The sequence below is a fragment of the Hypanus sabinus genome, chromosome 31, assembly GCF_030144855.1.
Source record: "Hypanus sabinus isolate sHypSab1 chromosome 31, sHypSab1.hap1, whole genome shotgun sequence".
In the NCBI taxonomy this organism is placed as follows: domain Eukaryota; kingdom Metazoa; phylum Chordata; class Chondrichthyes; order Myliobatiformes; family Dasyatidae; genus Hypanus; species Hypanus sabinus.
Window position 1 is genome coordinate 7,597,395 of NC_082736.1, and position 144,179 is coordinate 7,741,573.

The following is a 144,179-nucleotide window of genomic DNA, read 5'->3' on the forward strand; positions in this document are numbered from 1 at the left end:
TTTGTTATTTTGATTTTGTTCTGATAGTCCTCTGTCTATTTGAATATTTTGGTATAATATTTAATTTCAGTGTTTCTTGTCAATGTTGATGCAATGTGTCTGTGATGCCGCTACAAATACGTTGTTCCTTTCGCCTGTGCATAAATAAACTCGATTTAAACTTTACACTGAAATGTCCAAATCTCTCCTTCGTTCTTCTGCTGCACTGTGTCATGAACTAAACGGCTTAGTGTTTAATTTTACAATGTTTCATCTGATTTTATTTTCATTCTGCTTTAGAAATTTGCGTTTCCCTTTTCAATGTCAGCCCGCACCCCCGCCTGTCTCTGCCCTTCTGTACTTCCTCCCGCATTAAACGACAGCGGTAACCGCCACACATTGGCGCCGCTTCCCATCCCCCAGCGTTCCGATTGGTGATTCCTTTCTCCAAACAGCCAATGGGAATGCTCAGCATTCCCATCCTCATTAACATACCACTTTGGGCGCTGCCTATTTAATCCGCGCTCCGGACAGCTTCTGCTTATTATTGTGTTTGAAACCGACGAGGAAATGCCTGATACAGCGAAACCCGCTCCCAAGAAGGGCGCCAAGAAAGCTCTGTCCAAACCGGCGAGCAAGTCTGGCAAGAAGCGCAAGAGGTCGAGGAAGGAGAGTTACGCAATCTACATCTACAAAGTGATGAAGCAGGTTCACCCCGACACCGGCATCTCCTCCAGGGCCATGAGCATCATGAATTCATTCGTGAACGATATTTTCGAGCGCATCGCGGGCGAGGCTTCCCGCTTGGCCCATTACAACAAGCGGTCCACCATCAGCTCCCGGGAGATCCAGACCGCCGTGCGCCTGCTGCTGCCCGGGGAGCTGGCCAAGCACGCCGTGTCCGAAGGGACAAAGGCGGTGACCAAGTACACCAGCTCCAAGTGAAGCTGTCCAGTGAGATGATCGAAAACACAACGGCTCTTTTAAGAGCCACTCACAATTTCAATGGAAGAGTTGTACTAGCATTTGGGTAATAAATTACACATACTTTGTCTGGTGACTTCTACAAGAGTTAAATCGTGGTTGGAATAACATCCCACTGAACTGACAAGGAATTGTTACCCACCCCCCCCATCAGTCCGCCCACTCGGTATCCATGCCGTTGTTGTTTTATTTGTGGCTTCAGGAGTTTATTGGTTCCGGTTGGGTAACTCCTGAATCTCATTTCAACTCGAGCCTGAAAGACCCCATGGCTCTTTCATATAGAGAAGCGTCGACAGTGCTTCTGCTTAAAGATGCTGCCTGGCCTGCTGGGTTGCACCAGCATTTTGTGTGTTTGAATTTCCAGCATCTACAGATTTCCTCGTGATGGCTCTTTCATATAATAACTTTATAAAATTGCAGACTAGACGCTGGACAAAGTTTGAGAAGAACCGTTTTCCATAACCTGATAACGTTCATACAGTGACCGACCGCGGGCAGAAGCTGAGGGTCAGTTTTATTCGGTTCCGTTACGGGTTGAAAGGAATTAGAGAACTGAGTTCCCAGACACTCCAATATCAACTACACTTAAATCAAATGTGCCCGGTTTCAGTAACGGAGGGAAATGCGAAGACCCAATCTTAAAACAGAACGGCAATTATTTAACTTGGAATTAAATTTGAACAATAGATTTATTTTTTGGCGGGCTTTTTTCCAGATTTCAGTGCACCTTGGGGAGGAGACGGTTACTATCCGCGCTTCTACCTTTACGGACTGCTGATTGGTGATAAAGGCAGTTCTTCGATTGGGGCATTTCTCTTCACCAATGAGAATAAGCAGGATCACACCAATCAGAAACATCACTTTGCATTCTCAAAGAGCGTATAAAAAGGGCAAGTTGGGGGGTTGAACATTCTTTCATTCTCGCTGGAGTAGGACTGTGACTGTGGAAATATCTGGACGTGGAAAAGGCGGCGCTGGCAAAGTTGGCCGTCCGCAACGACGAGGAGCTGAACAAGCTGCTGGGAGGGGTGACTATCGCTCAGGGCGGTGTGTTACCCAACATCCAGGCCGTACTGTTGCCCAAGAAAACCGGCACTGCCAGTAAGTGAAGCGACGTGAGCTGAATCTATTTACCCAAAGGCTCTTTTCAGAGCCACTCACAATGTCTGTGGAAGGGCTGAGCGGCGGGTGCTTTCCGTCCGTTTGATAACCTGCATCTGTCAGTGCCTCGACATGTTTCTTCCGCGAAAGAAACCGGAATAAATCTGCACAGAAACCCGTTCGTTTCAGTCCCGGCTCGTTTTCCCCTCTCAGCAGACCGAATGTAGCTCTCTCCCCTTGCAGAGAGTCAGCGGGTTCACTAGGCGCAGAGTCGTGAAATGAACTTCCGGAGTCAGCCCCGAGAGGGAGAATTTAATCTCCGACCACTCAACGACTCCGCTCTTCATCACCGAGAACCGCGTTGTCTGGGTTCCACATTGCGGGTTGACCCCGGACCGTTCCGGTGTGCAGAAGGCTGGAACATCGCCTGTTCGTTGCTTCATGAGCGATTCCCATCGCCTCACAGAAAAATAACATTTGCGTTTTACATTTCAGAATCAAGTTTATTATCACCGGCATGTGACGTGAAATTTGTTGACTCAGCCGCAGCAGTTCAATGTCATACATAATCTAAAAGACAGAGTAATAAAATAACAAATAAAATAAAACATAATAAATAAACAAATCAGTTAAGTACATTGACTGTTATTCTGAAAAATGTGCAAAAACAGAAATACTGTATATTAAAAAGTGAGGTAATGTCCATAGTTTTAATGTCCATTTAGGAATCGGATGGCAGAGGGGAAGAAGCTGTTCCTGAATCGCTGAGTGTGCCTGCAGTCTTCTGTATCTCCTACCTGACGGTAACAGTGAGAAAAGGGCATGCCCTGGGTGTTGGAAGTGTTTAATAATGGACGCTGCCTTTATGAGCACCGCTCCCTAAAGATGTTCTGGGTACTATCAGCAGCTTCTTTCGGTGCTGTGCCGTAGCCCCTCCACACCAGACAGATGTCGCCTGTCAGAATGCTCTCCGCGGCACAACTATACAGGTCTCTGACTGTCTACAAAGGTACGTTTACCCTGTGGAACCGTTCGTATTTACTGAAAAAAATCTCGTCCACCCAGGCCTCTGAATATAAATGAACATTTTGCCAAAGAGTGGGTCAGTTTGATCAGATCTGCCGAGAGGCTCCCTATGTGAGGCGGTGCGTCGCTCTGAGTTTGGTTTGTGCCAGGGAGAAAAGGGTGGGGTGGGTGGATCGAGTTCTTCAGCACCGTAGTACCAGTCACTTCTCTACAAATTCCTGTCTGTCTGAGACTTCCCTAAATACCCCTGTGCTCTCTGCCTCTGCCACCACCCCTGACAGTGCGTTCCAAGTCCCCATCACTGTTCCCTTCACTTTCTTCCTCTGATATTAAATACATGTCTTTTACTAGAAGACATTTCCCTCCTGTGAAAAATATTACTGGCTGTTTACACCAACTATGTCCTGCAAAACTGTATAAATTTCTGTCAGATCTCTCCTGAGCTGACACCACTCCAGAGGAAAAAGCTCCAGCATGTCGAGCCTCTCCTCACCTCACTCCTCCTCCAGACATCCTGCTTAACAACTTCTGCACCTGCATCGAAACCTCCACATGCTTCCTAGAATGAGGTGACCGGAACTGAACACTGTGCTCTCACTGTGGCCGAACCAGCATTTTATAAACTGTAACATGATGTCCTGGTGATTGAACTCAATGCCTTGCCCGGTGAAGGCAAACATGCCGTACACCGGCTTTACCACCCTGTCAACCTGTGCTCCCAGTTTCAGGGAACCAATCTGCCCGGACCCAGCATCCTTCTGTATGTTAATGTTCCTGCCATTACCTGTGTACCCACGCTTTATGTTGCCCCTGGGTATCATTTTCACCACAATGAATGTACAGAATGCAGTGGGGTTATCTTTAATCCTGCTCATCAGAGATTTTTCATCACTGTTTCTCGCTCTCCAAATGTTCTTGAGTTCCCTTCTGTGTTTTAAATATCATCCTCAAACACCCTGTTTGATTCCAGCTTCCTAAGCCTTACATAAGCTTCTCACTCATCCTCGACTAAATTTACTTCCTCTCTCATCATCCAAGTTTCCTGAACGTTGCCATCCTGGACCCTCCCCCTTACAGGAACAAACTGGCCCTGAATCACTGTGCAGCTGTCTTTAAACAAACTCATGTCTGATGAGGATTTGCCTCAAAATCCATCCTTACAGTGTTAAGCATCAAACTTGGCATCAATCTCTCCATTCAGTGACAGGCGTTCTGGTTCACATCCCCCTGTCAATCTCATTTCAACCCTCCCAGGGAGCAACAATGAGCCTCATGATACAGACCCCCCCCCCCCCCGTGAAGGTGCAAACCACCCTCCCCCCCCCCCTTGTAAATGTCACCTCTGGACCTGAAGAGGTTCCAGTGTTCTGGAATCCTGAAACCCTGTCCCTGCACCAGCTCCTCAGCCACACATTCATCTGCTCTAACTTTCTGTTCCCACCCGTACTACCACAGAGCATTGGGAGTAACTCAAAAATTATAACCTTTTGGGTCCTGCTCTTGAACTTGTTCCCTAACACTCTATATTCACTGTGGGACCTCATCCCTTTTCTACCTGTCCACTGCTACCGACGTGAACCACCACCTCTGGCTGAGTGAACATTGTTCAGTAGCTGCTCTGAGACGTCCCTGACACTCAGTTATACGATTTACAAAAGTTTGAAACTGACTAAAACAGTCATTGAGAGGAAAAAGATGAAATACGAAGGTAAACTAGCCATTAGAATTAAAGAGGATACTAAAAGTTTCTTCAGATATACAAAGTGTAAAAGAGAGGCAAAAGTAGATGATGCTGGAGACGTAGTAATGGGGTACAGGGAAGTGGCAGAGAAGCTGAATTAGTATTGTGCATCAGTCTTCACTGTGGAAGACACTGGAAGTTGGCTGGAAATTCAGGAGAATCAGGGGCAGAAATGTGTAAATTGGCCTTTACTAGGGAAAAGCTGCTTGGGAAACTGAAAGATCTGAAGGCAGATAAATCAGCTGGACCAGATTTTCTACACCAGTGTTATGAAAGAGGTGACTGAAGAGATAGTGGCAGTTTTAGTAATAATCATTCTATAATCCCTGTATTCTGGCGTGGTTCTGGAGAACAGAAAAATTGCCAACATTATTCGACTCTTGAAGAAGGGAGATGGGCAGAAGAGAGGAAATCATAGGCCAGTCAGTCTGACCTCAGTGGTTGGGAAGATGATGGACTCGATGTATTTTCATGCGACTTGGTGACACATGACAAAATAGGACAAAGTCAGCATCGTTTCCTTTAGGCCCAAGGTGTACAAGATGTTGCGAGGCATCAATCGTGTGGATAGTCAGAGGCTTTTTCTCAGGGCTGAACTGGTTGCAACAAGAGGACACAGGTTAAGGTGCTGGGGAGCAGGAACAGAGATGTCAGGGGTAAGTTTGTTACTCAGAGTGGTGAGTGCGTGGAATGGGCTGCCCGCAACGGTGGTGGAGGCAGATACGATAGGGTCTTTTCAGAGACTTTTGGATAGGTAAGCCCAGTAATTCCTAAAGTAGGGACATGTTCAGCACAAATTTTTCGGCCGAAAGGTCTGTTTGGTGCTGTAGGTTTTCTATGCTTCTATTAACTTACTTTGGATTAAAATGTTAACTTTGACAATATTTTTCCGTGACCTTCTGTTTTCAGTGATCTTGTTACGTTTTTCTACCCCAAACTATAAAAGATTATCCACACAAAAATAAACAAAATAAAAAACGTTAAATATTTCTAAGACTGAAGAGTCAAATTAAAATGTGAATATTACTGTCTATAAGGCACTCAATTTCCGTGGGTGGCCGGGGGGGTTCACTGTCCTGGAAATGCCCCTCTGAACCCACTCAGTTACGATGCTCTCCCTGCCCCGCCTCCCGGGCAGTTGACTCCACGTCACGTGATACTGGTTTTCGTATGCCGATCTGTGACGAACGGTGGTCATTGCTGTCCCGCCTTCACCGACGTCGTTTCCATGGGAACGGTCCGGGATGGTGGACACGGGGTTGTGGGAAAGTGGAGTCGGTCTCTACTTTGGGTTTCGGCTCCACTGTGGGAATCGGCCTCTCCTCTTCCTGCCCACGGAACAGTGAGTGTCTGTCAGCGCCTCACCGCACCGGCTCTCTGCCTCAGGTACAATATTTAAACCATATTTGCACAGTTACATGGATAGGAAAGGTTGAGAGGGACACGGGCCTAATGCAGGCGGATGGGACGAGTTCAGGTCGACAACTTGGTCGGCCTGGATGAGTTTTACCGAAGGGACGGTTTCAGTTCTGTATAAATCACTGACTCTATTCTGGGCGGTTCAACCAGGACAGGATGTACACAGTGAATGACAGGTTCCTGGGAAGGTTTAATGAACAGAGACTTTTTGGGTTTCTGTCCCCACACCTCCTCTGGCAGCTATTCTCTGTGTGAAGTGTGTACCCTTCAGATCCCCTTTAAATCTGTCTTTAAACAGTTTTGTACAATTCTAATGAGAGGCAGTTCTTTGGCTGATAAGGCAGGTAGAACACACAACCCTGTCTCTCTGTGATGCCACATTCAGGGAACTGTGTAACAATATTAGAGACACATGCACAGGTACTTCAGTGAGCAAGGGACAGAGGGATATGAAACTAATGCAGGAAAGTGGGATTATTGTAGCTGTGTGTGATGGGGGAGCATAAATGTGATGGGCCAGAGGGTCTGTTTCTATCCTGGCCAACCCTGGCAACAGCAGTCCTCCACTGCAGTGGGGTTTGTTACCTTCATTCTCAGCTGTGAGCTTGTTCCACTGAACCCCTTATCCTCTGAGAAGATATTTGCACCCTTCCATTGTGACCAAGCTGTCCGCCATCTCTCCTAATACTAACCAGTGTTCTTCACCAAATTCCCATTTCAAAGCCCTGTTACTTGTGCATGGGGAATTGGTGCATTTTGGTAGCCTTTTTAGGGGGTTGATTCACTATTAACCCTAATCCAACAAAAATCCATTGTTCTGGGTTTTGAGTGTTTTAGGTAAGTCCATCCTGAAGTTCTGTGTTCCAGGTTCCCGCTGAACTTTCCCAGTCAGTGGTTTCTGCATGGCTATACTGACCATCGAGAATCTGTCTCCACTAACTCAGCACTTGGTCTGTCTCCTACCCTGCCCTGGTGATTCAAATGCTCAATCACATGGTCCTTAAATACCAGCCTGCACCACTCCCTCAGGCAGTGTGTTCCAGATTGTAACCTTTATTTTTCCAGCTGGTCTGCATCCCACATCTAGGTTTGTTAGCCGACTTTACTGTCCATCTTACCCCTAATCTTTTTGTCATCTACAAACTTTCTGATCCAGTTTACTACATTCTCATCCAGATCGTTTATACAGATGCAAAACAACAATGGACTCAGCATCGGGAAGTTAAACCAGGGCAGGATGAACACAGTAATGACAGGTTCCTGGGAAGTGTTCAGGAACAGAGACTTTGTGTGTCTTTGTCTTCACCACCTCCTCTGGCAGCTTATCTGGGATACCGGCTATTCTCTGTGCCAAATATTTACCCTTCAGATTCCCTTTAAACACACTCTCTTACCTTACAACTATTCCCTTTAGCTTCAGACAGCCACACCACTGGAAACAGCCTCTGCTTCTCTAACCTTTGTATGCCTCACTTAATTTTATTCACCTCCAGCAACTCACCCTTCAGATTCGCATTCAACGTCCACCCAGTCACATCAAAACAATCCTGTGCAGTTTTAGGACTGAGAAAACTGTTGACTCCCTGAAAGATCCTGTGGAGTGAACAGTTTCTGCCTACCCATCCCTAGAAGATGTCCCATTGATCCATGAAACTGGCACTCTGTCCCCTGCACCAGCTCCTGAGCCGCACATTCATCACTGGTATCTCTCTATATCTCCCCCCACTAACAAGTGTCACTGGGAGTAATACAGAGCTTACTACTTTTTAGTTTCTGTCTTATTTCTCTAAATTCACTGCACAGGACACAACCCTCCATATCCCTACGTTGCTATTATCAACATGCACCGTCCACCACGATGTCCAGCTGCTCAGCCTTCCCTTTGAAATATCCTGCAGCTGCTCCGAGACCATCGGACCATAAGACACAGCAGCAGAATTAGGCCATTTGGCCCATCATGTCTGCTGCCCCATTCTGCCAGGATAAGAAATCATGACAGATCTCTTAACCCTCTCAAACACTCTTATGCCCCCCCCCCCCCACAATCAAGAACATTCACATTAAATATACCCAGTGAATTGGCCACATCCGTCTGTGGGGATGAATTCAGTCAGAACCTGAAACAGGTTTATTATCACTGGCAGGTGTCATGAACTTTATTCATTTAGCAGCAGCAGTTCAATGCAGGACTTGATAATATAGAAACATTAAATAAATTACAGTATATATGTATATGGATATGTATATTAAGTAGACTAAAATAGTGCAAAAACAGAAATATTATAAATAATATATAGAATACATCTACAGTGGTTTTTGGGTGTTTTAAAGTGACAAACCAAATGTCTTCAAACTCCTGATGAAGTATATCTGCTGTCTTGTCTTCTTTATACTGTAGCTGCATCAATAGATCCTCAGAGATATTGACACCCAGAAACTTAAAATTGTTCACTCTGTTCTCTTCTGATCCCTCTGTGAGAATTTGTTGGTATTACCTCGTCTTACTCTTCCCTCAATCAGCTGTTCTGTCTTACTGACATTGAGCACAAGGTTGTTGCTGTGACACCACTCAACTAGCTGGTATATCCCACTCCTGTATGTCCAATCATCTCCATCTGAGATTCTACCGACAATGGTTGTATGCAGCATATTTATAGATTGCATTTGAGCTATATTTAGTCACATAGTCATGGGTTTAGAGGGAGTAGAGCAGTTGGCTAAGCACACATCCTTGAGGTGCACCAGGTCAGTGTTGATCTTCAGTGAAGAGGAGATAGTTGAAATTGAATTGACTTTATTTCTTGCATCTTTCACATACATGAGGTGTAAAAATCTACTTTATGTCTCCATCTACATATGCAATGTGCAATCTCAGTGATTTATAATAATTGATAATAAATAGAACAGCCAGTGTAACAGAGAGCTACCCTCGAATCAGCGTGAGTTAATCAGTGTGATGGCCTGGTGGAAGGAGCTGTCCAGACACCTGTTGGTCCTGTCTTTTGTGCTGTGGTACCGTTTCCTGGATGGTTGCTGCTGGAATAGATTGTGCTTGGGGTGACTGGGGTCCACAATGATCCCTCGCGACCTTTTCTCACCTCTGTCTTTGTCAATGTCCTGAATCATGGGAAGTTGACAACAACAGATGCGCTGGGCTGTGCTGCAGTTAAGGGAGGTACTGTTCCCATACCAGGCAGTGATGCAGCCAGTCGGGATGCTCCCAATTATGCCCCTGCAGAAAGGTCTTAGGATTTGTGAGGTGAAAAAGACGCTGTTGTGCCTTTTTCAGCACACAGCAGGTATGTACAGACCATGCGAGATCCTCGGGTATGTTGATGCCGAGGAAGTTAAAGCTGTTTACCGTCTCAACCCCAGATCCATCGATGTCAATAGGGGTTAGCCCATCTCCATATCTCCACACAATCTGTGTGGATTATCACTAATCCTCACAGACTGTGGTTTTCCGGTTGGGAAGTCGAGGATCCATTTGCAGAGGGACCAGGTTCCGTAGCTTATTGATCAGGACTGTGGGAATGATAGTGTTAAACGTTGAGCTCTAGTCAATGAGCAACATCCTGACATAGGCTACACGGATTCACTGCTCTTTACTAAGGAAATTGCTCCTTATCTTTGTTCTAACAGTATTGTCCTAGTATTGTGAGGCTGTGCCCTGTGTTCCTAGACACTATCGGAAGCTCCCTCCCCACTCCATTCTAGGCCTTTCAATATTTGATCTGTTTCAATGAGATTCCCTCGTTCTTCTAAAGTCCAGAGACAACCGGCCCAGAGCCATCAAACAATCCCCGTGCATTAACCCTTTTATTGCCAGGATCATTTTTGTGAACTTCCTCTGGACCCTCTCCGATGCGAGCATGTAGCTTTTTAGATAAGGGGCCCAAAACAGATCACAATTCTCCAAGTGTGATTGGACCAATGCTTACATCCTTGCTTTTGTATTGTAGTCCTCTCTAAATGAATGCCGACATTTGGTTTCCTTACCACTGACTCGACTGGCAAGTTTATCGTTAGGAAATCCTGCACGTCTGAGACGGACCTGACCCCAGTACCCAGGAGGCGACACACCATCGTGTCATCTCTGTGGCTGCCACAGAATCTCCTGCACATCCCCTGTACTGTGAGTCTGCTGTCATCACTGCTCTGCTTGACCTTTCCTCCCGCGGAGCATCGGTCTGGGGTCTCAGTACCACCGACCTGGCGGGCTGCTGTCTCTGGTTTGTCATCCCAGGGGTATCCAAAGGAGTGTACTTGTTGCTGAGGGTCACGGCCACAGGGAGACATTACTCTGTCTGTCTCTTCCCCTTTCTGTCGTGATGGTCACACAACAGTCTGCATCCTGACCTCAGGTGTGACCAACTCACTGAATCTCTGGTCTCAGCATCCTGGAAACTCTCGGTCTGTCCATCTCCATCTTCATTTCCTTCACACGGTCAGTCAGGAGCTGCACCTCGGTGCACTTCCCCCATGTGAAGTTATCGGGGACACTGAGTGACTCCCACATCCTGAGGTGGAGCATGTCACTGCCGTAACTGTAATTCCAGCCACTCTGATGGGGAGAGGAATTCCAAAGAAATCCTCTGACATTTGACTTCCCAGAGTACACCGACTTATCTCCCATTTCTCTGCCCACATTTCCAGCTGGTCTATGTCCTGCTGAATCCTTTGGCAACTTTCCTCACAATCCATAACTGCACCAATTTCTGTGTCTCTGCAGACCAACAAATCAGCCCTTCTTCATTTTCATCCAAATCATTTCACAAAGAGTAGAATTCCTTGTGGGCCCCACTGTTCACAGGTGTCCAGTCAGAATCACACCCCTCAACCATTACCTTCTGTGTTCTCTGATTGAGTACATTTTGAATATATTCTACCAAATTTCTTTTGAGTCATGTGCTTCCAAGCTGTGGATCTTGTTGTGGGACTCTTGTTGAAAGCTTTACCAAAGTCCTTGTATCCTATACCCACTACCCAGCTCTCATCAGTCGAGTCTGTCACTTAAAACATTCGGCCATGTTTGCAAGAGTTGACGTTGCCCATGCAAAGCGATATTGGCTACTCTGAAATTGTTTATGCTTTTTCAGATGCAAGCTGATCCTATCATTAAATATCTTTTCTAGTAATATCAGCAATTTATGATATCCCTACCACTAATGTAAGAGTCACCAGGATATAGTTTTTCGGCTTGTCCCCATTGCATTTCTTGAAAAGGTCCAGAATATTTGTCGTTTTCCGCTCTTCTGCATCCTGGCCTGTAATTAAAAGAGAATCACTTTTGAGTTGGTTATTTTTTTTGTTCTTATTTTATCCCTCAAGCATCAGGTTTTTTAATCATTGTTCAAAGTAAATTTATTATTAATGTACGTATACATTATACAACTTTGAGGTTTGTTTCAAACAGGCTGTCGTGAAACAAAGAAAGCCAAAAGAACCCACTAATAAAATAAGACCATCAAACACCCAATGTGCAGAAAGAAAGACAAATCCTGCAAACAATAAACACAAGCAAATTCTGTAGCATTTTGAACTGAAATGCTCAAAGAGAGTTTGTGCACAGATGCTTAGTTCAGTGCAGAGTGGAGTAGCGAGCTGAACCGGCTTGTCCCTGGCCTCCGGCAGAACAACCTGACCTTTTCAATCTTTTCTTTCCTTTTTCAATCTTTTTATTAATTTTTATTAAAAAAAACATAACATAGTATTATATTAAATAGGTCATGAATGCATTAGACTTAGAGTTAAATTAGTAACAAGATAACAATATCTTATTAAACTATCAGCAAAAAAGATCGTACAATAATCAATCAAATCTATATTGATTATACATGAAAAAGATTAGAAATAATCATCAAAAGAAAAAAAATAGAATACAAGAAAAAAATGTATATGAAATAAAAAATAATATAAAAAAATATAAATCTAAACTAACATGGGCAATAATAATAGTTTATATGTATATGATGGTGTCCATACCAGAACAAGAATAAAAAGAGTAAAGGTCTGGAAGAAGCCAAATTAATTCATATGAAAGTGTCGAATGAACGGTCCCCAAGTTTCTTCAAATTTAATTGATGAATCAAAAACAGTACTTCTAATTTTTTCTAAACTTAAACAAGAAATAGTTTGAGAGAACCACTGAGATATGGTAGGAGGATTTACTTCTTTCCAATTTTGTAATATAGATCTCCTGGCCATTAATGTTACAAAGGCAATCGTTCGTCTAATTGAAGGGGAGAGTCGACTATCATCTTCATTTGTTATACCAAAAATTGCAGTGTTAAAATGAGGTTGTAAATCAATATTCCAAATTGAGGAAATGGTAGACCTTTTCAATCTGGCCCCACGTCTAACTCGTTTTCCAAACATTGGGTTCAGTCGCTTTGATACAATCTGGGGCCTGGTCCCCGCCACCTCGATATGGTCTGTAACTGACTTTTCCATTTCAGCCCAGAGTTTAATCAACCGTACTTAGGGTTTTCCTCACTTTCTGTGACGTCGGTTCTGCCACATCAAATTGCCTCCAAGTCGAAAGGGAAGTTACAGGCTGTTCATTTACCAGAAAAAGAGATTCACTGATGTCACCCTAAACCAGAACCAGTGGAGATAATTTCACTTTAATTTCACTTAACTCATCACAGAACTGTTTCCCACAATCTATCAATAAGCACAAAATGCTGGTGGAACACAGCAGGCCAGGCAGCGTCTACAAGGAGAAGCACTGTTGACGTTTTGGGCTGAGACCCTTCGTCAGGACTAACTGAAAGGAAAATAGTAAGAGATACTCAACTCTCTACTGTCAAGATGAAGCCACACTCAGGTTGGAGGAACAACACCTTATATATCGGCTGGGTAGCCTCCAACCTGATGGCATGAACATTGACTTCTCCAACTTCCGTTAATGCCCCTCCTCCACTTCTTACCCCATCCCTGATATATTTAGTTGTTTATCCCCCTCCTTTTGTTTTCTCTCTTTCTGCCCATCACTCTGCCTGTTCTCCATCTCCCTCTGGTGCTCCCCTCCCCCTTTGTTTCTCCCTAGGCTTCCCGTCCAATGATCCTTTCCCTTCTCCAGCTCTGTACCCCTTTTGCCAATCTCCTTTACAGGCCTCAGCTTCAACCCACCCTCTCGGTCTTTCCCTATCATTTTGCATTTTCCCCTCCCCCTGCTACTTTCATATCTCTTGCTATCTTTCCATTCAGTTAGTCCTGACGAAGGGTCTCGGCCTGAAACTTCGATAGTGCTTCTCCTTATAGATGCTGCCTGGTCTGCTGTGTTCCACCAACATTTTGTGTGTGTTGCTTGAATTTCCAGCATCTGCAGATTTCCTTGTGCCCACAATCTACCAATTCACTTTCAAGGATTCTGCATCTCATGTTCTCTATTTATTTAATTATGACATTATTATTTTCTCTCTTGTATTTACACAAGTTATTGTCGTTTGCACATTGGTGATTTGGCCACCCTGTTGGGTGTGGTCTTTCTTGGATTTACTGAGATAGACCGTACGACATAGCAGCAGAATTAGGCTATTTGGCCCGTCGAGTCTACTCTCCCATTCAATCATGGCAGCCCCTTTTTGCCCTTTGCATCCCCACTCCCTGGTCTTCTCCTTGCAAACTTGGATGCTGTGTCCAATCATGAGCCTATCAAGCTCTGCCTTAAATACACCCAAGGACATGGCCTCCACAGCAGCCTGTGGCTATAAATTGCATTAATTCACCATCCTCTGGCTAAGGAATTTCTCTGCATTTCTGTTTTAAATGGACAGCCCTCTATCCTGAGATTGTGCCCCCAGGTCTTTCAACATTCGAAAAGAGATTCCCCCCCCCATCCTAAATTACAGTGAGTACAGACCCAGAGCTATCAAATATTCCTCGTATGATAATCGTTTCATTCACAGAATCACCCCTGTGAACCTGTTCTGAACCCATTCCAATGCCCACACATCTTTTCTTCGATGAGGAAGCCAAAGCTCATCACAATACTCAAGGTGAGGCCTCACCAATGCCTTATAAAGTCTCAGCATCACATCCCTGCTCTTGTATTCTAACCGCTTGATGTGAATGCTAACATTGCTTTGGCATTCCTCACCTCCGACTCTACCTGCAAGTTATCTTTGGGTTGGTCTGCACAAAGACTCCCAAGTCCCTTTGCATCTCAGATTTTTGGATTTTCTCCCTATTTGGAAAATAGTCTGTACATTTATTTCTACTACCAAAGTGCACGACCATGCATTTTCCAACATTGTATTTCCTTTGCCATTGTCTTGCCAATTCTCCTAATCTGTCAAAGTACTTCTACAGCCTACCTGTTTCCTGAACAGAACCTGCCCTTCTTGTTATCTGCAAACTTGCAACAAATCCATCTATTCCATCATTTAAATCATTGATATACAGCATAAACAGAAGTGGTCCCAACACCGACCCCTGTGGAGCACCACTACTCACTGACAGACAACCAGAAAGGATCCTTTTATTCCCACTTGCTGACATGCTGCTTTCCACCAATCAGCCAATGTTCTAACCACGCCAGTAACTTTCCTGTAATACCATGGGCTATTAACTTGGTAAGCAGCCTCATGTGTGGCACTTTGTCAAAGGACTTTTGAAAGTCCAAATATATGACATCCGTTGCATCCCCTTTATTTATCCTGCGTGTAATCTCTTCAAAAAATTCCAACAGGTTCATCATTCAAGATTTCCCCTGAAGGGAACCATGCTGACTTTGTCCTCTCTTGTCCTGTCTTTCCAATACTCCATATCCTCATCTTTAACAATTAACTCCAGCATCTTCCCAACCACTGAGGTCAGGCTAACTGGTCTATAATTTCCTTTCTGCCGCCTTCCTCCTTTCTTAAAGAGTGGAGTGACATTTGCAATTTTCCAGTCCCCTAGCACCATGTCAGTGTCCAATGCATTTTGAAAGATCATGAATAATTGCACCACAATCTCTACCGCTACCTCTGTCAGAACCCTGGGGTCTAGTTCATCTGGTCCAGGTGACTTATATACCCTCAAGTCTTTCAGCTTTTTGAACACCTTTCCCTTATAATAATAACTGCACTTCCTTCTCTCCCCTCACTCCCTTCAACATCTGGCACATGACTAGTAACTTCCACTGATGCCAAATACTCATTTAGTTCATCTGCCATCTCCGCCTCTGCCCCCCCCCCCCCACCCCATTATTGTTCCTCTGGCTTGATTTTCTAGCAATCCAGTATCCAGTCTCAGCTCTCCTTTATGTTTTGCATACTTTAAAAAGCTTCAACGAATCACTTTGATAATATTTGCTAGCTTGCTTGCAGATTTAATCTTTATCCTCTTTATCTCTGTAAGGTGTTAGACGCTTCCCAATCCTTGTATTCTGAATTTTTTTCTTTGTTGTATGCCCTTCCTTTTCGTTTTACATTAGCTTTGACTTCCTTGTCAGCCACGTTTGTACTATTTTGCATTTGAGTATTTATTTGTTTCTGCAATACATTTATCCTGCACCTCCCTCATTTTTCCCAGAAACTCACCTTTGCTGCTCAGCTGCCAATTCTACCAGCATCTCCTTCCAATTTACTTCAGCTGACTCCTTTGTCATAACACTGTTCCTAGCTTTACTCCACTAAAACACTGCCATGTCTCTCCCTGTCCAATTTTAAGTTCGACTCAATGATACTGTGATCACTGCCTCCTAAGTGTTATATATAACATGTAACATTTACAGCATGGAAACAGGCCATCTCAGCCCTTCTAGTCCGTGCCAAACGCTTACTCTCACCTAGTCCCACCGTCCTGCATACAGCCCTCAACCCTCTATTCCTTTCCTGTTCATATACCAATCCAATTTTTTTTAAATGACAATATCGAACCTGCCTCTACCACTTCTACTGGAATCGCATTCCACACAGCTACCACTCTCTGAGTAAAGAAGTTCCCCCTTGTGTTACCCCTAAACTTTTGCCTCTTAACTCTCAACTCATGTCCTTTTGTTTGAATCTCCCCTACTCTCAATGGAAAAAGCCTATCCACACCAACTCTATCTATCGCGTCATAATTATAAATGCCTCATTATAATGCTCATTATAAATGAGCGTTAAACTCCATCTGCCATCTTTCAGCCCACTCTTCTAACTGGCCTAAATCTCTCTGCAAGCTTTGAAATCCTACTTCATTATCCACAACGCCACCTATCTCAGTATCATCTGCATACTTACTAATCCAATTTACCACCCCATCATCCAGATTAGTGGTCGCTAACCCGTCGATCGCGATCGACTGGTCGATTTTTTGAGACTTTCCCAGTAGATCCCAAAAAACAAAGAAAAATAAATACACAAATACTGTTGAGAGTTTGTTTCCGGGTTGCTGGGTTTTAGTTCCATTCTTTCTGCTCAGTGCGCATGCACATAGCTCCCCCGCATGACACAGTGTACTTCAGTGGTCCCCAACCACCGGGCCGTGAGGAAACAATATGAGTCAGCTGCACCTTCCCTCAGTCCCTGTCACACTGACTTTTGAACTTGAACTCACGTGAGGTCATCAGTCGCCTAAATGCAGTGACACCCTCGCGCCAGTGTTCGCCTTGCGCGGCTGGTGGGAAGCGCCGATGCGGCTGGCCCAGAGCATAGCCAGCGAGAATCGCCGATGCTATTGGCCTGGAGCGCGGACAGATGGGAACCGCCTCTAAACCTGTTTAGCACACCGAATGTTCGTGGGGAACCCGGTGCTAAAATATTAGCAGACAACCTAATTTGGGCTCAAGGTTTCGTATGTATCAGAACAGCTACCTCGCTGCGATCTACTGAAACAAATTTTTGTCGGCCAATAGATCCTACAAGGGGGGCGAGCGCGGGCCTGTCGCTCTCCTCACTCGGTCGGTCGCTCTGTTCTAACTGTGACCGCCGCGTCCCCGGCACGAGGACCTCTGGCCCTGAACTTGTCCTCTCACCCCACCCGCGACCAGATGCACCTGGCCAGGGCGTCTGGCAGCGGGAGGGCAGAGGCTGGAGTTCGGGCCCGGAGGCTGTCTAATGAGGCAATGAAGCCCTCAAAACTGCTTCGGTACCCTGAGTCCAAGCACCCTGCACTTAAACCTGAACCGGCTGAGTTTTATTAGAGGAAAAAAACGTGAGCAGCGCGGGACAGCAGCTTAATGCCGAGAGACGCAAAAACTAAATTGATGGATGGACTGGACATAAGGAACTTGCTTCATTCCCGTCATCCCGACCCGTCCACCTCCCCCCGTCGGCCGGTCCGCAAGAATATTGTCAATATTAAACTGGTCTGCGGGGTAAGAAAGGGTGGGCACCCCTGGTGTTTATGGATTATTTCTACATCCGGGTTGTGGGGTATTACTTCCAGTCTTTCTGCCCCGGTGCACCTGCGTGTATCTAATCAATTTGGAGTTGATCTTGCCTTTCACTCAGGCCGAGTTAGGGGATCTTGGGCTTAAAAACGTTGATGACCACTACTTTAGGGGATTATCCTGCCTGTCAAATGTGTTGAAATTGCTTGAAGAAATAAGCAGGATCGACAAAGAGAATCACTGGATGGGTGTGCCTTGTGCAATTGGATTTTTAGAAGGCCTTTGACAAGGTGCCACACATGAGGCTGCTTAAATTAAGAGCCTATGACACAGGAAAGTTACGAGCATGGATTACAACTTGGCTGATTGGCAGGAAGCAAAGAGTGGCATAAAGGGAGCCTTTTCTGGTTGACACAATGACTAATGGCATTTTATGTTATAGTATATTTCAATGATTTGGATAACAGAAATGATGGCTTCGGGCCATTTTCAGTTCAAAATAGGTCGGGAGAAGACAGTGCCGAGGAAGCAGAGAGGCTACAGAAGGGCTTAGACAGATTGTGAGAATAGGCATAGATCCGGCAGGTGGATTACCATGTTGAGAAGTTTATGGTCATGGACATTGGTATAAAAATAAAAGGATAGACAATTGCTCTAAGGGGAAAGAAAAATGAAAATCTGATGTGCAAAGGAACTTTGTAGCAGAGTAGGTTCCTTGAGGTTCGTTTGTACTGTGAGCAATTCGGGCCCCTTATCTAAGAAAGGTACTCTGACATTGGAGAGGGTTCTGAGGAAGTTCACGAGAATGATTCCCGGATTGAAGGGTTATCATATGAAGACCATTTGATTATGCTGGGCCTGAACTGACTGGAATTTATAAGGATGAGAAGGGATTGCTTTGAAACCTGTTGAATGTTGAACGGCCATGGTAGAGTGGATCTGAAGAGGATGTTTTCTATAGAGGGGGAGTCTAGGGACAGAGGGCACAGCCTCTGACTAGAGGGACGTCCATTTAAATGGAGATGAGGAGGAATTTATTTATCCAGAGAGTGGTTAATCTGTGGAATTCCATGCCAAAGGCAGCTGTAGAGGCTGACATTGGGTATATTTAAGGTAGAGGTTGATACATTGTTGGTTTGTCAGGGCATGATGGGTTAAGGGGACATCAGGATATTGGGGCTGAGAGGGAAATGGATCAGCCATGATGAAATGGAAGTACTGTCTTAATGGGCCAGAGGGTCAAACTCTGCTCCTATATTTTATGGTCTTACATCAGATTGGTTCCATCCCAAACAACCTCCCAGTAAACCTGCTCCACACTGTCAGGGAGGTTCATTCCTGTTCCCTGGGATTGGCAGGGGATGGGGACCAGAGCCCCAGGTCACCCATTCCAGTGATAATTTTCTTTCCACAGTGTGTCGACCAGACCTGTAGACGGTACGCCAGCAGTGTGAAACCCCACATGTTATCAGGCTGGTGCCTAAAACGTCTTTTATCTATTAACTCTTTATTTTCTGCCATTAATACCCGCAATATCTCCAAAACTCACTGTGCCTTACCAATGTAGTTAAAATTCTCAGCAATCAGTCTGTTCATATTAAACGTCTCAGCATTAGTTTTCAAATCTCTCCAGCTTTATATCTCACAAAATGCTGGAGGACTCAGCAGGCCAGGCAGCATCTATGGAAAAAAAAGTACAGTGGAAGACCCGGTCCGAGACCCTTCAGCCCGATACATGCTTTCCCATACATGCTGTCTGGCCTGCTGAGTTCCTCCAGCATTTTGTGTGTGTAGTTCAGATTTCCAGCATCTGCAGATTCCCTCGGTTGTTGCATGTTGCACTCTGTCTGTGACTCGTTTCCTCGGCAACGGATGCGGGAGAGGGAGGGGGATCGCCCTGGTCCCGGGGGTGGCGTTGAGGCTTCCTTCCCCCCCACCCCCAGCGGGGTGGCAGGGACCGAACTGAAATGGGGTCGGTCTGTACTGACTGCCCTTTGGAAGAATGAGAGGGGATGGAATGGGCTTCTCCATTCCCTGCCTGTTCCTGCCTGACTAAACACCTCTTCAACATTACCAGTGTATCAGCTTGAACCTTTCCCTGGCAGCCAACAGTCTCTGAGAAAAATAGAAACTCACCTGCTCAATCTATTTGAACCAATCCCTCTCCCACTTTTAAATTGAAGCTCTGCACTTGAGTATTTGACATTTGCTGCCTGTGTAAAAGACTCTTGTCCGCCTTATCTATTTTAAAGGTCTCTGCTAGCCCTTTGAAACAAGAGAGATAAAGTGAGATTGAACAAACACAGTTTGTAAACAATCTGTGTTTCTACATCCTCACCTTATAACTGAAACTGTCGTTCCTGAGATGTGGCAACCAGCTCGGATCACAAGATTTTAAAATGTTTCTAATGTGTCTGCCACAATCACCGGCAGTTTGTTCAAAATACATACCACACTCTGCCCATTATGTCTGATCTGAAACACCTACCTTCTTGTTTTTACCAGCCATTTCCTGTGAAAAAAACAGTGTTTTTACCCTGTCTGTGCTCCCCATGATCTCCATACCTCTACTGGGATCACCTCTGAATCTGCTCTGCTCCAGGGAATAAAATACTAGTGTTACGAACTCCGTAACTGGGTATCTTACCAGCAAAGATAGGAGTATCCGTTGCAGTCTGATGATACTAGATTTAACAGTATTTATTAGTAAAAAAACACAAAAATAATATCAATGCAAATATACAGATAATATATGTCATCAATACTAAACCTAAAATTGTGGGTATAATAATAATCAATAAGAAATAAGCTCTATCGTTGTCTAGGGGATAATGAATTGTCCGATGGAAATATAAAGTTCAGTTCAGTTCATGCAGGCTGTGGTGGTTTATTGGTCACTATGTTGCAATTGTTGGAGAGAGAGAGAGAGAGAGAGAGAGAGAAACAGCTATTGACCTGCCGACCTTCCTTTTCGATCTTGATCCGTCGATGCGTTGTTGTTGTGGCCATTCACTTATGACCCCTCTGTCCTTTAGCGAGACCATTCTTCCGTCACGGACTCGTCACACAGGCAAGGGTGGACACACACACAAGCCCCCACTGGTCTCGTAGTGTCTCTCCTGCTGCGTCTGAGGGGTGTTTCCCCAGACCTTACTTTTATCCCCACTCACGGGGTCTCAGGTGTCAATCAGGTTGGGATGATACAACCCATCAACCAGAACACTCTGGTTGCCCCCTGAGGAGTTTCAATGAATAGAACAGTACTCAATACACAATCCTTCTCCAAGAGACAATAGCAGTAATCAGTGGTTCCGTTCCGCTTTTGTTAGGAGACATTCCACTTTTGTGAATCTCTGCGTTGTCACTCTCTCATTTCCTTGGTATCAGACCCAAAATAGTAGCGATTTTGTGATTCTCAAAAAGAGGGGGGGGGGGCGACTTTGCACCCTTCTGCTCATGAGAGTTGCTCCTCATTCGTAACACTAGTCCATACAACCTGTCTTTCTAACTCTGACTCCCCAGGTCTAAGCAACCATCTGATATTTATTTTTTTCTGTGCACTCTTTCTAGTTTAGGAACATCTTTGCTTTAATAGGGTGATCAAAACGATAGTCAGTATCCCCAGTCCATCCTCACCAAAGACCTGTATATCTACAACGTATCTTCTCAACTCTTATACTCTGTGCCATGAATGATGAAGGACAGCAGGTCATACAACACCAACTTCACCACTGTTATCTCCTTGAGGTGTCAGATCCGGTGAACTATGATTCACATGGATATTGTTTATATAAATTACGAACAACAAAGGTCCCGGTGTGCAGTGCAACACCACTTGACAGAGACCTCCAGTCTGAGGTATAACCATCAACCCACCAGCCTCTGCCTCCTGATACTAAGGCAATTATGAAACCAATCAATTATCTCCCTTGGATTCCATCTCTCAGAACTAACCTCCCAGACCAGAGTCAAAGGTCTGGCTAATGTCCAGATAGACAACACTCACAACCCTAACCTCATCTACGCACTTGTGAAATTCCTGAAAGAGTTGCAAGATATTTGTGAGACATGATTTCCCTTGCACAAAACTGTGCTGACTGTCCTGAATCAGACCAAATGTTGGTAGATCCTGTTCCTCAGAAATCACTCCAGTATATTCCCCAACACTGATATCCTGCCTGTAGTTTCCTGACTAGTTTCCACTACCCTTTTTAAACAATGGCACAGCATTAAACCAAAAGACCTAAAGTCATTGGAGCAGGATTGGGTCTTTTGGCTCATCCAGCCTGTTCCATCATTCCATCATGCCTGATTTATTATCCATCCCAACCCCATTCTCCGAACTTCTCCCCGTAAACTTTGATGCCATTAATAATAATTAAATCCCACTAACATCTGCTTTAAATAGACCTACCGACTGCCTTCATGGCCACCTGTGCCAAAAGAAACCCATCGATAAAGAAATTACTCATCTCTATTCTAGAGGGGCATCTTTGTATTGAGGGTGTGGTCTGGTTCTAGACTCTTCCATTATTGGAAACATCCTCTCATATCAACACTACCTAGGCCTTTCAACATTCAATGTGTTTCTATACGATGCTCCCTCATTCTTCTAGACTCCAGTGAGTACCTGCCCAGATCATCAAATGATGGTTGTATCCTAACTCTTTCAGACTTGGGATCATTCTCGTGAATTTCCTCTGCAGCCTCTGCAATGTCAGCACAGCCTTTCTTAGAAAATTGACCCAAACCTGCTCATGATACTTCAGCATTAGATGCTTGCTTTTATATTCTAGTTCTCTTGGAATGAATACATATATTGCATTTGCCTTCCTTACTACCATCTAAACGTGCACATTAACCTTTAGGGAATCCTGCACTAGTACCCCCAAAGTCCCTTTACATGTCTGATTTCTGTTCTCTCCCTGATTAGATGGAGTTTATGCCTTTATTCCTCCTCCCAGAGGATATGGCCACACACTTCCTTACACTCTATATTGTCTGGCACTTCTTTGTCCATTCTATAAATCTGTCCAAGTGCTACTGCAGACTCCTTGCTTCCATAACACTGCCTGCCGCTCATTCTGTTTTTGATTTATCCACAGACTTGGCCTCAAAACTGTCAATTCCACATTAAGCACTCTCCAATCACGTGTAACCTCAAATGGTGCCTGTGATGAAGCAACAATTTCTCCCGTGGCCTCCACAGTGTATTCTCTAACTTCTCACAAAATATAAGAATGTACCTGATATGGCCCTGGAGATTCAACAGCCTTAATGCATCTTAAGGTTTCCAATATAGATCCCTGCTAATTTGAATGTGGTGTAAAAAATCACAGCTGATTCCTGCCATTTTGGTAACTCCATCACTTTCCATAATTTTCTCAATGGTGAAATAAACGTCAGAAACATTCATGGAAAGCCTCTCCCATTTCCTTCACTTCCACACACAGATGGCCATCCTCATCTCCAAGCGGAACAATTCTGTCCAAATTCCCTTTTCCTCTGAATGTACCGAGAGAATCTCAGGGGATTTTACTCGCTTTTCCTTCCAATTCTTGATATATCATCCTTTTACACGCCTAATTTTTATGAGAGATCGTATGTCTAATAATATTCTGGAACAATTTCCTGAGCATTGATCCAAGCCTCATCAGTCAGTAATTTCCTGGTTTGACTCTATTGCCTGAGGAACAACATGCCCTGGAATATCAGCGTGTTGTGAGAGTCACATGTCAAATATGTTTGGACAAATCACATTCCACTCTCTTCAGTTCCTGTCCAACACAGTTGCCTTTCGCTATAATCCCGATTGACCACATAACCACTGTGTCCAGTCTTGTGCTTATTTACTTTTCCCTGAATGAAACTTTTCTCAATGGCCAGGCTCAATTCCCAACACAATGTCTCCTATGACCACCTTCCCTGGTTAGACTATCCACTTCTATGTTAAAAAACATCCCAGTATTCTTCCAACATATGCAGTGATATCTAAGCCCTTGAGTCTAAGGGAGTCCCAGTCAACATTGGGGAAACTAGTCGCCCTCTGCAACAAACCTGTTGCCTTTGCATCTTTCATTCCCTGCTACATTTCAGTTTCTTTACCTGCTGCTGGCATTTGGGAGGCCTGTAGCACAACTCCATCAGTGAATGCACCTCTCTTATCCTGAGCTCTATTCACACCATCTCACTGGATGAAGCCTCCAGTGTGTTCTCTCTTAGTCCCTCACCAACAATTCCATGTAAAGGCTGATCTGCCATCAGACTCCTCCTGTATGTCGATCCCACTCCCCTGATTTTACAAACAGTTATCCTCGTTCTCTTTAAATCTTTTTGGTCATCCAGCATCTCCATTCCTCTCAGGGTATTCTAGTATTTGTTGCAGAGTGCTTTGTTGGTGGTAGAGTGGGCAGTGAAGATTCTTTGAGAGTACAACGTGATTGAGATGACCTGGGGAAGTCAGCCAAAGAATGACAGATGAATGTTGATGTGGACAAGGGTGAGCTCCTGCATTTTGAGAAGTCCAACCAGGGAAGGAGCTGCACAAAAAATTCTTGTTCCTTGGAGAGTATTGCAGAGACAGCATCCATGGAATACAGGAACAACATTCACTGGAAGTGACAACACAGGTAGTCAGGATGGTGAAGATGATGTTTGGCCTATTTATCTTCATTGGTCAGGGAACCAATCTTCATTGTTACAGATTTGGGATGTCATCATCAAAGTGAGATTGCACTGTATTGTGCACAGTTCTAGTCACCCAGCTACAGGAAGGATGTCATGAAGCTGGAAAGTGTGGAGGGAGGTTTGATGAGGGTGTTACTGACACTGGAGGATTTGAATTATCAGCAGAAGTTTGGACAGACTGGGACACTCTTTCTCACCAGAGAGATTAAGGAACTGTCTGGTGACCATCCAAAGGTTTACAAAATCAGTAGGCAATCACTCTTTTTGTCAGGGTAGGGAAGCATACATTTACAAGACAATTGTTTAAGGTGAAGGGGAAACATTTAAAGGCTACTTGACAGGTGGGGGGGATGTTGCATGTTTGATTAAGGAGACCAACACAACAGTAATTAGTGAGGGATATGATGAGGTCTTGTAAGTAGAGGTTTTAAATAGAATGATGAATGGTGATTTTGATGGGATTACACTGCTGGCCTCCCAATAGGCTCAGGTATTGTGGAGCAGACATGTTGGTAAATCACACAGAGGTGTAATGGGAACAGGCTTACAGCAGCCGGGCATTTTGACTTCCCCTGCATTAACCAGATTACCTTTGTATGAAAAGCTTGAGTTTCCAGGAGTAATTTGGCAGATGCAGGATCAGTTCATCCCTCAGCAGAAACAATATTTGAAAGGGAGAATGAGGCAACCATCACCAACAACGGAAGACAAAGGCAGCATAAAGGAACATGAGAGAGCAGAGAATATCACAAAAGTTAGTGGGAAGCTAAAGGATTAGTGGACTTAAAAAGAACAGAAGGTAACTAAATAGCAATATGGAGAGAACAGATGAATTATTAATGTGACTGACCAATAGTATAAAGGGGAATAAGGATTTCGTTCAGATATTTAAAGAGTAAAAGAGGCGAGAATGGATCAGGTTTCCCATTCTCACCTTCAGAATCACATCCCTCCCTGAGCCTCTTTTACACTGTTTAGTTTATTCTGTATTTCTTATTTAACCCGGCAATCTTGAACATTTAGTGAAGAGGGCCACAGCGTGGCAAATGCATTTCAATACAGATAAATGTGAGACAGTGCACACTGCAAAGTGATACTAGTGCAGAACTTACACTGTGAATGGTCGGTCATTAGGGAGTGTAATGGGCCGGAGAGATTTAGGGGTAAATCTCTCACACACAGTTCATTGAAAGTGGTGTCACTGGCAGACAGGGTGGTGAAGAACGGGGTTTAACATGCTGATCTTCATTAGTCAGGGGACTGAGTATATCAGTTGGGACATTGTGTTACAGTTGTGTAAGTGACTGGAGGCCACACTTGTATTGTGTACAGCTCTTGTCACCGTTATAGGAAAGGTGGTTAAACTGGGGAGAGAGTAGAAAAAAATTCCAAGGATGTTTCCCGGACCTGAGGTTCTCAGTTACACAGAGAGGTTGGTCAGACAATGTCCGTTGTCCTTTATTCCTTGGAACCAGAATCATTTATCACCGTGTTATATGACAAGGAATCTGTCATTTTATTTTGACGGCAGTACAATGCGATGAAGGTGCAGATGTGAACATTGTGTCAGCATAACGCCAAGAGATTCTGGGAATCGCGAACAACGCGGACAAAATGCTGGAGGAACCCAGCAAGTCCGGCAGCATCTCCCACCAGAGTCCTGAGGAAGGGTCTCAGCCCGAAATGTCGGCTGTTTATTCCCACCATTGATGCTGCCTGACTTGCTGATTTCCGTCAGCAGTGAGTGTGTATTGTGTCAGAGAGAGTGAGTTAAAGGAGCGGGCGGCTTAGACCAGTGTCACTGTGTTTGTGAGTCCTAACACATCGTAGGATTTCTCAGCGCCTCCTGTAGAAAATGAAAAGATTTCTCTGTTATGGAAGCGCCCCACTCCCCAGATCATTCCCGAAGAGGGAATTAACCGCAAAGTTTTAATTCGATTAAATATTTCAGCCATAAAACAGAGAACAGGTCAATGATAGGGAGAGAGATCGCGGGCAATGCAGTAAAGAAACGGGTTAAAATAGAAAGCGCTGCCTTTAATCCCGATTAAACTTTCTTTCCAGCGAACATTCCGGCCTCAGGGACGGACAGGTACTAGTCCGAGTCTCCGCAGCGTCCGATTTGAATTGGAATCAGCGAGTTTTTGAGGAGAGAGAAACACAGAAAAATGAAGCCGCCGGGAGCTGACAGCAGGATGTCTCCGCCCCGTCCGCTCGCTGCCTTTAAATGGCTCTGTGCCGCCGCCTTTCGCTTCATTTCTCATTCAGTTCTGATTGTGAGAAGGATTTACCAGAGTCGCCGACATGACCGAGACAGCACCCGCCGAAACGGCTCCTCCAGCCGCACCCGCCGCCGCAAAGAAGACTCCCAAGAAGAAGGCGGCTGTCCGGAGTAAACCAACAGGTCCCTCGCTGGGCGAACAGATCGATAAGATCGTGGCGGGTTGTCACGATAGGAAGGGTATGTCCGGTGCGGCAATCATGAAGGCTCTGGCCGACAGCGGTGTCGATGTGGCGAAACGTCGCCACCAGGTCAAAATGAGCATCAAGAGGAAAGTGGAAAGCGGCTCCTTGGTTCAGGCCAAGGGCTCGGGTATTTCGGGATCCTTTAAATCCGGTAAAGGGAAAACTGCCGTGAAGGTGGTGAAGAAAGCGAACAAGCCAGCGGCAAAGAAATCTCCCAGCAAGAAGCTTGGCGCCAAGAAACCAGCGGCTAAAAAAGCGGGAGGTAAGAAACCAGCGGCTAAAAAAGCGGGAGGTAAGAAACCAGCGGCTAAGAAAGCGGCAACAAAGAAACCCGCAGCTAAAAAAGCGGGAGGTAAGAAACCCGCGGCTAAGAAAGCGGCGCCGAAGCCCAAGAGCCCCAAGAAAGCCGCAGCCCCGAACACGAAGGCGGCCAAGAAGCCGAAGTCGAAATCCGCGAAACCCAAGAAGACAGCAGTCAAAAAGTGAATTGAGAATCCACCATTTGTGTGTATCTGAACCCAACGGCTCTTCTCAGAGCCACCCACATCTCAGAAAAGAGCTGATTCGGAGTGTTGTGATTCCCGCGCCGGGTCCGATTGAGAACTTCTCAATGGAACCCGAGATTGCCGGTACCTCTGACATTTGGTGCGGTGTCTGAAATGAGACACGGATGCCCGAGCTGAGATTGAGAGATAAGGGATGTGGGCAGTTTCAGGCCCAATTCCTTCTCCGATCTGGGCGAGAGTGACCGACATTGACGCCAGCGGAGATTCAGCTGAGTTGATTGGGAACTGCTGAAACCTACGCGAGAGGGGAGGGGGCGTGTTGAGAGAGGGATCCGTCTCTGGGACGGACTGCAGCGGGAGGCTATATGATAAACTACCCTGTGGCATTGCCGACTGACCTTCATGCAGGCCCCAGCTACAAAACGACATTGTTAATTTACACAAAACACCAATATCAAAAATGTACAAGAGCGAAATCTAATCTTAAAAATCACTATTTCCTGGCGGTCACCGCCCCCTGAATTCCCCCACTGTACCCCTCGAGTCGGCATGCTTCACTCCAAGCACAGCGGACACGAACGTATCCCCATGTCCAAAGCAAACAAAACGGTAACAGCCGCACCAGCCGTACACGACAGGTTTGTGGGAGAAGTGAAGGGCCAGATGAGACCCTGACAGGAAGTTCATCTCCTGTCCCTCGCTAAACTACCCTGGTAGCACGGGACAATTAGTGCAAAATCGATCGGCAGGACAGGTCGCTACTACAATAATGATGAGCAAGCTACAGCCCTTTCCTTTGCCGTGGTAGTGGCTCTTAAAAGAGCCTTTTCTGGTGTTTGGTGTGTAGGCTGGGCTTAGGCGCGCTCCCCGCGGATGCGGCGGGCCAATTGGATGTCTTTGGGCATAATGGTGACTCGCTTGGCGTGGATGGCGCACAGGTTAGTGTCCTCAAAGAGCCCGACCAGGTAAGCCTCACTTGCCTCCTGCAGGGCCATGACGGCCGAGCTCTGGAAACGCAGATCGGTTTTGAAGTCCTGAGCGATCTCCCGGACCAGGCGCTGGAAGGGAAGTTTGCGGATGAGCAGCTCGGTGGATTTCTGGTAGCGCCGGATCTCCCTCAGAGCCACGGTGCCGGGCCGGTAGCGATGAGGCTTCTTCACTCCGCCGGTGGCAGGAGCGCTCTTCCGCGCCGCTTTGGTCGCCAACTGTTTGCGAGGAGCTTTTCCGCCAGTCGATTTGCGCGCTGTCTGCTTGGTGCGGGCCATTCTGCTTCAGGAGTGAGGACACAGGCTGAAATACAGGAACAAGATAGACGAAACGGGCTCCAGCACAGGCTTTTATACCGCTGGGAAGGGCCGTCCCACCGCTTATGATTGGCTGTGCACCAACTGTCTGTTAAAGGATCTCCTTGCTGCGATTGGTTTATTGATTTCATGCAGGCTGGCGGCGAATAACAATTTGCGACAAAATGGGAAATTGTTAACTGGCGGTCGGAATTCATCCAATCGGAATGCACTGTGATTGGCGCCCGATTAATTTCGAACCGCCCGCCAATTTCAGAGCATCAGCCTGATAACTTCTTATTTACAATTAATTCTATCACGGATCATGTACTTTCAGTTTCATTTAATATCTAATTCCCTCAGTTAAGATTTGAATGCATGATTACGGAATCGACTCTCAAAACGAGTGAACTGATTTCTGTCCGAGATGGACAGAATGATTAAGATCGATATAAATGCATCCAGCATTCACGGTAATCACCGCCTGGAAAGGCACAATCGCAGCTATATATATTTCAAGCGGAATGATTAATCTCTTTCAAAAGTAGCTCAGCCAAATATATCGATAAAATTAATTAAAAGGTTGTGGACACGGCTCTCTCTGTGAGGCGGTGGGTGGCTCTTAGAAGAGCCTTTGTTTTGTGTTCGGGAGGAAGTGGGAGTTTTTCAGCCGCCGAAGCCATAGAGAGTGCGGCCCTGGCGTTTCAGAGCGTACACCACATCCATGGCAGTGACCGTCTTGCGCTTGGCGTGTTCAGTGTAGGTGACCGCATCCCGGATCACATTCTCCAGGAAAACCTTCAGAACCCCGCGGGTCTCCTCGTAGATCAGACCCGAGATCCGCTTGACGCCGCCACGGCGAGCCAGACGCCGGATGGCCGGTTTGGTGATGCCCTGAATGTTATCACGGAGCACTTTACGGTGCCGCTTGGCTCCGCCTTTGCCCAGTCCTTTGCCTCCTTTCCCTCTGCCAGACATGATGCTGCTTCACTCAGGTCGCTGCTCAGTGACAAACCGACTGCTGATGTCTCCTTTTATACACAGCGCCCCGACCTGCCCGAGAAACGCGCAGAGAGACAGAGGCGGGGAGGGGAGGAGACACAGTCAGAGTGACGGACAGAGCCGAGAGCGGCCTCTCATCGTCCAGCTCCGCCTTCACTTTACCACACCCGCTAATTTCCAACAGAAAGCGCTCTTGCTCGATCTGTGTCCTCTGGTCCTAGACTCCCCCACTATAGGAAACATCCTCTCCACATCCACTCTATCTGTGTCCTCTGATCCTAGACTCCCCCACTATAGGACACATCCCCTCCACATCCACTCCAGAGAGACATACTTTATTGATCCCGGGGGAAATTGGGTTTCGTTACAGTCGCAACAACCAAAAATCGTGTAGAAATATAGCAATATAAACCCATAAATAACTCAACAATAATAAGTAAATTATGCCAAGTGGAAATAAGTCCAGGACCAGCCTATTGGCTCAGGTTGTCTGACATTCCGAGGGACGAGTTGTAAAGTTTGATGGCCACAGGCAGGAATGACTTCCTATGATACTCAATGTTGCATCTCAGTGGAATGAGTCTCTGGCTGAATGTACTCCTGTGTCTAACCAGTACGTTTTGGAGTGGATGGCAGTCATTGTCCAAGATGGTATGAAACACGTACAAACTGGAAGATCTCTGGAAATTTGCTGATTCTCCTGTTTTAAATTATAGGAGTGCTTTTCCATTCCGCAAATCCCCGAGGACCTCAGTCTGTCCCTCCCCGGCCCCAGGACCAATGCGAGCGTCCTCACACACAGCAGTTGGTGGGCGAGGGTGCAGTCGAGAGGGTTAATTCATCAGAACAATTGTTCCCCTGGGTCACGAGGGAAATGAAAGTCTGGTCACATAAAGGAACAGGATACATAGGCAGATATAAGGATACACAGACCTCGCTTTGGTGCCTTCTAAAGCCCAGGTAAAGTGGTGGCTGAGGAGCTGGTGTGAGGTGGGTGACGGCTTTAGGTACGAGGATCATTGAGGTCCCGAGGGAAAGGTGAGATGGGTCCAAGGAGGGGAGCCAATATGTTTACGGGAGCTTTCTTCATGCTACACAGAAGGGTTAAACGAGCAGGTATCAGGTCCTACACAGTGATTTTCAGGAAATAGGTTAAAAAGCAGGACTTCCAGGATTGTAATTATCGAATTGTGGCCCAAACCTTGTGCTGGTGTGGTGAGGAAACAATTGCTGCTGAGGAACTGATGCAGGAGGGAGGTCTTCAGATTGATGGATCAATGGGCTCCCTTCCAGGAAGGTGGGAGACCGGGACAAACAAGGCCATTTCCATCTGGACTGGAGGGGACCCAATATCCTCACCAGGAGGTTTGATGGTGTCACTTGGCGGAGTTGGAACTGGAGTAGCAAGTGGGGGAATGCATGTATGACAAGACAGTCTGAAAAGAACGAGAGCCAACGTCAGGCCAATAAACATGGTGGGATTGGTGGGCTGAAATAAGTTTATTTCAACATTAGGAGTATTATGTTGTCGGACGTTCAGCTCAACATCTCTAGGTTTCATTGTTTTACATGTGAGTGGGGAGGAGGGGGGTTATAAAATGCAGAGGTTACCCCACTGGGAATGTCACAGCAAACTGGAGGGCTCACTTACAGAGGCAATCTACAGTCACACGGACTGGATTATAGTATTGGCCCCCAATAACCACCGGGAGGTGGAGGAACACAGAGGTTTATGTTTAGGGAGAGGTGCAGAACAGAACTGTCATAGTGGGGACTTTATCTTCCCTCGAATTGACTGGATCTTGCTCAATGCTGAGATGCTCAAGATTTCTTCAGCGATTCCGAGGAGTGTTTGGAACATTATGTACAGAGCCCCACCAGAGGCAAGAACAGACGGGAATTAGTTTAGGGAAACGAGCCAGGCCAGCTGACGATCACCATTTATTTTGTTCGTTAGTTATGAGTAAGACAGAAGCCAAGGGGCATTGACTGGGAGCAGCCACTGTCAGACAAGTCGACATCTGACATGTGGGAGTTGTTTAAAGACCAGCAGCTCAGAGTTCAGGGTCAGCATGTTCCTGTAAGGAGTAAAGACAAGGACGGTAAGGTAAGGGAACTTTGGATGAATGGAGAGATCCTGAATTTAGTCAGAAGGATATGGAAGGTTTATGAAGCTAAAATCAGACTGGGTATCTTTGGAATATAAAGATAGCGGGGAAATGCGAAAGCTGGTGATAGGAAAGGCCAAATGGGGCCTCAAACCGTCCTCGTGCAGTGGGATCAAAGATAATCCCAAGGCCTCTTGATTTATATTAGTTAAACAGGGATAACCAGAGACTGGAAAGGTCCACTCAAGATTAAAGGAGGAATGATGTGGTTGAAGTCAGACCAAGTGGCTGAGGTACTAAATGAGTCCGTTGTGTCAATATTTACCGAGGAGAAGGAATTGAATGTCAATGAAAACAGAGCGAGACATGCTAATGTGCAGAGAAATGTTGAGATTGAGGAGGAGGCTGTGCTGGGACATCTGAAAAGCAATAAAATGGATAAGACTCCAAGAACTGAAGGCATATATCCTACAATAGTGAAAGAAGCAAGTGAGCAGATTGCTGGGGATTTGACAAGGATCTATGTCGGGGTCCCCAACTTGGTTTGCACCGCAGACCCATTTAATATTTATTGACAATATTCTTACGGACCGGCCGGCGGGAGGGAGGGGTAGGGGTTTGTTAATATATACCAGAATGCAGGTGAAACTATAAGTCACTTATAAGTGGCTAATTAATACACTCAATTTTGTTTCTAAAGGGGTTTATCTCAAGAATTTAGTATTAAACACACAGTGCATATTTTTCCTCCCATGAATACAGTGATAAGTCAATTATAGGGCACTTATAAGTCAATAGCACCATAACATATTAAGTAACATTTGGATATTAAACACACAGCACCTAATATCCCCGTATGAACATATAAAATCATTGCAACACACCAATATCGGTGAATCAGTAAGAGTCCTGGGCTTGTTTTCCTGCAATAAGGCGGTCTCATCGAGGGGTGATGGGAGACAGCAATACTCAAAGGGGGCTCCTTATGTCCTGACGAAGGGTCTCGGCCTGAAATGTCGACAGTGCTTCTCCTTACAGATGCTGCCTGGCTTGCTGTGTTCTACCAGCATTTTGTGTGTGTTGTTTGAATTTCCAGCATCTGCAGATTTCCTCATTTTTGCTCCTTATATCCAGTCTATTCCGCAATTTAGTTTTTGTTGCATTCGTTGCAGAAAACCCCGCTTCACAGAGATATGATGTTGGAAACGGAAGCAACGTTTTCAGCCCTTTCATGGCTATCTCAGGATATTCAGCCTTGAATTTGATCCAGAATGCCGGCAGAGATGTTATGTTAAACATATTTTTCAACCCACCATCATTTGCAAGCTCGAGGGGTTGATCTTCGCGCGCTGACATGGATAGCTGTCATTCTCCCCCGAAGTTTGCAGACTGTCATTCAGGAGCAACCACTTTGACTCGGGTAGTGAAACCAGACAGCCGTCCAGTCATAGCTGCAGCCCCATCTGTGCATATTCCAACACAGAATGACCAGTCCGGTTTGCCTAACATGTAGTCATTCAAAGACTTGAACAGTTCTGCCCCAGTTGTGTTAGTTGGCGGTGGCATTGCGCACAACGTATCCTCGTGCACATCGTCTTGAAATATATATCGCACATAAACCAGCAGTGTTACCTTGTTGTCGCATTGGTAGACTCGTCGACCTGGATAGCATACCATGGTGACTCATTAAGCCGTTCTAACATCTATGCTTCGATGTCCTCCGCTTTGTCATCGATTCTCCTTGAAACTGTGGTAGCTGGAAGAGAAACCTGTGCCATCTTGTTAGCAGCAGCTTCTCTCAACTGTTCACAGCACATGTCCTTGGCAGCAGGCAGAATCACTTCTTCCCCAACGGTGAAAGGCTTCTTAGCCTCAGCAATATGGCTAGCCACTAACTATGACGCTCTCAGATCAGCAGCATTTGTGGAGGTGGTGGCTCTCAGCACTTGCTTCTGTCCCGCTTGCTCACATTTTTTCCACTCAAAAAACTTAAAGGGTTTGTCTTTAAGTACAGGGAGCTGGGACTCGAGATGCCGAAGCAGTTTTGAGGGCTTCATTGCCTCATTAGACAGCATGTCTCCACATATCACACACAGGGGTTTGGAGCATACGAGTCACCGGTCGCAATAACGCCATATTTTATGTGCGACTCGTCGTATTTTCTGTTGAAGGAAGCTTTCTTTTTTTTTGTAGTCTTGGCCTCAGCCGTCTCTGCGTGGTCGTCATCATTGGGCCTTTTATGTCCCCCTCCACCTCTTCCAAACAAACTCTCAAGCGACATTTGTTTTTTACTCATACCGACTGATGACCTTGCGTGCGTTCAAGTTCAACAGTGGCGTGACAGGGAATGAGGAAAGGTGAAGCTGACTCATATCGTTTCATATCACCAAATCATATTGATTCTTCACAGCCCGGCAGCACGTGTTTTGCAGCCCGGTGGTTGGGGACCACTGATCTGAGACACTCCAGAGTTGTTTTGAGGTGACAGACAGGCAGGCACTCTGTGAGCCACATGGAGAGGACATTGATGGGCTCACAGAGTGCATCACTGGTTACATCAACTTCTGTGTGGACTGCAGTGTTCCGGCAAGAACTGTCCTTCGTTATTCAAATAACAAGTCATTAGTAACAAAGGACATTAAAGACATCCTGAACGCTAAAAAGAGGGCATTTAGAGATGGAAACAGGGAGGAGCTGAGGTCAATATAGAGGGACCTGAAAGCCAAGATCAGGGAGGCTAAAGACAGGTGTAGGAGGAAGCACGAGGAAATCTGCAGATGCTGGAAATTCAAACAACACACACAAAATGCTGGTGGAACACAGCAGGCCAGGCAGCATCTATAGGAAGAATCACAGTCGACATTTCGGACCGAGACCCTTCGTCAGGATGCTTGAGTGAAAACTCCAGCAGAACAACATGACAGAGGTCTGGAGTGGGATGAGGACCATCACTGGGTTCAGGCAAACTAGCAACAGAGGAACTGAAGGCAATGAGGACAGGGACGACAAACTTAACCTGTTCTTCAACAGATTTGACACTGTGGCCCCGGCCCATCCCCCACACGATTCATCTGTTGTCGGCCCCCAACCAACACATACTCCACTCTCCCCTCCTACTCCTCCTCACAGCCCCCCACCCTGCTCTCAGGACTACACCCCTCCCCCACCTGAAACCACCATGGTGGGCTTCACAGCTGAACAGGTGAGAAGACAGCTGAAACGTCTCCACCCAAGCAAGGCTGCAGGCCCGGATGGTGTCAGCCCCAGGGTGCTCAAAGGCTGTGCCCCCCAGCTATGTGGAGTACTTCACCATGTCTTCAAGCTGAGCCTGAGTCTCCAGAGGGTTCCCGCCAGCCCCGACTAGGAGTTGAGGATGCCATCGCCTACCTGCTGAACCATGTCTATGCCCACCTGGACAAGCCGGCAAGCACAGTGAGGGTCATGTTTTTTGGCTTCTCCAGTGCGTTCAACACCCTCCGCCCTGCTCTGCTCAGTGAGAAGCTGACAGTGATGCAGGTGGATGCTTCCCTGGTGTCATGGATTATTGATTGCCTGACTGGCAGACCACAGTACGTGTGCTTACAACACTGTGTCAGACAGAGTGGTCAGCAGCACTGGGGCTCCACAGGGGACTGTCCTGTCTCCCTTTCTCTTCACCATCTACACCTCGGACTTCAACTACTGCACAAAGTCTTGCCAACTTCAGAAGTTTTCTGATGACTCTGCCATAGTTGGATGCATCAGCAAGGGGGATGAGGCAGAGTACAGGACTACGGTGGGAAACTTTGTCAAATGGTGCAAGCAGAATCATCTGCAGCTTAATGAGAAAAATACTAAGGAGCTGGTGGTGGACCTGAGGAGGACCAAGGCACTGGTGACCCCTGTTTCCATCCAAGGGGTCAGTCTGGACATGGTGGAGGATTACAAATACCTGGGGATACGAATTGACAATAAACTGGACTGGTCAAAGAACACTGAGGCTGTCTACAAGAAGGGTCAGAGCCGTCACTATTTCCTGAGGAGAATGAGGTCCTTTAACATCTACCGGAGGATGCTGAGGATGTTCCACGAGTCTGTGGTGGCCAGTGCTATCCAGTTTGCTGTAGTGTGCTGGGGCAGCAGGCTGAGGGTAGCAGACACCAATAGAATCAACAAACTCCTTCGTAAGGCCAGTGATGTTGTGGGGGTGGAACTGGACTCTCTGAGGGTGGTGTCTGAAAAGAGGATGCTGTCCAAGTTGCATGCCATCTTGGACAATGTCTCCCATCCAATGCACAATGTACTGGTTAGGCACAGGAGTACATTCAGCCAGAGACTCATTCCACCGAGATGCAACACTGAGCCTCATAGGAAGTCATTCCTGCCTGTGGCCATCAAACTTTACAACTCCTCCCTCGGAGTGTCAGACAACGGGAGCCAATACGCTGGTCCTGGACTTATTTCCACTTGGCATAATTTACTTATTATTTAATTATTTATGGTTTTATATTGCTATATTTCTACACTATTCTTGGTTGGTGCAACTGTAACGAAACCCAGTTTCCCTCAGGATTAATAAAGTATGTCTGTCTGTCTGTGTCCTGAATTGCAACATTTGAGGTCCCTCAGTACTGGAGTGTAGCAAATGTTGCAGCTTTGATCAAGAAAGGAAATAACAAGAACCTAGGGATCTATAAGCAAGGCAGCCTCATTTCAGTGGTGGAGTACTGGGGAGGATACTGAGGTACAGGGTTTATGCACATTTGGAAAGGCACGGCTTGCTCAGGGACAATCAGCATGGCTTTGTGCAGGCAGATCACACTTGATAAAGCTGATTGAGATTTCTGAGGAGGTGATACAGACTCTAAGATATAGGATCAGAATTAGGCCATTAGGCCCATCAAATCTGCTCCGTCATTTCATCGTGGCTAATCCATTTTCCCTCAAAGCCCCAATCCCCTGCCTTCTCCCTGTAACCCTTCATGATCTGACCAATCAAGAATCTACCAACCTCTGCCTTAAATATACATAAAGTCTTGGCTCCACAGCTGCCCGAGGCAACAAATTCCACAGATTCACCACTCTGTGGCTAACGAAATTCCTCATCTCCACATTCTACAATGCTCTATTCTGAGGCTGCGTCCTCTGGTCTCAGACACTCCCATCCTCCGCACATCCACTTTATCAAGGCCTTTCACCATTCGAAAGGTTTCAATTAGGTCAGCGCTCATTGACCTAAATTCCAGTGAGTCCAGGCCCAGAGCAATCAAACGCTCTTCATATGCTGAGCTGTTTCATCCTGGAGGCAATTTTGAGAATCTCCTTTGAAACGCATCCAGTTTCAGCTCATCCTTCCTAAGATAAAGGGCCCACAAATGCTCGCAATACTCCAGTGAGACCTCACCAGTACTTTACAAAGTCTCAACACTATTATGATTGGTGCAGATATTGTGGACTGAAGGGCAGGTTGCCATCTGTTCCATATTGTGTACTGACGAATATGTTGGAGCTACCAGCTATTGCAGGGACATGGTTACAGTCTTGGACTGGGAATTTGACATTCCTACATGTTTAATGTTCCACACGGAATCGGCAAAATGGAAAGGAGCAGGGTGGATTTGTTCATAACGTGCTGGTGAAGGGGTGGATACAGTGCCATCAAAAGTATTCAGTCTCCTTTGGAGGTTTTCATGTTTATTGTTTTGCAACGTTGATTCACAGTGGATTTAATTTGGCTTTATTTTCCCACACTGATCAGCAGAATGGACTCTCTGGTCTCAAAGTGAAAAACAGATCTTTACAAAGTGATCTAATTAATTGCAAATATAAAACACAAAATAATTTAATTGCATTGGTATTCACCTCCTTCAAGTCAAGTTGACGCACATTTGTCAGTAATTACCGTTGGCTCTGTGTGGACAGGTCTCTATGCGCTTTGCACATCTGGACACTGAAAATTTTCCCCATTCTTCTTTACAAAACTGCTGAAGCTCTGTCAGATTGCATGCGGTTCATGAGTGAACAGATCTTTTCAAGTCCAGTTAAATTCTCAATTGGATTGAGGTCTGGACTCTGACTTGGCCACTCCAGGACATTAACTTTGGTTTTAAGTCATTCCTGTGCAGTTTTGGTTTTATACTTGCAGTCATTCTCCTGCGGGAAAATGAATCTTCTCCTAAGTCACAGTTCACTTGCAGACTGAATTAGGTTTTCCTCCAAGATTTCACTGTATTGGGCTGCATTCATTTTACCCTCTACTTTTCTGAGCCTTTCAGGGCCTGCTGCAGTGAAAACGCCCCACAGCATGATGCAGCCTCACCATGCTGGGATGGTGTGTTTTTGATGCTGTGCGGTGTTTGTCTTGCGCCAAGCTTAGTGTTTAATCTGATGGCCAAAAAGGTCAATTTTGTTTCATCAGACTATAGAACCTTCTTCCATTTGACTTCAGAGTCTTCTGGCAAATTCCAGGTGAGATTTCATGAGAGCTTTTTTCAACAATGGCTTTCTCTTTGCCACTCTCCCAAAGAGCTCTGACAGGTGAAGCATCTGGGCAACATTTCTTGTATACACAGTCTCTCCCATCTCAGCCACTGAAGATTGTGATTTCTCTAGAGTTAGCATAGGTCTCTTGGTGGCCTCCCTCACTCGTCCCCTTCTTGCACAGTCACTCAGTTTTTGAGGATGGCCTAATCCTGGCAGATTTACAGCTCTGCCATATTCTTTCCATTTCAGGATGAGTGACTTAACTGTACTTCAAGGGATATCCAGTGACTTGAAAATTTTCTTGTATCCATCTGCTGAATTGTGATTTTCAATTACCTTTTTGCAGAGCTGCTCAGAGTGTTAATTTGTTTTTATGGTGTAGTTTCTCCCAGAATACTGACTACCAACAGTCGTGTATTTGTACTACAATCAATTGAAACACCTTGACTCACACAGAGTCCTCCACTTAACAGATAATGTAATTCCTAAAACTGTACCAGTGATGATTTGGGGGTGAATATTTATACAGTCAATTATTTTGCGTTTTATATCTGTAATTAATTTCAAGCACTTTGTGGAGATCTGTTTTCACTTTGACACAAAAGTCTTTTTCTCTTGATCAGTCAAACAAATGCCAAATTCAATCCACCGTCATTCAAAGTTGTAAAACATTAAAACATGAAAACTTTAAAGCAGCATGAATACTTTTCATAGGTACCTTACATGTAGGGACAGTGATGGTGAAAGGGGAGGGAAAGAAGACACAGGGGGGAGTGGTCTCAGGATGCTCAGGTGTTCCTCCCGAAGGGATAAAACACAAAAGGGTAAATATCAAAGAGAGATGAGAATGGAAATGTGATTGTCATGAGAGATTTAATCGGAAGCAAATTGATGTACCACAACATCGAGTACCTCTACTCTGTGAGCTGCAACAACAACAATCTGCCAGTGGCAATGCATTCTAGTTCCATTTCCCATTCACATACTGACATATTGGTGCCTTACACGTGTTTTAACCAGTAGTGGGGCGGTAATGGGGACAAGCTGTCACTTCCTATAAATTACTGCTTCAAATTGTCTCTGTCAACCAAGTCCAGCTCCTGGCTTTTATCGCTTAGCTACGAAGCCTGACAGACTCTTTCTTAGTGATGGGGAGGGTCTAAATGGGTTTACTGGCATCATATAACTAACCGCTAAGGGCAGATGGGGCTTTCACTCTCTCTGGTTCTCCACCTCCTTCGTGTCATCCCATGGTCCAACGTTCTCTCCTACTGGATTCCTTTCTCTTCATCTCTTTGCCTTTCCTGTCTGTCACCCAGGTCTTCACATTATCATCCCTCTACAAAACAACCCCCTCCCCCACTCACTTGTCCTCCTCCCCCTCCCCGCACCTTATTCTGGCTACTGTCCCTTTCTTGCTAATCCTGATGAAGGTTCTCAGCCCGAAATGTCGACTCTTTGCTGAGTTCCTGCAGTATTTTGTGTGTGTTTGTGTCAGTCTGTGTGGTCATTGAGCTGATCAAACTGGTACAGTCAAAGAGGAAATTGTGGAGTGGTCAGAGACAGTTTCTTACAGCAGGACCTTACCCAGGAACAAGACATCTCATATGTAATCTGTATAACGAGGTGGGATTAAAGAGAGATCTTGTGGTGAAGTATCCCAGAATAAGTGATCACAATGTGGGAGAACTCCAGACCACAGATTGAGGGTGAACACCAGGGTCCAGTACCAGTGTCCTCAAACTAAATAAAGGCAATTACGGAGACCTGACAGTGGCGTTGTCTGGGGCAGATGGGGTAAATATGCTTAGGGACAGGTCAGTAATGAGCAGTGGCGATGTTTAAGGAGACTGTTCATAACAGTCAGCAGACGTTGATCCCGATTCTACAGAGGGATCGCAGAGAGCAAAGAACGTTCTGTGGTCAATGGAGTTCAAGGGAAACATTAAATCAAAGAGCATAAAAAGAGGCAAGGGTTGGCAGTAGAAAAGAGGATCAGGATTTTTTCAGGAACCAGTGATGAGACAAAAGCTAAAACTAACAAGGAAAAAGCAGATAGGTTAACTCAATAATTTTAATTAGTGTTCACAGTGGGGACACAGCAAACATCCCAGAGATATCGAACAGTGACATTTCAACATTGTGCCATAATGTGTAACAATCATCATCACAAGTGTGAAACTAATGGGACTAAAAGCAAACATTTCCAGGTCCCAACGACCGGCACTGAAGCCTGGAGAGAAAGTAGAGACACTGAAGTCTGTCAAAACTCACTGTTACGGAAAGGTCCCAGTGGAGTTGAAAACCATTGTTGAAGAAGGGTGGAAGATAAAAAGTAGGTGACTGTAGTCCAGTTAACTTCACTTCAGCTACTGGAGTCTATAATCTGTGAAGAAATAACAAGTCATTTAGAAAAGTCTAATGTGATTGATCTGAGTCAACAGGGTTTACAGTCAGATTCACACAGCACAGAAACGAGCCCATCAGCTCAAATGGTCCACACTGACCAAAGTTCCCAAATGAGCTTGTGGTCTGTAACCCCCTCATCACTACGTTAAGAACAAGGCTATCCTCCTCCTTATCCCATATCCTTCAAAACCTTTCCTTCCCATCTACCTGTCCAAGTACTTTTCTTAAATATACCTGACTCAACCATCCCCCCGGCAGCTCACTCCATACACTGACCAGCCTGTGTGTGGAAAAGTTGCCCTTCAGGTTCCTATTAAATCTCATCTCAAACCAATGCTCTTCAGTTCTTGATTCCCCTACCCTGACAAAAATATTGTTATCTTTGACTCAACCCAGGCCACTTATTATTTTATACACCTCTGCAATATCGCCACTCATTCTCCAACTTCCCAAGGAAAATTATCCAAAACACTTTCCACAAATCAGTCCTTCGAGATCCAGTAACATGCCCGTAAATCACCTCTGCACTCTTTCCAGCTCGATGGTGTCTGTCATACTGCATGATCACTAAAACTAAACACTATTTATGAAATGCGGCCAAACCAACGTGTTGTACAACCACACCATTTCATCCCAGCTTCTATATCCGGTGCCCTGACTGAAGGCCGGTGTTCCAAAAGCCTCGTCACCACCCTGTCCATCTGGAACCTGGTTTTTGTCCCTGTAACCTGGGTTATTGAATGTTAAGTCATGTTTGACAAACATACCAGAGATTTGAGACTTTACAGGAGAAGTTGGAGAAGTGGTGATTTTGGATTTTCAGGAGCCATTTGCCAATGTCTCACATGAAAGGCTGGTGCACAAGACCAGAGCTCAGTACTGGGAAGGAAGTGTGTTAATATTGACTGAAGACTGGTTATCATACTGAGACAGAATAACAGGTCTGTTTCAGGCTGGGATGACATAACTACTGGACTGTTGAGGTGTTGCCTGCACAACAAAATAGTGACGGGTGCAGTGAGGGGTTCATAAGACCATATATGACCAAAGTTCAGAGGTGAATGGTTCATTGACATTTATTGCTGGGGCATTAGTGCAGAGAAACAGAGCAGTGTTGCTACAGTGTCAGACAAATGCACATTGATGGATTTTGGGAAGTTAAAGCAGGTCAGCACATACCCAGTGAATGGCAGGGTCCTGAGGAGTGTTGATGAAAAGATAAACCTGAGGCACAGGTAAATAGTTCCCTGAAAGTGCCAACACAGGTAGACAAGGTGGTGAAGAAGGTGTATGAAATGCTTACCTTTATTGGCAAAGGCTCTGAGAGGAGTTGGGACATCACATTACAGTTGTACAAATCAATAATTACCCCACACCAGGAGTACCCTGTGCAGTTCTGGTCACCACGAGAGGAAGGATGTGATTAAGCTGGAAAGGTGCAGAAATGATTCACAGGAATGGAACCTGGACTGGGGGCTTGAGTTACAAGGAAAGATCAGACTGACTGGGACTGTTTTCCCTGGAGTGAAGGAGGCTGAGGGGAGACCTGACAGAAGTTTATAAAACTATGAGAAGTGCCAACAAGCTAGACAGTCAAAATCACTTCCTTAGGTTAGAAATATCAAATATGAGAAAGCACAGCTGTAAAATGCCAGGGTGAGAATTAAAAAGTCTATTTCAGGGCAGGTAATATTTCTGTTTCCATACAGCAAGTGGTGAGGGCCGAGTACGGGTTGCCTTAGGGAGTGGTGGAAGTAGATATGATAATGACATTTAACAGCGTTTTAGATAAGCCATGAATATTCAGAGAATTGAAGCACATGAATTATATGCAGGCAGAAGAGATTTAGTTCCATTTGACATCGTGTTCAGCACAGACATTATGGGAAGAAGGGCCTATTCCTGTGCGGTACTGTTCTGTGTTCTCGGTGAGCCTCAGTGACGGTGGAGTCTTTAGCCGGGGTCACAGACAGGTGTATCTGTGGCAAGGAGAGAGACTGCAGGATGGTGCATTACCTCCCTGGTACCAGGGCCAAGGATGTAACTGAACAAGTACAGGCCATTCTGAAAGGGCAGGGTGAGCAGACACAGGTCGTGTGCATATTGGTTCTAACAAAAGAGACAAAGTCCTGCAAAGAGACTGAGGGAGTTGGGGAAAAAATTAAGTAGAAACGCAGTGGTGAGGAGGGGGGTAATCCCAGTGTCACCTGCTAGTGCGGGAAGAAAGAAAAAGGTGGTACAGTTATGTGTGGCTCACAAGCTGGTGCAGGACGGAGGATTTTTGTTACATGGATCATTGGGCTCCCTTTCAGGAGAGGAGTTGGGAAGAGTGAAAGGTCAGTAGTGGAGTTGACAGATGTGGATCAGCACAGAAAAGTAAGTCCAAATAGATAAATTACAGTGTCTCAGTAGCACTACAAGTGCACAGATAAACAAATACCAGGTAGGCCTCAAATTTACATTTATTTTTTTAAAATGGATCTGAAAGAAACTTAACACAATTTTTGGTCTTTAATGGAGCAATCGGGAAAGGTTCATGAGTTTTTAATCAAGAAGTACTGATGATAGGCTTGTTATGCCTACTTTTGAGTGGGGAAGGATCAGGAAATATCCTAAATAAAGCCTTTAAAACTATCTATATATCTAGATCTCTGAACTAGCATTACTTATTTTTTGTGATGTGGCAATCACAATAATGTATGCAAGTCTTTGAAGTCCTTTGAAATGCTTAAGTATTTGAAAGAGAGAGAGCTAGAAATGATAATTAAATGGAGAAAAATTGAGAAGGTTTGTGAGGCATAAATTCCAGCCTGACTGGGCTGAATAGCAAGTTTCTGTGTGCTGTATTACATCTTGTATATAATTTCCAGATAAAATATCAGAATATCAAAGTTTCTTAAAATTACTTCCTCAAAGGGATTTTATGATATTTTGTTAATAATCAATGATGCTCAAAGTTGGTGTATTTTCAAAGTTCAGGATGAGTTTATTATCAATGCATATGTCACCATATACAACCCTAAGGACATTCACAGTAAACACTAAAAACAATAGAATCATTAAAAGACTGCACCCAACAGGACAGACAAACAACTGATGTGCAAAAGACAACAAGCTCTGTAAATACAAATAGAAAAGAAAAATAAATAAACAAACAATAAATATTGAGAGCATGGGATGGAGTCCTTGAAGGTGAGTCCATAGATTGTGGGAAGAACTCAGTGATGGGGCAAGTGAAGTTATCCCTTTTGGCTCAGGGGGCTGATGATAACTTTTCCTGAACGCGGTGGTGTGGTCCCTGAGGCTCTCTGATCAACTCCTTGATGGCAACAAAGACAGGAGAGCTTGTCCTGGGTGGTGGGGGTTCCTGATGAATGCTGCTTTCCTGCAATAGCATTTTCTGTAGATATGCTCAGTGGGAGGAAGGTCTTTACCTGCGATGGACAAAATTTACAAAATAGGTTTTAGTGTTTATAGGAATATTTTATTTAGAGATAAAGCATGGAACAGGCCTTCGAGCACCACCACTTAGCAGCCTCCAATTTAACCCTAGTCTATTTGTGTGGCAATTTGCAATGACCAATTAACCAACTAACCAATTTGTCTTTGGACAGTGGGAGGAAAGCTGGACAGCGGTGTTAGCTGTGAGGAGGATGCTAAGAGGATGCAGGGTGACTTGGATAGGTTAGTTGAGTGGGCAAATTCATGGCAGATGCAATTTAATGTGGATAAATGTGAGGTTATCCACTTTGGTTGCAAGAACAGGAAAACAGATTATTATCTGAATGGTGGCCGATTAGGAAAAGGAGAGATGCAACGAGACCTGGGTGTCATTGAAGGTGGGCATGCAGGTACAGCAGGCGGTGAAAAAGGCAAATGGTATGTTGGCATTCATAGCAAAAGGATTTGAGTACAGGAGCAGGGAGGTTCTACCACAGTTGTACAAGACCTTGGTGAGACTGCACCTAGAATATTGTGTGCAGTTCTAGTCCCCTAATCTGAGGAAAGACATTCTTGCCATAGAGGGAGTACAGAGAAGGTTCACCAGATTGATTCCTGGGATGGCAGGAATTTCATATGAAGAAAGACTGGATCTACTAGGCTTATACTCACTGGAATTTAGAAGATTGAGGGGGCATCTTATTGAAACGTATAAAATTCTAAAGGGATTGGACAGGCTAGATGCAGGAAGATTGTTTCTGATGTTGGGGAAGTCCAGAACGAGGGGTCAAAGTTTAAGGATAAAGAGGAAGCCTTTTAGGACCGAGATGAGGAGAAACTTCTTCACACAGAGAGTGGTGAATCTGTGGAATTCTCTGCCACAGGAAACAGTTGAGGCTAGTTCATTGGCTATATTTAAGAGGAAGTTAGATATGGCCCTTGTGGCTAAAGGGATTGGGGGTACAGGTACAGGGTTCTGAGATGGATGATCAGCCATGATCATACTGAATGGCGGTGCAGGCTCGAAGGGCCGAATGGCCTGCTCCTGCACATATTTTTTACGTTTCTATTAGAAATAAGAGAAAGAATAAAAAGTTACCGCAAACAGTCTAACATGAGGGGTGCCGTCACTTCCCCGGCTATAGGTTGAGTCGTTACAGAGCCGAGGGTCCGAATGACTTCAACCCGTGTTGATGCCATTTGCCCAGTACACCACAGCATAGTTAATGAGCACAGTGGCACCGAGGGGCTGAATTGTGTTTGTGTCAGTGCCGGGTGTGGAACAGTTAATGCAGACGTACTTAGAGCCTGGATTAGTACATGGCACAGTGATTCAGCCATTACAGAGAAGGGCAGGACTGGTAGCGAAACATTCCAGGATTCAGATTCAGACAGTCCAGAGGGAGGTGAATGAGGTTGGGGAGCTGTACTGCTGATCAGGCAGAATGTCACAAGTTCAAGTTCATCCAGTGAGACAATGCGGGTAGAACTCAGAAATAAGAAGAGTGCAATCACTGTGATGGGATTGTACTGTAGGGCTCCAAACAGCCAGTGAGAGAGAGGAACAGATATGTCGGCAGGTTATGGGCTGATGTAAAAACAACAGAGTAGCTTTGCTGAGTGAATAATCTCCCCAGTGACTGGGACTCCCTTACCACCTGAGACTTGGATGGGGCATTATTTGTTAAGTGTGTTCAGCAAGGTTTCCTGAAACAGTATGTAGATGGTCCACCAGGGAGGGAGATATTCTTGACTTTGCTTTGGGAAATATGGGACTCACCAGAGTGGTGGCGGGAACAACCAGTGTTCACAGAGGAATTAGACAGGTCCTTCAGGGGAAATAGCCTGCAGAGTTGTGGGGCCAGAGAGGGGAATTGGACTGTGGAAATGTTGTAGCAGGAGTTGGTATAAACTTGATGGGTCAGATAGTCCAGACCATCCCAGAATGATCCTGTGACCAATAACAGTCTGAAAAAATCATTCTGGTCTCCAGTCAATCTTCCAAACTCCAGGGTGGACAAGATCAATTGTGTAATGAGGACACACTTCTGTAAAAACACTGACACTGTATTCCAAGCACACTGAGCTGCCAGAGCACAGCACCGGCCAGTGAGGACACAGACAAGTACAACACCCGGCTCTCTAACACAAAGTTCAAAGCTGAAAGTAAATGTAATATCAAAATACATTTCTGTCATCATACGCAACCCCGGGATTTATTTTCTTGTGTGCGTACTGCTGGTTTGTTAGAGCTGTTGGGGAGGGTATAAACTGATTTGGCAGGGGCGTGAGAACTGGCATGAAAGTACTTAGGATAGTACGGTTGGTAAAGAAAGAAAAGATAGCATGCAGTCACACTGTCAGGAAGAGCGAGCTGATGGTAGGACATAACTGCAGCCAGCAGAGGGATGCAGAATCAATAAGGGTAGCAAATCCAATACTTGAAGTGTTGTACCTCAATGCACAGCATATAAAAAATAAGGTGGATAATCTTATTGCCCTACTACAGATTGTCATGTATAATGTGATCATCATTGAATCACAGCTGAAAAATATTTATAGTTGAGAGCTAAATGCCCAAGTTAGACATATCAGAGGGGCAGCAAGGTAGGCAATGAGGATAGCATGGGTCTGCTGGTAAAGAATGGTATCAAATCAGTAGGAAGATGAGCCATTGGATCGGAAGATGTTGAATCATTGTGAGTAGAGTTAAAAAAATCTGCAAGTGTAAAAGGACATTGATGCAGTTATAAACAGGCCGCCAACAGTTGTTTGGATGTGGACCACAGATTACAACAGGGAATAGAAAAGGCATGTCAAAAGGCAATGTTATTGGAGATTTCATGGGAGATTTCAACAACCAGGTCAATTGGGAGAATCAGGTTGGAAATAGATCTCAAGAGAGAGAGTTTGTTGAATGCCTAAGAGATGGCTTTTGAGAGCAGTTTGTCGTTGAGCCTACGAGGGAATCAGCTATACTGGATTGTGTGTTATTTAATGAACAGCAGGCAATTAGGGAACTTAAGGTAAAAGAACCCTTAGGAGGCAGTGATCACAGTATCATTGAGTTCAACTTGAGTCCAGGATAAGCGTATTCCAGAAACAAATAAATACTCAAATGGCAAAATTGTACAACTGTGGCTGAAAAGGAAGTCAAAGCTAATGTAAAACCAAAAGGGAGGGCATAAAACAAAGAAAAAAATAGAATACAGAGGATTGGGAAGCTTCTAACACCTTACAGAGAGCAACCTAAAGAGGATAAAGATTAAATATGCAAGCAAACTAGCAAATATTATCAAAGTGGATCGTTGAAGCTTTTTCAAGTATGTAAAACATAAAGGAGAGATGAGACTGGATACTGGATTGCTAGAAAATCAGGACAGAGGAAGAATAATGGGGTGGTGGGGGGGGGGGGGGGAAGGTGATGGCAGATGAACTAAATGAGTATTTGGCATCAGTGGAAGTTACTAGCCGTGTGCCAGATGTTGAAGGGAGTGAGGGGAGAGAAGGAAGTGCAGTTATTATTATAAGGGAAAGGTGCTCAAAAAGCTGAAAGCCCTGAGGGTATATCAGTCACCTGGACCAGATGAACTGGACCCTAGGATTCTGACAGAGGTAGCAGTAGAGATTGTGGTGCCATTAGTAATGATCTTTCAAGACGTATTGGACTCTGGCGTGGTGCTAGGGGACTGGAAAATTGCAAATGTCACTCCACTCTTTAAGAAAGGAGGAAGGCGGCAGAAAGGAAATTATAGACCAGTTAGTCTGACCTCAGTGGTTGGGAAGATGCTGGAGTTAATTGTTAAAGATGAGGTTATGGAGTATTGGAAACACAGGACAAGAAAGGACAAAGTCAGCATGGTTTCCTTCAGGGGAAATCTTGCCTGATGAACCTGTTGGAATTCTTTGAAGAGATACACGCAGGATAAATAAAGGGGATGCAACGGATGTCATATATTTGGACTTTCAAAAGGCCTTTGACAAGGTGCCACACATGAGGCTGCTTACCAAGTTAATAGCCCATGGTATTACAGGTAAGTTACTGGCGTGGTTAGAACATTGGCTGATTGGTAGAAGGCAGCAAGTCAGCAAGTGGGAATAAAAGGATCCTTTCCTGTTGGCTGCCCGTGAGTAGTGGTGTTCCGCAGGGGTCGGTGTTGGGACCACTTCTGTTTATGCTGTATATCTATGATTTAAATGATGGAATAGATGGATTTCTTGCAAGTTTGCAGATGACAAGAAGGGCAGGTACTGTTCAGGAAACAGGTAGGCTGTAGAAGTACTTTGACTGATTAGGAGAATTGGCAAGACAATGGCAAAGGAAATACAATGTTGGAAAATACATGGTCGTGCACTTTGGTAGTAAAAATACACGTACAGACTATTTTCCAAATAGGGAGAAAATCCAAACATCTGAGATGCAAAGGGACCTGGAGTCTTCGTGCAAACCAGCCAAAAAATAACTTGCAGGTACAGTCGGAGGTGAGGAATGCCAAAGCAATGTTAGCATTCACATCAAGCGGTTAGAATACAAGAGCAGGGATGTGATGCTGAGACTTTATAAGGCATTGGTGAGGCCTCACCTTGAGGATTGTGAAGCGTTATGGGCTCCTCATCCAAGAAAAGATGTACTGGCACTGGAAAGGGTTCAGAAGAAGTTCACAAGGGTGATTCTGGGAATGAAACGGTTATCATACGAGGAACATTTGATAGCTCTGGGTCTGGACTCGCTGGAATTTCGAAGGATGGGGGGGGGGGGAAATCTCATTTCAAATGCTGAAAGGCCTAGACTGAGTAGATGTGGAAAGGATGCTTCCTATGGTGGGGGACGAGAAGACACAATCTCAGGATAGAAGGCTGTCCATTTGAAACAGAAATGCAGAGAAATTCTTTAGTCAGAGGGTGGTGAATTAATGCAATGTATAACCACAGGCTGCTGTGGAGGCTATGTCCTTGGGTCTACTTAAGGCAGAGCTTGATAGGCTCATGATTGGACACGACATCAAGGTTTGCAAGGAGAAGACCAGGGAGTGGGGATGCAAAGGGAAAAAAGGGTCAGCCATGATTGAATGGGAGTAGACTCGACGGGCCAAATAGTCTAATTCTGCTGCTATGCTGTACGGCCTTACTCAGTAAATCCACGAACCACAACAGAAAGACGCACCCAACAGGGTGGCCAAATCACCAATGTGCAAACGACAATAAATTGTGTAAATACAAGAGAGAAAATAATAATATTGTGGTGACCCACTTCCCAGCTCTCTCGAACCGGCTCACAAAGTGGCGAGCACCAGCATTGAGGCTGGTCCCAAAGAGGGCACCAAGCCTGCTTCACCAACAAGGGGAAAAGCCCGCGCACGGGATGGGACTGAGCGCGGGAACAGGAAGGCTTTAAAGCGAGGCCGTGCAGCTTGAATAAACATCTTTTGCAACTGCAGCTCACTGACTATGTGTCGTTATTTCAGCGCTGCGTGTAGAACACCGCTACAATTGGTGACCCCGACGGCCCAAACGATATTTGGACCGGAGATGAACGACGCCACATCTGTTCCTGCATTTTCATTAAAACTGCCAAGCTTCAGGACGCTGCGACCTCCCCTGGAGCAGCTGCCCGAGGACATACGTCTGCTGCTGTCTGACGTGGATTTCAGTGACCCCCCCCCCCCCGGAAGGTGGCGGCCCGGGCAGACGTGCTGTGGAAAGCCAAGGAGAGTGGGACGTCCGTCGCACAGATCACCAGGCCAGGCTCCCAGCAGCAGACCAGACCGGGCCTGGCCGCAGAGCCCACTAACCCCAGGGGCAGGGGTGAGGAGACCAACGGGCAATGGTGCTTCTACCACCAGCGGTGGGACGCAGAAGCCCGTTGCTGTAGCCCGCCCTGCAAGTTCCCAGGGAATGCCACATAGAGACATGGTATCAGAATAGCCTCCTGCATGTCTGGGACAAGCAGTCGGGACGCTGCATTTTGGTTGACACCGGAGCCGACATCAGCGTCTTACCTCCGACGTGTTACGACACCCGCCACAGAGAATCGGGTCCCACCCTGAGGGCCGCGAACGGCAGCACAGTAAGGACCTACGGCAGCCATACGGTGCAGCTACAGTTCGGTTCCAGCCAGTTCACATGGGACTTCACATTGGCCGCCATAGCCCAACCGCCCCTGGGAGCAGATTTTTTGCGAGCTCACAGCCTACTGGTCAACCTGCCAAGGAAGAGACTGGTCCACGCTGAGACCTTTCAAACGTTCTCCCTGGGTGAAGCCCAGTTGCCGGCCCCACACCTAGACTCCATCACGCTGTCTGACAACAACTTCACCAGAGTCCTGGCAGGTTTCCCGTTGGTTCTGGTGCCGAAGTTCACGGCAGCCATGCCCAGACACGGCATACAGCACCACATCCCGATACAAGGACCACCCCGTCCTCGAAGGCTTCCCCCAGACAAGCTCCGACTGGCAAAGGAGGAGTTCAAGAGGATGGAGGAATTGGGGATAATATAGCGGTCCGACAGCCCATGGGCCTCCCCCCTCCACATGGTGCCCAAAGCAACAGGGGGCTGGAGACCATGCGGCAACTACCGCAGGCTGAACGAAGCTACAACACCGGACCGCTACCCTGTGCCGCACATTCAGGACTTTGCAGCAAACCTGCATGGCACACGGATCTTTTCCGAGGTAGACCTCGTCCGGGGACACCATCAGATCCCGATGCATCCGGACGACGTCCCCAAAACGGCACTCATCACCCCTTTCGGCCTTTTCGAATTCCTCCGCATGCCGTTCGGCCTAAAGAATGCCGCACAGACGTTTCAGCGGTTAATGGACGCGGTGGAACGCGACCTGGACTTCGCTTTCATCTATTTGGATGACATCCTCATAGCCAGCAGTAGTCATCAGGAGCATCTGTCCCACCTTCATCAACTCTACACCCGACCGAGTGATTACGGCCAAATGCCAGTTCGGGTCGACACCATCGTCTTCCTGGGCCACAGGATTACTAAAGACGGGGCAACCCCTCTGCCCGCCAAGATAGACGCGGTTCGTCATTTCCCCCGAACCAACATAATCAAAGGCCTTCAAGAATTCGTGGGTATGGTAAATTTCTACCACCGCTTCCTCCCTTCAGCAGCCTGAATCATGTGCCCCCTGTTCGCCCTGATGTCAGATAAGGGCAAGGACATAACCTGGGATGAGGAGTCCGCCGCCGCTTTCATTAAAACCAAAGAAGCCTTGGCAAACGCCGCGATGCTAGTGCACCCCAGAATGGACGTCCCTACCGCCCTCACAGTGGACGCATCTAACACGATGGAGTCGATGGAGTGCTGGAACAACTCATCGAGGGTCGCAGGAAACCCCTGGCGTTTTTCCGCAAACACCTATGACCACCCGAGCTCAACACAGTGCTTTCGACCAGGAACTGTTGGCGTGATAACCTGGCAATCTGGCATTTCAGGTACTTCTTAGAAGGTAGGCCCTTTACCGCGTTCACGGACCACAACACTCTTACGTTTGTGTTCACGAAAGCATCCGACCCATGGTCGTCCCACCAGCAGCAACATCTGTCCTACATCTCCGAATGCATGACGGGTGTCCAGCATGTCTCGGGAAAGGACAATGTCGTTGCAGACGCCCTAACATCCAAGCCCTGTCCTGCGGGTAGACTATGAAGCGCTGGAGGAGGCACAGCAGGCAGACGAGAAGATCCCTAGTTACAGAACCGCAGTCTCCGGTTTGCAGCTCCAAGACCTCCCTGCAGGCCCAGGTGAGAGGACCCTACTCTGTGACGTCGCCACTGGCCAACCCCGCCCCGTCATCCTGGCAGCCTGGCGGTGGCACATTTTCATCTCCATGCACAACTTAGCTCACCCCTCCATCTGGTCAACCGTCTGGATGGTAGCCAACAGGTTCGTTTGGCACGGACTCTGCAAGCCGGTCAGTGAATGGGCCAAAACGTGAATGCACTGCCAAACAGCCAAGGCTGAGCGGCACACCAAACCCCTGCCGCAGCAGTTCCCGGCGGTGTTTCAACCACATTCATGTGGATATCGTGGGCCCCTGCCAGTGTCGCGAGGAGCGTGGCACCTACTGACTATCGTGGACCGGTTCACAAGATGGCCAGAGGCAGTCCCGCTCACCGACACCACCTCCAAATCTTGCGCCCGAGCACTGATTGCAACCTGGGTATCTCACTTGGGTGTACCGGCCCACATTACCTCCGACAGAGGCTCCCAGTTCACCTCCAGCCTGTGCTCAGCTATGCCCAGCCTTTTGGGGACACAGCTGCAAAACACAACTGCCTACCACCCACAAGCGAACGGACTAGTGGAGCGTTTCCATCTGAAATCAGCTCTCATGGCCCGCCTCAAAGGGCCTAACTGGGTGGACGAGCTTCCCTGGTTCCTGCTCGGAATCCGCACGGCGCCCAAAGAAGATCTGCATACCTCGTCGGCTGAGTTGGTGCACGGCGGACCCCTGGTCGTCCCAGGAGAGTTCATACCAGCCGTAAGGGGGCAAGAGGAAGAACCCGCAGCAGTCCTGGGCAGACTACGCGAGGCTTGGTAACCTGGCCCACATACCCACTTCACAGCATGGGCAGAACCCGACCTGCGTTCCTAACGACCTGCAAAACTGTAACTGTGTTTTTGTACGACAGGGCGGACATTGGGCACCGCTACAGCAGCCCTATGAGGGGCCGTTTACGGTGTTCAGAAACAACGGGTCCACATTCGTGCTGGACGTTGTGGGGAGAGAGGAGGTTTTCACGGTGCACCAACTCCAACCGGCCCATGTGAACTTGGCCGGTCGAGATTCAGGCACCGCGGCGCAGAGGCAGACCATCCAAACAGAGTCCGACCCAGACTGAGGACATTGAGGGGTGTATCGCCGGTTCTGTGGGGGGGGGGGGGGGGTTATGTGGCGACCCACTTCCCAGCGCACTCGATCTGGCTCACAACGTGGCGAGCGCGGGCATTGAGGCCGGTCCCAAAAAGGGCACCAAGCCTGCTTCACCTGCAAGAGGAAGAGCCCGCACGCGGGACAAGACTATGAATACGCACCCCCTACAGTATTCCCGCCCGGGGAGGGTAGGAACAGGAAGGCTTTTAAGCGAGGCCGCCAAGTTTGAATAAACCTCTTTTGCAACTGCAGCTTACCGACTACGTGTCTTTATTTCAGCGCTGCGTGTCGCACACCGCTACAATATAGTCATAATTAAATAAATAGAGAACATGACATGCAGAATACTTGAAAGTGAAGTGATAGATTGTGGGAAACAGTTCAGTGGTGAGTTAAGTGAAGTTAAATAGAGTTATCTCCATTGGTTCTGGTTTAAAGTGACACCAGTGAATCTCTTTTTCTGGTAAACAAATAGCCTGTAACTTTCCTATCAACTTGGACGCAATTTCATGTGGCAGAACCAATGTGAGGAAGACCCAAAGTACGGTTGGTTTAAACTCCAGGCTGAAATGGCAAAGTCAGATACAGGCCAAATCGAGGTGGTGGGTATCAGGCCCCAGATCGTATCAAAGCGACTGAACCCAATGTTTGGACGACGATTTAGACGCAGGGCCAGAATGAAAAGATCAGGTTGTTCTGCCCGAGGCCAGGGACAAAAGAAATTTAATGATAGGATCAGCTTGCATAAACAAAAAGCATAAACAATTTCAGAGTAGCCAATATCACTTTGCATGGGCAACGTCAACTCTTGCAAACTTGGCCGAATGTTTTAAGTGACAGACTCGACTGATGAGAGCTGGGTAGTGGGTATAGGACACAAGGACTTTGGTAAACCTTTCAACAAGAGTCCCCATGGTGGGCTGATCCACAGCATGGAAGCACATCGCTCAAAAGAAATCTGATTGAGTATATTCAAAATGTACTCAATCAGAGAACACAGAAGGTAATGGTTGAGGGGTGTGATTCTGACTGGAGACCTGTGAAGAGTGGGCCCCACAAGAAATTCTGCTTTTTGTGAAATGATTCAGATGAAAACGAAGGAGGGCTGATTTGTTGGTCTGCAGAGACACAGAAATTGGTGCAGTTATGGATCGTGAGGAAAGTTGCCAAAGGATTCAGCAGAACGTAGACCGGCTGGAAATGTGGGCAGAGAAATGAGAGATAAGTCGGTGTACTCTGGGAAGTCAAATGTCAGAGGATTTCTTTGGAATTCCTCTCCCCATCAGAGTGGCTGGAATTACAGTTACGGCAGTGACATGCTCCACCTCAGGATGTGGGAGTCACTCAGTGTCCCCGATAACTTCACATGAGGGAAGTGCACCGAGGTGCAGCTCCTGACTGACCGTGTGAAGGAAATGAAGATGGAGATGGACAGACCGAGAGTTTCCAGGATGCTGAGACCAGAGGTTCAGTGAGTTGGTCACACTTGAGGGCAGGATGCAGACTGTTGTGTGACCATCACGACGGAAAGGGGAAGAGACAGACAGAGTAATGTCTGCCTGTGGCCGTGACCCTCAGCAACAAGTACACTCCTTTGGATACCCCTGGGATGATGAACCAGAGACAGCAGCCCGCCAGGTCGGTGGTACTGAGTCCCCAGACCGATGCTCCGCGGGAGGAATGGTCAAGCAGAGCAGTGATGACAGCAGACTCACAGTACAGGGGATGTGCAGGAGATTCTGTGGCAGCAACAGAGATGACACGATGGTCTGTTGTCTTCTGGCTACTGGGGTCAGGTTCGTCTCAGATGTGAAGGATTTCCTAAAGATAAACTTGCCAGTCGAGTCAGTGGTCAGTGGTTAGAACAAAGGTAAGGAGCAAATTCCTTGGAAAAAGCTAGTGAATCTGTGCTGCCTATGTCAGGATGTTGTTCAGTGACAAGAGATCAGCATTTAACACCGTCATTTCCACAGTCCTGATCAATAAGCAATGGAACCTGGTCCCTCTGCAAATGGATCCTCGACTTCCTAACTGGGAGACCACAATCAGTGCGGATTAGTGATAATCCACACAGATTGTTCATGCAGATGGGCTAACCCCTATGGACATCAATGGATCTGGGGTTGAGAAGGTAAACAGCTTTAAATTCCTCGACATCAACATACCCGAGGATCTCAGGTGGTCTATACGTACCTGCTGAGTGGTGGAAAAGGCACAACAGCACCTCGTTCACCGCAGACAACTGAGGAAGTTTGCTCTGGGCCCCCAAATCCTAAGAACTTTCTACAGGGACACAACTGGGAGCATCCCGACTGGCTGCATCACTGCCTAGTATGGGAACTGTACTTCCCTCAATCGCAGGACTCTGCAGAGTGTGTTGCGGACAGACCAGCGCATCTGTAGTTGTGAACTTCCCATCATTCAGGACAGTTTCAAAGACAGGTGTGAGAAAAGGGCCTGAGGGATCATTGTGGACCCAAGTCACCCCAAGCACAATCTATTCCAGCAGCAACCATCTTTCTATATTAGCATGTCCTGCATTGAACTGCTGCTGCTAAATTAACAAATTTCCTGACACCTACCGGTGGTAATAAACCTGATTCTGGTCCTGACTCTGAATTCATCCCCACAGACGGATGTGACCGATTCATTGGGTACATTGAATGTGGAGGTTCTCGATTGTGGGGGGGGGGGGGGGGGGTGGATAAGAGTGTTTGAGAGGGTTAAGAGATCGGTCATGATCTCTTACACCTGGCAGAAAGGGGCAGCAGACTGGATGGGCCAAATGGCCTAACTCTGCTGCTGTGTCTTATGGTCTGATGGTCTCGGAGCAGCTGCAGGACATTTCAAAGGGAAGGTTGAGCAGCTGGACGTCCTGGTGGACGGTGCATGTTGGTAGTAGCAATGTAGGGATACGAGGGTTGTGTCCTGTGCAGTGAGTTTAGAGAAATCAGACAGAAACTAAGACGTGACAGGGTGGAGGTTGAAAGGGAATCTGAAGGGTGAGTTGATGGAGGTGGATAAAATTACGTGAGGCAGACAAAAGTTAGAGAGTCAGAGACTGTTTTCCGTGGTGTGGCTGTCTAAAGCTATAGTTGTAAGGTGACAGCGGGGTAGTTTAAAGGGGATCTGAAGGGTAAATATTTGACACAGAATCCCGAATGAGCTGCCAGAGGAGGTGGTGGAGGAAAAAAAAAACAAAGTCTCTGTTGATGAACACTTCCCAGGAACCTGTCATTTCTCTGTTCATCCTGCCCTGGTTTAACGTCCCGGTTGTTTTCCATCTGTATAAACGATCTGGATGAGAATGTGGTAAACTGCATCAGCAAGTTTGCAGATGACAACAAGATTAGGGGTATGATGGACAGCAAAGGCGGCTAGCAAATCTTGAAGTGGGAAGTGAACTGGCTTGCAAAATGAAGTTGGTTACAATCTGGAACACACTGTCTGAGGGAGAGGTGCAGGCTGGTATTTAAGGAACATCTGGCTGAACATTTGAATCACTAGGTCAGGGTAGGAGACAGACCAAGTGCTGAGTTAATGGAGACAGATTCTCGATGGTCAGTATAGACATGCAGAAACCACTGACTGTGAAAGTTCAGTGGGAACCTGGAACACAGAACTTCAGGATGGACTTACCTAAAACACTCAGAATTAATGCATTAGGGTTAATAGTGAATCAAACACCTCAAAAGGCTATCAAAATGCACCAATTCCCTGTTCACCAGTAACAGGACTTTTAAATTGGAATTCGGTGAAGAACACTCGTTAATAGCAGGAGAGATGGAGGTCACAATGGAAGGGTGTAAATATCTTCTCAGAGGATAAGGGGTTCAGTGGAACAAGCTCACAGCTGAGAATGAAGGTAACAAACCCCACTGCAGTGGAGGACTGCTGTTACCAGGGTTTGCCAGGATAGAAACAGACCCTCTGGCCCATCACATTTATGCTCCCCATCATGCACAGCTATACTAATCCCACTTTCCTGCATTAGTTTCATATCCCTCCAGGCCTTCCTCACTGAACTGCCTGTACATGTGTCTCTAATATTGTTACACAGTTCCCTGCATGTGGCATCACAGAGAGACAGGGTTGTGTGTTCTACTTTCCTTATCAGCCAAAGAACTGCCTCTCATTAGAATTGTACAAAACTGTTTAAAGACAGATTTAAAGAGGATCTGAAGGGTACATACTTCACACAGAGAATAGCTGCTATCCTAAATCAGCTGCCGGAGGAGGTGTGGGGGCAGAAACCCGCAAAGTCTCTGTTCATTAAAGCTTCTCAGGAACCTGTCATTCACTGTGTACATCCTGCCCTGGTTGAACCGCCCAGAATAGAGTCAGTGATTTATACAGAACTGAAACCGTCCCTTCGGTAAAACTCATCCACGCCGACCAAGTTGTCGACCTGAACTCGTCCCATCCGCCTGCATTAGGCCCGTGACCCTCTCAACCTTTCCTATCCATGTAACTGTACAAATATGGTTTAAATATTGTACCTGAGGCAGAGAGCCGGTGCGGTGAGGCGCTGACAGACACTCACTGTTCCGAGGGCAGGAAGAGGAGAGGCCGATTCCCACAGTGGAGCCGAAACCCAAAGTAGAGACCGACTCCACTTTACCACAACTCCTTGCCCACCATTCCGGACCGTTCCCTAGGAAACGACGTCGGTGACGATGGGACCTCTGTGGCGTCTTCATCTCGTCATAATCGCCACACGGCATCATCGCAACACGGTGTCACGTGACGGGAGGCGGGGTCAGAGAGAACTGTCAATCAGTGGTGCCACTGAGAAACTGCGAGCATTGGAACTCAGTGGGTACAGAGGGGCATTTCCGGGAACAGTGACCCCATCCCTCACCCACGGGAATTGAGTGTGTTATAGACAGTAATATTCACATTTTAATTTGACTTTTCGGTCTTATAAATAGTTAATGTTTGTATTTTGTATAATCTTGTGTATATAATCTTTTATAATTTGGGGTGAAATAACGTTGTATGTGGATCACTGGACCTCTGCATGAAAACAGAACGTTATGGAAAAATAAGTCAAAGTCAACATTTTAATCCAAATTAAGTTAATAGAAACGTAGAAAACCTCCAGCACAATACAGACCCTTCAGCCCACAAAGTTGTGCTGAACATGTCCCTACCTTAGAATTTACTAGGCTTACCCAAAGCCCTCGAAGCTCCATGTACCTCCATGGACATAGCTTTTTCTAAGCTCCATGTACCTATCGGAAAGTCTTTTAAAAGACCCTATCTTATCCGCCTCCACCACCGTTGCCAGCAGCCCATTCCACGCACTCACCACTCTCTGAATGTAAAAACTTGCCACTGACATCTCCTCAGTACCTACTCCCCAGCACCTTAAACCTGTGTCCACTTGTGGCAGCCATTTCAGTCCTGGAAAAAGCCTCTGACTATCCACACAATCAATGCCTCTCATCATCTTATACACCTCTATCAGGTCACCTCTCATCCTCTGCCGCTCCAAGTATAAAAGGCCAAGTTCACTCAACCTATTCTCATAAGGCATGCTCCCCAATCCAAGCATCATCCTTGTAAATCTCACTTGAACCATTTCTATGGTTTCCAAATCCTTCCTGTAGTGAGGCGACCAGAATTGAGCACAATACTCCAAGTGGGATCTGTCCAGGATCTTATATAGCTGCAACAATACTTCTCAGCTCCAAAGCTCAATCCTACGATTAATGAATATCAAGGCACCGTATGCCTTCTTAACCACAACGTCAGACTGCTTAGCATCTTTAAGTGTCCTATGGATTCAGACCTCTGATCCTCCACACTGCCAAGAGTCTTATCATTAATGCTACATTCTACCATCATATTCAAACTACCAAAATGAACCACATCATACCTTCCTGCCACTTCTCAGCCCAGATTTGCATCCTATCAATGTCCCGCTGTTACCTCTGACAGCACTCCACACTATCCACAACACCCCCAACCTTTTATGTTATCAGCAGATTCCCTAACCCATCCCTCCACTTCCTCATCCAGGTCATTTATAAAAATCACAAAAAGTAGGGGTCCCAGTACAGATCTCTGGGGCACACCACTGTTCATCAGCCTCCATGTAGAATATACCAACTCTATAACCACTCTTTGCCTTCTGTGGGCAAACCAGTTCTGGATCCACAAAGCAACGTCCCCTTGGATTACATGCCTCCTTACTTTCTCAATGTGCCTTGCATTGTGTTCCTTATCGAATGCCTTGCTGAATTCCATATTCTCTACATCTACAGCTCTGCCTTCATCACTGTGTGCAGTCACATCCTCAAAAAATTCAACCAGGCTCGTAAGGCACGACCTGCCTTTCACAAAGCCATGCTGAATATTCCTAATCATATGATGCCTTCATAAATCCTGCCTCTCAGTATCTTCTCCATCAACTTACTGACCTCTGATGTAGACTCACTTCTTGAGACTTGCTCAGAGCACAGCAACGGTTCGATTTTGTTTTGCATCAGCCTTGTCTGAGAACCTGGACTTTGGAGTCAACTGACTTTGAAGACTCACGCTATTCGTTCAATAATTTGATGTTCTTTTCAGCCCGTTACCTGTTTGAGAGTTTTGGTTACTAGTCCTGTTTTTGCCCAGCGTTTATTGATTTACTTTCATTTTAACACTGTTCACATGGAAGATTTGTGAACTATCAACCCACTTCAGTGTCTCTCACATTGCACTTTGGCCATATCCAAACCAGGGTGACAAAACAAACCCCATTTCAACAATGTATCGGATTACTAAAATATCGCACCTTAGAATTAATGTCTTTGCTGATGTATGGAACCCACAGATGAACTCAATACTCTGAGAAACAGAGAAAATGCTGAATAGTTCTTGTCTGCTGAGTGACGTGCGTCTTCCTCACTGTCAGTTGCGGTTTTCACGTTCGTTTTCTTCCACACAACCCAAAACACCTTGACCTGTCACACAACCCCAAACCACACGCACTACCACCACAGTGTGTAAAAGGACATACTCACCAGGTCTCCCTGCTTTCCTTCCCAATATAAGTCCAGGACTCGCTCACTTTCTTTCCCAATATAAGTCCAGGACAAAATCAGCCCGATTCTACTGAAATAGGAAATTCCATGTTCACTGGCAGGTTTGCAAATGCTACGTTACGTTGTTATGCGGGCAGCCCCCTCCTTTGTGAGAATTGCTAGAGCACTAGTTGGGGGGGTGGGGTCAGTAGACCCAGGAAATGGGAGAGAGACGTGCCGGAAGCCTCGTTCCCCAGTGATGCAAAATAACATGACATTGACCATTGTCTCCTGGAGACCACGTTTGTGGATTGGGGACTATGCTACGTGTAAGCCCTCGGGCAAAGTGGGCTGGTTGAGAAGAGATTGCATCATCCCAACCTGATTGATATCTGTGACCCCATGAGGAAGTATAAAAGAGAGTCTGGGGGAACAACCCCTTCAGACGCACCAGAAGAAACGCTAATGATCCCGTAGTAGCGGGAAGCCATTTGAAGGAAGCCACGTGCGTTCGGTTCCCCTTTGCTTGGGAGTCGGTGGCAGGTACCATAGAACCGATGTTCTTGAACTAACAACGGGAAACCAACTTTCCCGATTCAACGGATTTGCTTCTTAAAAGACCCGGGCAAGTTTCTTTTCTCACAAATCTCTCTCTCTCTCTCTCCAACAAGTGAAAACCCAGCAGTCCCCAAAGGCTGAAGCCTGCAGGAACTGAGTGACTTTTATATTTCCATCGGACAAAATATTATCCCCCAGACAAACGATCGAGCTGTTTCTTATTGATGGTTATTATTAGACCCACGCTTTTAGATTGAGTAGTGACGATGTATATTATCTGAATGTTTATATTAATCTTATTTTTGTGCCCCTTTATAAATAAAGACTTTAAAAAAATATTACCATCAGATTTCAATGGACCTCTCTATCTTCGCTGGTAAGTGACCTAGTTACAGGGTACGTAACAACGTTAATCAAGGTTGCTTTCAAGTTTAAGAGAAATGCTTCAATAGCAATTCCTACCCACAATCGTACGGCTGTGAATCGTATCTGATCTCAGGACCTCATATTATATTCAATAACGCTGAACAAACAGCATCATTTTGGGCCATTCCGAGGGCAGTTTTCCAACTGATAACTTTATCTCTCCAGGCATGCGGTGTAGCCTCCTGAACATTCCTAGTGTTCCTTAGTCTCAGTTTGAACTTGAAAGAATTTCATAGAAACAGGTAGAGACAAAAGTCATGAAGAGAAACTGGCTTATGAACTACTGCGTCCTGATATTGAAGATCTCGGACACCAGGCCCACAGGTGAAGTATTGAATGGTGGGAATTGAAAGTGACCGCACTGGTTTCCTTTCGTAGACCAAAGTCCAGCTGGATGGTCTGTCTGCTACTCTCTTTCTTTCTCTCTCTCTCTCTCTCTCTCTCTCATCTATTTTGTATCTTATGCTTGTCTGTTTCTCTTTCACTTCCAGCAGCTTTTCCTCTCCACATTTCAAGCACAATTTTTATTTTACAACAAACAAATAATACTGAGTTAAAGAGTCATTGCTAGTGTGTGCAGAGGTTGCTCGGGGTTGAAGTGAGTGAAGTTATCCACGCTGCATCATCCAGCTACGCCCTGTATTTTGCACAGTCAGGAGATGGACACAGTGTCTATAGAAGCGAGACAAAGCAGCATCTATTTTATCGACCCTATGCAGATTACGGAGGAGGAGATGTTTGCTCTCTTCAGATAAATTAGGATAGATAAATCCCCAGGGTGTTCCCTTGGACTCTGCAGGAGGGAAGTGCAGGGAGTGCCAGAACTCTACCAGAGATATTTAAATCATGCTTTGCAACAGATGTATCTACCAGAGGACTGGAGGGTAGCAATGTTGTTCCGCTCTTTAAGGACGGCTCAAAAATTAAACCTGGAAATGATAGGCCCTTAAGCCTGACATCATTATTTGCAAAGTAAATAGAATGTATTTAGAGGGGCTGGATTTACAAGTATTTGGATAAACATGAACGGATTAAGGATATTCATCATGGCTTTGAGTGTGGTATTTAATGCCAACTAATCTTATAGAGTTTTCAAGGAAGTTATCAGAAAAGTTCACAAAGGGAAGGAAGTGGATGTTGTCTACATGGACTTCAGCAAGATATTTGACAAGGTCCTGCATAATGGGTTGGATAAGACGTTTCAGGGATTGGTGCTGGGTCTATTGTTATCTGTCATCTATATCAATGATCTGTGTGATAACATGGTGAACAGGATCACAAATATACGGCTCATATCAAGATTAGGGCTGCTGTGGACAGCGAGGAACGCTATCATAGCTTGCAGTGGGATCTGGACCAGCTGGTAAAATGGGCTGAAAATGGCAGATGGAACTTAATGCTGAGAAGCGTGAGTTCTTACACTTCCGTGGGGTACAGTGGGGAAGTAGGGAGCGTGCTAGATCAAAGGGAAATGGGATTACATGTCCATAATAGTTGAAAGAGGTGTCAAAGTAGATAGTGTCATAAAGAAAGCTTTTGGCATATCAAAGTATGGAGTGCAGGAGATGGGGATTTTTTTGAAGTTGAATAAGTCAGTGGTGAGGCATAATTTGAAGTATTGTGTGCAGTTTTGTTTGCCAACTCACAGGAATGCAAATAAGTTTGAAAGAGTGAAGGGAAATATTACAAGGATATTGTGGGAAGCTGGGTTAGAGTGAGAGCAGGAAGCTGCAGTGATCGGTTGACCGGGGAAAATGTGAGGGAGAGCAATTCCATCGTTGATGGACTGGCCTGGCCAGCCCATAATAATTTTCGAGTGACCCATGGATTGACATGACTTGTGGAATTGGTAGTCGAGTTTTGAGGGTAGGAGCAGTGGGACGCTGGAAGTGCATGAGTGTGGCTGGAGGTGATTGTGAATGTTGTCGGTCGGATTCTTCAGTGTGGTGCAGTTCGTGTGATGTCCAGTTGAGGTGGCGATCGTCCGACAGAGCGGAGATGCAGAAGCCGTGTTTGAGTGAAGTTGATTGAAGTGGGAGTGGCTTGAGAATTGGATGAGGTACATTTCGTGTCCCGCCTGTGGCATTACGAAAGCAGAAATATAAATGTATAACTGTGATGAAAATGTTGATTGAAAGACGGAGTTGGGCTGGAATGAGAGCACCTGGTTTGGTAATCCTAGAAGATAATAGGTGACTGAATGGCTGGAGAAAAGTGAGACTCTGCTGGGGGAAGGATACGTGTGAAAGGCTCCAGTATCGCAGTGACCAAATATCAAGGAGATTCTGTTCACCGGGGTGTGTTCTGAAACGTGCATAAAACGAGGGTATGAATTCCTCGTTAGTATAGTGGTTAGTATCCCCGCCTGTCACGCGGGAGACCGGGGTTCAATTCCCCGACGGGGAGTTACAAATTTTACTGCACCATTCAAGGGGAATTTTGTCTTAAGACAAATTTAAAGTGGACAAAGAATTTGTGTTACGCTAAATCAGTTCATTCGGCATTGGCAAGGTGGAATATAGTTCGGACTGTTGTGACCCCGGGACAGTAGAGCATCACAGCAAGGAATGAAGCTAATCGGGGGCGGGGGCGGGGGCGGGGGTGGGGGGGAGTTCATTATAACAGAATCACTCAGTACAATTGAGGGGTTCAGACTTCACTGTTAACCCACCTTCCGTATGTCTGGGCCCCCTACAACACACTCAACAACTCGAGCACTTAGTACAAATTCTACAGTACAGTTGGGAAAGGATTAGTTAAAGTAAACTTCATAGTCTGTGGTGTTTGTGGCGGCTGAGGGTGAAACTGACTGTTATCAAAGTTGCTTTGGCGCTGAGGGCATCTTTGAACTCAGTGGCGAGACTGTCCATAAACAAGGTGCACCTCTCACTGACGCCCACCTTTTACCAGTAACTGTCCTCCGCCTTCTCCCCATGTTTCTTGAAGTGAATCAAAGAACTGCAAAATCCATAATTTAGAATAGTTGTTTTTTTTCCCCTCTAAATAACACTATACAATGTTCAGATCAAAATAAATACCAGTCACAAATGGGTGACAAGTCAAATGCATTTAAAGCAGGTAACGTTCAAACAAAATTTAGAATGAAATTGTAAACAGCTTTAATATAGTAATGATGAGCAACAATGTGGTCACAGTCATCTTTATTAAATATAAAACAGAATACAAGTTAAAATAACATTCAAATCATACAGGGCAGCTGTCACAATATATTTATACAACGGTCAATATTAATGAGACAATGGTAGAGCAGTCCAGGGAGTCTCCAGTCCTCACACAAATATTATCCACTCCCTTAACAGCTTGAAGCATTTGCTTTCATCTGAAATTATTGTAAACCACTCAGAATTTTACTTACCTCTTTTCATCTAACACAAGTAACAATCTACATTTCCTTTAACCTGGACTCACTTAATCATCATTTGCAATAACATTCATTACAATCGAGTAAATCAGTGTATTTCAGAAATACTTTGTTTATCTACTTTACAAATTTATTAAGGTGCCCATCTGCTTTTTGTGCAATGCGGTGTATCATATGTCACTCTGGAGTGTGAAGGAAACACTTCAGTATAACATGACATTTTAGTTCAAAGTGCATAAAAGTCTCCATATTGGTCATTCTCCCATCGAGCTTTTGAGAGATTTACACCAACCTCTTCAAGAACTCGCAAGACCCTACTGGGGCGGGCTTTGTTGTAACCGTACCTGTGGGGGACAGGGGTAAAACAGGTTCCTACTACTTCCTACTCAGACATTAGTAAGAGTTGTGTCCTGTTAAACATGGAATAGTACAGCACATTACAGGCCTTTCAGCCCACAATGTTGTGCCGACCCTCAAACCCTGCCTCCCATATAACCCCCCATCTTAAGTTCCTCCATATTCCTGTCTAGTAGTCTCTTAAACATTGAGTTAGCCTCGATTACACTGTCCTGTTCTTTCTGACTCTATTTCTCTAACTTTTTTTTTCATCTTCTCTGCTCTTACTGTGAGGAGCAACCAATTATTTTCGCATTTCTCTCCGGGTGAACACCACAGTGAAACACAATAAAACACACACAAACCTGAAAGTTTCCTCTCTCCTTTATCTGTACTTCTGCAAGCACTCCCTTCTTCCATTCCACCCCCTTCTCAACATACTTAATTCTTTCTGCTCCACAATGTACGAATAAACAAACCACCGAGTCGTCTTAGATGTCGAGTAAGAGACTCTCACGTGACCATTCAGACACACAATCAAGGCACTCACTCGTACTTCAGAATTCCCTTTCTTTCGTGCATCATGGGGTCAAATCCACCCCAAGGCATATGCATGATGACCAATGGGATTCAATCCAGCATGAGGCATCCTCTTTTCCCATCGATTCATGGGACCTAGCCCAGCCCGAGGCAGCCACAGTTTCCCTCTATTCCCTCAGCTGATTCAAACCCACCTAATGCTCCTTCTTTACTGTTGCAGCCTTCCGACAGTGGACAAAGGTGATGGACTACTCCACACACAAGGAATTCTGTTTGAGGACTGATTGGCTACAGGGGCTGAATTCCTTTCTCCTGCAAAACAAAGCCAAGGGTTCAGCTTCTCAGAGGAAACTCCATGTTTCCACCATCACCCAGTAGCTGGAATCTGAAAACTCGCACTCGTTCTTCAATCAAACCTTAGTTACCTGTGCACAAGGAGAAAAACATGGCCTCTGAAACAAACTGTTCTCAAGTTTGAACAAAGAAATATCACTTTTTACAGAGTTGTTTATTCAGAGACTGGTAATGACCAAATGGTAATCTCCTCGCCCACCCCCACTCTCCACTTCCCGCAGCGATTGCTCCCTATGTGACTCCCTTGCCCACTCAACCCTCCCGACTGATCCCCCTCCTGGTACTTACACTTGCAAAGTGTCATACCCACCCCTACCCCTCCTCCCTCACTACCATTCAGGGCCCTAAACAGTCCTTCCAGGTGAGGCAAAAATTCACCTGCGAGTCTGTTGGGGATGTCTACTGTATCCAGTGGTCCCGGTGTGGCCTCCTGTATATCAGAGCAACCTGATGTAGATTGGAGAACACTTCGTCAAGCATCTTCGCTCCGTCTGCCAGGAAAAGTGGCATCTCCTCGTGGCTATTATTTCAATTCCACTTCCTGTTCCCTTTCCAATATGTCAGTCCATCACCACCTCTACTGCCACAATGAGTCCACAAACAGGTTGGAGGAGCAACGCCTTATATTCCAAAAGGGTAGCCTCCAACCTGATGGCATGAACATCAATTTCTTGCACTTCCACTAATTGCCCGCTGCTCTCCTTCACCATTCCACATTCCTTTTCCTTCTCCTACTTAATCTCCTTACCTGTCCAGCCCCTCCTTCTCCCTTTCTTCCACGGTCTTCTCTTCTCTGCTATCAGATTCCCCTTCCTCTAGCCCTTCATCTCTATCACCAATCTATTTCCTTAGCCCGTCCCCTCTCCCAGTTTCACACATCACCTACCATTTTCACTTCTTCCTTCCCTCCCGCACCTTCATAATTGGACTTCTCTTCTTTTTTCAAATCATGATTAAGGGTCTCTGCTCAAACGCACATTGAATCTTTACTCTTTATCATAGATGCTGCCCGGCCTGCTGAGTTCCTCCAGCATTTTGTGTGTGTTGCTTTGGATTTCCAGCATCTGCACATTTTCTCCTGTTTGAAATGGAATTGTTTATGTTCAAATTCCTTATTTGTCTGTTTAATCCACCTCGAAACTACGATAATACAGTATCAGTAGCCAAAACAATCTGCACATTAAATGCCAATAATAATCAAGAATTAGTGAAGCAACTGTTACATGGCAATCTGTCACTTGAATCATTATCTTGTCTTGGAATGTGAAATGGGTCCATCCCCTGCTGTGCAAAGGGAAGTTCTGCTCTTCGAAGCCCTTTCTTGCCCAGGTTGACTGCACACTACCTGTAAACTATCCATGCTTGAGCAGTAGCTGTACCCTAGCCTTGTTGCAACTTCAGCTGACTCAGCCACTGAAAAGTCAGTCAACCTGGCTCACTTCGCAGAACAGGACAGACCTCCCAAATATTTGGACCACACACATACCCCTTTTAGACATGGCTAACAAATTCTGCCGCATCGAATATTGTGCTCCGTGGAATTCCCAATCAGTGCTCAATGTTCAAAAGTTTAAAGCACATTTATTACTAAAATTATGCTGACATTATACAACCTTGAGATTCCTCTCCTAACAGGCAGCCATGAAACAAAGGAACATAAATGGAATAAAACAAAACAAAAGAGGACCGTCAAACACTCAACGTGCAGAGAGAAAAAAACATGCAAACGGACAGAGAGCCCAAAGTTCAGCGCAGGGCAGAGTAAACATCGTGGAACAGTGATCTGAACCAATTTGTTCAGTTGGATATGGGTGCCTCCTGGAAGAGAGCGTTCCTCAGCCTGGGCCAGATGGACTGAAAGTTCCATTTTCATGCAGTGTGTCGCTGCAAATCTGAACATTGTTCACTCGGTTTGATGACATTTCACTACTTTAAATGACTTATAATTTCTTCATACATCAGACTCCAGCATTTTACCCTCAACACTTGTGAAATTAACAGGTCGACAATTACCTTCTGTTGTATTCTAACTTGAACAATGGACGTAGTTGAGGTTTTTCATTCCAATGGGACCTTCCTGGAACACAGTGTGTTCTGGCAAACAGCAACTTCTACCTGCACATTCTCTCCAGCCACTTCCCTGTTAAACTCTTGAGTGCAGGTCATTGTGACCTGGTGATGTTAACTTTTAGTCTCATTCGATATTTTTCTCATGATGGTGAGTGTTGTAAGTTATTGCACAGTGTTGAAATGTCAGCCAATATATCAGTGAGATGTGTCCCATGTCCCCAGTGTGAACGATATTCACATATTGAGTTTAATTTATTACAATTTTATTTGTTAGATTAGCTATTGAGGCTCTTGACACTGGTTCCTGAATTATTCTCAGTCTGTTAGTCTATCTAACAGCTTTCTGTTAGATAGACTAACTAAAAGTCAGCAGCTTTCTGTCCAGCGTCTTCTGCAGTAAAGCCACAAATCCCTTGTGCGCTCCTGTCATACTTGGTGCCCCATCAGTAGCTACTGACACCAGGTGGGTGGACTTTATTACTTTGGCTCTTAAACAATTCAAGACAGCCTCACAGATGTCCTCCCCCAGTGTTTGGCCTTTTAGAGGTATCAACTCAATCATTTCTTCCTGTGGCCCGGCAGAGTTTACATACCGGCAGAACAGTGCTATTTGTTCAATATCACCTTTGTCTTTAGACTCGTTACAGGCAATCGAGTAGGCCACAGCTGAATTGATGTCTTTAATTTACTGTCTTGTGATGTCTTCTGCCATTTTTATGGTTCTGTCTTTGACAGTCTTTCCAGAGAGGGGCATATCCCTGATTTTCTGCTGAATTTCACTCTTGTTTTTAAGTCCATGAATAGATGTTCTGAAGTCTTAATGAAAGATACTTTTATATATTCACCATCTGTAAACTGCTTCTCGTGCCTGACTATTTCCTGAGCGGCACAAAACTAGCATATGTCATTGATTTTCCAGACATCATCCACTTCTTGAAATGATTTTTGCTCAGATCAACATTCCGCATCAGTTCTGAAACGACTTTTTTTCTCTCATCTCCATCCGAGTATTTTGGAGCAAAGGCTGCGTGTTTATTCTGGAAATGTCTTGCGACTTTTGACTTTTTGTTGTTTGCTAGTTTCTCATTGCATATTAAGCATACCGGTAAACCAGTCTCGTCAGCTGAGAAAGCAAATGAATCTGCCCACGTATCATTAAACGTTCTGTTTTCTTCAATCACGTTTCTTTTTTCAGAATTCTCCATAGTTAGCCGACCTTGGATCGAAAAATTAAAGAAAACGCGCACTGGCGGGTGTCAGGCATTGGCAGTGGTGACGTATATTAATAGCGGCAAAAAACACGTTTTATTTAGATTGTACAAGATCACCATAATCTTCAAATTTAGAATAACATTTCAAAAACTAACAAACTAACATAAAATACATTTTAATCAAACACTCATCATTTATTTTCCAAAGCCACAGGGAGCTGCAGCACAGAGATGAAAGAGCCGCATGCGGCTCCGGAGCCGTGGGTTGCCGACACCTGACCTAGGCTTATCCATGGCCCTCTAATCTTCTAAACTCCATGTATCCATCTAGGAGTTTGTTAAAAGACCCTATCATCTCCGCCTGCACCACGGTCACTGTCAGCCCATTCCATGCACTCGCCATGGATAGGAAAGGTCGAGAGGGATACGGGCCTAATGCAGGCAGATGGAACGAGTTCAGCTCGACAACTTGGTTGGCGTCGATGAGTTGTACCAAAGGGATGGTTTCAGTTCTGTATAAATCACAGACTTTATTTTGGGAGGTTAAACCAGGGCAGGATGTACACAGTGAATGACAGGCTCCTGGGAAGTTTTCATGAACAGTGACCTTATTGGCTTCTGCCCCCAGTCCTCTGCCAGCTCATTCGGGATACTAGTTATTCTCTGTGTGAAATATTTACACTTCAGATCCCCTTCTCACTGATCGGCTGGAACATTCTCATCAAAGTGTATGTGACATCAGAGAGACTGATAAAATAATCACAGGCATTGATACGGTCAATAGTGAATCTGTGATCTCCAGAGTCATGGAGTTGGAAGCTAGAGATTACAGGTATAAAGTGCGAGAGGAAAGATTTAACTGGGACCCTGAGGAGCAGGTTTTGTTCACAGAATGTGCTGTTTACATGGAACAAACTACCTCCAGGGATGGTTTAGGGGGGCACAGTTTCCAACTCTCTTGGACTGTGGGGAGGGAAGTTTCACAGGGACATGGGCCAAATTCAGGTTGGTCAGCATGGATGTTTTGGGCTGAAGGGCCTGTTTCTGTGCGGCATAACTCAGTGACAACATCTGTTGCTGTGGCAGAGCAGGAGGGACAGGGTCAGTAGTGATAAGGTTTGGGGGATGTCGATAGGAGAGTGAATAGTTGAGGATGGGGCAGATGGAACAGAATGTGGGGAAATGTGAGATCACCCAATCCCAGGAACAAACTGTAAGAGTTATTTCCACATGGGAATGTTCAGAGGGACCTGGGTGTCACTTGAGTTAACATGCAGATACTACAAGTAATGAGAGAGGCAAACAGTATTTTGTCCTGTGATCCAGGAGGAGTGGAGAAGAGGGGTACAGATGTCTCACTGGATTCTATAGGGCCCTGGTGAGAGCAAACCTTGAATGTAGTGTCCGGGTTTGGTCACACTTCCTCAGGAAGGATATCCCTGCAATAGAGGGAGTTCAGTGACTATTCCCCACACTGACTGGGCTGGTTCCAGGGATGGAGGGTTGGTTATGTGAAAGGAGAGTGAGTGGGCTGGGTCTGTATTCCTGCAGTTAATGGGAAAAGAAGGATATCTGTTAGATTCTTTCTGGATGTGACTGGCAGTAGGCAAGGAGGATCTTTCCCCTGAATGAGATCTCCATAACTGAGGAAAATACCCTCAGAATGAGGCGTAAATCACAAACACCAGAGAATCCGCTGATGCTGGAAATACAAAGTAATACACACAAAATGCTGGAGGAACTCAGCAGGACAGGCAGCCTTTATGGAAAAGAGTAAACAGTCAACACATCGGCCCAAGACCCTTCCATCAGATCTCTCCCTGGTGAAGGTTCTCAGCCTGAAGCATCGACTCGTTACCCTTTCCCATAGATGCTGCCCGGCCTCCGGACTTCCGCCAGCATCTTGTGTCTGTTGAACAGATTAAGGTGACAAGCATTCAGGATGGAAATGAGATCATATTCCTTTAATCTGAGAACTAGGAACTTCTGTATTCCTTATATAAGGAATCTGGAGCCTCAGGTGCTGGGTTGAGTGAAAGCTGAGATCAACAGTCTCTGGGAAAATTTTAGTCTCTAAGTGAGTCCATAAGACCATCAGATATAGGAGCAGAATTCGGCCATTTGGCCCATCGAGCCTGCTCGGGCATTTCATCATCACTGATCTATTTTCCTTCTTAGCCCCAATGTCTGCCTATATCCAGTGATTTAGCCTCTACAGTTGCCTGTGGCCAAAAATACCACCGATTCACCACTCTCTGGCTGATGATATCCCTCCTCATCTCCACTCTAAAAGGATGCCCCTCTATTTTGAAGCTGTGTGGTCTGGTTACAGACACTCCCACCACAGGAAAAGTTCTCTCCACATCCACTACTCAAGCCCTTTCACTATTCCATAGGTTTCAATTCAGTAACCCTTCTTCCTTCGAATTTCCAGTGAATAGAGGCCTAGTGAGGTGAAATGCTCTTCATTAGACAAGCCATTTAATCCAGGGTAACATTCCCCATTTGTGACCAAATGTCAGTACAATAAATTCTGGATTTCAGAGATTTTTGCGTTTTGGAATCATGGATCAATCTGCCCAATATTAATCACTAGTTTGTACTGCAGTAAACTCTGTTAATTTAACCCACGCAATCCCAGGCTCACAGATGCAAAATAAAGACAGATGTAAATTTAGAGTAGGGAAGTTTAACCGTACTTGGAGGTAAAGCCTGATTACTAGGCCTCAGAACATTCTATTCCTCAAATGGTCAGAATAAAGCCAAGTAACAAGGTCGAAAATACCCACAACTTGCAGAATTACACATCGGCAACTGAGTGGCTCCACTACACTACCCCATCCACAGTAGCCCCACATAGCTCACCATACTAAACTCTACAGACTTATCTCTCCCAGCATATATACATCCACCAGGCCGAACCTCAAACCTAATCCAGGGGTCCAAGGGGACACACAGCCCCACAAACACGATGACTAGTGTCAGGAGGAGGAAGATCCAATAAAGGCAAGTGTTGGACCTGGTGAATGAAGGCATGGGCCAGATCAAAGTGGCAGCGTTGCGTGACTCTGAATCGAGAGTGACGAGATGAAGAAGCACAGGAGGGGTGATTCTCCCACTGCCTGCATAATCTCTTTGTTATTTAGATTTTGTTCTGATATTTCTCTTATTTGAATATTTTGGTATAATTCATATTTAATTCCAGTGTTTCTGGTCAATGTTGTGTCTGATGCAATGTGTCTGTGATGCTGCTACAAATACGTTGTTCCTCTCACCTGTGCATAAATAAACTCGATTTGAACTTTACATTGAAATGTCCAAATCTCTTCTTCCCTCTCCTGCTCCCCTGTGTCATGAAATGAACATCTCAGTGTTTAATTTAACAATATTTCATCTGATTTTATTTTCATTCTGCTTTAGAAATTTGCGTTTCTCTTTTCAATTTCAGCCCGGACCCCCGCCTGTCTCTGCCCTTCTGTACTTCCTCCCGCATTAAAAGACAGCGGTAACCGACACACATTGGCGCCGCTTCCCATCCCCCAGCGTTCCGATTGGTGATGCCTTTCTCCAAACAGCCAATGGGAATGCTCAGCATTCCCATCCTCATTAACATACCACTTTGGGCGCTGCCTATTTAATCCGCGCTCCGGACAGCTTCTGCTTATTATTGTGTTTGAAACCGACGGGGAAATGCCTGATGCGCCGAAACCCGCTCCCAAGAAGGGCGCCAAGAAAGCTCTGTCCAAACCGGCGAGCAAGTCTGGCAAGAAGCGCAAGAGGACGAGGAAGGAGACTTACGCCATCTACATCTACAAAGTGATGAAGCAGGTTCATCCCGACACCGGCATCTCCTCCAAGGCCATGAGCATCATGAATTCATTCGTGAACGATATTTTCGAGCGCATCGCGGGTGAGGCTTCCCGCCTGGCCCATTACAACAAGCGGTCCACCATCAGCTCCCGGGAGATCCAGACCGCCGTGCGCCTGCTGCTGCCCGGGGAGCTGGCCAAACACGCCGTGTCCGAAGGGACAAAGGCGGTGACCAAGTACACCAGCTCCAAGTAAAGCTGTCCAGTGAGATGATCGAAAACACAACGGCTCTTTTAAGAGCCACTCACAATTTCAATGGAAGAGTTGTACTAGCTTTTAGGTAATAAATTACACATACTTTGTCTGGTGACTTTTACAAGAGCTAGATCGCGGTTGGAATAACATCCCACTGAACTGAGAAGAAATTGTTACCCCCCCCCCCCCCCCCACCAGTCCGTCCCACTCGGTATCCATGCCAAGTGGAGGATTGCTGCCGTTATATTTGTGGGTTCGGTGTTTATTGTTTCCAGCTGGGTAACTCCTGAATCTCTCTTCAACTCGAGCCTGAAAGACCCCATGACTCTTTCGTATGGAGAAGTGTCGACAGTCCTTCTCTTATCGATGCTGCCTGGCCTGCTGGGTTCCACCAGCATTTTGTGTGTTGTTTGAATTTGCCGCATCAACAGATTTCCTCGTGATGGCTCTTTCATATTATAACTTTATAAAATTGCAGACTAGACGCTGGTCAAAGTTTGAGAAGAACCGTTTTCCATAACCTGATAACGTTCACACAGTGACCGACCGCGGGCAGAAGCTGAGGGTCAGTTTTATTCGGTTCCGTTACGGGTTGAAAGAAATTAGAGAACTGAGTTCCCAGACACTCCAATATCAACTACACTTAAATCAAATATGCCTGGTTTCAGTAACAGAGGGTAACCAATCTGCAATTATTTAACTGGAAATTAAATTTGAACAATAGGTTTATTTTTGGCGGGCTTTTTTCCAGATTTCAGTACATTTTGTGGAGGAGACGGTTATTTTCCGCGCTTCTACTTTTACGGACTGCTGATTGGTGATTAAGGCAGTTCTTCGATTGGGACATTTGTCTTCACCAATGAGAATAAGGACGATCACACCAATCACAAACATCACTTTGCATTCTCAAAGAGGGTATAAAAAGGGCAAGTTGGGGCGGGGTGAACATTCTTTCATTCTCATTGGAGTAGGTCTGTGACTGTGGAAATGTCTGGACGTGGTAAAGGCGGCGCAGGCAAAGCTCGATCCAAGGCCAAATCTCGCTCGTCTCGGGCTGGACTGCAGTTCCCGGTCGGCCGGGTTCACAGACTCCTAAGAAAGGGCAACTATGCTGAGCGGGTGGGTGCCGGAGCCCCGGTCTATCTGGCTGCTGTGCTCGAGTATCTGACGGCCGAAATCCTCGAATTGGCCGGCAACGCGGCCCGGGACAATAAGAAGACCCGCATCATCCCCCGGCACCTGCAGCTGGCCGTCCGCAACGACGAGGAGCTGAACAAGCTGCTGGGAGGGGTGACTATCGCTCAGGGCGGTGTGTTACCCAATATCCAGGCCGTCCTGTTGCCCAAGAAAACCGGCGCTGCCAGTAAGTGAAGCGACGTAAGCTGAATCTATTTACCCAAAGGCTCTTTTCAGAGCCGCTCACAATGTCTGTGGAAGGGCTGAGCGGCGGGTTCTATCCGTCCTTTTGATACCCTGCATCTGTCCGTGCCTCGACATGTTTCTTCCGCGAAAGAAACCGGAATAAATCTGCACAGAAACCGGTTCGTTTCAGTCCCGGCTCGTTTTCCCCTCTCAGCAGACCGAATGAGCTCTCTCCCCTTGCAGAGAGTCAGCGGGTTCCTTAGGCGCAGTCATGAAATGAACTTCCGGAGTCAGCCCCGGGAGGGAGAATTTAATCTCCGATCACTGAACGACTCCGCTCTTCATCACCTAGGACCGCGTTGTCTGGGTTCCACATTGCGGGTTGACCCCGGGCCGTTCCGGTGTGGAGAAGGCGGGAACATCGCCTGTTCGTTGCTTCATGAGCGATTCTCATCGCCTCACAGAAAAATAACATTTGCGTTTTACATTTCAGAATCAAGTTTATTATCACCGGCATGTGACGTGAAATTTGTTAACTCAGCCGCAGCAGTTCAATGTCATACATAATCTAAAATACAGTTATAATACATGCTTCCTAGAATGAGGTGACCGGAACTGAACACTGTGCTCTCAGTGTGGCCGAACCAGCATTTTATAAACTGTAACATGATGTCCTGGTGATTGAACTCAATGCCTTGCCCGGTGAAGGCAAACATGCCGTACACAGGCTTTACCACCCTGTCAACCTGTGCTCCCAGTTTCAGGGAACCAATCTGCCCGGACCCAACATCCTTCTGTATGTTAATGTTCCTGCCATTACCTGTGTACCCACGCTTTATGTTGCCCCTGGGTATCCTTTTCACCACAATGAAAGTACAGAATGCAGTTGGGTTATCTTTAATCCTGCTCATCAGAGATTTTTCATCACTGTTTCTTACTCTGCAAATGTTCTTGAGTTCCCTTCTGTGTTTTAAATATCGTCCTCAAACCCCCAGTTTGATTCCAGCTTCCTAAGCCTTGCATAAGCTTCTCACTCTTCCTCAACTAAATTTACTTCCTCTCTCATCATCCAGGTTTCCTGAACCTTGCCATCCTGGACCCTCCCCCTTACAGGAAGAAACTGGCCCTGAATCACTGTGCAGCTGTCTTTAAACAAACTCATGTCAGATGACGATTTGCCTCAAAATGCATCCTTACAGTATTAAGCATCAAACTTGGCATCAATCTCTCCATTCAGTGACTGGTGTGCTGGTTCACATCCCCCTGTCAATCTCATTTCAACCCTCCCAGGGAGCAACAATGAACCTCATGATACAGAACCCCCTCCCCCCCGTGAAGTTGCAAAACACCCCCACCCCCGCCCCCGTAAATGTCACCTCTGGACCTGAAGAGGTTCCAGTGTTCTGGAATCCTGAAACCCTGTCCCTGCACCAGCTCCTCAGCCACACAGTCATCTGCTCTAACTTTCTGTTCCCACCCGTACTACCACAGAGCATTGGGAGTAACACAAAAATTATCACCTTTCAGGTCCTGCTCTTTAACTTGTTCCCTAACTCTCTATATTCACTGTGGGACCTCATCTCTTTTCTACCTGTCCACTGCTACTGACGTGAACCACCACCTTCGGCTGAGTGAACATTGTTCAGTAGCTGCTCTGAGACTTCCCTGACACTCAGTTATATGATTTACAAAACGTTGAAACCGACTAAAAAAGTCATTGAGAGGAATAAGAAGAAATACGAAGGTTAGCTAGCCATTAGTATTAAAGCGGATACCAGAAGTTTCTTCAGATATACAAAGAGTAAAAGAGAGGCAAAAGTAGATGATGCTGGAGACGTAGTAATGGGGTACAGGGAAGTGGCAGAGAAGCTGAATAAGTATTGTGCATCAGTCTTCACTGTGGAAGACACTGGCAGTCTGCTGGAAATTCAGGAGAATCAGGGGGCAGAAATGAGTGAATTGGCCTTTACTGTGGAAAAGCTGCTTGGGAAACTGAAAGATCTGAAGGTAGAAAATCAGCTGGACGGGATTTTCTACACCAGAGCTATGAAAGAGGTGACTGAAGAGATAGAGGCAGTTTTAGTAATACTCATTCTATAATCCCTGTATTCTGGTGTGTTCCTGGAGAAGAGGAAAATTGCAAACATTATTCCACTCTTGAAGGAGGGAGAAGGGCAGACGAGAGGAAATCATAGGCCAGTCAGTCTGACCTCAGTGGTGGGGAAGATGATGGACTCGATGTATTTTCGGGCTACTTGGCGACACATGATAAAATAGGACAAAGTCAGCATCGTTTCCTTTAGGCCCAAGGTGTACAAGATGATGAGAGGCATCGATCGTGTGGATAGTCAGAGGCTTTTTCTCAGGGCTGAACTGGCTGCACAAGAGGACACAGGTTAAGGTGCTGGGGAGCAGGTACAGAGATGTCAGGGGTAAGTTTTTTACTCAGAGTGGTGAGTGCGTGGAATGGGCTGCCCGCAACGGTGGTGGAGGCAGATACGATAGGGTCTTTTCAGAGACTTTTCGATAGGTAAGACCAGTAATTCCTAAAGTAAGGACATGTTCGTCACAACATTGTGGGCCAAAAGTCCTCTTTGGTGCTGTAGGTTTTCTATGCTTCTATTAAATTACTTTGGATTAAAATGTTGACTTTGACAATATTTTTCCGTAACGTTCTTTTTTCATAAAGGGTTCAGTGATCCAGTTACAACGTTTTTCTATCCCAAATTATAAAAGATTATCCACACAAAAGTAAAAAAAATACAAATATTAAATATTTATACGACCGAAGAGTCCAATTAAAATGTGAATATTACTCATTATAACACATTCAATTCCCGTGGGTGGGGGGTGCGATCACTGTTCCCGGAAATGCCCCTCTGTACCCACTCTGTTACAATGTTCGCAATTTCTCAGCGTCTCCACTGATTGACAGCTGTCTGTGTCCCGCCTCCTGGGCTGTGGGCAACGCATCACGTGATATCATGCGCGAATGCCTATCTGTGACGAGGTGACGTCATAGATTTTACGTCACTTACGTCGTTTCCATGGGAACGGTCCGGGATGGTGGGCACGGGGTTGTGGGAAAGTGGAGTCGGTCTCCACTTTGGGTTTCGGCTCCACTGTGGGAATCGGCCTCTCCTCTCCCTGCCCTCGGAACAGTGAGTGTCTGTCAGCGCCTCACCGCACCGGCTCTCTGCCTCAGGTACAATATTTAAACCATATTTGCACAGTTACATGGATAGGAAAGGTTGAGAGGGTCACGGGCCTAATGCAGGCGGATGGGACGAGTTCAGGTCGACAACTTGGTCGGCGTGGATGAGTTTTACCGAAGGGACGGTTTCAGTTCTGTATAAATCACTGACTCTATTCTGGGCGGTTCAACCAGGGTAACAGCAGTCCTCCACTGCAGTGGGGTTTGTTACCTTCATTCTCAGCTGTGAGCTTGTTCCACTGAACCCCTTATCCTCTGAGAAAATAATTGCACCGTTCCATTGTGACCAAGCTGTCCTCCATCTCTCCTAATACTAACCAGTGTTCTTCATCAAATTCCCATTTTAAAGTCCTGTTACTGGTGAACAGGGAATGGGTGCATTTTGATAGCCTTTTGAGGTGTTTGATTCACTATTAACCCTAATGCATTAATACCTTTGTCCAACAAAAATCCATTGTCCTGGGTTCTGAATGTTTTAGGTGAGTCCATCCTGAAGTTCTGTGTTCCAGGTTCCCACTGAACTTTCACAGTCAGTGGTTTCTGCATGTCTATACTGACCATCGAGAATCTGTCTCCATTAACTCAGCACTTGGTCTGTCTCCTACCCTGTCCTGGTGATTCAAATGTTCAGCCAGATGTTCCTTAAATACCAGCCTGCACCTCTCCCTCAGGCAGTGTGTTCCAGATTGTAACCAACTTCATTTTGCCAGCTGGTCCGCATTCCACATCCAGATTTGTTAGCCGGCTTTACTGTTCATCATACCCCTAATCTTGTTGTCATCCACAGATTTCCTGATCCAGTTTACTACATTCTCATCCAGATCGTTTATACAGATTGAAAACAACAATGGACCCAGCACCGGGAAGTTAAACCAGGGCAGGATGAACACAGTAATGACAGGTTCAGGAACAGAGACTTTGTGTGTCTTTGCTTCCACCACCTCCTCTGGCAGCTTATCTGGGATACCAGCTATTCTCTGTGTCAAATATTTATCATTCAGATCCCCTTTAAACACACCCTCTTACCTTACAACTATTCCCTTTAGCATTAGACAGCCACACCACTGGAAACAGCCTCTGCTTCTCTAACCTTTGTATGTCTCATGTAATTTTATTCACCCCCAGCAACTCACCCTTCAGATTCCCTTTCAACGTCCACCCTGTCACATCAAAACTATCCCGTGCACTTTTAGTACGGAGAAAACTGTTGCTTCCCTAAAAGACCCTGTGGAGTGAACAGTTTCTGCCTATCCATCCCTAGAAGATGTCCCATTGATCCATGAAACTGGCACTTTGTCCCCTGCACCAGCTCCGCAGCCACACATTCATTACAGGTATCTCTCTATATCTCCCCCCACTAACAAGTGTCACTGGGAGTAATACAGAGCTTACTACTTTTTAGTTTCTGTCTGATTTCTCTAAATTCACTGCACAGGACACAACCCTCGTATCCCTGCATTGCTATTACCAACATGCACCGTCCACCCCGATGTCCGGCTGCTCAGCCTTCCCTTTGAAATGTCCTGCAGCTGCTCCGAGACCATCGGACCAGAAGACACAGGAGCAGAATTAGGCCCCTGTAGAAAGTTCTTAGGATTTGGGAGGTGAACGAGGCGCTGTTGTGCTTTTTTCACCATACAGCAGGTACGTACAGACCACGTGAGATCCTCGGGTATGTTGATGCCGAGGAATTTAAAGCTGTTTACCCTCTCAACAGATCCATCAATGTCAATAGGGGTTAGCCCATCTCCATATCTCCACACAATCTGTGTGGATTATCACTAATCCGCACATACTGTGGTTTTCCGGTTGGGAAGTCGAGGATCCATTTGCAGAGGGACCAGGTTCTGTAGCTTATTGATCAGGACTGAGGGAATGATAGTGTTAAACGTTGAGCTCTAGTCAATGAGCAACATCCTGACATAGGCTACACAGATTCACTGCTCTTTACTAAGGAAATTGTTCCTTATCTTTGTTCTAACAGTATGTCCTAGTATTGAGAGGCTGCGCCCTGTGGTCCTAAACGGCCCCACTATAAGAAACACCCTCCCCACTCCATTCTAGGCCTTTCAATATTTGATCCGTTTCAATGAGATTCCCTCGTTCTTCTAAAGTCCAGAGAGTACAGGCCCAGAGCTATGAAACAACCCTTGTGCATTAACCCTTTTATTGCCAGGATCTTTTTTGTGAACTTCCTCTGGACCCTTTCCGATGCGAGCAAGTAGCTTTTTAGATAAGGGGCCCAAAACAGTTCACAATACTCCCAAGTGTGATCGGACCAATGCTTACATCCTTGCTTTTGTATTGTAGTCTTCTCTAAATGAATGCCGACATTTGGTTTCCTTACCACTGACTCGACTGGCAAGTTTATCTTTAGGAAATCCTGTACGCCTGAGACGGACCTGACCCCAGTACCCAGGAGGCGACGCACCATCGTGTCATCTCTGTGGCTGCCACAGAATCTCCTGCACATCCCCTGTACTGTGAGTCTGCTGTCATCACTGCTCTGCTTGACCATTCCTCCCGCGGGGCATCGGTCTGGGGTCTCAGTACCACCGACCTGGCGGGCTGCTGTCTCTGGTTCGTCATCCCAGGGGTATCCAAAGGAGTGTACTTGTTGCTGAGGGTCACGGCCACAGGGAGACATTACCCTGTCTGTCTCTTCCCCTTTCCGTCGTGATGGCCACACCACAGTCTGCATCCTGCCCTCAAGTGTGACCAACTCACTGAACCTCTGGTCTCAGCATCCTGGAAACTCTCGGTCTGTCCATCTCCATCTTCATTTCCTTCACACGGTCAGTCAGGAGCTGCACCTCGGTGCACTTCCCTCATGTGAAGTTATCGGGGACACTGAGTGACTCCCACATCCTGAGGTGGAGCATGTCACTGCCGTAACTGTAATTCCAGCCACTCTGATGGGGAGAGGAATTCCAAAGAAATCCTCTGACATTTGACTTCCCAGAGTACACCGACTTATCTCTCATTTCTCTGCCCACATTTCTAGCCAGTCCATGTTCTGCTGAATCCTTTGGCAACTTTCCTCACGATCCATAACTGCACCAATTTCTGTGTCTCTGCAGACCAACAAATCAGCCCTCCTTCATTCTCATCCAAATCATTTCACAAAGTGTAGAATTCCTTGTGGGCCCCACTGTTCACAGGTGTCCAGTCAGAATCACACCCCTCCGCCATTACCTTCTGTGTTCTCTGACCAAACTGCATTTTGAATATACTTGTCGTGTTCTCGCTCGGGTGTAACGGAACGACGAGCTAAACACCAAGTTAAACCTTTGTCAATAATGACAGGATCACAGTAAGGTTAACCGTTTACTGTTCACTCTTCCACATTGACGTGTGGTGAAAACTGTTGATAAAACAATACAAGATTTGTACAGCATTTGTTTCCTTCTTGATATTACATTTACATCATAAATACTTGCAAGGTAAAACTACAACAACTACATTGCATTAAATTGCAGCATACAGTCAGAATCTACCTACGCCATTGACTGCTTTAAATACACTTCAACGCAAACTACCCGCAACCTTTAACTAACGAAAACATAAACATTATCGGCCATCGTTACTTTTAACAGGATCGGCGTTTAACATTTTAATTCAACATATCGATTATCTCATGACTTACAGCGTTGCTTTCACTATTTTCCTAGTGCGTAGAGAGAAAACTTTGCTGCTTCTGCGCTCGCACATGTATCTTCTCCCACCTTTCCATTTTTCCCAAACCGGTATTTTCCCACAGGACGCGGCAAAACCGGATGTGACGTCATCACATGCCGCAATATCCACAGACAACTTAAATCCTAACTTTAACTAGAATGCTAAGAAACGAATTACTAAGCGAAAATATTATAAACTAAATAACTGCCATAAAGGCAGCACACTCCCCGCTTGACCTTCGTAAGGTCACAATGAACAGAATACAAAACTTAGTCTCTAAATCAGTCATTAGGCAGAAGTAGAATGACTTCTGTTACAGGCCTTTGGTATATTTTCACATCACCTTGGTAGTTTTCAGCTCAACCTTCCTGACATGTCCGTCCCTGCTAGGGAATGTAGTGAGACCAGGACCAATTTGCCAGAGCCTGTACCTGTCTCCACTGCTTTAAGTACAAATCCTTATCAGAGAAGTCCTCTGGTGGAGGGGGAGCTCCTGCCTTCTGCGTAAGGAGCATTGATGGCGAGAGTATGAAGGAGTTTTCCGGGTCAGAAGACATGGGTAGGAGTGGTCGTGCATTTATAATGGCTGTGACCTCTGCCATTAGTGTGCACAGTACCTCGTGGGTCAATCGGGTGTGTTGCTGCATCTCAGGTTTCCTTTTCAGGGTTTTTTGCAAGGGCGTGAACCGCTTGACTGCCTGCTCTTTGTTGTTTGGCAAGCACTGGCGTGGTTCTCTGAAGGGCAATGGGGCGACCCCATTATATGCTTCATCTCTGAAAACCTTGGTGTCCTTTGTTTTTAAGAAAATGGCATCTTGAGCTGATTGAGCAAGTTTATTATCATGCTCAGTTTGAATGAAGACTGACTGACCCAGTGTCTCGTCAGTTACTTTACGTTTGTTAAAGCCTTGTTGTGCTTCCTTAATGCATGTGACATTTGTGCGGGGTTGAAAAATTGAATGGCGGCCACTGTCTAGCACATTGGTCTTGAGTGTGCTAACCGTCAGTTTGTGTACATTGCCAGGGCACACCTCTCCTATCACCACCCAGCCTAGAACCAGGCGTTGCGCAAAGGGGGCGTCGTGTGGTCCATTGACCTGCTGCCTAACCTTGTGCACCCGAAGAACATCTCTTCCTAATAGCAGGAGTATTTCTGCTTTTGGATCCAGTTCTGGGATGTGTTTGGCAATGTGGCTGGTGTAGCACTGCACTTGGCGTCGGGATCTCAGTGCGGTCATTCAAAATTTCATTGCACTCTGAGAGTGGAGGGAGACAGATGACGACTTTACCATCCAGGGCCTCGAGCTGGAAGCCTTCTGCCTTCCTTCCATGAGTTTCTGCGTTGCCTGAGCAAGCTCTAAGGTAGTATGGGAACTGCTCACTCTCAATGTTGAACAATTTAAAGAACTCTGGACTGACTAGTGAGCGATTGCCCTGATCATCCAGAATTACATAGGCTTCGATGGCCTTGTCTTTGGCTCCTTTAGGGTACACCTTAGTGAGGCAGATCTTCGAACAAGAACGGCTTGACTGAGCTTGACCGCAAACTTCTGTACAGCTCGAGCTGACAACTGTTGTCCTGGAGTGAGCCTCTCTCTCCCCGCTGTCCTGTTGTGGGGGTGAAGGAGCGTTGTAGGTTTGCGGTAATGGGCCGGGATGCATGGCCCCATCGTGATTAGTGCTATCACATTCCGGACACTTCACAGCGATCGTACACTCTCTGGCAAGGTGAGAGGTAGAGGAACAGCATTTAAAACATATTCTTTTCTCCCTGAGAAGGGCCATCCTCTCTTCAAGGGGTTTTTTCCCTAAACGTTCTGCATTTTCTGAGGGGGTGGGGTTTGTTATGCAATGGGCAATTCTTGCTAGGGTCGTGGTCAGTTGTAAAGGCTTCAGTCTTAAGCACTGAGACGGGTTTATTAATGTTGAAATTATTCGAAGAGGATTTATCTGGCTTGGTGTAAACTGTACTGCTTCCTTGACCCATGAGGCTAGGGTCATTTTGCTTCTTCGCCTCCCTGCACACAAACCTAGTGAAATACTGAAAGGGAGGAAATCAACCATTGTGGTCTTCTTTGTACTCTGAGGCAACAGACAGCCACCTGTCCTGCAGCCCAAATGGAAGTTTGTCCACGATTTGTCTAATCCCGAATGGAGTATCTAGGTATACTAGCCCAGTTGAGTAGCCATCTTCTTTGGCGCCTTGAATCTCCATGAGTAAATCTCCGAGCTCCCTTAACTTAATGTGATCTTTGGCTGACACCTTAGGAAAGTTTTCCAGACGTCGGTATAGCGCCGCTTCAATAATTTCGGGGGCCGCATAGCCCTCCCATGCTTTTCTTAAGGCTAGCTCGGGGTTGTTGATGTACACTGAACGTATGCGTCTCACCTGTTTGCATGATTCTTTTCCCAGTCATTTCGCCATAAGATCCAACTCTTGGGTTGCTCTGAGCTGGACTCCGTCGATAGCGTTGGTGATTGTGGAGTACCATGCACGGTAATTTTCAGGTTTGTCGTCGAACTGGTACAGTCCTGAAGTGGCAAGATCTCGCTGTGCTAAATACTGTGCCAGGGGTTCAATTGCAAGTGGCCTGCGGCCTGGGGAAGTATGTCGGTGGGTATATGACCGAGGGCGTACCTCTGTTATGGACTTTGCTGTTCTGAATTCAGCCTTTGCCTCTCTTCTCGCCAAATCGTGTAAGTTTGGTGTCGAGAAATATTTGTCATCAGCTCTTTCATTCTTGACTTCATCGCGGAGTTGTGAGGGTAAATTGTCTTCCTCAGATGGATGTGGTGCAATTGGGTCTCTCTGAGACTCCTCATGACGTGGGGCGTTATCATATAAGTATGGAGTGGAAGAACAAATCTTCCAGACTGTTTGAGATTGGACGTAGTCGCTTGTGCGTTCCAATCTGTTCTTTTCTGAAGTAGATTTTACGTCAACAAGATCTTTCATTTCTTCAGCATCTTCTATGAACTCTGCTTCCACCCTGGCAGCTTCTACTTCTCGATCCAGTGTCAGCATTTCTAACTTTGATGCTATCCTTGCCCTTTCCAACTGGTTTTGGGCTTCTCTGGCAGACTTTTCCATTTCTCTGGCAGCCTTTTCCTTCTGGTTTTCGGCTTCTCTGGCAGCAGCTTCCATTTTCAAATCTGCTTCTTGTCTGGCGTAGCGCAGTCTCACCCTGGCGGCTTCTGCCTTAGCTCTTGCATGGGTGGACTTACTTGATGATGTCCTACTGCCCCCCTCACTGGGTGGCAATGACGACGCTGGATCGAGTTGTCATTGCAGCACTTGAAACACCTGATAATGCCGCTTTTTCACTGTAGTGTTCTCGCTCGGGTGTAACTGAACGACGAGCTAAACACCGAGTTAAACTTTTGTCAATAATGACAGGATCACAGTAAGATTAACCGTTTACTGTTCACTCTTCCACATTGACGTATGGTGAAAACTGTTGATAAAACAATACAAGATTTGTACAGCATTTGTTTCCTTCTTGATATTACATTTACATCATAAATACTTGCAAGGTAAAACTACAACAACTACATTGCATTAAATTGCAGCATACAGTCAGAATCTACCTACGCCATTGACTGCTTTAAGTACACTTCAACGCAAACTATCCGCAACTCTTTAACTAACGAAAACATAAACTTTATTGGCCATCGTTACTTTTAACAGGATCGGCGTTAACATTTTAATTCAACATGTCGATTATCTCATGACTTACAGCGTTGCTTTCACTATTTTCCTAGTGCGTAGAGAGAAAACTTTGCTGCTGCTGCGCTCGCACATGTATCTTCTCCCACCTTTCCGTTTTTCCCAAACCGGTATTTTCCCACAGGACGCAGCGAGACCGGATGTGACGTCATCGCATGCCACAATATCTCACAGACAACTTAAAACAATTCTAACTTTAACTAGAATGCTAACAAACGAATTACTAAGCGAAAATATTATAAACTAAATAACTGCCATAAAGGCAGCAAATTTACCAAACTCTACCAAATTTTTTTTGAGTTATGTGCTTCCATGCTGCGGATCTTGTTGTGGGACTCTTGTTGAAAGCTTTACCAAAGTCCTTGTGTCCTATACCCACTACCCAGCTCTTATCAATTGAATTTGTCACTTAAAACGTTCGGCCATGTTGGCAAGACTGGACTTTGCCCATGCAAAGCGATATTGGCTACTCTGAAATTGTTTATGCTTTTTCAGAAGCAAGCTGATCCTATCATTAAATATCTTTTCCAATAATATCAGCAATTTATAATATTCCTACCACTAATGTAGGAGTCACCAGGGTATAGTTTCTCGGCTTGTCCCTATTGCAATTCTTAAAAAGGTGAAGGATATTTGTCATTTTCCGCTCTTCTGCATCCTGGCCTGTAATTAAAAGAGAATCACTTTTGGGTTGGTGATATTTTTGTCCTTATTTTATCCCTCAAGCATCAGGTTTTCGAATCATTGTTCAAAGTAAAATTATTATTGAAGTACGTATACATTATACAACTTTGAGGTTTGTTTCAAACAGGCTGTTGTGAAACAAAGAAAGCCAAAAGAAGCCACTAATAAAATAAGACCATCAAACACCCAATGTGCAGAAAGAAAGACAAATCCTGCAAACAATAAACACAAGCAAATTCTGTAGCATTTTGAACTGAAATGCTCAAAGAGAGTTTGTGCACAGATGCTTAGTTCAGTGCAGAGTGGAGAAGCAAACTGAACCGGCTTGTCCCTGGCCTCAGGCAGAACAACCTGACCTTTTCAATCTGGCCCCGCGTCTAAATCGTCGTCCAAACATTGGGTTCAGTCGCTTTGATACGATTTGGGGCCTGGTCCCCGCCACCTCGATTTGGCCTGTACCTGACTTTTCCATTTCAGCCCAGAGTTTAATCAACCGTACTTCGGGTCTTCCTCACTTTCTGTGACGGTCCTGCTGCCTCACATCGGTTCTGCCACATCAAATTGCCTCCAAGTTGAAAGGGATGTTACAGGCTATTCGTTTACCAGAAAAAGAAATTCACTGGCGTCACCTTAAACCAGAATCAGTGGAGATAACTACATTTAACTTCACTTAACTCACCACAGAACTGTTTCCCACAATCTATCAATACACACAAATTGCTGGTGGAACACAGCAGGGCAGGCAGCATCTATAAGGAGAAGCACTGTTGACGTTTTGGGCCGAGACCCTTCGTCAGGACTAACTGAAAGGAAAGAGAGTAAGAGATACTCAACTCTCTACTGTCAAGATGAAGCCACACTCAGGTTGGAGGAACAACACCTTATATATCGGCTGGGTAGCCTCCAACCTGATGGCATGAACATTGACTTCTCTAACTTCGGTTAATGTCCCTCCTCCACTTCTTACCCCATCCCTGATATATTTAGTTGTTTATCCCCCTCCTTTTGTTTTCTCTCTTTCTGCCCACCACTCTGCCTGTTCTCCATCTCCCTCTGGTGCTCCCCTCCCCCTTTGTTTCTCCCTAGGCCTCCCGTACAATGATCATTTCCTTCTCCAGCTCTGTACCCCTTTTGCCAATCTCCTTTACGGGCCTCAGCTTCAACCTACCCCCTCGGTCTTCCCCTATCATTTTGCATTTTACCCTCCTCCTGCTACTTTCAAATCTCTTGCTATCTTTCCTTTCAGTTAGTCCTGACGAAGGGTCTCGGCCTGAAACATCGACAGTGCTTCTGCTTATAGATGCTGCCTGGCCTGCTGTGTTCCACCAGCATTTTGTGTGTGTTGCTTGAATTTACAGCATATGCAGAGTTCCTTGTGCCCACAATCTACCAATTCACTTTCAAGGATTCAGCTTCTCATGTTCTCTATTTATTTAATTATGACTATTATTATTATTTTCTCTCTTGTATTTACACAAGTTATTGTCGTTTGCACATTGGTGATTTGGCCACCCTGTTGGGTGTGGTCTTTCTTGGATTTACTGAGTTAGACCGTACGACATAGCAGCAGAATTAGGCTATTTGGCCTGTCGAGTCTACTCTCCCATTCAATCATGGCAGACCCTTTCTTTCCCTTTGCATCCCCATTCCCTGGTCTTCTCCTTGCAAACTTTGATGCCGTGTCCAATTATTAGCCTATCAAGCTCTGCCTTAAATATACCCAAGGTCGTGGCCTCCACAGCTGCCTGTGGTTATAAATTGCATTAATTCACCACCCTCTGGCTAAGGAATTTCTCCGCATTTCTGTTTTAAATGGACAGCCCTCTATCCTGACTTTGTGCCTTCTAGTCCTAGACTCTCCCACCGTAGGATGCATCCTTTCCACATCTACTCAGTCTAGGCCTTTCAGCATTTGAAATGAGATTCCCCCCAATCCTTCTAAATTCCAGTGAGTACAGACCCAGAGCTATCAAATGTTCCTCGAATGATAACCGTTTCATTCCCAGAATCACCCTTGTGAACCTCTTCTGAACCCTTTCCAGTGCCAGTACATCTTTTCTTGGATGAGGAGGCCAAAGCTCATCACAATACTCAAGGTGAGGCCTCACCAATGCCTTATAAAGTCTCAGCATCACATCCCTGCTCTTGTATTCTAACCGCTTGATGTGAATGCTAACATTGCTTTGGCATTCCTCACCTCCGACTCTACCTGCAAGTTATCTTTATGTTGGTCTGCACAAAGACTCCCAAGTCCCTTCGCATTTCAGATTTTTGGATTTTCTCCCTATTTGGAAAATATCTGTACATTTATTTCTACGACTAACGTGCATGACCATGTATTTTCGAACATTGTAATTCATTTGCTATTGTCTTGCTAATTCTCCTAATTTTTCAAAGTACTTCTGCAGCCTACCTGTTTCCTGAACAGTACCTACCCTTCTTGTTATCTGCAAACTTGCAACAAATCCATCTATTCCATCATTTACATCATTGATATACAGCATAAAAAGAAGTGGTCCCAACACCGACCCCTGTGGAGCACCACTACCCACTGACAGACAACCAGAAAGGATCCTTTTATTCCCACTTGCTGCTTTCTACCAATCAGCCAATAAACACGCCAGTAACTTCCCTGTAATACCATGGGCTATTAAATCGGTAAGCAGCTTCGTGTGGCACCTTGTCAAAGGCCTTTTGAAAGTCCAAATATATGACATCTGTTGCATCCCCTTTATTTATCTTACGTGTAATCTCTTCAAAGAATTCCAACAGGTTCATCAGACAAGACTTCCCCTTAAGGAATCCATGCTGACTTTGTCTTTTCTTGTCCTGTGTTTCCAATTCTCCATAACCTCATCCTGAACAATTAACTCCAGCATCTTCCCAACCGCTGAGGTCAGACTAACTGGTCTATAATTTCCTTTCTGCTGCCTTACTCCTTTCTTAAAGAGTGGAGTGACATTTGCAATTTTCCAGTCCCCTAGCACCATGCCAGAGTCCAATACGTTTTGAAAGATCATTACTAATGGCACCGCAATCTCTACCGCTACCTCTGTCAGAACCCTAGGGTTCAGTTAATCTGGTCCAGGTGACTTATATACCCTCAGGTCTTTCAGCTTTTTGAGCACCTTTCCCTTATAATAATAACTGCACTCCCTTCTCTCCCCTCACTCCCTTCAACATCTGGCACATGACTAGTAACTTCCACTGATGCCAAATACTCATTTAGTTCATCTGCCATCTCCTTCCCCCCCCCCCCCCACCTGTTATTATTTCTCTGGCCTTATTTTCTAGCAATGCAATATCCAGTCTAATCTCTCCTCTATGTTTTACATACTTAAAAAAGTTTAAGCCATCCACTTTGATAATATTTGCTAGCTTGCTTGCAGATTTATTCTGTATCCTCTTTAGGTTGCTCTCTGTAAGGTGTCAGAAGCTTCCCAATCCTCTGTATTCTGAATTTTTTCTTTGTTTTATGCCCTCCCTTTTGGTTTTACATTAGCTTTGACTTCCTTGTCAGCCATGGTTGTACTATTTTGCCATTTGAGTATTTATTTGTTTCTGGAATACACTTATCCTGCATCTCCCTCATTTTTCTCAGAAACTCACCTTTGCTGCTCAGCTGCCATTTCTGCCAGCATCTCCTTCCAATTTACTTTAGCCAACTCCTCTCTTATACCACTGTTCCTACCTTTACTCCACTGAAACACTGCCATGTCAAACTGTACTCTCTCCCTATCTAATTTCAAGTTGGACTCAATGATACTGTGATCACTGCCTCCGAAGTGTTATATATAACATATAACAATTACAGCAGGGAAACAGGCCATCTCAGCCCTTCTAGTCCGTGCCGGACGCTTACTCTCACCTAATCCCACCGACCTGCACACAGCCCATAACCCTCCATTCCTTTCCTGTCCATATACCTATCCAATTTTTTTTTTAAGTGACAATATCAAACCTGCCTCTACCACTTCTACTGGAAGGTCGTTCCACACAGCTACCACTCTCTGAGTAAGGAAGTTCCCTCTTGTGTTATCCCTAAATTTTTGCCTCTTAACTCTCAACTCATGTCCCTTTGTTTGAATCTCCCCTACTCTCAATGGAAAAAGCCTATCCACACCAACTCTATCTATCACGTCATAATTATAAATGCCTCTATCAAGTTCCCTATCAACCTTCTATGCTTTAAAGAATAAAGACCTAACTTTCTCTGTAACTTAGGTGCTCAAACCCAGGTAACATTCTAGTAAATTTCCTCTGTACTCTCTCTATTTTGTTGACATCTCTCCTATAATTCAGTGACCAGAACTGTACACGATACTCCAAATTTGGCCTTACCAATGCCTTGTAGAATTTTAACATTACATCCCAACTCCTATACTCTATGGTCCGATTTATAAAGGCCAGCATACCAAAAGCTTTCTTCACCACTCTATCCACATGATAATCCACCTTTGGGGAACGATGCACCATTATTCTTAGACCACTCCGTTCTACTGTATTCCTCAATGCCCTACCATGTACCATCTATGTCCTATTTTGATTAGTCCTACCAAAATGTAGCACCTCACACATGAGCGTTAAACTCCATCTGCCATCTTTCAGCCCACTCTTCTAACCGGCCTAAATCTCTCTGCAAGCTTTGAAATCCTACTTCATTATCCACAACACCACCTATCTCAGTATCACCTGTATACTTACTAATCCAATTTACCACCCCATCATCCAGATTAGTGGTCGCCAACCCGTCGATTGCGATCGACTGGCCGATATTTGAGACTTTCCCAGTGGATCCCAAAAGAAGAAAAATGAATACACAAATACTGTTGAGAGTTTGTTTCCGGGTTGCGGGGTTTTAGTTCCATTCTTTCTGCTCAGTGCGCATGCACATAGCTCCCCCGCATGACACAGTGTACTTCAGTGGTCCCCAACCACCGGGGCGTGAGGAAACAATATGAGTCAGCTGCACCTTCCCTCGGTCCCTGTCACACTGACTTTTGAACTTGAACTCACGCGAGGTCATCAGTCGCCTAAACGCAGTGACACCCTCACGCCAGTGTTTGCCTCGTGCGGCCGGCGGACACCGCCAACGCTACTGGCCTGGAGCGCGGCCGGTAGGAACTGCTGATGCTACTGGCCTGGATTGTGGACAGATGGGAACCGCCTCTAAACCTGTTTAGCACACGGAATGTTCGTGGGGAACCCGGTGCTAAAATATTAGCAGACAACCTAATTTGGGCTCAAGGTTTCGTATGTATCAGAAGAGCTACCTCGCTGCGATCTACTGAAACAAATTTTTGTCGGCCGATAGATCCCACAAGGGGGGCGAGCGCGGGCCTGTCGCTCTCCTCACTCGGTCGGTCGCTCTGTTTTGTGACCGCCACGTCCCCAGCACGAGGACCTCGGGCCCTTAACTTGTCCTCTCACCCCACCCGCGACCAGATGCACCTGGCCAGGGCGTCTGGCGGCGGGAGGGGCAGAGGCTGGAGTTCGGGCCCGGAGGCTGTCTAATGAGGCAATGAAGCTCTCAAAACTGCTTCGGTACCTTGAGTCCAAGCACTCTGCACTTAAACCTGAACCAACTGAGTTTTTCCCAGAGGAAAAAATGTGAGCAGCGCGGGACAGCCGCTAAGTGCTGAGAGTCGCGAAAACTAAATTGCGGGATAGACTGGACATAAGGAACCTGCTTCATTCCCGTCATCCCGTCCCGTCCCCCCACCACCCCCGTCGGCCGGTCCACAAAATCATTGTCAATATTAAACCGGTCCGTGGTGCAAAAAAGGGTGGGCACCCCTGGTGTTTATGCATTATTTCTACTTCCCGGTTGTGGGGTATTACTTCCAGTCTTTCTGACCCAATGCGCCTGCATGTAACAAATCAATTTGGAGTTGATCTTGCCTTTCACTCAGGCCGAGATAGGGGATCTTGGGCTTAAAATGGTTGGTGACCACTACTTTAGGGGATTATCCTGCCTGTCAAATGTGTTGAAATTCCTTGAAGAAATAAGCAGGATCGACAAAGAGAATCACTGGATGGGTGTGCCTTGTGCAATTGGATTTTTAGAAGGCCTTTGACAAGGTGCCACACATGAGGCTGCTTAAATTAAGAGCCTATGACACAGGAAAGATACAAGCATGGATTACAACTTGGCTGATTGGCAGGAAGCAAAGAGTGGCATAAAGGGAGCCTTTTCTGGTTGACACAATGACTAATGGCATTTTATGTTATAGTATATGTCAAAGATTTGGATGACAGAAACAATGGCTTTGGGGCCATTTTCAGTTCAAAATAGGTCGGGAGAAGACAGTGCCGAGGAAGCAGAGAGGCTACAAAAGGGCTTAGACAGATTGTGAGAATAGGCAAAGATCCGGCAGGTGGAATACCATGTTGAGAAGTTTATGGTCATGGACATTGCTAAAAAAATGAAAGGATAGCCAATTGCTCTAAGAGGAGAGAAAAATGAAAATCTGATGTGCAAAGGAACTTTGTAGCAGAGGAGGTTCCTTGAGGTTCGTTTGTACTGTGAGCAATTCTGGGCCCCTTATCTAAGAAAGGTACTCTGACATTGGAGAGGGTTCTGAGGAAGTTCACGAGAATGATTCCCGGATTGAAGGGTTATCATATGAAGACCATTTGATTATGCTGGGCCTGAACTGACTGGAATTTATAAGGATGAGAAGGGATTGCTTTGAAACCTGTTGAATGTTGAACGGCCACGGTAGAGTGGATCTGAAGAGGATGTTTCCTATCGAGGGGGAGTCTAGGAACAGAGGGCACAGCCTCTGACTAGAGGGACGTCTATTTAAATGGAGGTGTGGAGAAATTTATTTATCCAGAGAGTGGTTAATCTGTGGAATTCCATGCCAAAGGCAGCTGTAGAGGCCGACATTGGGTATATTTAAGGTAGAGGTTGATACATTGTTGGTTTGTCAGGGCATGGTGGGTTAAGGGGACGTCAGGATATTGGGGCTGAGAGGGAAATGGATCAGCCATGATGAAATGGAAGTAATGTCTTAATGGGCCAGAGGGTCAAACTCTGCTCCTATATTTTATGGTCTTATATCAGATAGGTTCCATCCCAAAGAACCTCCCAGTAAACCTGCTCCACACTGTCAGGGAGGTTCATTCCTGTTCCCTGGGATTGGCAGGGGATGGGGACCAGAGCTCCAGGTCACCCATTCCAGTGATAATTTTCTTTCCACAGTGTGTCGACCAGATCTGTAGACGGTACGCCAGCAGTGTGAAACCCCACATGTTATCAGGCTGGTGCCTAAAACGTCTTTTAGCTATTAACTCTTTATTTTCTGCCATTAATACCCGCAATATCTCCAAAACTAACTGTGCTTTACCAATGTAAAATCTTTTCAAATCTCTCCAGCTTTATATCTCACAAAATGCTGGAGGACTCAGCAGGCCAGGCAGCGTCTATGGAAAAAAAAAAGTACAGTGGAAGACCCGGTCCGAGACCCTTCAGCCCGATACATGCTTTCCCATACATGCTGTCTGGCCTGCTGAGTTCCTCCAGCATTTTGTGTGTGTAGTTCAGATTTCCAGCATCTGCAGATTCCCTCGGTTGTTGCATGTTGCACTCTGTCTGTGACTCGTTTCCTCGGCAACGGATGCGGGAGAGGAAGGGGGAACGCCCTGGTCCCGGGGGTGGCGTTGAGGCTTCCTTCCCCCCACCCCCAGCGGGGTGGCAGGGACCGAACTGAAATGGGGTCGGTCTGTACTGGCTGCCCTTTGGAAGAATGAGAGGGGATGGAATGGGCTTCTCCATTCCCTGCCTGTTCCTGCCTGACTAAACACCTCTTCAACATTACCAGTGTATCAGCTTGAACCTTTCCCTGGCAGCCATCAGTCTCTGAGAAAAATAGAAACTCACCTGCTCAATCTATTTGAACCAATCCCTCTCCCACTTTTAAATTGAAGCTTTGCCCTTGAGTATTTGACATTTGCTGGCTGTGTAAAAGAGTCTTGTCCACCTATCTATTTTAAAGGTCTCTGCTCAGCCTTTGAAACAAGAGAGATAAAGGGAGTTTGAACAAACACAGTTTGTAAACAATCTGTGTTTCTACATCCTCACCTTATAACTGAAACTGTCATTCCTGAGATGTGGCAACCAGCTCAGATCACAAGATTTTAAAATGTTTCTAATGTGTCTGCCACAATCACTGGCAGTTTGTTCAAAATACATACCACACTCTGCCCATTATGTCTGATCTGAAACACCTACCTTCTAGTTTTTACCAGCCATTTCCTGTGAAAAAAACTATCTGTTTTTACCCTGTCTGTGCTCTCCATGATCTCCATACCTCTACTGGGATCACCTCTGAATCTGCTCTGCTCCAGGGAATAAAATACTAGTCTGTACAAACTGTCCTTCTAACTCAGACTCCCCAGGTCTAAGCAAACATCTGGTATTTAGATTTTTTCTCTGCCCTCTTTCTAGTTTAAGAGGCAGAAAGTATGTTCCAGATGCTGGGAGAGTCCAGTACCAGAGGGCATGGCTTGAGAATAAGGGATAGGTCATTTAGGACAGAGTTAAGGAAAAACTTCTTCTCCCAGAGACCTGGGGGGGATCTGGAATGCACTGCCTCAGAAGGCAGTGGAGACCAATTCTCTGGATGCTTTCAAGAAGGAACTAGATAGGTATCTTATAGATAGTGGAATCAAGGGATATGGGGACAAGGCAGGAACCGGGTATGGCTAGTAGATGATCAGCCATGATCTCAAAATGGCGGTGCAGGCTCAAAGGGCCGAATGGTCTGCTTCTGCACCTATTGTCTAAGAACATCTTTGCTATAATAGGGCAATCAAAACTATAGTCAGTATCCCCAGTCAGTCCTCACCAAAGACTTGTATATCTACAACGTATCTTCTCAACTCTTATACTCTGTGCCATGAATGATGAATGACAGCAGGTCAAACAACACCAACTTCACCACTGTATCTCCTTGAGGTGTCACTTCTGGTGAACTATGATTCACATGGATATTGTTTATATAAATTACAAACAACAAAGGTCCCGATGTGCAGTGGAACACCACTTGACAGAGACCTCCAGTCTGAGGTATAACCATCAACCACCAGCCTCTGCCTCCTGATACTGAGACAATTATGAAACCAATCAATTATCTCCCTTGGATTCCATCTCTCAGATCTAACCTCCCAGACCAGAGTCAAAGGTCTGGCTAATGTCCAGATAACAACACTCACAACCCTAACCTCATCTACGCACTTGTGAAATTCCTGAAAGAGCTGCAAGATATTTGTGAGACATGATTTCCCTTGCACAAAACTGTGCTGACTGTCTTGAATCAGACCAAATGTTGGTAGATCCTGTTCCTCAGAAACCACTCCAGTATATTCCCCAACACTGATATCCTGCCTGTAGTTTCCTGACTAGTTTCCACTACCCTTTTTAAACAATGGCACAGCATTAAACCAAAAGACCTAAAGTCATTGGAGCAGGATTAGGTCTTTTGGCGCATCCAGTCTGTTCCATCATTCCATCATGCCTGATTTATTATCCATCCCAACCCCATTCTTCAGCCTTCTCCCCGTAAGCTTTGATGCCCTTAATAGTAATTAAATCCCACTAACCTCTGCTTTAAATAGACCTACTGACTGCCTTCATGGCCGCCTGTGCCAAAGAAACCCATCGATTGATCACCTTCTGACTCATCTCTATTCTAGAGGGGCATCTTTGTATTGAGGGTGTAGTCTGGTTCTAGGCTATTCCATTATTGGAAACATCCTCTCATATCAATGCTACCTAGGCCTTTTAACATTCAATGTGCTTCTATACGATGATCCTTCATTCTTCTAGACTCCAGTGAGTACAGGCCCAGATCATCAAATGATGGTTAAATCCTAACTCTTTCAGACTTGGGATCATTCTCGTGAATTTCCCCTGCAGCCTCTGCAATGCCAGCACAGCCTTTGTTAGAAAATTGACCCAAACCTGCTCATGATACTTCAAATAAGGTCTGACTAAAGCTTCAGCATTAGATGCTTGCTTTTATATTCTAGTTCTCTTGGAATGAATACATATATTGCATTTGCCTTCCTTACTACCATCTAAACGTGCACATTAACCTTTAGGGAATCCTGCACTAGGACCCCCAAAGTCCCTTTACACATCTGATTTCTGTTCTCTCCCTGATTAGATGGAGTCTATGCCTTTATTCCTCCTCCCAGAGGATATGGCCACACACTTCCTTACACTGTATATTGTCTGGCACTTCTTTGTCCTTTCTCGAAATCTGTCCAAGTGCTACTGCAGACTCCCTGCATCCATAACACTGCCTGCCTCTCTGTCTATTTTTGATTTATCCACAGACTTGGCCTCAAAACTGTCAATTCCACATTAATCACTCTCCAATCACATGTAACCTCAAATGGTGCCTGTGATGAAGCAACAATCTCTCCCTTGGCCTCCACAGTGTATTCTCTAACTTCTCACAAAATACAAGAATGTACCTGATATGGCCCTGTAGATTCAACAGCCTTAATGCATCTTAAGGCTTCCAATATAGATCCCTGCTAATTTGAATGTGGTCTAAGAAATCACAGCTGATTCCTGCCATTTTGGTAACTCCATCACTTTCCATAATTTTCTCAGTGATGAAATAAATTCAGAAACATTCATGGAAAGCCTCTCCCATTTCCTTCACTTCCACACACAGATGGCCATCCTCATCTCCAAGCGGAACAATGCAGTCTAAATTTCCTTTTCCTCTGAATGAACCAAGAGAATCTCAGGGGATTTTACATGCTTTTCCTTCCAAATCTTGATATATCGTCCTTTTACACTCCTAATTTTTATGAGAGATCCTATGTCTAATAATATTCTCGAACAATTTCCTGAGCATTGATCCAAGCCTCATCAGTCAGTAATTTCCTGGTTTGACTCTATTGCCTGAGGAACGACATGCCCTGGAATATCAGCATTCCCTTCTCTGATCTCACTATCCTCTATGACCACATTGATGAATAGTGATGTGAAGTACTGGTTCAGTCCTTCGTCCACTTCAGACATAAACTCTCTCCTTTGTCCTTTTGTTGTTGTACTCTCGCCATAGTGCCCCTTCTCCCCACAGTCATTTATTGTCCCCATTTGAAACTTCTATCTTCTCTCTTGCTTGCTTCATATTGCCAGAGGCCATCTCCAATTTATACACCTGAAACATTCTTCATCTTTTTCTTTCAGACTGAATTCATAACATCTCTTACCACGCCCTTCTGCCGGACTTTACCATCCTTGTCTTTCCTCCACACATCGAAACAGTCTGAATTCTGACCTGATTGCCTTTAGCAAATAGTCACATGTCAAACACAAAATACTCTGCAGATGCTGAGGTCAAAGCAACACGCACAACACAGGTTGTTGGCCCGAAACATTGACTGTCCGTTTCCACGTATGCTGCCCCCCCCCCCCCCCGCTGAGTTCCTCCAGCGTGTTGTGAGAGTCACATGTCAAATATGGCTGGACAAATCACATTCCGCTCTCCTTAGATCCTGTCCAACACAGTTGCCTTTTGCTATAATCCCGATTGACCACATTACCACTGTGTCCAGTCTGGTGCTTATTTACTTTTCCCTGAATGAAACTTTTATCAATGGCCAGGCTCATTTCCCAGTACAATGTCTTCGATGACCGTCTTCCCTGGTTAGACTATCCACTTCTATGTTAAGAAACATCCCAGTATTCTTCTAACATATGCAGTGATATCTAAGCCCCTGAGTCTAAGGGAGTCCCAGTCAACATTGGGGAAATTAGTCGCCCTCTGCAACAACCCTGTTGCCTTTGCATCTTTCATTCCCTGCTACATTTCAGTTTCTTTACCTCCTGCTGGCATTTGGGAGGCCTGTAGCACAACTCCATCGGTGAAAGCACCTCTCTTATCCTGAGCTCTATCCACACTGTCTCACTGGATGAAGCCTCCAGTGTGTTCTCTCTTAGTCCCTCACCCACAATTCCATGTTAAGGGTGATCTGCCATCAGACTCTTCCTGTAGGTCAATCCCACTTCCCTGATTTTATAAACATCTTGCTTCTCTTTAAATCTTTTTGGTCATCCAGCATCTCCATTCCTCTCAGTTAGGGTATTCTAGTATTTGTTGCAGAGTGCTTTGTTGGTGGTAGAGTGGGCAGTGAAGATTCTTTGAGAGTACAACGTGATTGAGATGACCTGGGGAAGTCAGCCAAAGAATGACAGATGAATGTTGATGTGGACAAGGGTGAGCTCCTGCATTTTGAGAAGTCCAACCAGGGAAGGAGCTGCACAGAAAATTCTTGTTCCTTGGAGAGTATTGCAGAGAGAGCGTCCATGGAATACAACAACATCATTCACTGAAAGTGACAACACAGGTAGTCAGGATGGTGAAGATGATGTTTGGCCTATTTGTCTTCATTGGTCAGGGAACTGAGTTACAGGATTTGGGATGTCACCATCAAAGTGAGATTGCACTGTATTGTGCACAGTTCTAGTCACCCAGCTACAGGAAGGATGTCATGAAGCTGGAAAGTGTGGAGGGAGGTTTGATGAGGGTGTTACTTACACTGGAGGATTTGAATTATCAGCAGAAGTTTGGACAGCCTGGTACTCTCTTTCTCACCAGAGAGATTAAGGAACTGTCTGGTAACCATCCAAAGGTTTACAAAATCAGTTGACAATCACTCTTTGTGTCAGGGTAGGGAAGCATAAATTTACAAGACAATTGTTTAAGGTGAAGGGGAAACATTTAAAGGCTACCTGACAGGTGGGGGGATGTTGCATGTTTGATTAAGGAAACCAACACTACAGTAATAAGTGAGGGATTTGATGAGGTCTTGTAAGTGGAGGTTTTAAATAAAATGATGAATGGTGATTTTGATGGGATTACACTGCTGGCCTCCCAATAGGCTCAGATATTGTGGAGCAGATATGTTGGTAAATCACACAGAGGTGTAATGGGAACAGGCTTACAGCAATCGGGCATATTGACATCCCCTGCATTAACCAGATTACCTTTGTATGAAAAGCTTCAGTTTCCAGGAGTAATTTGGCAGATGCAGGATCAGTTCATCCCTCAGCAGAAACAATATTTGAAAGAGAGAATGAGGCAACCATCACCAACAATGGAAGACAAAGGCAGCATAAAGGAACATGAGAGAGCAGAGAATATCACAAAAGTTAGTGGGAAGCTAAAGGATTAGTGGACTTAAAAAGAACAGAAGGTAACTAAATGGCAATATGGAGAGAACAGATGAATTATTAAAGTAACTGGCCAATAGTATAAAGGGGAATAAGGATTTCTTTCAGATATTTAAAGAGTAAAAGAGGCGAGAATGGACCAGGTTTCCCATTCTCACCTTCAGAATCACATCCCTCCCTGAGCCTCTTTTACACTGTTTAGTTTATTCTGTATTTCTTATTTAACCGGGCAATCTTGATCATTTAGCACAGCGTGATAAATGCATTTCAATGGTGAGGCAGTGCACATTGCAATAGACAATAGAGAGTTGGTGCAGGAGTAGGCCATTCGGCCCTCCTGGCCAGCACCACCAATCACTGTGATCATGGCTGATCAGACACAATCAGTACCCCGTTCCTGCCCTCTTCCCATATCCCTTGACCCTGCTATTTAAAAGAGCTGTATCTAACTCTCTCTTGAAAGCATCCTGAGACTTGGCCTCCACTGCCTTCTGAGGCAGAGAATTCCATCTATCCACCACTCTCTGGGTGAAAAAGTTTTTCCCCATCTCTGTTCTAAATGGCCTACCACTTATTCTTAAACTGTGGCCTCTAGTTCTGGACTCACCCATCAGCGGGAACATGCTTCCTGCCTTCAGTGTGTCCAATTTCTTAATAATCTTATATGTTTCAATCGGATCCCCTCTCATCCTTCTAAATTCCAGTGTATACAAGCCCAGTCCCTCCAATCTTTCAACATATGACAGTCCTGCCATTCCGGGAATTAACCTTGTGAACCCACGTTGCACTCCCTCAATAGCAAGAATGTCCTTCCTCAAATTTGTTGACCAAAACTGCACACAAATTCAAACCAGTGTAGAACTTACACTGTGAATGGTCGGTCATTAGGGAGTGTAATGGGCCGGAGAGATTTAAGGGTAAATCTCTCACACACAGTTCATTGAAAGTAGTGTCACTGGTAGACAGGGTGGTGAAGAACGGGGTTTAACATGCTGGTTTCATTAGTCAGAGGACTGAGTATATCAGTTGGGACATTGTGTTACAGTTGTGTAAGTGACTGGAGGCCAAACTTGTATTGTGTACAGCTCTTGTCACCTTATAGGAAAGGTGGTTCAACTGTGGAGAGTGTAGAAAAGATTTCCAAGGATGTTTCCGGGATCTGAGGTTCTCAGTTACACAGAGAGGTTGGTCGGACAATGTCCGTTGTCCTTTATTCTTTGGTATCAGAATCATTTATCACCGTGTTATATGACAAGGAATCTGTCATTTTATTTTGACGGCAGTACAATGCGATGAAGGTGCAGATGTGAACATTGTGTCAGCATAACGCCAAGAGATTCTGGGAATCGCGAACAACGCGGACAAAATGCTGGAGGAACCCAGCAAGTCCGGCAGCATCTCCCACCAGAGTCCTGAGGAAGGGTCTCAGCCCGAAAAGTCGGCTGTTTATTCCCACCATTGATGATGCCTGACTTGCTGATTTCCGTCAGCATTGAGTGTGTATTGTGTCAGAGAGAGTGAGTTAAAGGAGCGGGCGGCTTAGACCAGTGTCACTGTGTTTGTGAGTCCGAACACATCGTAGGATTTCTCAGCGCCTCCTGTAGAAAATGAAAAGATTTCTCTGTTATGGAAGCACCCCACTCCCCAGATCATTCCAGAAGAGGGAATTAACCGCAAAGTTTTAATTCGATTAAATATTTCAGCCATAAAACAGAGAACAGGTCAATGATAGGGAGAGAGAACGCGGGCAATGCAGTAATGAAACGGGTTAAAATAGAAAGCGCTGCCTTTAATCCCGATTAAACTTTCTTTCCAGCGAACATTCCGGCCTCAGGGACGGACAGGGACTAGTCCGAGTCTCCGCAGGGTCCGATTTGAATTGGAATCGGCGAGTTTTTGAGGAGAGAGAAACACAGAAAAATGAAGCCGCCGGGAGCTGACAGCAGGATGTCTCCGCCCCGTCCGCTCGCTGCCTTTAAATTGCTCTGTGCTGCCGCCTTTCGCTTCATTTCTCATTCAGTTCTGATTGTGAGAAGGATTTACCAGAGTCGCCGACATGACCGAGACAGCACCCGCCGAAACGGCTCCTCCAGCCGCACCCGCCGCCGCAAAGAAGACTCCCAAGAAGAAGGCGGCTGTCCGGAGCAAACCAACCGGTCCCTCGCTGGGCGAACAGATCGATAAGATCGTGGCGGGTTGTCACGATAGGAAGGGTATGTCCGGTGTGGCCATCATGAAGGCTCTGGCCGACAGCGGTGTCGATGTGGCGAAACGTCGCCACCAGGTCAAAATGAGCATCAAGAGGAAAGTGGAAAGCGGCTTCTTGGTTCAGGCCAAGGGCTCGGGTATTTCGGGATCCTTTAAATCCGGTAAAGGGGAAACTGCCGTGAAGGTGGTGAAGAAAGCGAACAAGCCAGCGGCAAAGAAATCTCCCAGCAAGAAGCTTGGCGCCAAGAAACCGGCGGCTAAAAAAGCGGGAGGTAAGAAACCAGCGGCTAAAAAAGCGGGAGGTAAGAAACCAGCGGCTAAGAAAGCGGCAGCAAAGAAACCAGCGGCTAAAAAAGCGGCAGCAAAGAAACCCGCGGCTAAGAAAGCGGCGCCGAAGCCCAAGAGCCCCAAGAAAGCCGCAGCCCCGAAGACGAAGGCGGCCAAGAAGCCGAAGTCGAAATCCGCGAAACCCAAGAAGACAGCAGTCAAAAAGTGAATTGAGAATCCACCATTTGTGTGTATCTGAACCCAACGGCTCTTCTCAGAGCCACCCACATCTCAGAAAAGAGCTGATTCGGAGTATTGTCATTCCCGCGCCGGGTCCGATTGAGTTTTCCGGGGGAACTTCTCACACGGAACCCGAGATTGCCGGTACCAGCTGTACATGACAGGTTTGTGGGAGAAGTGAAGGGCCAGATGAGACCCTGACAGGGAGGGAAGCGTTCAATCTCTGGATGCATTCAAGAGTATTAGATAGAGGTCTTATAGAACCCGGAGTCAAGGGATATGGGGAGAGGGCAGGAACCGGGTACTGATTGTATATGATCAGCCATGATCACAGTGAATGGCGGTGCTGGCAGTGAATGGCTTACTCCTGCACCGACTGTCCATTGTCTATTATCTCCTATCTCTCGCTGAATTACCCTGTCTGCACAGAACTGATGCTCGGGGTCAATTTGTGCAAAATCGATCGGCAGGGCAGATCGCAACTACAATAATGATGAGCAAGCTACAGCCCTTTCCTTTGCCGTGGTAGTGGCTCTTAAAAGAGCCTTTTCTGGTGTTTGGTGTGTAGGCTGGGCTTAGGCGCGCTCCCCGCGGATGCGGCGGGCCAACTGGATGTCCTTGGGCATAATGGTGACTCGCTTGGCGTGGATGGCGCACAGGTTAGTGTCCTCAAAGAGCCCGACCAGGTAAGCCTCACTTGCCTCCTGCAGGGCCATGACGGCCGAGCTCTGGAAACGCAGATCGGTTTTGAAGTCCTGAGCGATCTCCCGGACCAGGCGCTGGAAGGGAAGTTTGCGGATGAGCAGCTCGGTGGATTTCTGGTAGCGCCGGATCTCCCTCAGAGCCACGGTGCCGGGCCGGTAGCGATGAGGCTTCTTCACTCCGCCGGTGGCAGGAGCGCTCTTCCGCGCCGCTTTGGTCGCCAACTGTTTGCGAGGAGCTTTTCCGCCAGTCGATTTGCGCGCTGTCTGCTTGGTGCGGGCCATTCTGCTTCAGGAGTGAGGACACAGGCTGAAATACAGGAACAAGATAGACGAAACGGGCTCCAGCACAGGCCTTTATACCGCTGGGAAGGGCCGTCCCACCGCTTATGATTGGCTGTGCACCAACTGTCTGTTAAAGGATCTCCTTGCTGCGATTGGTTGATTACTTTCATGCAGGCTGGCGGCGAATAAAAATTTACGACTAAGTGGGAAATTGTTAACTGGCGATCGGACTTCAATCGGAATGCACTGTGATTGGCGCCCGAGTAATTTCGAATCGCCCGCCAATTTCAGAGCATCAGCCTGATAACATTTTATTTACAATTAATTCTATCATGGATCATGTACTTTCAGTTTCATTTAATATCTAATTCCCTCAGTTAAAATTTGAATGCATGATTACGGAATCGACTCTCTAAACGAGTGAACTGATTTCTGTCCGAGATGGACAGAATGATTAAGATCGATATAAATGCATCCAGCATTCACGGTAATCAGCGCCTGGAAAGGCACAATCGCAGCTATATATATTTCAAGCGGAATGATTAATCTGTTTCAAAAGTAGCTCAGCCAAATATATCGATAAAAATAATTATAAGGTTGTGGACACGGCTCCCTCTGTGAGGCGGTGGGTGGCTCTTAGAAGAGCCTTTGTGTTGTGCTCAGGAGGCAGTGGGAGTTTTTCAGCCGCCGAAGCCATAGAGAGTGCGGCCCTGGCGTTTCAGAGCGTACACCACATCCATGGCAGTGACCGTCTTGCGCTTGGCGTGTTCAGTGTAGGTGACCGCATCCCGGATCACATTCTCCAGGAAAACCTTCAGCACCCCGCGGGTCTCCTCGTAGATCAGACCCGAGATCCGCTTGACGCCGCCACGGCGAGCCAGACGCCGGATGGCCGGTTTGGTGATGCCCTGGATGTTATCACGGAGCACTTTACGGTGCCGCTTGGCTCCGCCTTTGCCCAGTCCTTTGCCTCCTTTCCCTCTGCCAGACATAATGCTGCTTCACTCAGGTCGCTGCTCAGTGACAAACTGACTGCTGATGTCTCCTTTTATACACAGCGCCCCGACCTGCCCGAGAAACGCGCAGAGAGACAGAGGCGGGGAGGGGAGGAGACAGAGTCAGAGTGACGGACAGAGCCGAGAGCGGCCTCTCATCGTCTAGCTCCGCCTTCACTTTACCACACCCGCCAATTTCAACGGTCTACCCGACACAAAGCGCTCCAGCTCCATCTGTGTCCTCTGATCCTAGACCTCCCCACTATAGGAAACATCCCCTCCACATCCACTCTATCTGTGTCCTCTGGTCCTAGACTCCCCCACTATAGGAAACATCCTCTCCACATCCACTCTATGTGTCCTGTGGTCCTAGACTCCCCCACTATAGGAAACATCCACTCTATCTGTGCCCTCTGGTCCTAGACTCCCTCACTATAGGAAACATCCACTCTATCTGTGCCCTCTGGTCCTAGACTTCCCCACTGTAGGAAACATCCCCTCCACATCCACTCTAGACAGACAGACATACTTTATTGATCCCGGGGGAAATTGGGTTTCGTTACAGTCGCACCAACCAAGAATAGTGTAGAAATATAGCAATATAAAACCATAAATAATTCAATAATAATAAGTAAATTATGCCAAGTGGAAATATAAGTCCAGGACCAGCCTATTGGCTCAGGTTGTCTGACTCTCCGAGCGACGAGTTGTAAAGTTTGATGGCCACAGGCAGGAATGACTTCCTATGACGCTCAGTGTTGTATCTCAGTGGAATGAGTCTCTGGCTGAATGTACTCCTGTGCCTAACCAGTTCATTATGGAGTGGATGGGAGTCATTGTCCAAGATGGCATGAAACACGTACAAACTGGAAGATTTCTGGAAATTTTCTGATTCTCCTGCTTTAAATTATAGGAGTGCTTTTCCATTCCGCAAATCCCCGAGGACCTCAGTCTGTCCCTCCCCGGCCCCATGACCAGTGCGAGCGCCCTCACACACAGCAGTTGGTGGGCGAGGGTGCAGTCACATCCAGTGATGAGAGGGTTAATTCATCAGAACAATTGTTCCTCTGGGTCGCAAGTGATATGAAAGTCTGATCAAATAAAGGAACAGGATACATCGGCAGATATAAGGATATATAGACCGCGCTTTGGCGCCTTCTAAGGCCCAGGTAAAGTGGTGGCTGAGGAGCTGATGTGAGGTGGGTGACGGTTTTAGGTACGAGGATCATTGAGGTCCCGAGGGAAAGGTGAGACGGGTCCAAGGAGGGGAGCCAATATGTTTACGGGAGCTTTCTTCATGCTACACGGAAGAGTTTAAACGAGCAGGTATCAGGTCCTACACAGTGATTTTTCGGAAATAGGTTAAAAAGCAGGACTTCCAGGATTGTAATTACGGAATTGTGGCCCAAACCTTGTGCTGGTGTGGTGAGGAAACAATTGCTGCTGAGTAACCGATGCAGGAGGGAAGTCTTCAGATTCATGGATCAATGGGCTCCCTTCCAGTCAGGTGGGAGACCGGGACAAACAAGGCCATTTCCATCTGGACTGGAGGGGACCCAATATCCTCACCAGGAGGTTTGATGGTGTCACTTGGCGGAGTTTGAACTCTAGTAGCAAGTGGGAGAATGTATGTATGACAAGACAGTCTGAAAAGAACGAGAGCCAATGTCAGGCCAATAAACATGGTGGGATTGATGGGCTGAAATAAGTTTATTAGGTCATTAGGAGTATTATGTTGTCGGACGTTCAGGGCTGGCAGCTCAACATCTCTAGGTTTCATTGTTTTACATGTGAGTGGGGGGAAGGGGTGTTATAAGATGCAGAAGTTACCCCACTGGGAATGTCACAGCAAACTGGAGGGCTCACTTACAGAGGCAATCTACAGTCACACGGACTGGATTATAGTATTGGCCCCCAATAACCACCGGGAGGTGGAGGAACACAGAGGTTTATGTTTAGGGAGAGGTGCAGAACAGAACTGTCATTGTGGGGGGCTTTATCTTCCCTCGAATTGACTGGATCTTGTTCAATGCCGAGATGCTCAAGATTTCTTCAGCGATTCCGAGGAGTGTTTGGAACATTATGTACAGAGCCCCACCAGAGGCGAGAACAGACGGGAATTAGTTTAGGGAAACGAGCCAGGCCAGCTGACGATCACCATTTATTTTGTTCGTTAGCTATGAGTAAGACAGAAGCCAAGGGGCATTGACTGGGAGCAGCCACTGTCAGACAAGTCGACATCTGACATGTGGGAGTTGTTTAAAGACCAGCAGCTCAGCGTTCAGGATCAGCATGTTCCTGTAAGGAGTAAGGACAAGGACGGTAAGGTAAGGGAACTTTGGATGAATGGAGAGATCCTGAATTTAGTCAGAAGGATATGGAAGGTTTATGAAGCTAAAATCAGACTGGGTATCTTTGGAATATAAAGATAGCGGGGAAATGCGAAAGCTGGTGATAGGAAAGGCCAGATGGGGCCTCAAACCGTCCTCGTGGAGTGGGATCAAAGATAATCCCAAGGCCTTTTGATTTATATTAGTTAAACAGGGATCACCAGAGACTGGAAAGGTCCACTCAAGATTAAAGGAGGAATGATGTGGTTGAAGTCAGACCAAGTGGCTGAGGTACTAAATGATTCCGTTGTGTCAATATTTACCGAGGAGAAGGAATTGAATGTCAATGAAAACAGTGCGAGACATGCTAATGTGCAGAGAGATATTGAGATTAACGAGGAGGCTGTGCTGGGACATCTGAAAAGCAACAAGATGCAGAAGACTCCAAGAACTGAAGGCATATATCCTACAATAGTGAAAGAAGCAAGTGAGCAGATTGCTGGGGATTTGACAAAGATCTTTGTTGGGGGTCCCCAACTTTTTTTGCACCGTGGACCCATTTATATTGACAATATTCTTGCAGACTGGAGAGGAGACAGTCAGAGAAACGGACAGAGCCGAGAGCGGCCTCTCATTGTCCAGCTCTGCCTTCACATTACCGCACCCGCCAATTTCCAACGGTCTATCCGACACAAAGCGCTCCAGCGAGAAAAGCTCCCTCACACACCACGTACAGAGGGGGATTTCTGGAAATTTGCTGATCAGCCAGAAAAAGCGGCACACCTGAGGACTGGGAGATATTCAGAGTCCAGCAGAGGAGGACAAAGGGCTTAATTAGGAAAGGGAAAAAAAGATTGTGAGAGAAAGCTGGCTGGGACACAGAACCTGACAGTAAAAGCTTTTATAGATATGTGAAAAGAAAAAAAGATTGGTTGAGACAAATGTGGGTCCCTTACAGTCAGAAACAAGTGAATTGATCATGGGTAACAAGGACGTGGCAGACCAATGGAATAACTACTTTGGTTCTGACTTCACTAAGGAGGACATAAATAATCCTCTGGAAATAGTAGGTGTCCGAGAGTCTAGTGAGATGGAGGAACTGAGGGAAATACATATTAGTGGGGAAGTGGTGTTAGGTATATTGAAGGGATTAAAGGCGGATAAATCCCCAGATGGTCTTCATCCCAGAGTGCTTAAGGAAGTAGCCCAAAAAATATTGGATGCATTAGTGATAATTTTTCAAAACTCTTTAGATTCTATATTAGTTCCTTAGGATTGGAGGGTGGCTAATATAACCCCACTTTTTAAAAAAGGAGGGAGAGAGAAACTGGGGAATTATAGACCGGTTAGCCTGACATCGGTGGTGAGGAAAATGCTAGAGTCAGTTATCAGAGATGTGATAACAGCAGATTTGGAAAGCAGTGAAATCATCGGACAAAACCAGCATGGATTTGTGAAAGGACAATCATGTCTGATGAATCTTACAGAATTTTTTGAGGATGTAATTAATAGAGTGGATAGGGGTGAACCAGTGGATGTGGTATATTTGGATTTTCAAAATGCTTTTGATAAGGTCCCACACAGGAGATGAGTGTGCAAACTTAAAGCATACGATATAGGGGGTATGGTATTGATGGGGATAGAGAATTGGTTGGTAGACAGGAAACAAACAGTGTGAATAAATGGGACCTTTTCATAGTGGCAGGCAGTGACTAGTGGGGTACCGCAAGGCTCAGTGCTGGGACCCCAGTTCTTTACAATAATAATTTAGACGAGGGAATTAAATGCAGCTTATCCAAGTTTGCGGATGACATGAAGCTGGGTGGCAGTGTTAGCTGTGAGGAGGATGCTGAGAGGATGCGGGGTGACTTGGATAGGTTAGGTGAGTGAGCAAATTCATGGCAGATGCAATTTAATGTGGATAAATGCGAGGTTATCCACTTTGGTGGCAAGAACAGGAAAACAGATGATTATTATCTGAATGGTGGCCGATTAGGAAAAGTGGAGGTGCAACGACACCTGGGTGTCATTCTACACCAGTCATTGAAAGTGAGCATGCAGGTACAGCAGTTGGTGAAAAATGCGAATGGTATATTGGCATTCATAGCAAGAGGATTCCAGTACAGGAGCAGGGAGGTTCTAATGCAGTCGTACAAGGCCTTGGTGAGACCACACCTGGATTATTGTGTGCAGTTTTGGTCCCCTAATCTGAGGAAATACATTCTTGCCATAGAGGGAGTACAAAGATGGTTCTCCAGATTTATTCCTGGGATGGCAGGACTTTCATATGAAGAAAGACTGGTTCGACTAGGCTTCTACTCACTGGAATTTAGAAGATTGAGGGGGGATCTTATTGAAACGTATAAAATTCTAAAGGAATTGGACAGGCTAGATGCAGGAAGATTGTTCCCGATGTTGGGGAAGTCTGAAACGAGGGGTCACAGTTTAAGCATAAAGGGGAAGCCTTTTAGGACCGAGAGGAAGAGAAACTTCACAGAGAGTGGTGAATCTGTGAAATTCTCTGCCACAGGAAACAGTTGAGGCCAGTTCATTGGCTGTATTTAAGACAGAGTTAGATATGGCCCTTGTGGCTAAAGGGATCAGGGGGTATGGAGAGAAGGCAGGTACAGGGTTCTGAGTTGGCTGATCAGTCATGATCATACTGAATGGCGGTGCAGGCTTGAAGGGCCAAATGGCCTACTCCTGCACCTATTTTCTATGTTTCTATGTTTAAATTACAAATACAAATACTTTATTGTCACCAAAGAATTGATACTAGAGCGTATCATCATCACAGTGATATTTGTTTGTGTGCTTCGTGCTCCCTGAAGTACAAATCAAAGTAAATATAATAAAAACTTAAATTATAAATCATAATTAGAAAATAGAAAAGGGAAAGTACAGTAGTGCAAGTCAGCTCCGGATATTTGGAAGGTATTTGGCCGTATGAATCTTTATGCTCCTGAACCTTCTCCCAGAGGGAAGAGGGACAAAAAGTATGTTGGCTGGGTGGGTCTTGTCCTTGATTATCCTGGCAGCTCTGCTCCGACGGCGTGTGCTGTAAAGTGAGTCCAAGGACGGAAGATTGGTTTGTGTGATGTGCTGGGCTATGTTCACAATCTTCTGCAGCTTCTTCCGGTCTTGGACGGGACAACTTCCATATCAGGTTGTGATGCACCCTAGAAGAATGCTTTCTACGGTGCACCTATAAAAATTAGTGAGGGTTTTAGGGGACAGGCCAAATTTCTTCAGCTTTCTCAGGAAGTAAAGGCGCTGGTGGGCCTTCTTGGCAGTGGACTCTGCTTGGTTAGACCAAGTCAGGTCATTTCAACCACTGACTACAAATCCAGCCTTGAACTCCAGGCCAAGTCTTCACATACTGCGATTGTGTTTCCCGTCTCCCCTTCCCCCACCACACTCTACCATCCCCTTTCCCTCAGATCCCATCGTCAGCTCCTGGGCCCTCAGAGGCTCCATCTTCCTCTCACCAAACAATTGATACTAGAGCGTACAATCATCACAGTGATACCTACCCTCTCCACTGACGCTACCAGCCTACCTCCCCCCTCTGATCCCATCTCCCATCTGTGCCAGGTATTTACCATTCCCTCCGACCTTCAACTCTCTGAGGCAGAGCAGTCTGTCCTCAGTAAAGGCTCCAGCTTTGTCCCCTTTTGTCACCTCAGCGAGTTCCGCGTACGCCATGACGCTGAAGTCTTTTTCCGCCGGCTACCCCCACCGATGATCCCTTCTCCTGTCTTCATCCCTCCTCTTCATGGATACCCCGCTCTGGTCTTCTGCCTGCTCTGGATCTCTTTATTGCTAATTGCCGATGGGACATCAACCGTCTCAACTTCACTGCACCCCGTTCCAATTCCAACCTCACTCCTTCCGAACTCTCTGCTCTCCGCTCCCTCCGCACCAGTCCCAACCTCACTATAAAACCTGCTGATAAGGGGAGAGCTGTTGGTGTCTGGCGTACTGACCTCTACCTGACTGAGGCTCATCAACAACTTTCTGAGACCTCCTCTTATTTACCCCTTCATCATGATCCCACTAAGGAACACCAGGCCATTGTTTCCTATACCATCACCAACCTTATTAGCTCTGGGGATCTCCCATCCACTGCCACAAACCTCATAGTTCCCACACCCCGCACTTCCCATTTCTACCTCCTACCCAAGATCCACAAACCTGCCTGTCCAGGTAGACCTATTGTCTCAGTTTGCTCCTGCACCACCGAACACAATTCTGCATATCTTATCCCCCCTTGTTCAATCTCTTTCCACCTATTTTCGTGACACTTCTCATGCTTTGAATTTTTTCAGTGATTTTAAGTTACCTGGCCCCCACTGCCTTATTTTCACCATGGACGTCCAGTCCCTATATACCTCCATCCCACACCCAGACAGTCTCGAAGCTCTTCGCTTCTTTTTGGATTCCTGACCTAACCAATTCCCCTCTACCACCACTCTCCTCTGTCTAGCGGAATTAGTTCTTACTCTCAATAATTTCTCCTTTGGCTCCTCCCACTTCTTCCAAACCAAAGGTGTAGCCCTGGGCACCCTTAAGGGTCCCAGTTACGCCTGCCTTTTTGTTGGATTTGTGGAACAGTCTATGTTCCAAGTCTGTACGGGTATCCATCCCCCTCTTTTCCTTCGCTACATCGACGACTGCATTGGCGCGGCCTCCTGCATGCATGCTGAGCTCGTTGACTTCATTAACTTTGTCTCCAACTTTCACCCTGCCCTCAAATTTACCTGGTCCATTTCCAACACCTCCCTCCCCTTTCTTGATCTTTCTGTCTCTATCTCTGGAGATGGCTTATCTACTGATATCTACTATAAGCCTACAGACTCTCACAGCTACCCGTACTATTCCTCTTCCCACCCTGTCTCTTGCAAAAACGCTATCCCCTTCTCACAGTTCCTCCATCTCCGCCACATCAGCTCTCAGATGAGGCTTTTCATTGCAGGATGAATGAGATGTTCTTTTTTAAACAAAGGGGCTTCCTTTCATCCATCATCAACTCTACTCTCAAACACATCTCTCCCATTTCCCGCAAATCTGCCCTCAATCCATCTGCCCACCACCCCACTTGGAATAGGGTTCCCCTTGTCCTCACCTACCACCCCACCAGCCTCCAGCTCCAACGTATAATTCTCCGTAACTTCTGCCACCTCCAAAGTGATCCCATTACCAAGTACATCATTCCATCCCCCCCCCCCCTTTTCTGCTTTCCACAGGGATCCCTTGTCCACTCGTACCCCCCATTCCTTCCCACCAATCTCCCTCCTGGCACTTATCCTTGTAAGCGGAACAAGTGCTACACCTGCCCTTACACTTCCTCCCTCACCACCATTCAGGGCCCCAGACAGTCCTTCCAGGTGAGGCGACACTTCACCTGTGAGTCGGCTGGTGTGGTATACTGCTTCCTTGCTCCCGCTGTGGCCTTTTATATATTGGTGAGAACCGACGCAGACTGGGAGACCATTTTGCTGAACACCTACGCTTGGTCCACCAGAGAAAGCAGGATCTCCCAGTGGCCACATGTCCCATTCCCATTCTGATATGTCTATCCATGGCCTCCTCTACTGTCAAGATGAAGCCACACTCAGGTTGGAGGAACAACACCTTATATACTGGCTGGGTAGCCTCCAACCTGATGGCATGAACATTGACTTCTCTAACTTCCATTAATGGCCCTCCTCCCCTTCTTACCCATCTCTGACATATTTAGTTGTTTGCTTTTATTCCATCTGCCTTTGGTGCTTACCCCCCCACCCCCACCTTTCTTTCTCCCGAAGCCTCCTGTCCCAGGATCCTTTCCCTTCTCCAGCTCGGTATCACTTTCGCCAATCACCTTTCCAGCTCTTAGCCTCATCCCACCCCCTCCGGTCTTCTCCTATCCTTTCGCATTTTCCCCTCCCCCCACTACTTTCAAATCTCTTACTATCTTTCAGCCAGAGGCCGTGTCCATATTGGTTCTAACAAAAGAGACAAAGTTCTGCGAAGAGAACTTAGGGCATTGGGGAAAAAGTTAAGTAGAAACTCCGTGGTGGGGGGCGGGGGGAGCTAATCCCACTGTCACCTGCTCGCGAGAGAAGAAATAAGAAGGTAGTGGCTAACAAGCTGGTGCAGGACGGAGGGTTTTTGTTATATGGATCGTTGGGCTCTTTCAGGACAGCTGATGGGAAGAGTGAAAGGTCAGTAGTGGCATTGACGGATGTGGATTAACACAGAAAGTAAGTCCAAATGGGAAATTACAGTGTCTCAGTAGCACTACAAGTGCACAGATAAACAGATATTAGAAATAAGAGAAAGAATAAAAAGTAAGTCTAGCATGACGGGGGTGGGTTCATCACTTCCCCGGCTATAGGTTGACTCATTACAGAGCCGGGGGTCAGAATGACTTCAACCCGTGTTGATGCCATTAGCCCAGTACACCACTGCATAGTTAATGAGCACAGTGTCACCGAGGGGCTGAATTGTGTTTGTGTCAGTGCCGGGTGTGAAACAGTTAATGCAGATGTACTTAGAGCCTGGATTAGTACATGGCACAGTGATTCAGCCATTACAGAGAAGGGCAGGACTGGTAGCGAAACATTCCAGGATGCGGATTCAGACAGTCCAGAGGGAGGTGAATGAGGCTGGGGAGCTGTACTGCTGATCAGGCAGAATGTCACAAATTCAAGGTCATCCCAGAGGCTCATCCAGTGAGACAATGTGGGTGGAACTCAGGAATGAGAAAGGTGCAATCACTGTGATGGGATTATACTGTTGGCCTCTCAATAGCCAGTGAGAGAGAGGAACAGATATGTCAGCAGGTTATGGGCTGATATAAAAACAACAGAGTAGTTTTGGTGAGTGAATAATCTCCCCAGAGTGACTGGGACTCCCTTACCACCTGAGGCTTGGATCTGGCATTAAGTATGTTCAGGAAGGTTTCCTGAAACAGTGTGTAGATGGTCCACCAGGGAGGGAGACATTCTTGACTTCACCTTGGGAAATATGGGACTCACCAGAGTGGTGGCGGGAACAACCAGTGTTCAAAGAGGAATTAGACAGGTTCTTCAAGGAAAATATCCGGCAGAGCTGTGGGGACAGAGTGCGGAATGGGACTGTGGAAATGTTGTAGCAGGAGTTGGTATAAACTTGATGGGTCAGATAGTCCAGACCATCCCAGAAGGATCCTCTGACTAATAATAGTCTGAAAAAATTATTCTGGTCTCCAGTGAATATTCCAAGCTCCAGGATGGACAAGATCAATTGTGCAATAAGGACACACTTCTATAAAAACACTGGCTCTGTATTCCAAGCACACTGAGCTGCCAGAGCACAGCACCGGCCAGTGAGGACACTGACCAGTCCAACACTGGCTCTCTACCACAAAGTTCAAAGCTGAAAGTAAATGTAATATCAAAATACTTTTCTGTCACCATATGCAACCCTGAGATTATTTTTCTTGTGGGCATACTGCTGGTTTGTTACAGCAGTTGGGGAGGGTTTAAACTAATTTGGTAGGGGCGTGGGAACTGGAGTGAAATGACTCAGGTAGGGACAGATGGTAAAACTGCAAAGGTAGCATGCAGCCACACTGTCAGGAAGGGCAGGCAGATGATAGGACATAACTGCAGCCAGCAGGGTGAGTATCAGTGCATGAGGGATGCAGACTCAGTGAGGGTAGAAAATGCAGTACTCAGTGTTTTTTTTTCTCAATGCCCAGAGTATAAGAAATAAGGTGGATAATCTTATTGCCCTATTATGGATTGTCATGTTTAACTTGACCAATACTGAATCACAGCTGAAGAATATTTGTAGTTGGGAGCTAAATGCCCAAGTTTTTTTTTCCAATATTTTTATTAGTTTCTATATAGAATACAGAGTATAAGAAAGTGTATATAAAAGGTCAAAAAGGATTTTTAAAAAACTAAATACATCTGTCCATAACACAATCTCATTACCCCGTATTAATGTAAGTTAATCAATATTTATATTGAAATATACTAATTTATTACAAAAAGAAAGAATCTAACCCCTACCAGGACCAAAGCTGTTCATTAAGGAATAAAGGTGGTAAAATACCTTCTCATATAATAAAAATTAATAATAGCCAACATCTGAGTTTAAACAATGAATTGAAGGTTTTGAAAATAATTCAGAAAAGATCCCCACAATGTTTGAAAGTCTTGACGAGATTTTGGCTTTCTTTGTTTTGTGGCAGCCCGTTTGAAACAAACCTCAAAGTTGTAGAATGTATACATACTTTGATAATAAATCTACTTTGAATTTTGGTTCAAAATCCTGATGGTTGAGGGTAAAATAAGGACAAAAATTTAACAAGACTCAAAACTGATGCTCTTTTAATTACAGGTCAGGATACAGAAGAGTAGAAACTGACAAATATTCTTCCCCTTTTTAAGAACTGCAATAGGGACCTGATGAATCTTGCATTTATAAGCATCTGTTAGTCTTGTGAGACCATTGATTTGTGCCTTGAAAGGTTTTTCCAGGACACAGGCCTGGGCAGGGTTGCATGGGAGTTGCAACCAGCAGTTGCCCAAGCTGCAAGCCTTCCCCTCTCCACACCATCGATGTTCCAAGGGAAGGGCACTAGGACCCAAGCAGCTTGGTACCGGTGTCGTTGCAGAGCAATGTGCTGGTAAGTGCTTTGCTCAAGGACACAACGCGCTGCCTCAGCTGAGGCTCGAACCAGTGACCATCGGATCACTAGACCTGATGCCTTATACACTAGGCCACGCACCAACACATCTTGCATTAGTGTTAGGGATATTATTGGCAAAGATTTTTAACACTGGGATCAACTTGTACCTGAGTAAGCATAAACACTTTCAGAGTAGCCAATATCACTTTTCAAGTCTTGCAAACTTGGTCGAATGTTTTAAGTGACAAATTCCACTGATGAGAGCCGGGTAGTGGGTATATAGGACACAAGGACTTTGGCAAAGTCCCCATGGTGGGCTGATCCGGAGCATAGAGCCACGTGGGCTGAATATAAATTTGGTATAATACATTCTAAATGTAGCTTGGCCAAAGAACACAAAAGGTTGAGGGATGCGATGCTGAATGGAGACCTGTGAACAGTGGTGCCCTACAAGGATCAGTGCTGGGAACTCTGCTCTTTGTGAAATGATCTGGACCAAAATGAAGGAGGGCTGATTTGTAGTTCTACAGAGACACACAAACTGGTGCAATTGCTTATAGAGAGGAAAGTTGCCAAAGGATTCAGCAGAACATAGACTGGCTGGAAATGCGGGCAGAGAAATGGGAGATAAGTCGGTGTACTCTGGGAAGTCAAATGTCAGAGGATTTCTTTGGAATTCCTCTCCCTGTTGAAGCAGCTGGAATTACATTGACATGCTCCACCTCAGGATGTGGGAGGTCAGGGAGTCAGTCAGTGTCCCTGATCATTTCACATGCCAGAAGTGCTCCAGTTGCAGCTCCTGACTGACTGTGTTAAGGAAATGGACGGACCTAGAGTTTCCATGATGCTGAGACCAGAGATTCAGTGAGTTGGTCACACCTGAGGTCAGGCTGCAGATTGTTGGGTGACCACCACGACGGAAAGGGGAAGAGACACACGGTGGAATGTCTCCCTGTGGCCGTGACCCTCAGCAACAAGTACACTCCTTTGGATACCCCTGGGATGAGGAACCAGAGACAGCAGCCCGTCAGGTCGGTGGTACTGAGACCCCAGACCGATGCTCCACGGGAGGAAAGGTCAAGCAGAGCAGTGATGACAGCAGACTCATAGTACAGGGGATGTGCAGGAGATTCTGTGGCAGCAAAGGAGATGACCCGATGGTGTTTTGTACCCTGGATACCAGGGTCAGGGACGTATCAGTTGTGCAAGGTTTCCTAAAGATAAACTTGCCAGTTGAGTTGGTGGTAAGGAAACCAAGTGCATTGTTAGCATTCATTTAGGGCTACAATAGAAAAGCAAGGATGTAATGCTCAGACTTTATAAGGGATTGGTCCGAGCACACTTGGAGTATTGTGAACTGTTTTGGATCCCTTATCTAAAAAGCTACAAGCTCGCATTAGAGAGGGTCCAGAAGAAGTTCACAAAAATGATCCTGGCAATAAAAGGTTTAATGCACAAGTATTGTTTGATAGCTCTGAGCCTGTACTCTCAGGACTTTAGAAGAATGAGGGAATCTCATTGAAACCAATCAAATATTGAAAGGCCAAGAATGGAGTGGGGAGGGTGTTTCCGATACTGTGTCCAGGACCACAGGGCACAGACTCAGAATACTGGGACATCCTGTTAGAACAAAGATAAGGAATTATTTTCTTAGTAAAGGGCAGTGAATCTGTCCTGCCTATGTCAGGATGTTGTTCACTGACTAGAGCTCAGTGTTTAACACTACCATTCCCACAGACCTGATCAATAATCTACTGAACCTGGTCCCTCTGCAATTGGATCCTCGACTTCCTAACTGGGAGACCAAAATCTGTGTGGATTAATGGAGACGGGCTAACCCTTATTGACATCAATGGATCTGGGGTTGAGAGGGTAAACAGCTTTCAGTTCCTCTGCATCAACATACCTGAGGATCTCATGTGGTCTTCACGTACCTGCTGTGTGGTGAAAATGGCACAGCAGTGCCTCTTTCACCTCAAACGGTTGAACTTCCCGGTGCTGGGTCCATTGTTCTTTTCCATCTGTATTAACGATCTGGATGAGAATGTGGTAAACTGGATCAGCGAGTTTGCAGATGACACCAAGATTAGGGATGTAGTGGACAGTGAGGAATTGTGGCAAATCTTGATCTGGGATGTGGACCAGCTGGAAAAATGGCAGATGGAATTTAATTCACACAAGTATGAGGTGTCTAAAACATAAATTTAACAAGAGAAATGTGTGGTTTGAAGAGGATCTGAGGTCCTCTCTCCTCTGAAGGTGGTTACAATTGGGAACACACTGCCTGAGGGGGTGGTGCAGGCTGGTATTTAAGGACCATCTGATTGAGCATTTGAATCACCAGGGCAGGGTAGAAGACAGACCAAGTGCTGACTTAGTGCAGACAGATTTTTGATGGTCAGTATAGACACGCAGAAACCACTGACTGTGAAACTGCAGTGGGAACCTGGAACACAGAACTTCAGCATGGACTTACCTGAAACCCAGGAAGATGGATTTCTGTTGGACAAAGGTATTAATGGTCAAATAATAGACAATAGACAATAGGTGCAGAAGTAGACCATTCGGCCCCTCGAGTCTGCACCGCCATTCTGAGATCATGGCTGATCAATACCCAGTCCCTGCCTTGTCCCCATATCCCTTGATTCCCCTATCCATCAGATATCTATTTAGCTCCTTCTTGAAAGCATCCAGAGAATTGGCCTCCACCGTCTTCCGAGGCAGTGCATTCCACACCTGCACAACTCTCTGGGAGAAGAAGTTCTTCCACAACTCTGTTGTACTTTCCTTATCAGCCAAAGAATCGCCTCTCATTAGAATTGTACAAAACTATTTAAAAAGAGATTTAAAGGGGATCTGAGAAGTAAATATTTTACACAGAGTTTAGCTGACATCCGGAATTAACCTCCCAACATAGAGTCAGTGATTTCTACAGAACTGAAACCGTCCCTTTGGTAAAACTCATCCACGCCGACCAAGTTGTCTACCTGAACTCGTCCCATCCGCCTGCATTAGGCCCGTGTCCCTCTCAACCTTTCCTATCCATGTAACTGTGCAAATATGGATTAAATACTGTACCTGAGGCAGAGAGCCGGTGCGGTGAGGCGCTGACAAACACTCACTGTTCCGTGGGCAGGAAGAGGAGAGGCCGATTCCCACAGTGGAGCCGAAACCCAAAGTAGAGACCGACTCCACTTTACCACAACCCCATGTCCACCATCCCGGACTAACCGCCCACCCCGGACCGTTCCCCAGGAAACAACGTCAGTAAAACTGGCACCACTGTGACATCAGCGCGTCATTGTAAACTGTGGGGGATTTCCGTGAACAGTGCCCCCCTCCCCCACCCACGGGAATTGCAGATACCCCCCCCCCCTCAGGAACTTATTTCAGGGAGGTAGCACCGTCAATATGCGGGAGGCTCCGGGAGAGGTGGGATGTCTGCAACAGAATAGCTCCTTAGCAGCGAGCCAGTTAGTTTAAATAACATTGGCTATGCTCGTGAGCGAATGACACCTAAACTCACCTCAACATCTCTTTTACACTTGAACCCACCATGGGCAATAGAAACGTCAGCGAATAACACTGTCATTATTTTTTACCCCTATTAGGCAGGGGTACACTTTAGTGTCGTCTGGGTGAAGTACCTTTAATATTTTCTTTTTTTGGATCTCTCTCTCTCTCTCTCTCTCTCTTTCCCGATATGTTGTATATAATTTGCGGGTGTCAGGAATTTAAAGTTACTGACCCTCTCCACCTCCGATTGTCCTTTGATTACTGGTTCATGCACCTCCGGTTTCCTCTCCTGAAGTCTACAATCAGTCCCTTGGTCTTACTGACATTGAGTGAGAGGTTGTTGTCATTACACCACTCCACCAAGTTTTCGATTTCCCTCCTGTATGCTGATTCATCACCCACTTTGATACAGCATCTGCTGTTGCTTCAGTAGGTGAATTGGAGGTGATCCAAGTCACCATTCAGACAAGAGCTGATATGCTTCAACACCAGCCTCTCAACACACTTAATCACTGTGGATGTTTTATTGGCACTGGGCAATAGTGATTTAAACAGGTTACCATGCTGCTGTTGGGCACCGATATGATTGAAGCTTCCTTGAAGCAGTTGGGTACCACACACTGCCAGATAGGGAGGTTGAAGGTATCTGTGAATACACCAGCCAGCTGGTCAGCACAGGTCTTCAGTACTCAGCCAGGTACTCCATCCAGACCGGACGCTTTCCTTGGATTCACTCTCTTGAAGGCAGCCTGCACATCATCTTCAGATACTGAGACCAAATGATCATCGGGAGACATGGGGGTGTACGATAGTTCCTCCCTCTTCTGGTGGTCAAAGCGAGCAAAGATGGCATTGAGCTCTTCGGGAAGCAAAGCTCTGCTGTCCCCTTTGTCACAGGATCTACCTTTGCGGGAGGTTCTGGCATTCAAACCCTGCCACAACTGTCAATAATCCCTATTTTATTCCGGTCTAGTCCTGAATCCACTTCAGCTGAGAGATGGTTTCCTGAGATCATACCTAAACCTCTTGAGGCATTCCTGATCTCCGGACTTGAACGTCTCTGATCTGGTGCTCAGCAGGTTCCGGATGTCATTGCTCATCCAGGGCTACTGAGTTGGGAAAACCCCGAACAATTTTGTGGGACGCATGCCTCCACAGCCGTTTTAATAAAGTCTGTAATGACGCCAGTGTAGTCGTTCAGGTTCTTAGATGAGCTGTTGAACATGGCCCAGCCTGCCGACTCCAGGCAATCCTGTAACCGTTCCTCTGCCTCTCAACACCTCCCCTTGGTTATATTGATCTCTGGAGCCTTGTTGTTTAGGCTCTGTCTGAATGCAGGTCAGACGAGTACAGCCAAATGATCCCACTTATCACAGTGTGGTCTCGGGAGAGAAAGGCAGGCAGTGGTCCAGTGTGTTGGGACCTCTAGTGCAACAAGTTCCTACTTAGAGATTCATTTTCTGTCAGATATTTACAGGAAAGTAAACACAATGGAATTTATCAGAACTATAAACAGCAAAGACTGACAGACAAACAACGTGCAAAAGAAGACAAACTGTGCAAGTAATAAAAAATAATTATCACTGTGAAATTCAGTTGTAGAATACATGAACATGAGTGCAGGTTATGGAATCAGCTCAGTGAATTTACCTATGCTGTTGCAAGAGCCTGACTGGTGTTGGGTAATAACTTCCTGAAGCTGGTGGTGTGGGACCTAAGGCTCCTGTACATCCTTCCCGATGGCAGCTGTGCAAAGAGGGCATGAGGTGGATGAAGGATGTTGTTGATGATGGACACAGTTTACTTGTAGAAGTGCATCTTGTAAATGTTTGGATGACGGGGAGGGCTTTGCCTGTGATGATGTGGATGTATCTACTACTTCTCATAGACCTGTCCATTCCTGATCATTGTGTTTCCATATCAGGCCGTGATGCAACTACTCAGGATACTCTACAATGTGCATCTATATAAATGTCAAAGTTTCAGATGACATGCCGATTATAATCAAACTTCTGAGTAGAGTCACAGTCATTCCTTCTTTATAATGGCACTTAGTGCTAGTCCTGGGACAGACCCACCTCCAGTCCCTGATGATGACTGGCTCATGGACCTCCTGTAGTCAGTGATCAGCTCTTTGGCTTTGCTGACGTTGAGTGAGAGTTTCCTGTTGTGGCCCCATTCAACCAGATCCTCCATCTCCCTCCTGATGTCAAATTTGTCACCAAATTTGATTAATCCAACAACAGTGGTGTCATCTGCAAATGTAAATGTGGCATTGGAGTTGTACTGAGCCACACAATCACAGGTATAGAGTGAGTAGAGTAGGGGCCAAGCACACAGCCTTGTGGTGCACCAGTGCTGATGGTGATTGTGGAGGAGATGCTATTGGCTTTGAATGAAAAGTCCTTAGCCACGGACAGAAAATAGAAATTACAACTCAGGGAGAAGATTACATTAAAATATGTAAAACAGATACTATTCCTCAGAAACATGAAAATGGAGGTGCCACTTGTCCATGATGACCAAAATCATCTGAGCTGGTCCCATCCGGCTGCATTTGTCCCACATCCCTCTCACCGTCACTATCCACATACCTGTCCATGTCAAGTGAAAGTGGGGAGGATGTTTCCTCTTGTGGGTTAGTCCAGCACCAGATGGTGCAGACTCAGAATAGAAGGAAAATCCCTTTGAACAGAAATGAGAAGACATTTCTTCAGCCAGATGGTGGAGAATCTGTGGAATTCATTGCCAGATGTGAAGCAGTCTGCGCAGTGAGCACTGGATACAGTTCATGACCTCAATAGACTTGCAGGGGAAGTGGTGCTTTTTCTGGAAGGGTTCTGCGACCCCGAATGATGGTGTCAGGGCAGGTGTAGCACGTGTCCCAGTTACATGGTGAAGTGCCAGCAGGGAGAACAGTGGAGAAAAGTGAATGGACAAGGGAATCACGGAGAGAGTGATCCCGGCTGAAAGTGGAGAGTAATGTGAAGCGAAAGATGTGTTCAGTGCTAGGATCCCTTTGTGGATGGTGGACTTTATGTAGAATGATAGGCTGGATACAGACTCTCGTGGGTGGTAAGTAAGGACTAGGGGACTCTAACCCTGACAGCAAGAAGATGGGACAAGGAGGAAAATCTGAGAAATGAGGGGATGCAAGAGGGTGAGGATAGAAACAATGAGAGAGGAATGGAGACCTCGTTCTGTGAAGAGCGAGAGCACCTCTGATGTTCCAGAAAAGGAAACCTCATCCTGGGAAGAGATGTGGCAGATACAAAGATAAGGACGGCATCTTTACATGAGCCAGGGTGGGACGAGGTGTAGACAAGGTAGCTGTGAGTCAGGAGATTTATAACAGATATCAATAGACCGTTTGTCTCCAGAGATAGAGAGAGAGAGATTGTGAAATTGGAGAGAGGTGTTGGAAAGATGCAAGTGGATTTAAGGGCAGGGTTGAAGTTGGAGGCAAAGTTGATGAAATTGACAGGCTCAGCATGGGTGCATGAAGCTGCACCAATACAGACTTCAGTGTGACTCAGAAAGAGTTGGAGTTCTATACAAGTGAACAAGGACTGATGTGTGTAGACAATGAAAAGGCAAGCATATCGGGGGCTGATGCCTTTTTATTCTTTGGTCCTTTTATCTCTTCCACGTATCACCTTCCAGTTTGTACCTCTCCCATCCACCTTCCCCTCAACTGGCTTCAGCTATCACCGTCCAGCTTGTACTCCATGCCCTCCCCCACCAGTGGATTATGGCTTCATCCCCATTCATTTCCAGATCTGGTGAAGGGTTTAGGACTGAAATGCCAACTGTCCATAACTCTCCACAGCAGCTGCCTGACCAGCTAAGATCCTCCAGCATGATATGTGTGCTGCTCTGGGTTTCCAGCATCTGCAGATTCTCTTGTTTAATGATGACAGTGTGCAGCATTTTCACCGTAGGAAAGCTGTTATAAAGCTAGAAAGACTGAAGAAATGATCTACTAGGATTTTGGCTGGACTTCTGGGCTGGTGGTAGTGGGAAAGGTTCTGTAGACAAGGATTTTAATCCCTGGAACGTTGGAGATTTATGGATGATCTGACTGAGGTATATATTGAGGGCAGGCAAGTGATAGACAAAGTGAAAGACATTGTATTTTCCCAGGGACGGTGGTCGAAATCAACAGCACCAAACATTAATGTGAGAAGCAAGAGATTTTAAATGGACAGAATGGGCAGTTTCTTCACACTAAGGTTAGTGCATATTTGGAATTTGTAATAAGCTACTGAATCACTGAAGTGGGTATATGAGCAACATTTAATAGTCATCTCACCCTCCCATCGGGCAATACAGTCCCAATGGCCATTTGGCAAGTTCGCTATTTCTATAAGACTACAAGACATAGGCATAGAAAGACGACAAAAGGGGTGAGGATGTTAGCAATAGTGTGGAGGGCTGTCAGAGGTTACAGAGGACTTTGATAGATTGCAAAACTGGGCTAAGAAATGGCAGATGGAGTTCAAACCAGATAAGTGTGAGGTGGTTCATTTTGGTAGGTCAAATATGATGGCAGAATATAGTATTAATCGTAAGACTCTTGACAGTGTGGAGGATCAGAGGGATCTTGGAGTCAGTGTGCATAGGACACTGAAAGCTGATGCACAGGTTGACTCTGTGACCCCACTTGGAGTACTGAGCTCAATTTTAGTCACCTCATTACAGGAAGGATGTGGAATCTATAGAAAGGCTGCAGAGAGGAGAGATACAAGGATGTTGCCTAGATTGGGAAGCATGTTTTATGAGAATAGGTTGAGTGAACTTGGCCTTTTCTCCTTGGAGTGACGATGGATGAGAGGTGACCTGATAGACGCTTATAAGATGATGAGAGGCATTGACCATGTGGATAGTCAGAGGCTCCTTCCCAGGACTGAAATGGCTAATGCAAGATGGCACAGTTTAAAGGAGCTTGGAAGCAGGTACAGAGGAGATGTCAGGGCTAAGTCTTTATACAGAGAGTGGTGAGTGCACAGAATGGACTATGGTGGAGGCGGATGTGATACTGTCTTTTAAGAGACTCCTGGTTAGGTACATGGAGCTTAGGAAAATAAAGGGCTATGATAACCCTAGGTAATTTCTAAACTAACTACATTTTCAGCACAGCATTGTGTGCCGAAAGGCCTGTACTGTGTTGTAAGTTTTCTATGTTTCTATGTTTTGAATTAGGCCACTTCCTCAATGCCATCATGGTTGATTGACTACCCCTCTCAACCCCTTTCTCCTGCCTGCTCCCTGGGATCTTTAACACCATTACTAACAAGAAACTAGCAGCCTCCTGAAGAAGATGGTGCCAGTGAATAACACAGCCAAATGCAGCGTCCTTTAGACAGTGCACAAAACTACTTCTTTCACTCCTTCTACTTTCAAATATGATTATGCTACCAATGCAGCCTGTCATTTATATTTGTGGCATTTTCAGGCCAATTGGGCAACTTGGCTCCTTACTGTCTCTTGGGGAGTTTAGTGAGGTGTTGAGCGGAGTCTTGGACAGACCTAAAGGCATCTGAAAGTGGCTGTGCAACTGGATAAAGCACATGGAATGCTGGCCTTCACCAGTCAGGCTGCTCAGTACTGGAGTAAGGAAGTCACACTGCAGCTATATGAAGTTAGAGGAGGGCAATACTTGGAGCATTTTGTGCAGTTCTGGCCATGCCATTACAGCAAGGATGGATGCTCTGGAAAGGAAGCAGAAGTTTCACCAAGATGTTCCCTGGATTTGAGTTCAGCAGCTCGAAGGAAATGTTGGATGAATGTGTATCCTCCCCAGGACCTCAGAGGCTGAGGGCAGATCTAATAAGGCTGTATTTTTTTTACTTCGAGAGGCATAGATAAGGTAGGTATTCAGAATCTTTTCTCCATGGTAGAAATGTCAAATACCGAGGGATATGCGTATATGATTTTGAGGATAGAGGGGAAATTTAAAGGCAATGTGAGGAGATTCTTTTTTACTCCACAAGGCGTAGTAAGTGCTTGGAAAGGATTACCATAGGTAGTAGTGGAAGCTGGCAGTTTGTGGAATTTAAGAGGTGTTTAGATAGACATGCAAATGAAGGAAATTGAGGGATACGGATGACAAACAGAAGGAGGGCATTTAGACCATAAGACCATAAGACACAGGAGCAGAATTAGGCCATTTGCCCCGTTGAATCAGCTCTGCCATTCAATCCTGGCTGATCTTATTTTCCTCCTCCTCAGCCCCACTCCCCAGCCTTTCCCTTTAACCTTTGGTACCATGTGCAATCAAGAACCCATCAAGTTCTGCCTTAAATACACCCAAGGACCTGACCTCCACAGCTGCCTGTGTAATATATTCCACAAATTCACCAACATCTAGCTAAAGAAATTTCTCCACATCTCTGTGTTAAATGGATGTCCATCTAACCTGAAGCTGTGCCCTCTTGTCCTAGACTCCTCCACCATGAAAACATCCTTTAATCATCTACTGGGTCTAGGCCTTTCAACATTTGAAAGGTTTCAGTGAGATCCCCTTCATCCTTCTAAATTCCAGCAAGTTATCAAACATTCTTTGGATGATAACCCATTTGTTCTGGGAATCACCCTTGTGAAACTTCTCTGAACCCTCTCCAACACCAGCACATCTTTTCTTAGATGAGAAGTCCTCAACTGTTCACAATACTTAAGGCGAGACCTCACCAATTCTTTATAAAGTGTCTGCATCACATCTTGTATTCGAGACCTTTTGAAATGAATGCTAACATTGCATTTGCCTTCTTCACTACCGAACCTACCTGGAAGCTAAAGTTTATGGTGTATTGCACAAGGACTCCCAAGTCCCTTTGTATCTCAGAGTTTTTGATTTTCTCTCCATTTAGAAACTAGTCTGCTCATTAATTTCTTCAGCCACTGAAGCTTGTACCTCCTCCAGTGTTGTCATAGGTCTCTTGGTGGCCTCCCTCACTAGTTCCCTTCTTGCATGGTCACTCAGTTTATGAGGACAGCTCTGCCAATATTCTTTCCATGTCTTGATTATTGTCTTAACTGTACTCCAAGGGATATTCAGTGACTTGGACAATTTCTTGTATCCATCTCCTGACTTACTCCAGTCTATTGAAACAACCTGAATGTATAAGGTGATCTCCATTTAGTTAATTATGTGTCTTCCAAGCTTATTAGCTGCACCAGTGATGATTTATCATGTCATATAAAGGAGCCTGAATACTTATGCAATCAGTTCTCTGTGTTTTATTTTTGTAATTCATCTAGATCACTTTGTAGAGATCTGTTTTCACTTGGTCATGGAAAATTGTTCATACAATGAGAAAATCTGCAGATGCTGGAAATTCAAGCAACATAAGCAAAATGCTGGAGGAACTCAGTGGGCCAGGAAATGTCGACTGTTCTTTTTTCCATAGATGCTGTCTGACCTGCTGGTTTCCTCCAACATTTTGTATGTGTTATGCTGTTGGTCCACATGTAAGAAAACAAATTAAATCCACTGTGATTCAGTGTTGTAGACAAGAGAGCATGATAAAACTTCCGGGGGGTGGGGTGTGGGGGAATGCTTGTGTAGATGTACGCTACACTTGCCTTCATCAGTCAGGGAGGGCATTGAATACAACCATGGGATGACTTGTTACAAACCCTTGGTTAGACCACACTTAGAGTCGTGTGTGCACTATGTCTACGGAAAGGATGCAGACGACATCCCCAATATGTTGTTTGGATTAGTACAAGGAAAACTGGATAACAGATGGAGTTTTTAAAAAAATTCTTACGAGATACAACATGGAATTGGCCCTTTGAGCCGTACTGCCCAGCTACACCTGACAAACCTGATTTAACCCGAACCTAATCACAGGGTGATTTACAATCACCAATTGAACTACCCTGTACATCTGTGAACTGTGGGAAGAAACCTGACACAATCCATAGGGGAACATACAGAGACTCTGTAAAGAAGATGTGGGGATTGGTCTAAACTTTGACGCCACGAGCTGTAATAGCGTTGGGCTAACCACAGAGCTATCGTGGCACCCCTGTGTGTGCAGTTTCTCCTGACATCATTGTCGGTGGAGATATCATGGGCTGAAAGGGATGTTCCTTCTCCTGTCTGCAGCTACAAGTACTGGAGAGAACAGGATCTTTTATTGATAAAGGATAGAGTACAACTGTGGGTAGTTTATTCTTCACTTATATAGGACAGGAATGAGAATATTTATACAGAATTGGGCTCATTATTGAAGGGAACATCTCAACGTATCAGAATCAGTTCAGAGAATGTTTACTGAACCAATACTACAATGGGCCAGTTGTCTGATGAGAAGGGGTTGGACAGCCTGGGCTTGTATGTGGAGATTAAATGATTGAGAAGGGTCTTGTATTCTGATAGATTTTCTGCACTCGGTTGGTATTTTCCTTTTCCTCTGCCTCCACGTACTTGTGTGTGGAATGATCTGTCTGGGTGCTACGTCAACAGACACTTTTCCTCCACCTTGGGACGTATGTCAGCAATAAACCTATAACCAATTAAAACATGCACATTGATGAATGGTCTTGACCGGGCATGTGTGGAGAGGAAATGCTCATCTGTGGGACAAGCATCCACGGGGCCATTGTTAGATGATTTGAGCTAAAGGTAGGAGGATTCTTTTCTGAATCTCATCGTCCTCAGACAAGGTTGTTTGGATCAGAGCGTTTTGAATCTTTTTAAAGGAGAGAGATTGGGATACTTTATAAGGAAGGGGGTGAAATGTTCCTGAGGGCAGACAGAAACGGAGTCTGATGTTGAAGTGGGACCAGCTGTGAGCTCAATAAATGACAGAGCAGGTGGGAGGGGCTGAGTGGGAATTTGGATGTGGGTGTGTCTGTCTGTCACTGTGGTGCGGCGACCAGGACCGTACATTGGTGAGGCCTGATTTGGAGTTCTGGTCACCTACCCACAGGGATGGTATCAATGAAATTGGAAAAGTACTCAGAAAATATCAAAGGACGTTGCTGGAACGTGAGACCTAAGTAACAGTGAAAGGTTAAATGTGTTAGCACTTTATTCCCTGGAACACAGGAGAGTGGGGGGACTTTTGATAGAGGTATACAGGATTATGAGAAGTACAGATCAGAGTCAGGTATATTATCACCGGCATGTGTCAGGAAATTTATTAACTTAGTAGCAGCAGTTCAATGCAATATATAATATAGAAAACAACATATTAAAGTATACATATATTGAATGGATTAAAATTTGTGCAAAAAACATAAATAATATATATCAAAAAAGTAAGGTAGTGTTCACGAGTTCAATGTCCATTGATAAATAAGATAGCGGAGGGGAAGAAACTGTTCCTAAATCACTTAGTCTGTGTCTTCAGGCTTCTGTAACTCCTACCTGATGGTAACAATGAGAAAAGACAGTGTGATGGTGTGATTGTATGCAGGTATTGTATTGTAATGTGACAAATGTATTTTGCAGGGACATAGTTGCAGGCAGAGTGGGACTGGGAACTCATTATTCCAGCATATTCAATGTTCCACATGAATCTGCAAAAGTGAAATGAGGAGGGTGCCCTTGTTCATTGATAAAACTAATCAAACTGGCATGGGACGAGGAATTTGTGGAGTGCTCAGAGACAGTTTCCTACAGTATAGTGTTACAGAACTCACCCAAGAACAGGACATTCCAGATGTGATGATGTGGGATTAATAAGTGGATGAACAGTGGCAGATGCTTAAACGACTGGTTGATAATGCTCAGCAGACATTGATCCCAATTAGACAGAGAGACCCAGAACAATGATCAATCAGAAGGGTCAAGTGAAATATTAAATCAAAGCTTAGAGCACAGAAAGGGACAAGGTCTAGAGGTAGACCAACAGACTGAGAATAATTCAGGAACCAGTGGCAAGAGACTCAAATCTGAAAATATGAGGTAAATTGGAATAAACTAAACTCAATAGTGTGAACATTGTTCACATTGGTGACATGGCACACATCTCAACGTGTTATGTTGGCTGACATTTCAACACTGTGTGTTAATTTGCAACATTCACGATCATGAGAAAAACAGCTAATCAGACTAAAAGCAAACATCAGCAGGTCACAACTACCTACACTCGAGAGTTTTACAGGGAAGTGGCTGGAGAGAAAGTTCAGTGAGAAGTTCTGTTTGCCAGAACACACCGTGTTCCACAAAGATCCCAGTGGAGTGGAAAACGTCAGCTGTCTCCATTCTTCAGGAAAGTTAGTACACAAACAGAAGGTAATTGTAGTCCTGTTAACTTCACAAGTATTGGTGGCAAGATGATGGAGCCTGATCTCTGAAGAAATTGCAAGTCATTTGAGGAAGATTAATGTCAACAAACCAAGTGAAAATTGTTCACATTTGTAGCATCACACTGCATGAAAAGAGAACATTAGACTCATCTGGTCCAGGCTGAGAAAAGCTCTCGCCCAGGTTGCCCCCATATCTGACTGAACCTTCTCTATCCTCATCCCTGTCCAATACCTTTTCAATCTCAGTAATGGATCAGCCTCAACCACTTCCTCTGACACCTGGTTCCGATTGAGTTGTTACTTAAAAATACCTGATTAAATTCTCCCATTGGGAGCTAATTCTGGAAGCAGCAGTCATTCTGTCCCTGTCAGCCTCTGGTACCGTGTGAGAGTGTGGGGGTCATTCTGGACCTGTCAGTCTCTGGTACAATGTGAGAGTGTGGGTTTCAGTCTGTACCTGTCAGCCTTTGGTACATTGTGAGAGTGTGGGGTTCATTCTGTCCCTGTCAGGCTCTGGTGCAGTGTGAGAGTGTGGGGTACATTCTGTACCTGTCAGTCACTGGTACATTGCGAGAGTGCGGAGCTCATTCTGTCCCTGTCAGTCTCTGGTATAGTGTGATAGTGTGGGGTTCATTCTGTCCCTGTCAGTCTCTGGTGCAGTGTGAGAGTGTGGGGTACATTCTGTACCTGTCAGTCACTGGTACATTGCGAGAGAGCGGAGCTCATTCTGTCCCTGTCAGTCTCTGGTATAGTGTGATAGTGTGGGGTTCATACTGTACCTGTCAGCCTCTGGTACAGTGTGAGAGTGTGGGGTTCATTCTGTACCTGTCAGTCTCTGGTACAGTGTGAGAGTCTGTGGTTCATTCTGGACCTGTCAGTCTCTGGTACAGTGTCAGAGTGTGGGTTTCAGTCTGTACCTGTCAGTCTCTGGTACATTGTGAGAATGTGGGATTCATTCTGTACCCGTCAGTCTCTGGTACAGTGTGAGAGTGTGGGGTTCATTCTGGACCTGTCAGTCTCTGGTACAATTTGAGAGTGTGTTTCAGTCTGTACCTGTCAGTCTCTGGTACATTGTGAGAGTGTGGGGTTCATTCTGTACCCGTCAGTCTCTGTTTTAGTGTGAGAGTGTGGGGTTCATTCAGTACCCGTCAGTCTCTAGTACAGTGTGAGAGTGTGGGGTTCATTCTGTCCCTGTCAGTCTCTGGTGCAGTGTGAGAGTGTGGGGTACATTCTGTACCTGTCAGTCTCTGGTAAATTGTGAGAGTGTGGGGTTCATTGTGTACCTGTCAGTCTCTGGTACAGTGTGAGAGTGTGGGGTTCATTCTGTACCTGTCAGTCACTGGTACAGTGTGAGAGTGTGGGGTTCATTCTGTCCCTGTCAGTCTCTGGTACAGTGTGACAGTGTGGGGTTCATTCTGTCCCTGTCAGTCTCTGGTACAGTGTGACAGTGTGGGGTTCATTCTGTCCCTGTCAGTCTCTGTTACAGTGTGAGAGTGTGTGTTTTGTTTAGCAACATTTGGCCCAATGGAATTCTGAACTATTTTGTAACCAGTGTGCCCACAGTGATCAGTGACGGGGCTCTGTCTGATCAGATTAAAACACACATGAGCTGATCAGATCGCTGATGACACGGATGTTGGTTCAGTTGTGGGTGGTGCGGTGAGACTTGGCCTCATTATTCAAGGGAGAATGTCAATGTATCCGAATCAGTTCGGGGAATGTTTACTGGACCAATACTGGCAGTGGACTGGCTGTCTGATCAGGGGAGTCTGGGCTTGTTCTTTTTGTTGGTACTACCTCCATGTACTTATGTACTGAGCAATCTGACAGGGTGTAATGTCAACAAAGGTTTTTCCCTGTACCTCGGGACATTCAAAAACAATAAACCTGTAATGAATTAAAACATGGAGGTCCCTGAATGATCTTGATAAAGCATGGGGGGGAGAGGAAGCTTTCATCTGTGGGACAACTGGAATATGTAATGATATGACCGAAAGCTGAGAGGATTCTTATCTGAATCAATGCATCCTCAGACACTAGAAATCATGAACTGACAGCTTCTTGAGATCAGAATCCTTGAATGGTTTTAAGGGCGAGAGACTGGGATAGTTTACTTGGGAAGGGGGTGAAATGCTCCTGTGGGCAGACAGGAATATGGAGTTTAATGTTGAAATGTGACAGCCGTGACATTAAATGACAGAGCAGGTGTGAGGGGCTAAGTGGGGCTCCTGCTCCTCATTTGGATGTGGGTGTGAGCCTGTGGTGTGCTGACAAGGACTGTCCACAGAGCTCCAGCAATTCCACCAGAGCTCCCTCCTCTGCCAATCTGTTCCTTCAGCCATCAAAAGCAAGTCTCTCATCCGCTTTCTAAACCCATCGAATGCTCTGTCCTCCTCACCTGAGGGATCATTTCACATGCTCTCCAGGGGTCCTCTGTCCCCCTATATTTCTCCACCTTCCACAAGGTACCATGTGCCTTCTGGCCTGGTTTGTGTTCCCCACCTGCATCACCTCACTTCTCCAGATCAAATTCCTCCTGCCTACCTGTCCAGTTCCCTGATACCTTCCGCTTCCCTCCACAATGTCTCCCACATGGTCAATTATACCGGACAATAAATTCATTGCCAACTGAATACTTCTGGGAATATCTTGGGAATCTGGGCTGAAATGTCCCTATCACACACCATCTCTGAAATTGCCTATATTTTTATATTTTAGTTCATAATCCAAGTCAGAATATTTGATGCCAAGATGAAGGGTGGCACTTATGTTGGTCCTCAAATCAAGTAGGCCATCAATAACAGGAAATTCAAAGAACTTCTCGTGGGACTAGAGAAGATCGCATGGAAGGCATTAAAGGAAGTAGTTGAACAATTTCTCAGCAACTACAGTGTACCAAGCTACATGCAGATGGTTGACGACATGCTTCATGCCTACAAAATCATGAAGTGCAACATATCCCTGAAGATTCCTTTTTCGCATTCCCATTTAGATTTCTTCCTGAAAATCTCGGCGTTTTCAGTGACGAGCATGGTGACAGGTTTCACCAGGACATTGCGGTCATGGAGAAATGTTATCAGGTCCACAAAAGTCTCAGCTGAAAAAGACGCCAAATTAAACTAAACCCCTCTGTCTTTACAACATCCGTACCCCTCCATTCCTGCACACTTGAAAAGCCGACGGAACACCATTCTCACCTTTGCTTCCACTCCCAACACAGGCCAAGTGTTCCATGCCCCCACCACTCTGTAAATCTAAAGCTTGCATATCAGCTTTGAACTTTACCTCCTCTCCAACAAAAGCTAAACCATCGGTGGGGATTTGGCATCTGGTCTCTGTCTCCACCTGCAGGACACGGTGGTGCAGTTTGCAATGGAAATACTGACTGTCAGTGGTTCAACGTAACTGTTGTATTGGAAATGTGTGTCTGGGTCTTGGGCTCAGTCAGTGTGGGACTGAATGCCTCTGCTGTCTGAGACTGGAACGAATGAGCCGTCAGTGTCTCTGTGCTCTGTAACACACCTTGTGTGCGAGAGATGAGCTGCAGCTCTGTTGCTTGAGCCTCAGCTGGAGGGAACATTGTCATTGATTGAAGTCTTTCCTGCGGGTAGGAGAAGGAAACTGAGAGGTAAAAATCAGACACCATGAGAAGCAACTGGTGCAGCCAGTGCCAGTGTGTGAGGTCACTCAGGGGCTGTAGTCCTCAGCTTTTTCTGAGCAGCAGACGGAGGCAAATCCAAAACAAGGAAGGGGCAGACAAACCTCGCCAATTCCCGGCACCAATCCGGGAGGTGAACAGAGACAACACGCATTTCCACACAATTCTCCATGGGACTCACAACTCAGCAGACTCAGTGTCCAGTAACAACAGACATAGAGAAATGGGCAAATGGGAAAATGTCAGGGAGAGGAAGCATCAATGACAACTTCTCACTCTGCCTCGCTCGACTCGGCCCACTCCCAGTGCGGAAATGAATTCTCTCTCCCCAATCACTCCATGTTCAACCTATAGGATCAAGGTCTCTGTAACTGGATCCATGACTTCCTAACTGGAATACAACTATCTCTGTGGATTGGAAATGACATCTGCAGCTCGCTGACAAATACCACAGGCGCTCCACAGGGTGCGTGCTTAGCTCACTGCTCTGCTGTGTCTACACCCACAACTGTGTGGCTAGGTACAGCTCAAACATCATTAAGAAATTTGCTGATGATACAACCAGGGGAGGCAGAATTTCAGATGGTGACAATAGGTCGTAAAGCAGTGAGATGTGCGTACCAGTTCGTTGAGTGTTGTCACAGAGACAGCCTTGCACTCAACGTCAGCAAGACCAAAGAGCTGATTGTGGACTTCAGGAAAGGTAAGAGGAAGAAACACAAACCAATTCTCATCAAGGGATCAGAAGTGGAGAGCGTGGACAATGGCAAGTTCTGGGTGTCAACATCTCTGATGATCTAACCTGGAAGCAACATATTGATGCAGTTATAAAGATGGCAAGGTAGCGTCTATATTTCATTAGGAGTTTGAGGAAATTTAGTTTGTCAACTTCAACAACTAAAAACTTCTACAAATGTGCATTCTGACTGGCTGCATCTCCATCTGGTATGGGGGGGTGTGGGCTACTGCACAACATCAAAATAATTTGTAGAAACTTGTAAAACTAGTCAGCACTATCATGGGCAGAGCCTCGGTATTATCCGACATCTTCACGGAGCGGTGACTCAGGAAGGCTCAGACCATCACTAAGGATCCCCAGCACCAAGGACACGCCCTTTTGACACTGTTACCATTGGGAAGGAGGTGCAGAAGGCTGAAGACACACACACATTGATTCAGGAACAGTACTGCCATCTGAATTCTGTATGCTCAATGGGCATTGACCTACGAGCACTACCTAACTACATTTTTCTTTTAATTTGTTATTTTGCACTACATATTTTAACATAAATAGTTAATACTTAATGTAACTCAGGTTTATATTAATTTATCATGATTTCATTGTGCTGCTGTAAAGTTCACATACTTCATAACATCTGCCAATGATATCATCAGCATATAAAGCCAAACCAATCGCAGGCCCACCACCATTAAGAATATCATTAACCATCAGATTAAACAACATTGAACTGATAACACTATCCTGGGGAGGGAGACACGTTCCCCTCCACAAACTGTGATGACACTCTTTTCACACACCCTCACTCTACATGACCGCCCAAACAATAAAAAACGATATCCATTTGAAAACCTCCCACAAATAGCAAACTTACTGAGTCTAATCAAAAGCCTCTCCCTCCATAGCATATCATAAATTGTTTCAATGTCCAAAAACACTGCAACTACTGATTCTTTCAGTGTAAAAAGATTTCCAAATATCATCCCCAGTAGTACAGGGGCATCATAGATCTCCCTTTATGAAACCTACATTGGGAGTGATGAAGTGATTCTCTCCTCTCCAAAACAATCATCAGCCTAATTGCTGTCATTTTTGTCATTATTTTACACAGTAAAGATGTGACAGCAACAGGGCTGTCACAACTGGACAGTATCGGATCCTTCCCATATTTTACAATTGATTTCACCACAGACCTCTTCCAGACTCCTGCGAACATTCCTTGCTTCCAGACCTTCTTATAAAACTCAAGCAACTTCTTTTAAGCTGCCTCAGGGAGATACTGGAGTATATGATGGCTTCCCATATCCTGTCCTGGGCTGTAGTACTTGTCCTATTGACAGCAAGTTTCAATTCAGCAAACGTAAAGTCATCATCCATGGCAATCTCAAACGCCTCTTGTTTGTCAAAAATCTTCCCACTGTTCATCAAAATACACTCTCGTTTCTTAATATACTCATCCCCTAAATTGTTTGGTCTGTGTCTCTTTATAAATGTATTTTGCAGACATTCTGCAATTTGTCTATTGCAGCCAAATTTCCATTTTCCACTAATACTGGTTATACCCTCTGACACCATTCATTTTCTTCAGCATTCTCCACACCACTCCCAGGCCAGTTTCCTTCCCAACTGTTCAGTAAAATCCTTCCCAAGCTGCTTTTTAGCATTCCTAATAACTCTCCTTGCTATTGCTCTTCTCCTCACAAATGCTTCAGCAAAGCCTCTTGCATTGACCTGCGTGGCAAAACACAAAACACCCCTCTCCAGTCTCTGATGGCCTCTGATCATTCCTGTGTCCAACAAGGAATATGTTCTTACCAGCTCTGCTGGACACCTGCTTGATGGGCAGGTCCACACAATCCAGAAATTACACTCTGTTAGTCTTCTTCCATGGTACTGCCTAGAGACAATTGATCAAATGATTTCTCACACTCAAAAGAATTTTCCCATTTCCTCTCTTAAAACAACTGTTAGTACCACGACTCATATTCTGAAAGTGAACTTTGTCCCCTACAGTACACATGACTAGAAAATGATTACTCCCCATAGCATCAGCTCTTACATCCCAGCTACAGTCCAGCAAGTAGAGCACAGATAAAAGCTAAGTGCAGACAAGAACCCCACCTTTGGCAATATCCACTCATATCTCTCTTCCATCATTTAAATAGACTAAATCAGTTTCTTCCAGACACTTATCTAATGCAGTCCCATTATTCTTACTGCCACAAAGACCAGCATGTGCATTAACGTCACCACAAAAAAAATAATTTTACCAGAATTAATTCAGAGCATTCTCCACAACCCTTCCACAGACTGGATTATAAATGCTCATAATTTTGATACCTCCATGTGGATAAAATAAGTGAATAATTATGCATTCATTATTCTTTGGAGAAGGCAGAATTCTTTACAATAAACCTTTCTTCAGAACGGTAACACCCCTCCCCCACTGCTCTGTGTTTAGCTCACGAACTCATAACCCAGAATTTTAAACAATAAATGTGATTGCAACAAGTTTCTTGTACTCAGATAACACCCAAGGGAACACCGAAACAGATTCTTAAAATTCCTCTCCGTTGAATTATTCATTCCAATGAAAAGCTGTAATTTGATTGGAAAATATCAATATCTAGCACCGTGTAGAATTACCCTCCACCACCAACCTATTCCTTCTACTATCATCCTTCAATTACCCTCCACCACCAGCCCATTCCCTCTACTATCATCCTCCAGTTACCCTCCACCACAAGCCCATTCCCTCTACAATCATCCTCCAATTAGCCTCCATCAACAGCCCATTCCCAATCACCTGCAGCAAACTATTTACCAATCACTCTCAACAGGGAATTTCCCTCGACTATCATTCTCTGAATCTACTCTCTAAAGTCCTCCATGCACCTGTTGTGCAGTAATCCCCGCTAATCCCAAATACCTTCATGCCGTATCCGCCACTATTCTGAATCTATCAGATTTCTTTCCCACCTACACTGTTCCATTAACCACAGCACATAGAGCAAAATCTTTTTTTTTAAATCAACACCTCACTAGATGTCACATCTCCCACATTTCCCTGCACAACTTCTCTCCATCTGAATCCCAGCAGTTGTCTGTTTAGACCCGACATCCATCAGATGTGGAGGAATCGCAGCTTCTCTCAGCTTCAGCATGAGAAATGCTGTTCGTTGTTTTCACCTTCCGAGCTCCTTGAGCCTTTTGTAAAACTGGGCAACCTACGTAATCCGCTTCCTCGAGTGGTACGTACGGTCAGTGCTGAGGTGTGGATCAGAAACATGGACCCTGAAGAAAGCTGACATGACACGAATTAATGCTTTTGAAATGTGGTGCTATCGACGAATGTTGGAGATCAGCTGGGTAGAGAAGGCTTCAAATGAAAGGGTTTTGTCCGAAGCTGATAGACTACGGATTCTGCTGGAGAAGGTCATGAAGGTAAAAGTTGCTTATTCTGGACACGTTAGGCGGAGAGATAACATCTTGTCGGACTTGCTAAAGGTGGACGGAAAGAAACGAAGAGGAGGACAAAGAACAACGTGGCTGGATAACATCAAGGATTGGACCACGCTAGACAAGACTGGGGATGTTGTGGACATGTGTCGGGACAGAGCGGCGTGGAGGGAAATCGTCCGCCAACTGGGAATTCCAGATGCGACCTAACCAGGACGACGGACTACCGAGACAAGCAGCTCTCTGAGCATGCGCACAGTTGCAGCATCTCGCCTCAGCACCGACATCGCAATCCGCATATTCCTGTTCACCTCCGCATTTCGCACATCGCTATTTCCCACCACGTGAAGCAGAAACACGCCCCACCCTTTGGCATTTACAAACCCGCAACGGTGGAGGGTCAACCCGTCTGACAGATTAACTAATGCAGCCTAAACATACTTTTAACGGTAGCCATTCAGCAGAAAAACACAACAGAACAGGGAAACCCTTCCCTTTCTCTCCAAGTCTGTAATCTCTTAGCCAAAGCTACCTTACCCCCTCTCAGGTTGTCCCACTATCCTACACACACACACACAGATCTGAAATGACACCCGAACCTCGTTTTCCCCACCAATGTACTGACAGTTTTGCTTTCGTCCAGAGTCTGCATTTTCAGTATTTTCTCCTGTTGTTTCAAATCAGCACACGTAGCCTACTCCCGCTCATTGCTCTGACATATTGCTGACGTTACCAATATCCTTCTGAATATCCTTAGTTAATCTACCGGGATGAAGACGCTTATCACAAAAAAGATATAAAATTAATCATTACCGTGAACTCGACAGCATCTTCTATCCCAGTCCTTCTTCCCTTACCGGGCGATCCTCCTCATCCAAACCCGTCCCTCCCGACTCATTTTCCTTTTATTTCTTGCCAAAATCCATTCCATTCTATCACTGAACTCCCCATCTGAATTTCCCATCATCGGCTCCTCTCAGTCACATTACAGGTGGTCAAACCGCCAGCACCCGTCGCTGTCGCCCCACCACTCTCCGGTTGTCTCCCCCTCGCCCTGTCACCGGTCTTCCAGAACCCAGTTCCGATTTCTGGTCCGAGGTGTCCCCCGGATCTCCCCGGCTCACCTCCTCAATTTACCGCTTCGGGCCCGGGTACTCCCCACTCACGGCTGATTCCAAGGCGCCGCCTGCCGATGGGTGAGGGAATGGGACTGCGCATGTCTTCAACTGTGCACTGTCAATCAGATCTAGGGGCGGAGCCTCACTGCGCATGCGTTCGAGCAATTCATAGGTCCACTTGGATTGTTCTCTGCCAAGTGTCCCTCTGCTTGTCTTCTCCACACAGTCATGCAGACATACTGAAGGAGACGTGCTCACAACAATAGCCCCGGTTTAATGTGTTCGGAGTGACGGATTCGGGACACTGTAACTCGGAACGGCGCTTAGATACCGACTCGCTAAGGGAATGTCTGGGGAAAGAGGTTGAACCCAACGGCCCATGTTCTCGGGAAACTCTCCCGTCCCATAGTCTCAATGATCACTTCAACACCTTATATTTGAAGCAGGAAACGGTGTCCCGATCGGGTGTCTCCCACATGACAGGCGGGGATTCTCACCACTATACTAACGAGGAATATACAAGAATATGGAATCTGCCGCACGTTTTCAGGGTACACAGTCACCCTGACGTTTGTTTGTTGAGTGTGGATCTGGCGCTTTTCACACATCCCCTTCTCACTGTGTAACTGGAGGGGTACCGGGATTCTTTAGCGATCCCGTCACTTACTGTGATCAAGGGCTCCCATCAGCGTGCGGTTTGAAAGGACAATTCCAATCAGGATTTGTTTATCCATTTGGTGATGCGTGAGGTAGGGAAGGATCCCGTTAGTAGGGTCTACGACTCGGTTCTAACTCAGTCTGATTCTTGGAGTATGCCCACTGTGGGTTGTATAACTCCGGTTTGTTGGTGATAGCGACATTAATTTACCGGAACAGGACCTGCAGCAGAGTGAGGAATGTCCCGACAGACAGCAGCTTGGAGACTGACGGAGTCACACGGAACTATGGAAGACACCTCACTACTCAAATCCTTTGCAACATCATTGAGCGATGGTGGTATAGTGGTGAGCATAGCTGCCTTCCAAGCAGTTGACCCGGGTTCGATTCCCGGCCATCGCAGGATATACAGTTTTAGACTACAGAACAACTAAACCTCTTACATAGACACGGTCTACGCGGAACTCCAAGGGCCGAGTAATGAATCACGCTAATTGACGCTGCGAGTTTAAGATTGGTTCATTAGTTATCGTTCACTGTGTCGTGGATCAGAGATGGAATTAACGTCGCTCAAGAGTTTCCCGTTAAATCCTGTTGCCCAGACGTTGCCTGGTCAAAGTGTTTGAGCTTTCATTGGAATGTCAGAGCCTGAGAGGAAACTTGACCGAATTATGAGGCAGAAAATTATGAGAGACGTGGGCAACACGAGTGAATCTGCAGATGCTGGAAATGAATAAAAACACAAAATGCTGGCAGATCTCAGCAGGCCAGACAGCATCTATGGGAGGAGGTAGTGACGACGTCTGCCAGCATTTTGTGTTTTTATGAGAGACATAGATTGGGCAGGGTCAGAATTGGTTCTCAGGGTAAGGATTTGAAATTCTAGCGGGAATGAATGTAAGGTCGGAGTGGGAGACAGTTTAAAGAAGATGTGCGGCTCACGTTTTCAGACGGAGTGGGGCGGGTGCTTGGAACAGGCTGCCAGGTTCAGAGACGGAAGGGTGTACGATGTTTTTAGATAGACACATGAATATGTTAGTGTGCAGCGACATGGAGAGAGGCACGAAGATAAAATCGCAGGTGATGGAAATCCAAGCAACACAGAAAATGTTGGAAGAAGTCAGCAGGCCAGGTAGCACCTGTGGGAAAAATAGAGTGGACGTTTCGGGCCGAGTCCCTTCATCCCGGCTGGAGAAAAAACAACGAGGAATCAGAGCCAGACGGTGGGGGGGGGGGGGGGGGGGGAGGAAGAAACACGAGATGACAGGTGAAACCAGTGGGGGGGGTGTCAAATTAAAAACCTGAAACTTTGATTGGTGAAAGAGATACTGGGCTGGATAACAGGGAAGGGGAGAAGGCCATGGAAGAAAGAAAAGGGGGAGGAACACCAGAGGGAGGTGACGGACAGGTAATGGATAAGGCCAGAGATGGAAAAGAGAATGGGGCTTCGTGAAGGAGGGGGCATTACCGGACGTTTGAGAAATCGATGTTCATGCCATCAGGTTGGAGGCTACCCAGACGGAATATAATGTGTTGCTCTTCCACCCTGAGTGTAGCCTCATCGTGACAATACAGGAGACCTCGGGCTAATGGGCTATTTTGTCGGAATTGGAACGGGAAGTGGAATTAAAATGGGTGGCCACTGGGAGATCTCGCTTGTTCTGGTGGACGGAGTGTAAGGTGCTCACTGAAGTGGACTCCTAATCTGTGGCGGGTCTCACCGATATACAGGAGGCCACACTGGACAAACTGGACACGGTAGATGATCCTGAAAGACTCACAGCTGAGGTGTCCCCTTACTTGGAAGGATTTCTTGGGGCCCGGAATGGTGATGAGGGCGGATGTGTAGGGGCACTTGTTTCACTTGCAACGATGAGGGCCAGGAGAGAGATCAGTGGGAGGGTTGAACGCACATGGGATTCACATGGGATCCCTGCAGAAAGTAGAGGGGGGAGGAAAAATGTGTTTTGTGTTGAGATCCCGCCGGAAATTGTGGATGTTACCGAGAATTGTGTTCTGGAGGCGGAGGCTGGTGGGGTGGGGGAGGTAGGTGACCTCAAGACGAACCCTATCCTGGTGGAGGGCGTGAGAATGGGGTGAGGGCAGACGTGAGCAAAATGGGAGGGATTCTGTTGAGGGCAGCTTTGATGGTGGAAGAAGGAAGGCTCCTTTCTTTAAAAAAAACACGATATCTCCTTTGCTCTTGAATGATTCCAGGATTGAAGGGTTATCATATGAAGACCATTTGATTATGCTGGGCCTGAACTGACTGGAATTTATAAGGATGAGAAGGGATTGCTTTGAAACCGGTTGAATGTTGAACGGCCACGGTAGAGTGGATCTGAAGAGGATGTTTTCTATAGAGGGGGAGTCTAGGGACAGAGGGCACAGCCTCTGACTAGAGGGACGTCCATTTAAATAGAGATGAGGAGGAATTTACCAGTCTTGTGCTTATTTACTTTTCCCTGAATGAAACTTTTATCAATGGCCAGGCTCATTTCCCAATACAATGTCTTCTATGACCACCTTCCCTGGATAGACTATCCACTTCTATGTTAAGAAACTTCCCAGTATTCTTCCAAAATATGCAGTGATATCTAAGCCCCTGAGTCTAAGGGAGTCCCAGTCAACATTGGGGAAATTAGTCGCCTTCAAAAACGACCTGGTTGCTTTTAGGACTAGGCAGAAAAATGCTTCGTCGCAGCCACGAAGGGCCAAGAGGCCTGTTTCTGGGCTGTAATGTTCTATGATTCTATGAGTGTGTAAGATCCGCTTCTCTTTGTCTATAAGTGTGCGTTGCCTCGAGCGACATCCTTGGAACTAACCGACTTGCCGGGTCTAATGTCGTGGTTTTGATTTAATTTGGTCATTCAGTTGGAGTCTAATTGGTTTCATTCCGCATCGGTCCGCGACCATCTTATTTTCACTATGGATGTCCAAACCCTATACACGTCCAGCAACTCCACACTACCCGCACCGGGAAGGTCTCAAAGCTCTCCGCTTCCATCTGGATAACAAACCCAGCCAGCTGCCCTCTACCACCGTTCACCTCCTTCCGGCCGAACGTCCTCCCACTTCGTTTAAACACACAGTGTCGTCACGGACGCTGTCATGGGTCCCAGCTGTGCTGGCCTGTTTGTCGGTTACATGGACCAGTCTCTGTTCCAAGCCAACACTGATATCGCTCCCTCACCTTTCCTGTACTACATACATAAACGGCAGCATTGCGGTTCTTTCTGCACCCGTGTGGAACTTGTCCACTTCATCAGCTTTGCTTGTAACTTCCACCCAGCCCAAAAGTTTACCTGGTCCCTGTCGGACACCTCCCTCCCTTTTCTCGATCTCTCTGTCTCTATCTCTGCAGACAGCTTATCTGTCTGTTATATGATTATCATATCATATTATATTATTAGTTATTATATTATTAGATGCCTTTGATATTATTAGCCTATTATAACCACACAGACTCCCACAGCAACCTGGACTATACCTCTTCCCACCCCGTTACTTGTAAAAATGCCAGCCCCTTCTCTCAATTCCTCCATGTCCACAGAAGAATCCGGGAATCATTCTCGTGAACTTCCTCAGAACCCTTTCCAATGTCAGAGTACCTTTCTTAGATAAGGGGCCCAGAATTGCTCACAGTACAAACGAACCTCAAGGATCCTCCTCTGCTACTCCTCTGTTCCTTTGCACATCAGATTTTCATTTTTCTCTCCTCTTAAAGCAATTGTCTATCCTTTCATTTTTTTACCAATGTCCATGACCATAAACTTCTCAACATGGTAATCCACCTGCCCGATCTTTGCCTATTCTCACAATTTTATAACATAAAATGCCATTAGTCATTGTGTCAACTAGAAAAGGCTCCCTTTATGCCACTCTTTGCTTCCTGCCAATCAGCCAAGTTGTAATCCATGCTCGTAACTTTCCTGTGTCATAGGCTCTTAACTTAAGCAGCCTCATGTGTGGCACCTTGTCAAAGGCCTTCTAAAAATCCAATTGCACAAGGCACACCCATCCAGTGATTCTCTTTGTCTATCCTGCTTATTTCTTCAAGGAATTTCAACACATTTGACAGGCAGGATAATCCCCTAAAGTATTGGTCACCAATCTTTTTAAGCCCAAGATCCCCTACCTCGGCCTTAGTGAAAGGCAAGATCAACTCCAAATTGATTAGTTACACACAGGCGCACCGGGGCAAAAAGACTGGAAGTAATACCCCACAACCTGGAAGTAGAAATAATGCATAAACAGCAGGGGTGCCCACCCTTTTTTGCACCACGGACCGGTTTAATATTGACAATAATTTTGCGGACCGGCCGACGGGGGTGGTGGGGGGACGGGATGGGACGACAGGAATGAAGCAGGTTCGTTAGTCCAGTCTATCCCGCAATTTAGTTTTCGCGACTCTCAGCAGTAAGCTGCTGTCCCGCGCTGCTCACATTTTTTCCTCTGAAACAACTCAGCAGGTTCATCTTTAAGTGCAGGGTGCTTGGACTCAGGGTACTGAAGCAGTTTTGAGGGCTTCATTGCCTCATTAGACAGCCTCCGGGCCTGAACTCCAGCCTCTGCCGCCCGCCGCCAGATACCCTGGCCAGGTGCATCTGGTCGCGGGTGGGGTGAGAGGACAAGTTCAGGGTCCGAGGTCCTCGTGCCGGGGACGCGGCAGTCACAGTTAGAACAGAGCGACCGACCGAGTGAGGAGACGACAGGCCCGCGCTCACCCCCCTTGTAGGATAGGATCTATCGGCCGATAAAAATTTGTTTCAGAAGATCGCAGCAAGGTAGCCGTTCTGATACTTACGGAACCTTGAGCCCAAATTAGGTTGTCTGCAAATATTTTAGCACCGGGTTCCCCACGAACATTTGGTGTGTTAAACAGGTTTAGAGGTGGCTCCCATCTGTCCGCGCTCCAGGCCAATAGCATCAACACTTTTCGCCGGCCGTGCTCCAGGCCAGTAGCATCGACAATTCCAGCCATCTGCGCGAGGCAAACACTGACGTGAAGGTGTCACTGCGTTTAGGCGACCGATGACCTCATGTGAGTTCAAGTTCAAAAGTCAGTGTGACAGGGACTGAGGGAAGGTGCAGCTGACTCATATTGTTTCCTCGTGGTCCAGTTGTTGGGGACCACTGAAGTACACTGTGTCGTGCGGGGCAGGTATGCGCGTGCGCACTGAGCAGAAAGAATGGAACTAAAACCCCGCAACCCAGAAACAAACTCACAACAGTATTTGTGTATTTATTTTTCTTTTGTTTTTGGGATGTACAGGGTAAGTCTCAAAGATCGACCAGTCGATCGCGATTGACGGGTTGGCGACCACTAATCTGGATGATGGGGTGGTAAATTGGATTAGTAAGTATGCAGGTGATACGACGATAGGTGGCGTTGTGGATAATGAAGTAGGTTTTCAAAACTTGCAGAGAGATTTAGGCCAGTTAGAAGAGTGGGCTGAAAGATGGCAGATGGAGTTCAATGCTGATAAGTGCTACATTTGTACAAATGTAGCTGATAGGTGCTACATTTTGGTAGGACTAATCAAAATAGGACATAGATGGTACATGGTAGGGCACTGAGGTATGCGGTAGAACAGAGTGGTCTAGGAATAATGGTGCATCGTTCCCTGAAGGCAGAATCTCATGTGGATAGAGTGGTGAAGAACGCTTTTGGTATGCTGGCACTTATAAATCAGAGCATTGAGTATAGGAGTTGGGATGTAATGTTAAAACTGTACAAGGCATTGGTAAGGCCAGATTTGGAGTATTGGGTACAGTTCTGGACACCAAATTATAGACAGTAGACAATAGGTGCAGAAGTAGGCCATTCGGCCCTTCTAGCCAGCACCGCCATTCACTGTGATCATGGATGATCATACACAATCAGTATGCCGTCCCTGCCCTCTCCCCATATCGCTTGACTCCGCTATCTATAAGAGCTCTAACTAACTCTCTATTGAATGCATCCAGAGACGGCCTCCACTGCCTTCTGGGGCAGAGCATTCCACATATCCACCACTCTCTGGGTGAAAAAGTTTTTCCGCATTTCTGTTCTAAATGGCCAACCCCCTAATCTTAAACTGTGGCCTCTAGTTCTGAACTCACCCATCAACAGGAACATGCTTCCTGCCTCCAGTCTGTCCAATCCCTTAATAATCTTATATGTTTCAATCAGATCCCCTCTCATCCTTCTAAATTCCAGTGTATACAAGCCCAGTCGTTCCAATCTTTCAACATATGACAGTCCCGCCATTCCGGGAATTAGCCTTGTGAACCTACGCTGCACTCCCTCAGTAGCAAGAATCTCCCTCCTCAAATTTGTAGACCAAAACTGCACACAATACTCCAGGTGGGGTCTCACCAGGGCAGAAGGACAGCTGCAGAAGGACCTCTTTACTCCTATACTCAATTCCTTATGTTATAAAAGCCAGCATGCCATTAGCTTTCT

At 45.9% G+C, this 144,179-nt stretch overlaps 7 protein-coding genes and 2 non-coding genes across 9 annotated transcripts in view; 7 read left to right on the forward strand and 2 right to left on the reverse strand.

The window, feature by feature from the left end:
- Window positions 1–924, forward strand: part of LOC132383828 (histone H2B-like) — a 4,552-nt gene extending 3,628 nt beyond the window's left edge. Inside the window, exon 2 of the mRNA XM_059955035.1 lies at window positions 547–924. Coding sequence (XP_059811018.1) covers window positions 550–924 — 375 coding nt within the window. The 5' untranslated portion in view covers window positions 547–549. The remainder of the gene's footprint in view (window positions 1–546) is intronic.
- A 25,622-nt stretch (window positions 925–26,546) lies between these two features.
- On the forward strand, window positions 26,547–27,550 carry LOC132383753 (histone H1-like). Its single transcript, XM_059954956.1, has one exon. The coding sequence runs from the start codon at window positions 26,547–26,549 to the stop codon at window positions 27,192–27,194; it is 648 nt and encodes a 215-aa protein (XP_059810939.1). The 3' UTR covers window positions 27,195–27,550.
- Window positions 27,551–28,068: 518 nt separating this feature from the next.
- On the reverse strand, window positions 28,069–28,626 carry LOC132383766 (histone H3). The gene has a single exon (XM_059954969.1). The coding sequence runs from the start codon at window positions 28,477–28,479 to the stop codon at window positions 28,069–28,071; it is 411 nt and encodes a 136-aa protein (XP_059810952.1). The 5' UTR covers window positions 28,480–28,626.
- A 537-nt stretch (window positions 28,627–29,163) lies between these two features.
- On the reverse strand, window positions 29,164–103,323 carry LOC132383738 (uncharacterized). Its single transcript, XM_059954938.1, is given in 4 exon segments — window positions 29,164–29,479; window positions 65,058–65,069; window positions 102,003–102,339; window positions 102,969–103,323. Coding segments are annotated over 4 exon segments (1,020 nt in total).
- On the forward strand, window positions 63,141–63,212 carry trnad-guc (transfer RNA aspartic acid (anticodon GUC)). The gene has a single exon. It is a non-coding gene; the product is annotated as a tRNA-Asp (tRNA).
- Window positions 72,390–72,801, forward strand: LOC132383815 (histone H2B 1/2-like). The gene has a single exon (XM_059955022.1). It carries the CDS (start codon window positions 72,390–72,392, stop codon window positions 72,762–72,764), a length of 375 nt encoding a protein of 124 aa, XP_059811005.1. The 3' UTR covers window positions 72,765–72,801.
- LOC132383780 (late histone H2A.L3-like) lies at window positions 73,359–74,385 on the forward strand. The gene has a single exon (XM_059954985.1). It carries the CDS (start codon window positions 73,752–73,754, stop codon window positions 74,133–74,135), a length of 384 nt encoding a protein of 127 aa, XP_059810968.1. The 5' UTR covers window positions 73,359–73,751; the 3' UTR covers window positions 74,136–74,385.
- LOC132383750 (histone H1-like) lies at window positions 100,687–101,360 on the forward strand. The gene has a single exon (XM_059954953.1). The coding sequence runs from the start codon at window positions 100,687–100,689 to the stop codon at window positions 101,332–101,334; it is 648 nt and encodes a 215-aa protein (XP_059810936.1). The 3' UTR covers window positions 101,335–101,360.
- Window positions 103,324–138,061: 34,738 nt separating the features above from the next.
- trnag-ucc (transfer RNA glycine (anticodon UCC)) lies at window positions 138,062–138,133 on the forward strand. Its single transcript has one exon. It is a non-coding gene; the product is annotated as a tRNA-Gly (tRNA).
- The last annotated feature ends 6,046 nt before the right edge of the window (window positions 138,134–144,179 follow it).

Bases quoted from the DNA above. Each gene is read 5' to 3' on its own strand.
- LOC132383753 (XM_059954956.1), top strand. From the start codon at position 26,547: ATGACCGAGACAGCACCCGCCGAAACGGCTCCTCCAGCCGCACCCGCC.
- LOC132383766 (XM_059954969.1), bottom strand. From the start codon at position 28,479: ATGGCCCGCACCAAGCAGACAGCGCGCAAATCGACTGGCGGAAAAGCT.
- LOC132383815 (XM_059955022.1), top strand. From the start codon at position 72,390: ATGCCTGATGCGCCGAAACCCGCTCCCAAGAAGGGCGCCAAGAAAGCT.
- LOC132383780 (XM_059954985.1), top strand. From the start codon at position 73,752: ATGTCTGGACGTGGTAAAGGCGGCGCAGGCAAAGCTCGATCCAAGGCC.
- LOC132383750 (XM_059954953.1), top strand. From the start codon at position 100,687: ATGACCGAGACAGCACCCGCCGAAACGGCTCCTCCAGCCGCACCCGCC.